At 37.6% G+C, this 144179-nt stretch overlaps 3 protein-coding genes across 7 annotated transcripts; 2 read left to right on the top strand and 1 right to left on the bottom strand.

Annotated features, from left to right (window-relative positions):
- The first annotated feature begins 31369 nt into the window (after positions 1-31369).
- On the top strand, positions 31370-33712 carry LOC149830858 (putative cyclin-D6-1). The gene is made up of 5 exons (XM_090011846.1): positions 31370-31555; positions 31651-31728; positions 32543-32744; positions 32838-32959; positions 33413-33712. The coding sequence occupies exons 1-5, from the start codon at positions 31370-31372 to the stop codon at positions 33710-33712; spliced, it is 888 nt and encodes a 295-aa protein (XP_089867972.1).
- Positions 33713-44035: 10323 nt separating this feature from the next.
- UBP14 (ubiquitin-specific protease 14) lies at positions 44036-90913 on the bottom strand. Of its 4 annotated transcripts, none has more exons than XM_090013523.1 (20): positions 90668-90913; positions 90368-90539; positions 89459-89571; positions 88707-89043; positions 86371-86465; positions 76217-76350; positions 76067-76123; positions 75879-75956; positions 67413-67467; positions 67297-67338; positions 49734-49814; positions 48035-48233; positions 47915-47960; positions 47709-47831; positions 46701-46789; positions 46484-46573; positions 46176-46349; positions 45981-46096; positions 45532-45661; positions 44036-44536 (listed from the first exon to the last, which is right to left on the bottom strand). In XM_090013523.1, the coding sequence occupies exons 1-20, from the start codon at positions 90761-90763 to the stop codon at positions 44346-44348; spliced, it is 2418 nt and encodes an 805-aa protein (XP_089869649.1). In that variant the 5' UTR covers positions 90764-90913; the 3' UTR covers positions 44036-44345. The 4 variants fall into 4 exon arrangements, with proteins under 4 accessions (XP_089869649.1, XP_089869650.1, XP_089869651.1 ...); XM_090013524.1 differs by having other exon boundaries at positions 47915-47957; XM_090013525.1 differs by having other exon boundaries at positions 67306-67338.
- A 31548-nt stretch (positions 90914-122461) lies between these two features.
- LOC149830856 (uncharacterized) lies at positions 122462-125334 on the top strand. Of its 2 annotated transcripts, XR_016432968.1 has the most exons (4): positions 122463-122892; positions 123009-123671; positions 124654-124687; positions 124731-125334. XR_016432968.1 is itself a non-coding variant. In XM_090011895.1 (2 exons), the coding sequence occupies exons 1-2, from the start codon at positions 122662-122664 to the stop codon at positions 123615-123617; spliced, it is 840 nt and encodes a 279-aa protein (XP_089868021.1). In that variant the 5' UTR covers positions 122462-122661; the 3' UTR covers positions 123618-123794. The 2 variants fall into 2 exon arrangements, 1 of the variants encoding a protein (XP_089868021.1); XM_090011895.1 differs by lacking the exons at positions 124654-124687; positions 124731-125334 and having other exon boundaries at positions 122462-122892; positions 123009-123794.
- Positions 125335-144179: the final 18845 nt, after the last annotated feature.

Raw genomic sequence — 144179 nt, 5'->3', positions numbered from 1 at the left:
ATAATTAAATGATTTTTCTAGAACTAAAAAGTGCAGATACCAAGAAAGAAGTGCACGTATACTGTTGTGAAAAACTTTCTTAATTATAATTAACGTTGCTAAATCTGGTTAGCTTCCAGTGGGCAGTTTATGGTCCCAGTTCTCCAGTTTATCAATTAACTAGCAAACAGATAACAAACTGGAAGCATGTTCTCAAAGAATGAAATATGCAAGTATCCATTTCATCTATCGGTCTACGATACATAAAATCATCATAATCGAACAGCGAACTATGTAGCAATATCCAAGCATAATCCAATTTAAAGATAAGATAAAACACAACATAAGTTAATCATGGTTCTTTACCATTTCAATCGACCACACAACTTTAGCTGAAGGATAACACACAATGCAAGATGTCCATGGTTCCTTAGCATTTCGATCCTTTGTCCTACATTCGACATTAAGTAAAGATGGGGAACACATGAGGTTCAAGCCATAATTACAACTATACCATTGGGTTTTGAGGCTGCAACGTCCCAACACAAGGTGACGTGCACTAGCTGCTCCTACCAGACAAGTGGAGCCAATATCCCAACTCTTGCCCTAACCAATTGGACGACCTCGCAAACCTAAACCATCTTTTTTATTTGGTCCACGAGATTTGAATTTTTGAAAGATGATCGTACTGTACAACAAAAATGACACATTTCTAAAAATGCCCTACAATTTGCCAAATCTGCTAAATGGACAATTCTACAAGTTTTCAATTTTTTAGGTCCTTTTTATCCTTCTCATATGTGAACCTCACAAATTTTGCAACCCCATATGAATTTCCTCAAAAAATTGTAGAACACCCTCTATTCTTAGATCTATATCTCAATCATCCTATATTGAAAACCCATATTTTTATAGTCGTTGGAAAGATGAGACATAGATCTTCAGAATAAAAAACTATTAATGTCTTGATTTTTATTATTTTTTCTTTTTCACCAAATTCTTAACACAGGTGGCTATAAAATATAATCATCGTGATAGGCACAATTGCACCTATTCATCTCCTATTTTAGGAACATTCTAAGGGTTTTATCTTAGTGCTCGTTCATCATTTTTTAGTGAATAAAATATCGTTAGAAAGATACTTTCATCTAGAATATTTGTTTTTTTATTTTATTTTTTAGATTTTTTATTTTTTGGGTCAAAAATCAGTGACAAGATGAAGTATTGTATTAAACTGTTGTTGATTTGTGTTTTGCCAGAAATAGAAGCCAGAAATGAAACATCGCATTTAATGTTGCAGTAATTTCACATGCTAAAAAGAAATCTTGCATCACCGCATTCAAAACTTCATGAGTTTCGCAAACATTTCAGAAATTTCATAAACTTTTCAGAATTTTACAACCAACAATGCAAATCTCTTGACAAACTTCGCAAATAGTGTTGCTATTTTTGTACTATAGATTTAATTGGTGGTGGCAAAATTTCTCATCAATTTTGCATGGGGGTTGCAAAATTTCTTATTCACCTCCACCATTCAGAGAAGATTCACCAAAAAAATCATTGGAGGGGGCCAAAATTTGGAGTTGGCAAAAATAGAGCATTCAAATGTAAAAAGAGGTTAAGAAAGTAACATCATTCTTTTACAAAATGAAGTTATTCATACATTGCATTCATTCCTTTCTTTCATGAAATGAAGACATTTATACATTTTGCATTCATTTCATTCTTGCACAAAATAAAGTCGTTCATACATTGCATTCATTACATTTTTTCACAAAATGAAGTCATGCATGCATTGCATTCATTTTATTCTTTCACAAAATGATGTTGCTCATACATTGCATGGACATAAAACATCATTATTGTTTAACACATCTTAAAGGCTTTCACAGTTCATTAGAGCATAGGCTCCCATCTATTTTACATTATCATCCTTTACATTCTCTATGATGAGAACATATATGCAACTGATCAATTTTTGCACTCACGTACAACTCGCATACTTTTGGTTTCTTATCTCACTCATACCATAAGATCTCACCGTCGGTGATTTTACCAAAAAACTTATCGTCGATAAAGTACCAATGATCTTTTCACTGCCAATGCTTTTATCCAAAAAACTCCATGTCGATGAAGTATCATCGATCTTTTAACCGTCGATACTTTTATTGGAAAAAATCATCATCAATGAAGTGTTGCTGATCTTCTCACCACTAACACTTTTACCGAAAAAACTCATTATGGATGAAGTGTCGTCCATACTTTTATAGGAAAAAACTCATCGTCGATGAAGTGTTTCTTATGCTTTTGGGGTTTTCTACCACCAGTGAACCGCTACCGATGAACCGCCACTGATGAGGGATTTTAGCAAAGTTAGAATGTCGCCTGAATATCGTCGAAAAGATTGGAGACCACTGGTTAGGGACCAAAAAAAACCTTAGGATTGCGAAAATAGAGCATTTGCATGCAAATAAGGGTTTAAAAAATGAAGCACCATTTATATAGATAATAATTTTGCAAGAAAAAATAATTTCATAATACCATTGAGATACTCCTTGAAAATTTTGTAATATAAGACTTTAGCAAATCTTTTAGTAATTTTGCAATACTTTATATGATACTTCTTGAAAATTTTGCAAGTTATAGAATTTTTGCAATAATTTTTTGAATATCGTAATATTAGTTGTGATTTTGTTGACGAGTTTCACAAGTCCATCAAGTTTTAGCATCGTGACCTTCGAAAATAAAAAATTCGAAGTTACGAGGGATAAAAACATCCAAAAAAATTACGAACCTGCAGAATTGTTCGTTTGACGGATTTGATAAATTATGGTGCATTTCGAAAAACACATCAAATTTCTCATACATTACAATCATTTTCCGTATAATTTTTCCTTGGAGCTTGAGATATGTGAAATATGAATATAATTGCAAAGTCATGGATGAAAACGGACCCATAAGAGAAAATTAGTGCATTTCTGTTCAACTTGATCATTATTTAATGTGTGGTCAAAGGCATAGAAAACAATAACAAGTTGTTGCTTTCCTGGTGCTCGTGCTTCAATGTTATTTCCAAATCTCACGAGGGTCCCATTTATGAGCCATGATGAAAGGGGCTTGTTCTCTTAAGAGGGAGTTCATGGATTCGCGTGCAGAGGGATTGGTGGATTCCCACAAATTAAAACTAAGGTTGGGTCAACCAATGATCCATTCACTAACAATTCAAACCAACCTTAAACTACAGGCTAGGGTCTAACATTCTAACTCTTTCCACCATCTAATAAAACCATATTAGTTGAATTCTTTTATGCATTTAGTGGCCACGTTCAAGATAACAGTACGTGAGGTGTCTTAATTAGCCCGGGAATAATCCTATAGTGAATTGTAACCCCCATAAAGCCAATTGCAGAAACTTAGCCAATGAAGCCTAAGTATTAATTAGGCTTGGGTGATCTTGGTTAGGATACTGAAAACTGTATGTTTATTACATAAAGTGTTATTCTCTTTTAATAGGGGGAGGCAGGAGCCCTTTTTTAATGGGGGCATCCACTAATGTGGCAGCCAGTGGTTGGGGCCGAACAATTATAAAGTGTTAGGCCTCGATCACACCATCAAGTAGTTGGGGTCATGTAATCCACCATCTCTATCATGTAAAGAAAATATGTTTATTTATAGAGTCCAATAGTCGCTACACTGGGTAGTAAATAAAATATTATTTCCTCCAATGTACTGTGTGAAGTTACCTTTGTGATAAAACCATATCTTATAGGGCCTACGAGCGGGTCAACCCCATGGATGTTGCAGGCAGGCAGGCATGAAAAGGAGGTGAGAGAGAGAGAGAGAGAGAGAGAGAGAGAGAGAGAGAGAGAATGGCTTATTCCCCCCAAAACAAACCATCTAAATAAATGCAAAAGGAAAAAAAAGGAGTATGAAACTGTGGATTCAATGGGAGTGTTGGAACTGTGGATGGCAATGTGGGATTACTGTGATTGGCTGTGTGAAGGCATGAATAAAAGAAATAGCAAAAATATAATTTATTCGAACAAAGGTGGAAGAAATCAATGAAAGCAAAAGCTGTGGGCGTTCTCCTCTATCAATGCATGACAAGAAAGGAAACAAGATGAAATGTTATGCCTGCTTGTGACCAAACTAGCCTTTCTTCCTCAGTTGTCAAGATATTCCTCCTCTACTTACGCGTTGTTCCATTTGCTCAGGTTTGGTGGGTCTGGATTCGAATCCCACTGGGGGCTATGCCCCAACTTTGTCAAAAAAAAAAATGCTGTAACATAATAAATGACTCAGTTTTTTGTTTTTTCTTCAAAGGTTGCCAAATTAAGAAATCCCCAAAGTTTGAGCATTTTAAAGTGTTGGGGATGGGGAGAAGTGATTTTTCTATTATCTTTTTCATAATGATTCATTTTCTTATTTTGTTAAAATATATAGGAGATGGAGAACCTTGACACAGGATGTCAGGGTGCAATAATCTTGAGTTGCCTGGGGTTACCTCTAAACTTGGGTTACACTTTAGGCTCTTGCAAGTGGCAAGGAGGGTGCATAACTAAGTTGGTTTCAGCTGGATCAGCTAGACAACTTATGATTCAAATCCAATCTAAATTTAAAGCTGTAAGTCTGAATCTGAATCCGAATCCGAAGTAGATCCAATCTGAGCCGAAGTTTACCTGGCACTGTCGATCTGGATAAAAAGTGGTCGAAAACATCTTTTTTTGCATGTAAGACATGCAAAAGGATTGGATTGATTACTATCAGATAGAGATCCAACTGAAAATATTGATCCAAATCTGAGGCCAAATCCCAAGAGTCCAACCATATAATTCCAACTCTAATCTGACAAAATAGGATTTTAATATTAAAATCTGCATAAACAATCTGGTCTTCTTCCTCACAACACAGAGACGCGGATAACAGTTATCGAATCTCCCTCTCTCTTTCAAACGTATCTGCTAACCTCTTATAGGTTACACTCATACATCTCACCTGTATTTAGGCCCTGTTTGAAATCTGTAGCTGGTATGAATATTTATGAAGATTATGCATTAGAAAAAATGGCAGCTACCAAATTCATTCTTTAGTGTAAATACAAAGGTGAAAGGGTCTCACTTCATAAACACGCATCCTAGCTACCAGATTTCACACTGGACCACCAAGGTAGTTAAAACAAGATTTTACCTGAGAACCACCAAATGCATAAACTCACCTACAAGATTTCATACTGGACCAACAAGGTAGTTTGACCAAAATTTTACCTCGGGACCACTGGATGCCTAAACGCTCATCCCTGTAATCAGATTCCAAACAGAACAGAGCCTTCTGCAGGAACAAAAAAAAAAACAAAAACTCCAACGTAGAGAGAGAGAGAGAGAGTCATAGTAGTACTCTCTCGTCCACGTTGGGCAGATGAGTCCCAACAATGATTCTCTTCTTTCCAAGGCTTCACGTTTCCACGATGGTATCAGGTCTAATCGGGTCCACTATAAGAAAAACCACACCCCATCTTATAAAGTTTTACATGAACTAGATCCAGTCCATACTCAATAAAATACTATTTTTTAATCTTTTTCACATTGAAAATCATAGATTTTTAATCAGAACTCTGGTCGGACCTGGGTTTGGTATGAAGTTTCACAAATCATACCCAGCTCCATAAACTAATCGGACGGTTTGGGACTAACCCGGATTCTAATTGAACCTTCTTATTTTTATCACCAAACCCTAACCCTATAGGGTTTTATAGGGTTTGGTATGAGTTGGGTCTGAATCAAACCCGATTCAATATCCATTGACACCCTTAATCTAGACCAATGAAGTGCTGAAGGTGTAAGCCTCAACTATAGCATCTTAAAACCATCCTTTCAAGTATGCATGCAGTTTACCATACTCTGTTTTTTTTTTCAACTTTGGTCAATGAGATTGAAGGCGACAACACACTCAATCATGTAGCAAAACTACAAAACCGGCGTTTACGGATCCAGCTTCACTCAGCCAAATCCAAAGAAGTTCAATCATGCTTGTGCCCAATTTCCCATTATGCACTGCACCAGTGTGTTTTCCATGGCAGGTGCTTCTGTTTGTGCCCATATAACCCCATCTTTTCCTGATGTTGACGCTGCTGTCCGCACAATCAGGCGTGCCCTAAGGCTAAGGGTATATTTGATGGCTTGTTCAGGTCAGACAAAATGAACAAAAAGAATGGGGTTCTGCTCGTTCTGTAACGACGAACTCTTACGCTATGTTTCAAATGTCCGTTGTTTGATGACGATGTGCGAATAACTTGGACAATCATGGATAATGGGTCAAATTATTTTGTTTTGGATCTTATGACATGATCCGTCCATCATTTTACATGTTTTAACAAGTTTATTATGATTTTTTGCCCGAATATGGATTCAATTACGAAATTATATTTAAAATCATGAATTTTTGCCCTGAACGTGGATTTAAAATTGGATTTTTGCCCCAAATATGGATCTTGAATGAGTTTTTTGCCCCGAATGTGAATTTTTGAAATGTGATTTTTGCCCCCAAATATGGATTTTTGCCTCAAATATGGATCTAGAATTGGATATTTGACCTGAATATGTATTTTTTGCCCGAATATATGTTATGCTCTCTCTCTCTCCTTGTTGCAGTTGCTTTATATAACTGTCGATATGATATCTACCATTTCGGAAGTCTCTACTATCCTAGGTGGCTTCCTAGGTTCTTCAACTGGTGTTGTCTCCGGTCTGAGGGGTGATTCTTTCGGTTCTTCGAGAGATACTGAGTGTGCGAGGGTTGTTTGGCATCGGTACGTTAACAGTGGTAGTAGAAGCAGGATGAGCAACCCACTCAATGTTACGACTTTCGATGGCAGGTCTTCACGAAGGTCGACGAGGCCACACACTCCCCAGATTTTTCCTGATTGTGTGTCATGAAGTCTCTTTGTTGGAATATCAGGGGCTTGAATTGCCCCGCTAAGCGTATATTTCTGGCTAATTGGGTTAAACAGAAGACGCCTGACCTGATTGCTATTTGTGAAACTAAGATGAACGACGTTTCTCGTTCTGTTGCCTCTGGTATTTGTAGGGGTGTTGACTATTTTTTTAAGCCTACAGTTAGTTATACAGGTGATATCCCTATTTTGGGGAAGCAGTCTTTAAATACTTTTCAGCTGGACATGGGTCTTTTTTCATTGTTTGTTGCCTTCACTTTGCATAACAGTACCAGGAGAGACGTAGTCACTGTTGTGTATGGCCCTAATCACGCCGTCATGAGGCATGCTTTCTGGAATGACTTAAATAGGATCGTCATCTCAAACAGAGAGTACCATTTTTTTATGGGAGACTTTAATTGCCTTTTGTCTATTCAGAATTCTAATAACCTCGTTCTTCCCAATCCGTTTATGCGAGGTTTTCAAGATTTTATTCATCAGCGTCACATTTACCCAATTCCTTTTATCAGAGAGTGTTTCTCTTGGTCGAATAGGCGGATTCACCTATGCTGCAGAGTTCTTGACAGGATTTTTGTCACTGCAAATCTGTTGCATCTCATTCTCGATGTCAAGTGTGTATTGCTAGATCCTTCTATCTCGGACCATGGTCAGTTAATCACTCTTTGAGAAGATGGTTTTAAATCTGTCAGGAGTTTTGTGTTTGAACAATGGTGGCTCCATGAGCCAAACTTTCACACGATTATTTCAGACTCTTGGAACAAGCCCTCCAATGAGCAGTGGGCGGCTATCCGGTGTCATGAGAAGTTGTCTCGTCTCGTTAAGGATATCAAAGCTTGACTCCATAATCGAGATGTGGTTAAATTTTAGCAAATGACTGGTTGAGAGCAAGAGATTTCAACATTGTATCAAACTATATCTTTCCCGGAGTCTCTATTTGATTTGCACCTGCAGAGTTTGCAGGCCAAATCTATTGAGTTATCAACGCTTTTGAAGAACTGGAGGGTCAAGGAGGAAATTATATGGAAGCAACGGGCAAGGGTGAAATGGCTTGCGGCTGGAGACGGTAATACTAAATTTTTTCACTCATATACTTCTCATCGTCATAGGAGGAATGTCGTCCCATCAATCACCATTGGGAGTGTTTCGTACTTTAATCAATACGTTATTTCAGCTATCACTCAGTATTTTAAAGATTTATACTTTGTTTCACTTACTGCAAATGGTGTCATTGGTCCTGTTTCTGTTGGTTTGATTCAGCAAGATCAAGCCAGAATTATGCAAATGAAGTTCTCTGAAGATGAGATTTTTAGGGTCATCAAAGGTTTGTCGGGGTGAAAAGCTTCAAGTTTTGATGGGTTTCATGTGAATTTCTTCAGAATTTTTGGGTTTTGTGTGAAGCTTGATGTTATTAACATGTTTGATGAGTTCTATCGCAACTTCAGATTGCCTATTCAAACCCACTTGGCAATTATTTCTTTAATTCCGAAAGATGATGATGTTACTGATATCTCTAGGTTTTTCCCGATTTCTGTTATGAGTGCCCTTTATCGAATGATCTCCAAGGTGTTGGCTAATAGGTTGAAGGTCGTGGCTCACCAAATATTTTTGAACTCTCAGTTTGCTTTTATCCACAATAATAGGATTCATCATTCATTCATCTTGGCCTCTGAAATCATTCACTCCTTACATCTTAGTGGTCAGCCCTATTTTTCTCTTAAATTAGATTTTTATAAAGCCTTTGATTTTGTGCATTGGCCCTTCTTATTTTAAATGTTATCCAATTTTGGCATTGGTCGTCGTTTTTCTGGGTGGGTGAGAGAATTGGTCTCTAATGCCCAGACCATGATTAAGATTAACGACAATAGAGGTGGTCAGATCAAGTTGGGGCATGGATTAAGGCAAGACTGCCCTCTTTCGCCTTTGTTATTCAATGTCATTGCTGAGGGTCTCGTGGTGTTACTCAAACGTGTTGCGGAGAAGTGCCTGATAGATCCTTTAGATGTTTCAGATTTCTCAAACTATATTCTTATTTATGCTGATGATATGATTATTTTTGGGCGAGCAAACATGTAGCAGATGCTTAGATTCAAGCTTATTCTTCAGTTCTTTCTCTTTTTGGGTTTTCCTCTAAATGATAGTAAATGCTCTCTTACTATGTTCAATGGTGAGTCTTCTATGCTTGCAACGGGTCAACGGTTTTTTAATTGTGCAATCTTTGAGTTGTCGATGACGTATTTGGGTCTGTCGTTACAAGTAAAGCACCTCTCTTCCGTTGCTTGGGCTCCAACTATTCAAAAGGTGAAAAACAAGTTTTTTTCATGGCAGGCGTCTTATCTCTTCATCGTTGTCCGTCTGACTTTAATCAGACATGTTCTTTCTTCTATTTCTGAATTCTTCATGTCAATGTTCGTGATGCCTGTGGGTGTGGAGAAGCAGATTTATCGTTTATTGGCGGATTTTCTTTGGTTTGGGTGTCAACTTCAGAGTAAGCGTCATTTGGTTGGTTGGTGAACGGTGGTGTTACCTAGGCGTATGGCTGGCTTAGGTGTTTTTGCTCCAAGACAAAGGAGTATTGCTCTTGTGGCCAAGCAATGTAGGATGGCTCATCAACCAGGTTCTCCATGTGCTCGTTTGCTTCATACTAAATATGGTGCTCCTGATTTATCTCCTTTTCGTCAGGAACCCGGGGGTTGGCGATCTCACACTTGCGAAGCATGTGGCTGAGAGCCTTATCTTTCTTCAAATATCAAATTGGGGACATGAAAAATTATGATCAGTGGTTGCAATGGGCGATTGCGCCAAATGGTGCGTTCCACACACACAAAGTGTATAGATCGTTGCTCCCCCCCAGGAGTAGATTGGTTCCCTGAGTGTGTGTTATGGGCTAAGGGCCCTTCCCCAAGATCTCGGGTCTTGGCTTGGTTAATTTTGCATGATAGGGTTCAGACTCACAGTTATTTGAAGAAGTTGGGCTTTCAGTTTTCTAGTTGGTGTGTGCTTTGTCAAGCTGCTGAAGAAACTACTTCTCATTTATTTTGGTCTTGTCCAATCTTTGTGGCACTGTTGGATAGGACGTGGAGATCTCCGGACGTAATTGTCAAAGAGGAGTCTTTTGCGCTTGATCTGCTTCTGAGATCTATTGGAATTAGACGATGCAAGCGGTAGAGATTGATCTAGAAGACGTGGTTGCTTACTACTTGGTGGTTTGTTTGGATGGCACGCAATGATGCTACTTTCCATCAAATTTCGATCGTCCTTAATAATCGTCTACAAAATCTTGGTTGATGTATATGTGATTCTACGTATGCATCTTAGAGACCTCTTCTTCCCTCTGAATAATGTTCATTAATCGGTGGTTTCTTCTAATCCAGCAGATCTTGGTTGAACTTGGCTTTGTTGTATGTTGTTATTTGTCTGTAGTTTTTTTTTCTTTAGCTTTTTATTTTTCTATATTTTAATTTTGTTTTCTATATTGTTCAGTTCATGGGTTCAACATTATGTTGATCTTCATCATGAGTGGTAATGTTAATCTTCTCTCTCTCTCTCTCTCTCTCTTTTGGAGAATGAGCTGTTATAATGTACTAATTGCACCCTTCCCTTGGGGGTGTCAACAGTTCAGGTTTGGTTCAAACCTAGGTAGAACCAGACCCAAACCTTATTTGAGATTATGGTACCAGGTCCATAGTCGAGTCTAATTGGATCCACCATAAGTGAATCATACCTAGATCCTATAAGGATTTCATGAACCAAACCCAGACCATACCCCGGTAAAATAATATTTTTTATCATTTTTACATTGAAAATTTGTGGATCTTAATTGGAACTCGGGTTGGGTTGGGTTGGGTTGGGTTGGGTTGGGTCGGGTTTGGGTCTGATATAAAATTTCACAAACCATACCCGGTTTCATAAATTAATTGTATCCTTTGGGTCCGACCCGGATTCTAATCAGGCCTTCTTATTTATCACAAAACCCTGACCCTATAGGGTTTGGTGCGGGTCAGGTCTGGGTCAAACCCACCCATTGACACACCTACTCCCCCACCTCTCTTATCACGGGTTTCACCTTTCACGTTCAAATAGTACAATTTTGATGGCAACCCTTGGAACCCGCATTTACAATCACTGATCCAACCTCTCGCTTCAGACCCACATCCACACCCGAATACCTAGCTAGACCTGGATGCATATCCGGGTCCAGGTGAAACTGGATCATCATGTTGGGCTTGCCTATAGAGCTTCGTCCTGTGAATGAGTCGTTAAAGTGCATGATTCACATACCCAAACAATCTGCACCAAGGGCCTGAAGCTGATCCGGACCTGCAACTGAATTGGATTGAATCAGCTTTACATCGTTAGATCCTTCGTAAATATATACTTGGATTTGGATCAGAGTTAATTGCTTTTAAGAGATCCAACAAATATAAGAATGAATTTGTATACACCACAAGTTTCCCGAAAAATCTAACAAGTCATGATTTTCTGACACGATACGTCTGTCACGGGCTGAGAAGCCAAGGCCCCGTGAAAACATGGCGGTCCTGAACAACGTCAATGGTTTGGATGTACTGATCCCGTTTGAAATAGATTCAGGCACACGTTAGCACACATGCATATATGCAAGCGTGCACATACACTTATAGCTGGCAAATGAACCAAACATAAAGTGTTCAAACTCCACTATTTTCGAGCTAAACAGTCCGAATTTGAGCTAGCTTATTTACAATCAATATATATATATATATATATATATATATTCAAAGATGAAAGCAAAAGGATTTGATGTAATATGTGTGATTTTTTCATCAATTTATCATAAATTAATCCGTTAAATTCCCTAAAAGTAAATTTTATTAGTGTTTGATTTATTTGTTTAGGATAGAGTTACAAATAAAATTCTATTTGGATCCTTAACTGAGAACTTAGTGGTTTTGCCTGGATCCGGAACTTAGTGGTTTAGTATTTAATCTGATCGTGTGATTGATTGTTTTAAACCAATTTATAGTTGTTCTGTGTTTTCTTAAGATAGTTCTATTTTTTTTATTAAGCAGTAAGATATGTGTTTCGTTTTGATACCAGCATGATGTTCACCATTAATTATTTTTTATAGAAAATTGAAACTGTGTTTCCTTTTTATAAAAACTGATTTGTGATTGATTATTTTACCATAAAATGATCTATGAATCATTTCTGCATTTTCTGATGCGGTGTGTCTTTGAAACTTGGACAAGCCTGTGTTTTGTCGATGCATGAGTGGAATTGCATTTTTTACATAAACTGATTTGCATTCTTCTTCACGCATCGATCTGTGATTTACCAGAATATGCAATTTTATCAAAAGTAATTTTGATGCTCGTAACTCAGTCTTAGTGAAGCTACCAAGGGCTGAAGAGCACAGGAGTCGACCCCTGCTGCTCACAAGCCATGGGGAAAGTTGAGGGTCAACCCTGCAAAACATGGGTCAACCCCTGCATCTGGAAGTTGACCCTTGACTCCAAAGAGTCGGCCCTTGCTGAGTATGAGTTGACCCCTACTGTACAAAGTTGACTCGTGTCCATAGAGCCAACCCTTGAGCCCAAAAGAGTCGACTCCTGGTTAAGGTTAACGGAATATGATTTACTGTTGAGACTTGTTCTTACTATGATTTTGATGTTAATTAATGCAGATGGTCCAATGAAAACCCGTTTTGTGCCAAGATGCATAGGTATGTAAAAATATGATGTGCATGTATATTAGAATATGCAATGCATAAAATTGAAAATATGTCTCGCATGATATTGTAAATGTGCAATGCATACTAAGAAAATATGTGAACTAATGACATGTTAATGCATAATGTTGAAACATGCATATAAATGTTATTTTATTATGATTAGGCGTGACAAAGTAGTATGTGTGACATACAATCAAATGAACTAATATGTATTAGTGCCTTAAATAGGTGGTCAATATAACCTTATGATGGGTTAATTTAAGATTATGTGTGCTTGTGCCCTTTGGGGGCCAGTGAGCTTGTAAGAGATTAATTAATTAATGTTCAAGGATGTATGACAATAAAATTAACTAAACAATAAGTATTTTTTTTATTTTTTTTGTGGTTTACAATGAAAGAGTAAATAGTATACCAAGCTTTATGTGGTTTTGTTAAGCACAGAAGGTTGCTTCTTCAGCCACACAAATAGAGAATAACAAACATCAAAATTGCCGGATGGTAGTAATAATGTTTTAGCTGAAAATAAATTTTGATATTTTAGGTTGAGGGTGTTGGGGTTTCTCTCTCAATAAGATCATCCTTCACCCAGGGTCGAAGAAGAAGTGCACGGCTAGGATAATAAAAGACAAGTTTATTAAATATACCACTTGATCATTCCTTTAATCCAAATATTGTCTATATTATACCCATAGAGTATTGTGTAAGAGAAACCTAAGTGTACTGTACTGTACATGTAGTTAAAGCATAATATACATCATTTAAGAAAAAAAATATAAATAAAAGAATCGTAAGTTACTCATGCCTTTGATGGACATTTTGTTTGCATAAGTTAAATGATCATACGTACGTTACAATTATTTGATAACATGTTTATGCACTAATTATTATTTATTTATTGTAATGGTAGGAAGCTCTAGCAACATTAAAGAGACACTCATTTTTCTTTCCTGAAAACTGGATTTTGAATGTATATTATTATTGTTTTAAGAATAGATTATTATTTATTTTGCGTTTGCAATACTCTATTTATGAGAAGTGAATTTTTATGAATGTGAAATGTCCTCCGTATTAAAATTTAGTACTATTGTATTTAATTGATCTGTAAAGTTTTGACCCAAAAGTTAAAAAAGTATCTATCATCATGTATGTTAAAAGGTTAAAAATCTTAAGGCATTTCATTTGAACTCTAAACTTATGTTTACAAGCCACACACATAAAACTATTTAGTATATGCCACCTTATGTGATGTAAAATATATTCAAAATAGTTTTATTACTATATAATAAGCATTTCGAGATGAGAAGAACACTTGCTTTTAGTGTTTGGTGTACAGAACCTATTTGATGAGGTCGAGTGGGCACATATGAGACAAGCACATGCGGGTTGTCTTGTTAACCGGCTATAATTAAGGGTGTCAATGGGTCTGGTTTATCGGGACCAAACCCTATAGGGTATGAGTATGGTGATAAGTAAGAAGACCCGATTAAGACTCAGGTTCATACCCAAAATAATGCACCACTTTGTAGACAACCCTAGATTGTACAAACTCAAGGGTACATCTTAGTGGTGGAGCTAGAATTTAAACCTGGGGTGGGCACAAATGTACACGTTTATGTTAATTGACAATGTCTAGGTTCATACTAGCTGACAAAAAAATCTCAATATGTTAACCAAAATCAAGTATTTATTATTAAGTATTAATGGAATTATGCCTAATAATAATTGAAAATAAAATTTAAAACCTTAAACAATAACTAAACATTTATACTAATTTACAAAAAACCAAATCAGAACATGACATACTAACAAATATCATTGATATATATGCTAAATGAAAAAAAAGACCTAAAAACCTAACTAAAGTCAAGCATGTAGAATCATGTTTAATGTAAGTTAAAAAAATATAGAGATACCTAATTAAATATTTATCTTATTTATAAACCAAATAAAAATCTAATTAAATATTCATGCTATTAAAAAAACTAACTAGAAAACCTCAATCCTAACAAAAAACAAATCTGATTAACTAAATTTCGTTTGAAAAAAAAAACTAAAATCTAATTATGGTATTCCTGTTATTTAAAAAAAAACTAACTAAAAAACTTAAATCCTAACAATTGTCCTTCATAATAAGCTAATTGAAAAAAAATAACTAAACCCCCAAAATTCTAACTAAAATCAGGCATTCAAAATTATGTTTAATGTTGATTGAAAAACATAAAAATACTTAATTAAATATCAATCTTATTTAAAAAATCAAAATAAAAAACAAAAATGATAATAAAAAAACACAAAAGCCCTATTTAAATATTCAAATGTAAATCATAGCCTAAGCCCTAAGTCCTAACAAACATTATTCATAATTTGAAATATATGCTAATTGAAAAAAATAAAACCCTTAAATTATAAGTTTCTAACTAAAATCAAGCAATTGGAATCATCTTTAATATTGATTAAAAATAAAAAACATAGAAATAATTATTCATTATTTATTTTATTTGAAAAATAAAATAAAATGCCTAAATGCTAATTGAAAAAAAGAAAACTCCTAAACCCTAAAAAAACACATGGAGGAAGTGTATTGTGTGTCTCGGCTGCTGAGGACGGCTGGATGCAAGGTGTAGGCTGCACACCGGAGCCTTGACCCAACATCTCGGCTTAGAGAGAGAGAGAGAGAGAGACGAAAAGCGATCAACATTACTTAAAAGTGAAACTCAACAAAGCGTTGAGTCCCACAAGCACAAACACAACAGCGCAACATGAAAACACCATTTACACAAAAACAGAAAAACCCAAACACAAAACAGAAAACTCATTGCCAGGCTGTGCACCATGCACTGAAAGCCATCATCTGACGATGACTTGTCGAAGGCAACAAAAAGTGGCATTTCGGGAGAATGAGAGAGTAGAGAAAGAGAAAGAGAAAGAGGTGGGGTTAGGGTTGGGGAGTGTAGAGAGAGATATAGAGAGTTGAGAGTAGAGAGTCAAGGAGGTGGGGTTGGGATCTGGGTGAGGGTGAGGCACATCTTGTGCCTTTGGGTCGGGGGCGCGGATGGTGCCCACCCTGACCGGGGCCTGTACTGCGGTTTTTGGGTCAGGGTGGGCACCCCATGCCCCGCTAGTGGATTTTTATGGTAGGTTGGGTACGTGCTCACCCTGGCTCTACGTCCCTAAAGGGTGACTGTCCCCTGATTACAATAGACCCTAGTTGGAGATAAGGTCTCTTTCATCGTAAAATTAGAACCTCAAAATGTTTAATGACCAAGGACCTAGAAGTGAGCCTACCTGAGGGGAATCATGGGCTCCAAAAGAAGCACATATCAATGCGTCCCACACGTGGGCTTGCACATCTGCAGCGTTAATGCAAGGTATAGGCAATGTGATGCAAACCCTACGCTGCAGCCTTGCAATAATGGTGTCTTCCTATTTTCCTCTCTTTTTGCTTTTTTGATGGGAGACAAAAACCTACATAGTGTGCTCTTTTAGAGCCAACCTTTTTGTCCTGCGTAACCCAATTTATTGCCATCAAAAATAATAAAATGAGGAGTACTTTTTTGTCATTGTGTTGAATGAATGTTGTCAAGAGTTGTTTTTATTCCATTTTCCCTACTGGCTTTCATTTACCACAAGCGGATATTTGAAGGTTTTATCATTGTTTTTTCCTAATTGGGATCTCGATAGTTGATTTGCTGCATTTTGTTGGTCAAGTTGTAAGAGGTTGATAATCAGTTGTAGTCATTAGGGATGTAAATGGGGGCAGATTCAGCCATTACCAAGTTCGACTCGACCTTAATCGGATGCGGCATAATCCTATTTGGAATTAGATTTGGATTTGGATTTGAATTTAGAGTCAGATGGGATCAAACAAAACTGAATTGGGATCCAACTAGCTTAAGATCCGATATTTACACATAATGTGATTCGGATGCAAAACTCAATATGAAATCTGATCCGATTAGTAATAGGATCTGAATTTAGCTATTAAATTCAACTAATTGGATTTGGATTCAGGTCAATATTAGCTTTCAAATTCTCATGATAAATTGAATTTTTTTATTTTTCTCGCATTTTTATCAAAAATAATAATAAAAACAAATTTTTATTTTTTCACAAAAGAAAATTTTAAAATATACATTAAAAAGTCAAAACATTAATTTCTAGCATTTTGAATAGAGATTATTGTCCAACCAATTTTTTCACATTTTTCAAAAAGAAAAACATTGATATTTGTCACTATGCTTCATTGTATTGGAATCAATGTTGTCAGTATGGGTGTGTATCAGCCCGCATCGGCAGAAAATTGATACGCATCACCCCAAATCGGCTATTTTTTAATAAATGTAAAAAATACTTAACATTATTTTTATTATTATTTTAATGTTATTCTAATGCTATTTTAATGACTTTAACACGTGTCACATTTTGATTGACACGTAATATTTTTTAATTTATTTTTTGGCCGATTCAAAACGATTCACTTGAGTATCGGTATCAGCCAATTCAACTGAATTGTTAAGCCAAACGATACCGGGCCGATGACAACATTGGTTGGAATACAATTGTCCTTCAAATACTATTTTGGAGGAGGCCCCAAGATTAGGGTCATGGAAGTGAGCCTATGCCTCACGTACTATATGGTTTCTCACTAACTAGTTCCCAGCTAATAGTCCTCACATGTTATGACCATGACTTTTTTTTTTATGACAAGGAACCCTCGCCGAAGCGACGAAAACCATGAGTGGGGCCTACGACCACCCTGCCTTACGTGACCCATGATCCCTCTGAAACCTATGGACACACTGGCCCGTGCACCAGTAGGGTTTGATCTGGTGCTTTCATTTCAGCATCCTCACAACCAGACATATGGCCTAAATATATAGCTTAGAGATATTACCACGTATTTTTTATAATCACTGTTTTCCAAAAAATATTATTTTCATTTATTTCAAAATTTTATCTAAAAAAGAAAGGATTTTACTAACAAAAATCTTTAAACTGTCATGAAACTAGCTGCCTTGTGCACCTCTTGCATTTGTTCGATCACTACCATGTGGGAGGTATGTGAGAACATAACGTCAAGGCCAAATTAGTTAAAATATGGGTAGGGCTGGAAAGCTGAGAAGTATGGCTGGAAAAAAGAGATGAGCTGCTCGTTGTTGGGGTCATGTTCGGCTTGTAAAGTGCTTGTTCAAACTTGTGAAATAGGCTCGATGAGCTCGAGAACAACCAATGTTTGTCTCGGCTCGGCTCATATAGACTCATTTATTAATAATAAATATATTTTACACATATTTTATATTATAGAATGAAGATGGTTGATGTGGCAGGCAAGCAAGCAATAAGTTTAGAGTCCAATCGTATTGCTTATAAGTTTTATTTTGTAAACGAGCTAGTTTAAACTTGGCTGAGTAGGTTTTGGGTCTAAATTTATTGTTTTTAACTTTTAAAATATATATTTTTCATAAATGAGCTTCCTAGTGCCTCATTTAGCTCAGACTTTTCATGAGCTCAAGCTCAACTAGGCTCAACACAAAAAATAAGCCAAGCTTGAACAACCTGTGGCTCATTTACCAGAGCTGCTCGTGTTTTGGTTTGTAAGGAGCTTGTTTAAAGTCATAAATAGGCTTGACAAGCCAAATATGAACATTAGGTGTTAAGTTCGGTTTGGCTTGTAAGGGCATTCATTTGAGCAATTTTAGGTGGTCATGTGAACGAATTTGAGTTGAGCTTGACCCAATAATTATCAGGTCAGGTTTTTGGTGGTTCAAATCTATTTTAGGGTTTTTTTTTCGATTTTACCTTTAATTAGGATAATATATGATCTTTGTTAGGGCTTAGGATTTTGATATATATATATTTCTTGAATAGCATGAATATGGTTTATAGGGTTTTAGGCTTTGTGTGCGTGCGTTTCCAATTATCATTATGCATGACTCCATGAATGATAAGCAGTTGATTTTAGTTAGAATATTAAGGGTTTTGTTGGACCTTTTTTAAACAAATTATTAGTATAATTTATTAGTACCTATATTTTCCTTTTTATTGTGTGTTTGTGCTTAAGGGGGGTCGACATGTTGGATCTTGTTTGGAGCTAGATGGGTTTGAGGTGCTGGTATCGGGTTCAGACCTAATTAAGTATGACCTAATTAAGTATGATGGATACACTATAAGAAAAACCACCATAAGGTTTGGCACCCGTTGGGTTGGGGTTATTGACACCCCTACTTGTGCAGTTGTGCCCACCCTAATTTAGATTCCTGACTCGGCCCCTGTTCAGGGCCAATACCGATTCTGACAACTCTGGTATAGAATGAGTCTACACTTATAATTTGGCTTCATAGGTGTACCCTTTTTGCTGTTCTGATGATCTGCCTCTACCAGTGCAAAAAGGTGATCATCTGAAAGTGGGAACAAAACCCAACTGTGCAAAGGTTTGGTCACTGGCCTAACTCACAAGGATAACTGCTGGGTAGGCAATTAGTTTGCAACACACTTTTTATAATAGAAAAAACAGTTCTTAAACAAGTTGGCATCTGGGGCTTTGTATATAAATAATGTAAGTTCCTTTCTTGGTTTATCATATTTTTGTATGTTTTTTCCTAAGAGTCAGCTGAGAAAATAACTGGACATCTCTTTACCCATGTCACTACAAGAAACCTGTGGATTAGCGACGACCTAAATTCGTCGCTAATCCATCGATAATCCGTCGCTAAACAGTTTAGCGACAGATTAGTGTCGGATTAGAGATAGATAGCTTTCATCGCGAATTTTTCGACGCTAAGTAGCGACAAAACTTATCCGTCACTAATTTGCGATGGATTAGCGACAGAAATGATCTGTCGCGAGTTATTTGTCACTATTTTAAATTAGCGATGGATAATATCCATCGCGAGTCCTTCGCTATTTTAAATTAACGACGGATAATATCCGTCACTAATCCGTCGCTAAATTTAAAAAAAAATTTAAAAAAAAAATTGCTCGCTGCCGGGAGGTATTCCAGCAACAATAGGTCGGACTTGGAGAGATTCGTCGGCGGCGACGGAGGAGAAGGACGACCCACCACAGGATCCCAGCAAGTCGTACTCCCTCGGCCCCAAGATCTCTGATTGGGTCTCGCAGAGGTCGGAATGGACCGATCTCGTTGTTGACAGCCATGACGGAGACAAGGCCGGTGTCGGGGCGGATGGCGTCGCGGAGGCGGTCGAGGTCGAGGAGGCCGTCGGAGCCGATGGGGAGGTAGGTGGCGTGGAAGCGACCTGCTCCCTGGCACGCTCGACTGCCTCGTCCGACTCCCAGCCGTAGAGGTGAGTGCGGGAATGGGGGTTGCCGAAGCGGCCAGTGAAGAAGAGCAGTATAGCGTCCAGCACCCGCGGGTCCACCGACAACGTCGTCTGCATGTCCAGGTACAACGGCCGCCCCGCGATCCGCACGCCCTTCATCGAGATTCCCCCGCCCTCCTCTGTTGTGTCGGAGTTGGGCAACGGCAGTCGCGACGGTCGACACCGGCCAGCGGGATCGTCCAGCGAGCCTTACGGTGGCGAGCACGAGGCTCGGCTTCATCGACCAGCGGGATCATCGGCCAGCGGGATCGTCCGGCGAGCCTTGCCAGTGGTCGCTTGACCTCCTTGACGCCAGGGATCCGATGGGGCCGAAGGGGAAGATCAGGAAGGAGGCAGTTTAAATTTCGAACACTCACAAGAGCGCTCGTTTGGGAACGGTTTAAATCGAACATCAGTTTAAATTTCGAACGGGGGAGAGAGGGAAAATTTCGCGCCTTAGGCGGGATGGTTTAAATCGAAAATTAGCGACAGATTAACGACGAAAAAATTTCCTCGCTAATTCTGTCGCTAATTTTCTACAGTTTTGCGGTGAAAATTTTTTGTCGTCGATCTGTCGATAATTAGCGACGAATTTGAGACAGAATTTATACCGTCGCTAATTTCAAAAATATTTCAAAGATCGGCGACAGATAATGTTCTCTCGCTAAGTCCGTCGCTAATTTGCGACGGAAAAAATCCGTCGCAAATATCTGTCGCTAATCAGGGTTTTTCTTGTCGTGTGTAACAAATATTGGTGACATTTTTGGAAATATTGCGGAATTTTTGACAACTGATATTGTCACAAATCATTATATTTTCAATGCATTATGTATGTTGGAAATATTTTGATTTAATCATGGTTTTAACATGATAAAGACACTTTTAAATATTCTTTTTTATAGGCAAGCTGGGGTTAGACAGACCTAAAAAATTATGCCTTTATGCTAATTAAAAAAATTAATATTATAACTAAAATCAAATCATGCACTATTCATGTATTCATGTCTAATGGTAATTAAAAATATATATATAGAAAAACCCTAAAACCATAACTTAACATTTATGCCATTCTAAAAATAAATAAATCAAAACCCTACTTCCTACAAACATAATAAGGTATGCATTTATGCTAATTGATAGAAAAAACACTAATATTCTAACCAAAATCAAACCATGCAATATTCATAAATTCATGTTTAATAGTAATTACAAAAAACAAAAACAAAATCCTAAAACCATAAATGAATATTTATGTCATTCTAAAAAAGATCAAATCAAAACCCTAATTACTACAAACATCACAAATTCTGCATTTATGCTAACTGATAGAAAAAACCTAATATTCTAACAAAAATCAAATCACATGATATTCATGGATTCATGCCTCATTATTGTCTTGCTAGATACATATTTCCTAATATGTGCTCAATGCACAACAGATGCCTTACTGAAAGCATCTTTCCTAATATCTGCTTAATGCATTCACAAAAAAATGATTATATTGCCTTTCTCATCACAATAATCTTCCTAGTTCCAAATTATTGAAACGGAGCATCCAACCCGTGAACAATGATATCAAATTTTGAGAACTCTTCATGACAATATCGTAGATCTTAGTTGTGGAACTTATGTGCATGATAGAATTTCTAGATAAGGGTGAATCAGAATGGTGTACGTTGTCTGGAAATTATTACTAACTAAATAAGAAAAAATGAAAATAGAGGCACAAACTGAAAGCAAAGGACATTATAATCAAATTAAAGAACTTGGGAGTGTTGCTTGTGTACAATGAAATGTTGGATTTCAAGATATTGACAATAGTTGTGAGACAAAACAGGATAATGACAAAAGTATTGGAGTGTTGTTTGTGTGACAGGATCCTAAATTGGGTGGACGTTCTCATAAGAAATTAGTATGAGTGAGTTGTAATGAACTATTAATTAATAGTGTTGATACACAATAACACACACACACAATGTATGTGGGAAAATATTGGCTACATCGATGGGTTCCAAACCTATGAGTAAAAAACTCTTCTTCTTTTGTGCATCTGACTCTCCAGATGCAATCAACATGTTTGGTTTAGGTGAAACCAGTCCTTGGATCCCTTACGTGTAGATCTGATTTTCTGAGGTTTCAAAATTCAACGGCTTACAATGTTCTAGATTTTCACCTCTAAAAAAATTGCATTCAAGCCCTGTAGATATGATATGTATGGTTTCCTGAGTCAAAAACATGTTTTAGAGGATCTGGCCTTGTCATATAAGCAGATTTTCCGAAGGCCAAAAAATTCAAACTGTCTACAATGCCTCAAAATTTTAATGCTGAAAAAACTTATTTTCACATCCAAACCAGTCAATCTATAGTACATTTCCTAGTAAATGAATCATGTTGAATGCATTCATGGGGTAAAAATGGCCAAATAATGCTTGCAAATGTGATATATATACCACTGATCGGACGCACGATCAGCTACACACTTTTTTTTTGTGATTTTTTCACTTTTAGGTGGTCCAAGATCCAGCTAAAGGATCCAAAAAACTGATGCGTACAATTAGCATGCATTTGATTTGAGTTTGACGAAAGGGGATTCGATGTACCCCTTTCGTGTGTGTGTGTGTATATATATATATATATATATATATAGAGAGAGAGAGAGAGAGAGAGAGTAATTGGAATATGTAAACCAGCAAAATATATAAATTGGTATGCACCAAGATTTTTCATAGGTTTTTATATTTTTTTCTAAAATTTCATCATAAGAATGCAATCTACATGCTTGGTTTTATAGAAACAGACCCTTAGATCATCCGATTATAATGTATAAGAATGATCTTTTAAGCATTGAAAATCAGCGGCTCGGAAATTTAGTAAATATTCAAGCATACAAAATCACATTTCTTGATCTGATTATGATGATCCAATAGTCGATTCCAAGTAAATGGACCATGCCTAATGCATCGGCAGGATTAGATTTGCAAAAAATCTATGAAAATCTCAATCCATACTAGTATATATATATATATATAGTGGTAAAGCTTCACGAAACTAAGGATTAGTATTTTAAAAGTTTATGAGAAACGTAAATCAAGTAGAAATCTATGGAATGTTTCTTTAACTTATATGGTTTTTGGATGGTTGGCTATTTTGGCACGTGCGCCAAAGGCAAAAGTGAACTGATTTAGTTGAAGCGTAACCAAGGAAGAGCAACTAAACTTTGTAAAGACAAAAATGAATAATAAAATAATACTAAAATAATTAGCCGTAATTGCATCAATAATCTTTTTGTTAACAGATCCTAAAATTACTCAATGATTTAGTTTTTTTTTTTTTTGAGGAACCTTCACCAAGAACCGGGTTACTTAATAGGTCTGCTTCCATGCGAGGTAGACTTTGGATAGGGTCACCCACACCCAAGCCCTTACAGAGCCCACCAGTTAAAGGAAGCCGCACACCCGACAGAAGTCGAACCTAAGATGAAGGGGTCAGCACCTTCTCCTCAATCCCACTGCCACTCGGGCGATCCGGCTAGGGGTGATCCAAATGATTAGTTAAGGGTAGAAATGAAGGTGTGGTCTAGGTCATGTTTCACATGATGCATAAACATGAACCCATTTCTAAATTTCACCTTTTATAATGATATTTTCATTTGCACTTTTTGGTCCATTGTTAGTTCTTCACTTCTTAATGTATTAAATGCAAAATTTGAAACTTGAAAAAAAGAAAAGCAAAAAGTTGTTAATCAATCTAGCAACCCATTGAAAAATGTATTTTTCAATTTTTTCAAAGACTTTAACTTGCCCTTATATTTTATTTAACTAGCCAATGCAAAACAGATGTCCAGAATTTGGGTTTGGATCCGATCCAAACAATGTGAGATTTAACCAAGGGCAAGCATAAGCATCCCAAGCTCTCAATAAAAGCAGTAGTCCCCATTCATTTAGTGCTCGCGGAAACCCGCCCAAATAACAATTTGCCGGGTTGGGTCTCAGTCCAAGGTATGTCAGGTTGATAAAATGGAAGCTTAAAACTTTCGGGTCGGCCAGGTTGAGTTGGGTATCTTACAATAACCATAGCAAATACCTGGCTCACATGCTACTTTCGTCGGGTTTAGGTCGACCTGAATAATCTTGGGTTGAGAGTTTTCATTCCCACTGATCATCAAATATTTAGATTTGGATCGGGTCAGATATCCGAAATAAACCTGGCCAACTGAAAGCCCTTCTTGAAGACAATATTAGAGTAAAGCAATGCAGATAACCATGTTTGACTGGAGTAAATAAATGCTAGCTATCAGCTCGGTAAAACAAAAGAAAGACCAAGTTGGTGAAAAAACAAAGTTGTTATTATAACCTTCTGTGACCATCCATCGATGTTCCCACTAAAACCAGAAGTGACCATTACTTTCAGAACAATAGAGCAAAGCAACTCGACCCGTGGGGTTTGGCGTAGTGGGATGGGGCCTAGACCGTTTGACAGACAGTCTAGGTTCAAATCTCATGGGTGTCACCCCCTAGTAAGCCGAAGCTTGGCGACTGCCTGGGGTCGAAGGGTAAGCCCTTGGAGTTTTACGCCGACATGAACAGAGACCGTAGTAAGGCAGGCTGAGCTAGCCCAGTTAGGTCTCCGTGCCTGGGGTGGTTTATCTGAGTAAACATAAGAAAAAAAATACAGCAAAACAATAATGAGAATAAAACATAATTGACTCGAGTAAATAAAACCTATCACAGCTCGATAAAACAAAAGAAATACCAAGTTGGATAAAAAAACAAAGTTATTATTATTATAACCATTGCAACCACAAGCTTTCTCCCACAACCCATCTATATTTTTTTTTTCGAGACAAATGTCAAAATGGCGATAATCTTTTTTGTCATAATTCAATAATGCACCTAACATTTGAAATTATCATGTTTTCAAAAAAGGCACTAAAGTATTGTTTAAATAGATCAAAGACAACTTTTCTTTAATTAATTAATTGCAGCTACCACTAGCTTATCTCGGATTAGTGGAAGGATATTACTGTTTTACTATCTAATTTTTACGATATACTCATGATGTTATATGCCAACGTAGGCTTAGAAGCTTATGAATGACATGGTTTTTGCTCAATATTTAATTTTATTATTGTTGATTTATCCTACAAATGTATTTACATGTAAATCACCGCAATCCCCTCCCAATAACAAATTGGTTCAAATTATAGTAAAAAGAGTTTGAAGTTTGGAGCAAAAGAGAGAAAAGTGGTTATTAGACTTTCCCTTGTCGCTAGGTTTGAATGTAGGTAGACCCAAGGGGTTTGGCTTAGTGGGGCCGAGCCTAGGCCATTGACAGGCAGTCTAGGTTCAAACTCACGGGCGCCACTCTCCTGCGTAAGCCAAAGCTTGGTGACTTTCTGGGGTTGAGGGGTAAGCCCTCGGAGTTTTATGAATGTATGGCAGGCTTAGAAAGCGCACCTAGGTCTCGGAACTTTGGGCGGTTTCTCCGAGTAAAAACGAAAAAAAGGGTTGAAGCTAGGTGCACCCTCTTGTGGGAAAGGAGGACCCCAAGGATTTTACCAACAGGAGGCCAGCCAATTTGTGGTTGTTGATGGGAGGGTTTACCTTGGACTATCCAAAAAAGAAAAAAAAAAGTGTAGGTTATATTTGATATTTGGCAGTGAATTTAGTGCATTGAACTTTTTTTATTAATGATAACCAAGTTTAAGTGTTTTTTAAAAGAGAATTAAAAAATAAGTATATTTTCAAATTATGCCAAAAATTTAGGTGCCAATTTTAATAATTTTTACTTTTTTTTTTACTGTGGACAAAGTAGGGGCGTCCCTGCCATCACATGTGATCCTCTCTGGCATGAAAAGGGGCGTGTATATTTTAGCGGTGGATTTTGCTCAATACGGACGCTCCGTACACGGCCCGCCGAGGCTCAAGCCGCGTCGTGGTAGCGGTCAAACCCCGTTTTGCCCGCTGGATCCAGTATTGTCGAGTCTCTTCCAGGTAGAGGTGCAAACGGGTCTGGATCTCATTTGTCCGAATTCAAAATATAAGTAGTAGATCTGAATCTGGATCCGAATCTAATATAGACTGGAAAAGGTAAAGTTGAATCTGAATCTACTATATATGGCAATACTGGATCCAGAAGAGAAGAACAAAAAACAAGTTATTTACATGTAAATAATGCAATCTGGTGAGATTTTGTCTAGATCTGACTTGAAATGTTTATCTGAATCCCTTCTTAATCCAAAAGTAATCCTATTGAACAGATCTTAATCCGATTCGAATACACATTCTTATTTTACGTCCAGAAATAATATGTCAGACTGGGATCAGATGTCCGGTCATATCTGATTCATTTGCTGCCTAGTTCTAGGGTATGCATTTTGCATTTTGGATCGGATCTGTCTCGTAATCCCCCATTTTTTATCATTAAAACTGCCTCCACAGTGATCAGGTGGAATGTAATTGCACAAAAAAATGTACTGCCCCAACTCCTTGAAGTGACATGTCTGATTCAGTCCAAGAACCAGTCAATTCTATGGGCCCACAGTTTGAATTGGATCAGATATAATGGGATATTTGATCTGAATCTAACACATTATTATCGGATTCAGAATAAGAATGCAATCGGACTGGATCCAATATGCCACTTTTGTCATTTTTGGCTGTTCTGGCACGATTTAGATCCGACTTTCCTATGTATTTAGCGTATCCGAATCATATCAGATCCTTTTGCATCCCTAATTTGGACCCTTACAATAAGACCTAAACGTGGATTCATATCAGATTCCAGGCTTCTTTCATATTCGAATCAGTATTTCAGATCTATATTAGATCTGGATCAAAATTCAATCCCATTTCAATTTTTTACATGTAAAGAGCTTGGTTTTGTTGCTTTTAACTGGATCCAATATTACTATATACATTTTGGATCAGAATTCAACCCTAGCATGTCGAATTTTATTTGGATATGAGTTTAGATTAGAATCCGGATCAAACAAGATACAGCCTGTATCTGATCCATTTGCTGGGGCATACCATACACAAGTGAATGGAGGGGTTTGCATAGTACCAAAAATGCTCCATGAGGTTGACCCGGTACCTGACCTACCTGCGTCCATTTTCAATGGGGATGTCAATGGATAAAATTCGGATCAGTAAATCTCAGTTTGCATAGTCGGATTAGATAGGGCTTGGAGCCAACCGTTGAATTTGGCAATCTTAGCCAGTAAATTTGCCTCTTTTTTTTTATTTATAACCCCAAGAAACTGCATCCGGGACCGGAAACATCCCTGCAGCGTAAAACTCCGAGGCAACGACCCTACCTCGTTCCTAGCGATACCAAATTTGTTGCAAATCCGTTCCACCCATCCCCTATATCATCCATATCTTCATACCTCTTCTTGGGATTTCATTGACGCAAGTTGTTTTGATCAAATCAAACTCCACATATGTGATCTACATCATTCATTTAGTAAAGATCAACATTTAAATCAGCGTAAAACTCCGAGGCTACGACCCTCCCTCGTTCCTAGTGATACCAAATTTGTTGCAAATCCGTTCCACCCATCCCCTATGTCATCCATATCTTCATACCTCTTCTTGGGATTTCATTGATGCAAATTGTTTTGATCAAATCAAACTCCACATATGTGATCTACATCATTCATTTAGTAAAGATCAACATTTAAATCAGCGTAAAACTCCGAGGCTACGACCCTCCCTCGTTCCTAGTGATACCAAATTTGTTGCAAATCCGTTCCACCCATCCCCTATGTCATCCATATCTTCATACCTCTTCTTGGGATTTCATTGATGCAAGTTGTTTTGATCAAATCAAACTCCACATATGTGATCTACATCATTCATTTAGTAAAGATCAACATTTAAATCAGCGTAAAACTCCGAGGCTACGACCCTCCCTCGTTCCTAGCAATACCAAATTTGTTGCAAATCCGTTCCACCCATCCCCTATGTCATCCATATCTTCATACCTCTTCTTGGGATTTCATTGATGCAAGTTGTTTTGATCAAATCAAACTCCACATATGTGATCTACATCATTCATTTAGTAAAGAACATTTAAATCAGCGAAACCTGACCTGTGTTCTAGTGGTTTTGGCGGTTCAAAATCAATGGTTGGCAAACACAAATTTTTGTGCTTTAAAAAATCATATTTTTGGTCACAAAAATACAATCCAAAGGTCTATTTGTGTTGAATTTACCATGTTAAACCCATCTAGAGGGTCAAATTTGATCAAAACAACTTGTATCATGACATTTAAGAGGGGTATGAAGAAGAGGGGATGATATAGGGGATGAGTGAAACTGAACTCAATTTATTGTGCTCATTATAAAAAAAAATGTGAAAAATAAATGGAGGATGGTTCACCCCTTGTCCTCCCTTTCAAAATTTGTATGGTAGATATGTTTTTTTAAGCAAATCTGACAGTATAATATGATCTCCATGATTGAAAACATATGATTATACTCTTGGATCAAAGATTTTTTGTGTAAGATTTTAAAATATAAAAAATTTACTTTTAAAATCCTATCTACACATCAAAAAGTTTGATCAAAAAATTTATTCACATGTTTTCAACCATGTAGATCACATTTATATGGTCAGACATGCCAAAAAACATGTTTTACATTCACATTTTGAAGGAAAAAAACAGGGGGTGGACCATTGAGTGGGCGGACCACCTCCCTTCTCAAATAAATGAGCTCCACATTTTACTTTTTCTCACAATATCATGATATTTTGGCCAAGTATAACCAGAGTAGATTTGGATTCATGGGATTGACAGAGAATGCAGATAGGTTAAGGGTGACCCTCACAAGTCCCTTGAAGCCGTTGATCCATGCGATGAACGGCGTCCAACAACTGCAGTTTTGCATTTTCTTATGCTAATGAGACATAAGCAATATGGCCATAGTAGTTGGATGCTGTTCATCATCGTAGATGAACGGCATCCGATGGACCCTCATCGAGAAAGATCTTCAACCAGAGGCCAGCCAGTGTGAGATCAGTGATGGGGAGTTTTTCCTTGGATTATCTAAGAAAATAGAACTCCCAACATTATAAATCCATTTAGTCAGATCCAAGTAAGACTGCAGGTGTCAATAAGTTGGACCTTCACTGAAGATTAGTGAGCCTGAACCCAGATCCAATTCTTAGGTACTGGCGCATGGTTCAGACCTAGGTCGGACCAGATCAAAAATTGTGGACTCAAAACTCAAGTTGGACTTGAGAATAGTACGTAATTTTATAAACCATACCAAATCCGGGTCGAATTGGGTCATGCTCGACCGATTGGCACCCCTAAGTAAGACATTATATAACGGATTAGACACTTTAAGCAGCAAATGCTGAGAGTCTTAGAACCCATCCTAAACATGATCCCATAAATCCAAACACCAATCGAGCAAGATCCGATTCTATTGTGATCTACAAGACTGCAACAAGAAGATATGGATTCGGATATTTGTTGGATTTGAATATGGGATTCATTGAAATCGGATCTACAAAACCCGTACCAGATCCGTCCTTGGTCGGGCTTGCCAAGTTCCAAACCCGGGCCATATTTCCCTCGAAGCACGAAATCTCCAAATTATCCCTCACTGACTTGAAACGATCATTATATCCCTAAGTCGTTATTTCATCAAAAAAGCTTGATTGTCAACCGCCTGCCAAGCTTTTCACCAAAACAAATATACCCACTCTAGTTTATATATATTTCAAATAACTCCTAAAGTTTTGTCACACTTACGCAAAAACCCCATTTAGTTTACTCTCAAACTATAGAATTAAAGTATTATCCCCAAAAATATGTATGTATAACTTTCTATTTGTGCTCAAGATTTTTATTTTTCAATTAATAATAACAAAGTTTAATTGTGAGGTATTTATTTGTTGTTAGGTTACATTGCTTGAAACGAGGCCCGGCATGGATGAGTTTAAGAGTTTGGAAAAAGGTTACCTTTATTATTAGAAAGGTCAATTGATCCACTTATTGTTTAAGTTTAATGGTATTTAGTTCATGGGATTTATTTGCTTAAACATGGCTAAATTTTGAATGGATATTTGAAAATGATAATAGTTGGATCGGCATATTAATCGACACTAATTGCTTTTGCAATATTCAAAATTTAATGTTTAAACTTGATTAGTCTACCTCCCTATTTTTTAGCCTAGGTTAGTAAATAACTTCATGAGTTATGCCCGATTAAACTTATATTTGTAATTAACTAATTTACCTTTATAAAAAAACTAAATCCCTTGTTCGCAATTGTAAACCAAAATGACAATTGAAAACTTTGTTTTGCTCTAGAAATCGTAAGATGTTGACAATAATTGACATTTGGCATGCTTTAGAGGTAAATTTTCTTTACATTGAACATAAGATATATTTAGATACATTTTCCAGTTTTATATAGAGGCAACATCAACTTCATACTAAGCTGAGAAATGGAGGTGTTTGTTTAAAAGGAATAAAAGTTTGGGGTCATATAGAAAATATTAAAATAATGACGGGTAAATTAATTAAGATAAAAATGTAGTGCGCGTATGAAAGTTGCACGAAGAAAAGACGTACTCGTCTGTTCCCGCGCTGTGTGCGGCCGCCCAGAACGGGATATAAAAATACCTTCCAGGGGTAGTTTCGTCTATGGAAATAAAAAGCAAAATTGCTAAAATAATGCCTTTTTTTTCAAAATTGGACCTTTTTATATCTTTTGATGGGCAATTTTCAGGCAGCTATTTAAAAAAAAAAAAATCCTCCACTCTCACATGAGAGTATATATAGAGGGAGAGAGAGTTGTGTAGAAGAAGGGAGGAGAAAGAAAAGGCGACTCGTTTTTCCCTTGCCGGAATCCGAGTTAGGACATCCGGAGGCCGTTCTCCGGCGTCGCCCTATCTGAAGGAATCGAAAGCTACCGATCGGCTCTCTATATTGGAAGGGACCTCGCCGGGATTAAAACTACAGTCTCTTTTCCGATGGCCGTTTTCCGGCCGCATTCTCTGTGAACGGAACGAAAAGAGATCGAGATATTCTGTATATAGAACACACCGGAAGCTGAACTTCGGCATTCTTTCCGGTGGTTCTTTTTCCTGCGTACTCCTCTCTGACGGAAGAAGAGACCAGAGACTCGCCGAGTCGGCATTCCGATTCCTTCTTCCCGAAGGAAGCGAGAAGAGTGTGGACCTGCCTGTACGGAGAGTTCTCCCCGGAAACTGAGCTGCGGGATAGTTTCCGATGTCTGTCCCTCCGTTCTGAAGGAAGCGCTATATAGTTTCTCTATATACTCGCGGGAAACTTATTACGGCATCCTCTGCCATGGCCGCCTTCCGGTTTTCTTGTCTCTAAAGGAAACGAAGAGGAACACAGAGAACGATTCTGTATACACGAGAAGGAAAATGGAGATCGATCTCGATTACCCGATCTTATTCTTTGCGACAGAGCAGCAGTCCGAGTCGGGATCCATCGCGCACTTCTTTTCGACGGAATGCGAGCACATGCCGGACGGGAACTACGCGCAGAGGTATAAAACGAGAGAGTTACAAGCCTCAGATCGCCAGGAAGCCATCTCTGTGATCACGAAGGTGAAAAAGACGTTTTTTTGGTACTGTTGACTCCGGATTTATCCGATCGGAGATTGGAAACGTAACTCACAGGGCTCTTTAGTGTAAAACTGCAGGTTTCTAGATTCGACCCTTGTGTGACATATCTGGCGGTGAATTATCTCGATCGGTTCATCTCCCGGCAGGAAATTCCGGTAATAGGAAGTTTTGCGTAAATTTGGTCTGTTGTTTTTTCTACCCTGTTTTTCTACTTGAATCACGCCGATCGTTTCATTTTCCGACGATAAAATTCTGTCTTATTGGAAAAACAATCGTTTGGAAGTCTTCTCTCCCTGTTTTTCATTGTGTGATTGCTTCATTTTCCCGGAGGGAAATTCCAGTAAACTGAGAACGTCTTGGTAATGTTTAAAAATTTCCCTTTCTACAAAAACAATTACCTCAATAGGTAATTTTCTGATCTAAATACTGGCAAGTTGGCAATATTGCAGTGTGCTTTCGCTTTTTTTTTGCACTTTATTTATACTCATTGTGAATTACTTCAACATGTCCATTTCCCATCGGGTAACAGCGCCAAAAATTTTACCTTTACATTTTTTTTCCTTGCTGTGAATTTCCTCGTTCGGTTCATTTTTTACTTTTTCGAATTTCGAACTTATGCCACCGGAATTAACTCGACGGTTTCATTTTTCCGGCGTAAAAATTTGGGTGAATCGAAATCCTCCTGTATAAAGCTTGGTTTTTTCACATTTTTTCCTTCTCGATCTGCTACGAATATGAGGTTTACGGTTTTTGCAGAGAAAAAAGGCGTGGATACTTTGTCTCCTCTCGATCTCCTGCGTCTCTCTCTCGTCGAAGATGCGCAAGTCAGAGCTCTCGTTATCCGATTTTCAGGTGGAAGAGGAAATTATTCGATTAATTATTACATTTTTCTCATCGTTTTCCCGTTTCTCTCGTTTCCTAAATTAACGAGGTTTGTTTTTTCTGCTCGGATTCATTGAACGCAAAAAGAGAGAGGGGGGATTCGTCTTCGACGTTCGCACAATCCGAAGGATGGAGTTGTTAATTCTCGGCGCTCTAAAATGGAGAATGCGATCCATCACGCCGTTCTCCTTCATTAATTTCTTCATTTCCCTCTTCGATCTCGACGGTCCGCCATTAATGGCAGAATTGAAGGCTCGGGCTATCGAGATCATCCTGAGGACGCAAGCTGGTAAGGAGCTTTAACTTCGCGCCTTTACTTTTGGATGGTGAAATTGAGGAGAACAGACGGAATTGTTGAGTTTGTTTTTTGGTGGATTCCTAGATATCATGCTTTTGGAGTTTCGTCCTTCGATCGTCGCAGCGGCGTCCCTCCTCTCTGCTTCCCGGGAAATCTCTCCGTCGTGCTTCGCCGGTCACCTGGACGCCCTCTACAATTGCGTTCATGTAAATAAAGTAAGGACTCCAGCTTTACTTCTGTACTAGTGCATTGTGCATTGTGCATTGGATTGGCTAGTTCTCTTTTCTCATTATTGTCCTGTAGCTCCAAAACCGGGAACAATATCACTAGGCCCCTCAATTCTTTTAAATCATCTACATGGTAATCTCTCTCTCTCTCTCTGCACGCGCAGCCTTCTGGTTCTGGCGTTTGTGTTTAAAGAAAAAGAAAAAAAGAGAAATTAACAGAAAATGACCATTTTGATGGCTCTTCTGTTGGTTTCTTCTGTGAGAGAGAGGTCTTTCTGATATTTCATCAAGTACTGACTATCTGGAAAACTGAACAAGGTATTTGCATTCGATGTCTAATTATATTCCGGCCCCTAAGCTCAAAAAAATAATCGCCGTAGTTTAGATTTAAAACTAGCATATTTAATTTGAACATCTTTTTTAACTGGGCAGGAGCGGCTGGCTATCTGCTACGAGCTGATGCAGGATGTAATTCTGATGGAGAATCACGAGCCGGCCACCCGCTCGCCGTCCAACGCCGATACGCCTGTTGGAGTTCTCGACCGCCATTGCTCGACCTCCGAAAGCGAGAGAAGCGACGGCGGCGTGGTGGTGGGCTCTGCGACGTCGTCATCCGGTGGGCTGGCCAGCCTCCAGCTTTACCAGACGGTGGCAGCGGCCAAGAGGCAGAGGCTCGACGACTTGTGCAGCAACATGGTGCAGGTCTCTCAGATGCAGCACTGCCCAACGTGACCACTACACGCAAACGACTCCCAGACGAATCCTCTTCTTACCTCTCTCGTGGTTAAAAATTTCGGTTAGTGTACGGTTCGTATCAAGGACTATCAAAAGAGAAAAGTGAAGTATGCCTCTGGGGAGTCTAGTTCCACTGAGAGAGGCATTGCCATCTCCTCCCCTCTCTTGACTGCCTTGTGATTTTAGCGTTTTGTGTGTATGCTCGTTGGTGAAAAAAACAAATTAAAAAAAATGAAAAAAGGAGAAGCTTTCGAAAAGAATAAAAGACCATTATCGTGGCTCTTTTCTGTTCTATTTCTTCTTTTCCACTCTCTTTTATGAATTCTGAGGTATCGAAAATCTTGTCGTTCCCACTCTCTCCGACTCCAAGCGCCAACAGAAAAAAAACGTAAGCATGGGAGAGTTTCTCTCATTCTCTGAGTATAAATCTTATGTTTGGAAGGATCTGTGGGACTGATCTTCTGACATGAAGAAACAAATATGAGATTAAGAAACGTAATCACTGTGGTTGGGAAGGACAACCTTTTCTACTTGATTGCTCCACCACGATTCAAACTAAAACGTTTAAGTGTGCTAAAGAGAAAAAGATGCTAATCACTTGGGATTATATTCGCCATTAAGATACGAACGGACGTTCTTTGTATGCATCATGGGTATGCATTATCTCCGCACTGTGGAAGGGAATTATGTACTTTTACAGCATCAATCAAGCTCGTGCTAATGGCTGTTTTTAATGCTAATCAATTATTAGGAGAAGAATATCGTTGCAATGTTTCATGTACTTGTTAAATGGGATTTTGCAGGTATTGCATTCTTCCCGTTTTACAATGATAACTGTTTGAATTTCGCTCTGGGCAAACCGATTGTCTCCACTTTCGGCCTCTGTTCAAGAACCCAAAGCCCCAATAATTGCTGTGTTGCTGTTTTGTTTCTTAGTACCTAGGCAATCCTCTCTCTCTCTCTCTCTCTCTCTCTCTCTCTCTCTCAGCAAAATAAATGAGTAATCGTGAAAGGAAAGTGAAGAACCACAAGTAAATTTAAAAGCATCAGGGCGGCGTCCATTAGAAATGCGGAAATCCGGATATACACGAAATTTATGAATTCCGATGATATCTAAATATTTCATACGATTTGACTCGGATAGAGATCCATTACCTAGTGAGAATGAGATTATTCAGGAAATGCAAACCACTTCCAAAATGGTCCATCCATGTCCAAAATTGGTCGAATCAAATTCTGATTGGATCCTGGACCGGAACCCACTTGTATGAATGGATGAAAAATACCCCTTGAGAATGCGAGATGAGTGAAGGACCCAATGGATCGGGTATGATCTGATTCAGGCTCAGATTGGATCCAATGTGACATGGGTTCCGGCTTAACTAAACAGGTCCCGGTACCCAATCTGATCCGACCCAAGTGCTTCTTCTGAACCACTGTTTTCCAACCTAAAAGTTTCTAAAAGCGAGGATCTTACCCGGTCTGGTTTATCAAACGTTCTTCATCCGGCCTTCTGATCTGGCTCTGCATAACATATGCTTGGTAGGACATGGACTTCAAATTCGGACCCAGTTCCAGAGCCACTTGGATCAGGTGAAGATCCGACCCATTAACAATCGGGTGGATGCCAGTTTCTTTTTCCTTTTTCTGTGGTTTTCTCGAAAATAACGGCCTCTGACATGAAAATTGTGGGAAAAGCAAACTAGGAAATCTGGAAGAAATGATATCTTTTTCAGCTTTCTTGGGTGCACGCTATCTGCCGAGGAAATGATTGTGGAGGGAAGATCTCGGGAAACTTCCTGCAAATTTCCACCAAATCCATGATATTCCAGGAAAAATCTTTTTTAATAGTTTTCCTTTTTCAAGCAAAACCGGACCCGGTCGACAGCATAGAGGGGACCTGACTCTGATTGTTAAGATCTGGTGGAGGGCAGATCAGGTGCAACGTGATTGCAAACATTTGGTGTGCTGCTGCACTTGGTCACCCACCATCTCATCTCGTATTCCAAAGATGGTGGGTGATCAGGTGCAGCAGCACACTTAAAGTGTGCAATCACATTGCACCTGATCCTCCCTAGAATTAGTGTAGGGCTGTTCCAAATGAATTGGATAGGGGGGGTCTGGAATTGGATTGGATCTACATATAATCCAAGTATAGATCCAATGAGGCAGAATTGAAACCAGATCCAGTAATTATATGGTAATATCAATGCTGTACACAAGTACTTATTATACAAATTGATATAGGATTTGATACATGCTTCAAGATAGATTCAACATAAGATATTGATCTGAATTTGTTCCTAACCCAAATTAAATGATCAGATTAGCAAATCCAGGTCTGTTCCGAGTATAAATTCGGGTCACATTGTAAAGATCCACATCAAGAAATAAAGAATCAGATTAGTATTTGAACCTCTGACAACTTTCTCCAATCAAGTAGGATGTTTTTTATCTGGATTTTGGATTTGGATCAAGATATAAGTGATTACATCTGAATTAGGTTAGCTCGTAGTACTAACATTACTAAAAGTTCAACCATAAGATGACCGTATCAGGTCAGAGATTCTGAGGCACCTCTGACAATATTATCTTCAGAGGTGCCTTGGATGCCGTTCATGCAAGAGATGAACGGCAACCCAACTACCACCATTTTTCTTTGTTTTTCAGCCATTCATTTTTTGTGCTTTAGATGCCGTTCATCTAGAAGGTGTACGGCTCTGAAAATTTGTGTGGGACTCATCTGACAAGTAAACTATTCAACCATGGTGTCTGGGTTGACCGTTCATCACATGGATGAACGGCATCCAAGGCACCTATGACGTATTGCGGTCATAGGTGCCTCTGACCTGATCCTATCTCCAACCTCAAGAATTTCTGGATTTTTTGTACCTACAGAATCGGATCTGACGGCGTGTTACCCAACATCAACATTTGCCTCATATGATTTATTCATATCATTTAATTGACCAAATGGATTTGGATTGCCTGGATATCCAATGCAATCCTCTGATTGTGATATATTGAACGTCTCCAACGCTAAGGGCCGAATGATCTTGGAAACGAACCAAATCATAACTGATCCATACCCGGTCCATCTTTTGTTGAATCGGTTCGGAGAAGATTACACACTCTCATCTTGATTAATAATACCTTTGCTAACTTCAATCAAGTTCTGTAAGAACCACAGTGACCAATATCACCATATCTCCAATAAAGTTCTAAGAAATATTTCTGTATATTCTCATTTGTTTTTAGTTTTTAAATATTTCACTTAGATTTTTCGTAACATCTTATTTATATATTTTTTGCCTAATTTTGACAATAAATATGTGAAAATAAAGAAGTGGATCTCTCCCGAGAAATTCATAGCCGTTAAATTACTTATTTAAACTTTTGTTACTATGATAGGGTTGCAGTACGGGTGTCAATGGGTCGGGTTTGGTTTGGACAAAGGTGGAACCAAACTTGGACCAGATTTTTGGGCATGGTATCGAGTCAGGACCTGGGTTTTAATCGGGTCTACTATAGGAAAAACCATACTCGGACCCGATAAGAAGTACACGAATCAGACCTGGACCATACCCGATAAAATAATATTTTTTATCACTTTTACATTGAAAAATTGTGGGTCTTAATTGGAACTCAGGTCGGGCCCGGGTCTGGTATAAAATTTCACAAACTATACTTGGGTCTATTTATTAATCGGGGGTCTTCTTATTTGTCACCATACCTGGACCTTATAGGGTTTGGTTCGGGTCGGGTCCCGTAAGAGCTTGGTTTTGCTATAGATGGATAAGCAAAGTTGTCCAAAACCACGATTTGTGTGGGCCTAGTGTCTCAGCCCAGGACACAATGTACAGAGAGTTATGTGGATGATAAGAATTTATGAGGAAATTTGGTTGGCAGGCACGCCGCACTTCCACAGACAAAGAAGACCAGTGTGATTGGTGGTTAAGGATGGGTTAAGGTGTGTGGGCCCCAGCGCTCACCTGCATTATAAGAAATTAGGAATAGGGCTTTTTTTTGTTCCATTGATAGGGGACACATTTATGCCCATGCGGAACTGAGTCACCTGACTCACTTCTCCCTTTATATATATATATATATATATATATATATATATATATATATATATATATATATATATATATATATGAGAACTACAAGGACTAATGTGTGAGCCGTGGTTTTCATGTTCTTTTCTCTTCATGCTTAGTTTTATAAGAACACACTTTTTAATCATCCTATTTTGATCCATAAACGAGATTTTTTAAGGCCTTAAAATCAATAGCTCATAATCTTTAGAAATATTCAAGCATTAAAAAATCACTTTTTTTCATCTAAAATACATGATCCAATAGTTGATTCCTAGCAAATTCACCATGCCAAGCGCATTCACATGGTTGGATTTGCAAAAAAAAGTTTTGAAAGTGCCTATATTTATAGTTCTCATATTCTAGCGACTATATATATATATACATGCCTATAGGGAAAGTGGAATATATTTACCAACCAAATATGTTTGACGGTATAAATCAAGATTTTCATAAGCTTTTTGCAAATCAACGTATTCAACATGATTAATTTGCTAAGAAACAGTACTTGGATGATGTTTTTCAATAAAAACTATGATTTTTAAGCCTTGAATAACCATTGATTTTTTAAATCTTATAAAGATTTATCTGCATGTTAGAATTGGACAATCCAAGAATTGATTTTCATAAAATCAAGCATGTAGAATTCGGTCAGATTTAAGAAAAACATGATAAAACTTTTTCAAAATCCTAGTAGGCTAGAAAATTGGTAGGGAACTACCACTTAATATATATATAGTAATACATTTGTGTTAGATGAAACATGCTAAATGAGTTTTTTGAGCTTTTTCATTTTATTTTTAAATTCTACATGTACATATGTGATTTATGTACTTGGTTTTATAGAGATCAACTCTTGAAGTGTTCAATTCTTATGCATGGGTGAGATTTTATAAGGTTCAAAAAATCAACGGTCCAAAATTTTTGTAAATTTTTTAGTCTCCAAATATCATTTTTTCCATTAAAAACACATGATCCAGATGTGGATTCTTAATAAATCAACTATTCCCGACATATTTATCGGATTGAAATCGCCAAAACACATAAAAAAATCCAAAAAACTATTTAGCATGTTTCATTTAACACGCATATATATATATATGCGTGTATGGTGGTACACACTTGGTTTACATAGATCTAAGCTCCAATAGCAAAAGCTGACCTTTAGACGATGTTTAGTGTGCTTTATTTATTGTTTTCATGTGTTAAAGTTGACTGAAAAAAGATGTTTTATACTGTCCTTATTTTTATTAATTACAAACCATTGATTTTTCACTTTGTTAAAAATGAATCATTAATCTTATGTTGTATAAGACATGATAAAACATTTTAACAGATTAAAAATGTCATGTTAAACACACCTGTACGGTTAGATTTATCATTTGGTATAAAGATTAAAAAAGTCATGTTAAAAGTCAAGAAAGAGTGTGTACCGCCATAAGGTATCGTGGTATAGAACAACAATACACACGCACACACACGCGATGGTATACATTTGTTTGTATAGATCTAGCTGCCAAATGGTAAATATAACCTCACAAATGTGTTTAGCATTGTTTATTTACTATGTTAGAAGGTTTTATCATATTTAATACATTTTTTTTTGAGAAGGTGAAAATCAACTGCTCACAATTCATGAAAGTAAGGGTTGTTTAAAAATGTTATATCTAAGTCAACTTTGACACATGAAAATAATAAATAGAATATGCTAAACATGATCCAATAATTAGATTTGGCTTTTTGAGCTTAGATATATGTAAATCAAGTGTTTATATAGTGATACAGTACCATAGAAGTGCCACATTATATATATATATATATATTCCTTAATTTAAGAGTAAACTCTGTTTAGACCATGTGATTTTTTTATGCTTAATTTTATGTTTTGTAAACCAAATATTAATGTATGTGATAATGTATTTAATAGTATTTAACAGAGAACATCTATTAGATGAAGAATTTATTATGTTAGGACAGGCTCCTCTGAAAATCAACAGGTGTGTGGCTTCTGGATTCAAGCTAAGGTCCCTCAAAGCATTTAATTCGGGCTGCAGTTGGATCCAACTTGACCTGCATAGTTCGTCATTATAATGGATTGGACCTGGTCTAATTAATGAGTGAATTTGGTTTTAATATGAAGGCCAGACTTAGGTCCATCACTCGTCTGGTGGATCTGAATTTGTGCTCAATTTACCCAAGCTCCACAGTTATTGAACCAGTTAGAATGCACATATCAACCACGTATGCACTTGTCAAGTTGCTTGGTACCTTGCACATTTAAGTGAACGCATGTCACAAGGACACGCCATTTTGGTTGGACAATGCATCTCTTAGATGTGTCTTGCATTTGTATCAGAGCCGTTGATGCCTTAGATGAACAGCATCTAGAGTTTGCAAAATGAATGGCTGAAACCATAGAGTTTCAACATGGTGTTTGGGATGCCGGTCATCACATGGATGAATGGCATCAGGGTGACCTCTGATAGATTACCCCAAGCGGTTGTGCTGACTTGATACACACTCATTGTTTTTTAACATATTTTCATATTTTTAAGTAATATATAATAGTATTTCGATAAAAAAAATATATCTTTTATCCATTAAAATATCTCAAATTATTTTTTATCAATTAAAAATTTTGAAATATCAGTGTCCTCGTGTCCCATTTTTCCAAAAGGTTATTTTTTTTTTACACACTAGTAAAACTCTAAGGGATGAACCAAGGTTATCAACTTGCCCAAAAAATTCAACATCTACATTTCTTTTTTCATTTTTTGATAAATTGTGTGCACATGCAGGGAGCCCTTTCAAGTTTGTAAACATACTTAACACTAAAGGATGAATCCTTTTGTGAAATCAAGCGAGTACACTTAATGAAATGTGACAGGCAGGGACTAGACCTGTGTGAATGCCCCACTGATCTTTAAAATGTGCAGACTGATGATAGTGATGGATGACTGTGATGCCTTATTACAAGTGGATGGTGATACGTCTTATCACCTAATCCGCTCTCGGGCAGCGTCCAACCAGTGACCAAACCATCACCAGCAGCGGACCTAATGAGACCTGTGAATCTGGTCCAGGCTGAAGAAGGCTGACGTTCAATTCGGCCCGAGCACCATTTGACCTGGGCCCAGGCGCGGGCCCAAATTAGTAGATAATTGGGCTGTGGTAAGGCCTTGGAGAAAGGTGTTTAGTGGGCCTAGCCAGCCTGGAAGAATGACATACTACCTAGAAGTGGAAATGGACTCAAAGCCAACCAGACTGGACTTTATCCTGAGACTAGTAGGATCAGGCTACGCCAGAATTGGGTCTGATTTGATTTCCCAAATCAACATAAACCAGTAGGCCCTTGTGGGTCCCATTTTCCACCAAAGTTGTGAAGCCTCATTGGACACATGAGCAGCACAACGACATGGTTTCACAGGACCATGTCCTGTCCGGATCCGGGTCTGCATCCTATTGGACCTTCATCTAGCCCTTTCCAATCTATGTACCAACCATTGAAACGAGAGGGAATTTTCAAGTGTCGCGGATGTCTCAAAGGGAAAAACTCAAGGGTGGAGTTTTTTCACTGTAGAGACCTGTGATCCAGCTTTCTCTTGTCCCTTGTTCCTGCTAAATGTGACAATTAGGTGGCAAAAAAATGTATGGGCGTAGTACCTCTGAGAAATTAATATTTTTGGTGTAACTATTGGCACTTTCCATAAGAACATCTGTACGACCACTGGAATCAGACCAATTAGAAAAGGCCACTGTACTATCCTCTCTCTCTCTCTCTCTCTCTCTCTCTCTCTCTCTCTCTCTCTCTCTCTCTCTCTCTCAAACCATTGTCAGTAGCACAAAGGGGACCAAAGTGATGATTTTTGAATTTGTCTTCGTTTAGGTAGATTTCTTGGGCTGCAGTGTAATTGGTCCCATGTAAGTATTTCTGGACTAAGGTCTTGCCCTGCAGGTTGGTCTAGCTTGTTTCACCAGCATATGGTTTCATTAATGAAATTTGGACTGTCGATTCCAAACCTCTTGAAATTTTAATATGAAACCCAGAAGCTGGATATCAAGATGCCAAACTAGTATTGATCTACGATGAATATGCACACTTGCATACTTATATAAATAGATATATACAAGCTGTGATTGATGTCCTGCACTAGGTTCTAAATTTCGAATTCTTTAGATTTGAAGTTGATGCATGAGCATGTTATTTTTGTTTCATGATACTTTAGCCATGCCTTTTAAATGTTGGAAACTTCATATATAATTTTGATATTTTTTTGGAGTTTTTTCAAACTACTTTTTTTCAGGCAAGCTGATGGATAACCCTGGTCCACATTCAAACTGGAGGACATTACCAAGAAAAACACATTTTTATTAATTTTTCTTGTTTTTTTTTCTTCTAGTGTGATTTTCCAGAGGTCATTTCTTTCAAAATATTCACCAAAAAAAATCTATCAATATGCCCGGAACTGCATTTTCTTACAAATTGGACCAACGTACCAAGTTACAAAGTCAGCATTATCACTTACCAATGAAATCCATGGCTAGACCAGAAGTTCCAAATGTCATAATAACATAGGAACAGGTACATCTTTGAGAAGTGGGCCACGTAAGGCAGGGTGGTCGAGGGGCCCATCCCGGGTTTTCATAGCTTCCGTGAGGGTTCCTGAACACGTACATTTAGGTGAGCTTGCTCATTTATTGCCTTGACAGAGCCCTAGGGTAATTTAATCCCTTTCACATGAGATAAATCCCACAGAGAACTGGGTCTTCATCCAATAGTTATATTGATGGATACTCTTGGAAGATTTGATATCTAGAATTGCCCAAGCATGTGGGTTTCAACCTGAAGGAAAGAGTTTGGAAGCGCATTTAAAGGGTAAATGTTGCAAGTTTTAATGCTACTCTTGTCAGTATATTTAATACATGTGAAATCTCAAGTTGTCATGGATAGGGCGTGAGTTATTCCCCTTAACATGTGTGGAGGCTTCAAAAATCGTCCAAGTGAATGAATGAATGAATGTCCACTTTCACTCAAAAGTGAGTCTTTAAGGCTCTGGGGAGGACCATCCTAATGCAATTAGTCCCATGCTGCTAAGCGGTCAGAAATGATGGTGGTAGGGTCACTAGGGTGCAAGTGATGATCAGATGGTGCATTGAAAGACATGAGTTGGCTATTTCAGTCCAGATTTGCGCATAAAATACAACAGTTTTATTACCAGGGCTTTGATTGTTGTATGTACCACCTTAAAAGGGCTCGAAAGAGGATGCCTTCTGATCTTTCAGGATCCGTTTGATGTTACCCACATGCAGAGCCTTTCATTTTCATCAATATGAAGGTAACAGTGTGTGTGTTTGTGTGTGCAAGTATGCACAGTTGGATGTGTGCATGCAAAAATAAGCATCTAATACCGCAAACAAATTTCAGTAGTACACTAGCACGCACACGCACACGCACAGTTTAGAATCTGTTGATATTTACTTTTCTGCTAATCCTTTAAACCGTCCATTCACAAACATAACCAAACAATTCAGCGTAATAATTGGTGGATCATCCACCATATTCACTAGGATCTCAGAAGTCAGGATTCAGGACCACCATTCAGATTAGATCGACCAAATCAGAAATTACACGGGTCCATCCAACACCTAACCACTTGGGATTTCCCTTCAAATCTAGCAATCATGGCACACCTACCCATTACCATAATAAGATGGAAATAATGGGTCTAATAAAGATGGAGAAAACATGCTACGTTATTTATGTGCAACATGTACACACGTATACTACCAAAGGAAACAGGACGAATGGCAATAACCGTGCAAGGCAAATGAATAATTGAGGAGTTTTCTCAGTTACAGGGACAACATTCTTGAACTATCCTCCTCCCTAATGAAGATAAGGTCACAGACCATCTTGTCTGTGACACTTTATTTGGTTGTCGTTCCTCGTATATCTCCAGTATAAATTAGCAGCCATAGACGTACCACAGATTTCCTGAGCACCAGCAGTGAGTGAGTGAGTGAGAGAGAGAGAGAGAGAGCATCTGACTGACTGATATACTCACAATATCCGTGAAAACTTAGATGTAAAGTGATTTCAGCAAAAAGGGGCAAAACATCAAAATCCACCAGAAAGGACATAGGATATTAAAACAAGCCATGCATGAAAGACAAATGAATCTTCTAAATTCAAAGGCCATGGAAAATAAGCACCAGACTATGATACAGACCCAAGAACATTGATTTTTCTCCCCTTCCATCAGGAGGAACCTCTATCGGAAACAAATCACGGGTCTTGCTTTTGCTTGAGCTACAGCAGTCGAGGAAGATTGCATTCACCAAGTAGCAAAGAATTCAACTGAAGTTCAAAGAGGATGAAAATGGGAACTGTAGCATGTTTAATTTCTTCATCCTAAAAAATTCACATGACCGCATGATGCAACCAAACATGGCTAGCCAAGAATAGCTCACAAGGACCTGCTTCCTTGCTCGGACCAAGAGAGCCCAGGCTGGTATGAATCGGATAATGATATTTAACCTTGGATTTCCTCACTTATTCGCTCAAAAAAATACAAGTAGCCCATGTCTCTCGGTGGGTCCACAGATGCACCAACCTTGGCATCATTGAAGATTACCCATCGCCCTTCTTTAAGAACATGTGCAACATAATGCCCGCAATGTGTAGAGGTACCCATGTGGCTTATAAATGCCACGAGCTTATATCCTGCATGACGAACAGAAGAAAAATCAATGAAAAGTAAATTTCAATTGAGTTGTATAATCTTCTGTTTACATCTCTTGTTTCTACATTCTTTTATTCAAGAATAAACCAGAACGCTGTTGCTGCTGTCAGGAATTCTGGGTTTGATTTCTTTCTGGCCATCATCATAATATATGCATCGGCAAGTATCTTGTGCAAGGGGGGAAAAACTCATAGTCTTGTTGATTGTAAAGGACATAGTTAACACTATAGGTAACATAAAAGTGAACAAGAAATAAGCACTTTTATTCAGTAATGCAGAGTAGAAGCACAATAGACCTCCCCTATCTGCTTGATGAAATCCATCTGCTGGCATGGCAGTGACTGGCGAAATAATCATATAACAGTAGAGAAAAGCTACAGCACAGTTCTCAATTTTTCACTGCATGTTTGCCTTTCCTCTTTTTTTTCCAAAAAATAGGTGTTTATATTAAATATATTAGTAAAACCTTCCATCTACATTCCCCATAAGTAGGGACTAAATTAGTTATGCTTTTGGCACAGAATTAATTCCATACTCTCCACCAAGTTTATTTCATACTGTTATTATACTAATATAAGTAATGTAAGAATATAAGCATATTAATTATAGGTATACCATCCCAAGTTTGCATTTCAGCTTGCCTCGCATTACATTTCCTTTTCGTGTTTATCATACATTTGCCTTTATGTTCGCATTAACTATGTGAAATGTAAGCCGAAGAATTTTCTTATATGTTTCCTCATCCATTATATGTTTTAGCTCATCATTGACTAAGTTATCCGATATGTGAGATCCTGAGTAGCTTGAATAGGATAGAACCTACTAGTGCCTTGATCTTCACCCGGTAAGGTCACCTTGGCAACACAGATGCTCTCTCTCTCTCTCTCTCTCTCTCTCTAAAGTAACAGATGCCATGCTGAAACAAGATAAAAAGAACAATAAAAAGGAGAAGAATGAACAAGCTAAAAGTACTAACTTCCACTGCCATCAGGAAGTTTCTGATTCAACATATCCTGAGGACTGCTAGAAGAAGCATCCATGTCAGTCGCAGCAGCAGCATCTTGGTGGCTAAATATCCAATCAGTAGCTTTCTCAATATCACCACCCTACACAAATGGAGAACCAAAAATTTAGCTGCCAAACTTAAGTGATTACATCAAAGAATTCAAAGAAAAACAAGGTGGAGAAGTGATCTCTACATAAATCCAGTATAAAAGCAGTAACTGCTTATGAAAAATTCATGGATACAAAAGCAAGTAAATCAAACGTTAGCAATGATCTTGGCTAATGGATAATAATTGGAATAACATTTACTCGCAGCTATAGGCATTGCAGGCATCAGAAGGTTCTACTGTGAAGTCCTTGTAGTAAGCTTCAGGTATTCATTAAGCCTGGCAATCTTAATAAACAGAATCAAGAACTTACTGAAGCCTTAAGAGCTTTACGAGAAAGGTCTATATCAAATCCAAATGAAACCAGTGTATCAACATGTGCTTCATTGACAGGAGCATTTGTCCGTTCAGAAATTGGATCATCTATATCTGAGGAAAAGAATTGGAATAGTTCAATATTAATTCCAGCATATGTTATTAGATCAAAAACATTTTAAAGCTCAGAGACCTGGATCGTCCATGTGAGAAAGCAACCAGTTCATTGCCTCTTCTACTCCAGAATTAGATGTGTTAATTACAGCTTTCCGACAATGAAGACTGCTAAAACCCATGCCCACAAGCTGTGAAACAATATCCTCATTGACCAAAGGATTCATCGAATCAATCTTCATTTCACCACCATCTAGACATGACAAGGCAACAACTAGTTAGACAACTCATACTTGCATATTCAAGAACAAGAAGAAATCATGGTCAAAATGATAATTAAAGCAGTGCAGGAACAATCAACCACAGTGATTTGTAAGTGATATGGACCTGATTCCTGCAGTAGTTCTTCCCCAGGCTGCAATCCTTTACTACGCATATGGCTAATGTCTATAACATCAGGTACATCTATATAAACATCTGCCAATTTCCAAAAGAATATGCAAATAAACAGATGAGATTGGCATTTTGCAGTAATATATATATATATATATATATATATATATATATATATATATTGAAGAGAATACAAGAGCAATGAGAATACCAAGTTTCTTAGGGACCCAGCCTTCCTCCATAACAAACTTACGCATGTGTAACACCAAATAATCTGGGAAGGTACATAATCCAGCAGTTCTGGGGAAAGGAGAAGTATTGTCAAGAGACTCAACCTATTGAATGTTTAGTTACATAATTTCAGGAAAAGCTGAAATTTATAACACAGCATGCTGACTGCAGCATTATAAAAACTAAAGAAGTGAGATGGTAACGAGGGTTTTTGGTGTCTGCTGCATAAAAATCAATGGAGAAAATTTACATGGCCAAAATCACCAACGATAAAGTTAACTCCAACAACACCACATCTTGTGACCTGCTAAAGGAAGGTAATTCAAGAAAACCCAAATAACTCTAGTTATTACAGAGGACTCTTAGTGCACAACTAGCAGAAATGAACCGTCACACCTTAAGACCCTGTTCATGCGATAAAATTACAATCCAAGGCCAATTTTTATAATCTCCCTTATGCACTTGAAAGATGGAACATAATCCAAAACTAAATGGCAAGACCATACCGTTTGGAAATTATATCCAAAACTAATCACAGCCAAAGTTTACATTTGGTTAAGCCAGATACATTATCTATTAATTGCCCAACTTGGAGACCTAGCTGCTAACAATCCCCAAGCATGAAAACTGACAAACTGACCTCAAGATAGTTGAATCGACAAGTGCAACGCAAGTTTACCACCATATGGAGTTTTGATGGCATACCACCGAATGAAGACAAGTACCAACATGATGTATAGGCTCCAATTATAATGCATTCTTTTTAGTTTTCAATACTTTGAATGAATGAAATTATGTGTTTTTATGACACCACTGTATAACCACAAAAAACTCCCATGGAAAATTGGAGCCAACAGAAAGAATCTAACTTAGAGGAGAAAAAACCATCAAATCCATATAATGTTGGCATCACTCCTTGAAAAGCAAAAATTACAGGTGACACAAAATGGAACATTGAGAGAGAGAGAGAGAGAAGCATTAGGCTTACTTCGTTGCTGTTGTTTTAGCATTCAAGGCACTGCTGTAAAAGTCCTGAATCTCCTCCGGTGCTGAGAAGTTGGCTAAGCATGCCTCTAATGGCACTCTCGGACGCACAATGTCCTCAGTGTTTCTGAAAAAAACTTAGTATAAGACAAGAAAAGAAAGAGCATATCATAACAATGTGTGACGTATGATCATATTTGTGTAACTTACACTTCATTTCCAGCTGCTTTCAGCTTGTGGAAGGTCTTCAGCTCTTCTGAAAAATCAATTACAGAAGCATTAAGTAATTTGAGAGTGCAACACCTAAATGCATATATCCTGGAGCTATACCTTTATTAATAGCCTCATGCAAAGGAATACTCAAAGAGAGGATGTAGTCCACCCGTTTATTATACGCAACCCTTCCAGAAGGACATGCAATACGCTCTTCAAGGAAAAATTTGAAGCTTCTTGATGGATCGAAGTCATGTCTTCTGGCATTAGCATGCTCAACTCGGTCAAGAAAATGCAAAAAGAACTCCAATGCATCCTGAGAGAGGTGGAAGGGAGGGAAGAGGAAAAGACAAGAGAGACAGTGAGGACAAGAAAAGCAAAATATTCTTAATACTCTAATTAGTGTAAAAAAACCAGCACTTAGCAACCAGAAACACAGTTCTTTTCTCTACATTGTAGTTTCACATTAGAAAATCTGCAAGTTTAGGTTCTCTGTAAAGTTTTGTTGATATTACAAATAGTCACAAATATCGCTATCGGGCCTCAGTTATATCTCGGCAAGGCAATTTCTCATGATAATATATAGGTATAGTTGATAAATCTCAGAAAAAACTCGGTGCTTTAAAAGAAATAAAAAATACAAAAATAGTAGAAATAGGTAAGAAAAATAACATGTTTAGATAAAAAAATACACATGTAATAAAAGAAATTTTAATATCGTTTTATGAATTTACAGCAATATCATCGCTATATTTTCAAAATATTGCCTATATCTGTGACTATGATATTACTGTATGCTATCAAAGTAGAGTCTAATGAACAAATGTTTTCTTGCAGGTGGACTTCTGTCTGTTACCACATGTTGCATCATAGCATGCCATTCTTTGGTGAGCTGCCTATTCATAGGCATTTATTCCTCATCGCCATTATTAATAAGAATAGACACTTCATCAAGATTAGTGTTGTTGCAATTTCATAGTTTCAAAGCAGCAGGATGGTAATTAGAGCTTTGTTTCTGAAATTCTGTCCAAATATTGTTCTGTTTGTGAGCATTTGTTTCCTCAATTGAACAGAATAGTGAGATTCAACAGTAACATCTCACACCTGTTGAACCAGAGATTGAGTCCAAGAATGGATTTTCAGTGAAACTCATCCAAAATCCACATTTTTACAAATACAAGATCATCTTGAAAAGGTTAAAAGACCATGGATTTTTTAGTCACCCTCTCATCCATGTGTTTCCAAAATCCATGATCGAGATATTAGCTTTTTAAAATACAATGACCACTTCCCCTCATCAGATTAAGGTTTAGGTCATGAAACACAACAAAAAATCAATTTTGGGTTTTATCATCCATCATGATGGAAACCATGAACTAAATTTCTCTTTGAGAAAGAATTTACTGCCCACGCTAATGACCACTTAAACTCAAGTAGTCTGGTGCAACCTAGGTGTACTTCCCTTCAACATCCTCCTGTTGCAACCTCTAACATTTGTTCAAGCTTCACTGCATTGGACTTACTTTTTTAAAGATTATTTTAATGCACTCTTTCATCCTAGCTGAGTGTGTATCAACCTAAAATGCAAGATGTAGTCATGTAGGTGTATACAAGCATCTCCTTGTTCTCTTCTTCTTTTCCTTTTCATGGCTGGCAGCATAGGATATTCTCTTTTTCTTTTCCTTTTCATGGCTGGAAGTGTAGGATGTTAACAGTTAGATCTCTTGAATTTCTTAGGGTTCTTAAGCATCATTACCATGCCAGTTAACTGGAAAAATCAAGAATGCTTTAAACATTCAATTAGAAAAGAGAATACCTGCTGCCTCATACTAGAAAATTCTGGATGACTGGCAGCAATAACTGCCTTAAACATGCGAGGAGGTATACCTTCTTGTTTCTGAAAAAAATTGGGGAGAAAAGGACAGTAAGAACTCATACAAAGATCTTTTCAATGTAAGCAATAATAAGATTAGCTTGAACAGTATCAAAATGCAAGTTCCAACATAAGAAGAATGAGGTAAATTGAATAGGTGACTTCTTGCAGCAGTCAGGGTGTTACTCAGATTATATCAAACAATTTTAATGCAACGAATGAGACTATTCTATAGTTGAACGAATAAATTTTAATGCAAAAAATAAATCTTACCAGAATACATGAACATCCAGTATGAGGCACTACAATCTATATAAAGCAGAAATAACTATTTTGTGGTTAAATCTATAATGAAACTAGAAAAAGAGTACAAGTGGGCGGCTCTTATGGGCAAACAAAAACACAATAACATACACAATCAAGACCACTTATGGGTTAATACAGAACACAATCACACAAGCCACTTAGGGGCAAAAACAAGAGTAAAAAATATAAACGTTATTGAGGATAAATGCTTGAGAAAGCATTACTGTACAAGAGGGGGTAACATTGTTAAGATTAAATGTAACTTTTTATATATACACATATATACATACGTATATATGTATATTGATACACACACACACACATATATATATATATATATATATCTTATGATAATATTTATATATATTGGGGACTAAGTCAAACAAGTTGACTTAGTCTCAACGGCTAGAATGTGAATGTATGTATATATATATTTTTATATACGTATAATATGTATATATATTTATGATAATATATATATATATATTGGGGACTAAGTCAAACAAGTTGACTTAGTCCCAACGGCTAGAATTCTAACCATTGGGAGGCTTCCGTTGTTGGCTATTGAGAAGACTTCCTTTCTTCCTATTCTATACTTTTCTTCTCTCTTTCTTCTCTATAAATAAAGGGTGTGTGAATGTGTAAGGTTAAGATGGCGATGAGTAGTATTAGGGTTTTATATTGTTTTTTGTTGAGGGGATTGTAGTGAGGCTTGAATGTAATTTTATTTTTGTATTTCTTTTAGTGTCCATTATGAATAAAATTAGCTTTTTACATTTTGATGTCTTTTTATTCTTAAGTTTTGTATAATGTTTTGAGTCTTGAAAATCATCTTGGAGTGCATTGGAATCCGCACCATTTTGTGACATGGTATTGGAGTAAGGCATCGGTCTTGGAAAGGATTCCTATTGGTAAATGAAATGAATTCAAAGGTTTTTCATTTCGGTATGTATCTTTGGCTTCTTGTTTTTATATGTAGTAAGTTTTAAAATGTTAAAAATAAATATTTTTTGTAAAGTATGTGAAAAAAATGTGATGTTTTAATATGTCTTAGATTATGGATATGTGTAGTATAAAACTATATTTTGCATATGCTTCTACACACTCATTTCATTTGATCAAAAATATTTATTTTTGTATTGTTCCTTATTGTGTATCCTCTTGTGGAATTTGTGATTGTGTTCGTTTAAAATACCTTCTTTTTTGTTCCTTTTGTGGGTGTGTTCTTTAGAGAACACCTTTGTAGTTATCCACTCAAGTTGAATATGTGGCTTCTTATAATATTATGTATTACGGAAAAATACTAAAATTTATATTTCTTGACATATGTATGGACTATCTTTGAAATTTTCATGATGTAATCAAGCATAATCCTTTATCGTGATCTATTTTTAATGAGGCTTTTTGAATGTGTTATTTCATATATATTTAAGTAATATTGCTTTATTAAATAAAGATTATTTTCAAATGACACGTGTTAGATTAAGATTTTCTTTTTTTATATGCCTTAATATTTAAAAGGCATAAACTTGACTTATTATCGTATAAAATGTGTTTATCTTTTGAGATTTCTCTCTTGCATATTGATATTCTTGGGAATCTCTAATTTGATTGCTTCAATTGATTCATAATAATAGACTTATGATTTAGCTCTAACTTCTTAAGTCATGTCTTCTTGTCTCTTTAATGAGATTTATTGATCTTTTGTATAAGATTTGCTTAGTGCACTTGGTTCTTATTGATAGACTTATGATCTTTTGTGAGATTCTCAAACTTCATAATTACATTACCTATACGAAGAGTGCTTATATTGGGCATGACTCGTTATTTGCTTATTCAAGATTATGAAAATTGTCAAGAGACATCTTGTATTGCATATAATTGCATCAATTGACACTTGTTGTGCACATGATTGCACTATATTCATTCAAAATTTATATCTACCGTTATTAGGATTTGATTTGGTACTTATTTTTTAAATCGGTTCTTATATATGAACTCACTTATTCGAAAATTGATTTTCATGAGTATTTATTGCCCCCTTGTGGCATTTGTGTTGTCCATCACAAACTTTTAGATAATGCATCATTCTTCTTTGCCTTGTTATTGTTGAATCAGAGATGTTTATTAGGGTGAGTTGTGTGCACCTCGTTTTATGTCATTTTATATTGTAACTTGTAATTTGACTGACAGATATGTGATCTCTGATTGTGGGTGTGTTGAATCACTCATTTGTTTTTTGGTCATTATCTTTATTATGAATGCTTATAATTATGTGTGTTTGTGATGACTAACTATTTTTTGAAACCATGATGTTTTGAAATATGCTTAAAATTAATATTTTTGACAGCATTTTTGTGTTTTCAATACAAGCCTTCTTACCTGGGGTGTCTTCTCCTTTTAATGCCTCTTATCTAAGTGTCATATGTAGACAAGATATGTTTATTCACACCTTCGTGTGTGATTTTAGCCCATCGTTGGCATTATACTCTTGTTCTAGTCACTGATACACTTATTTTTTTAGTGTCATTATATGTAAACAAAGATTTGCATATGGTTTTTATTGATTTGGAGAAGGCATATGATAGAGTACCTAGGGATGTTCTCTGGTGGACAATGATGAAGAAAGGTGTTTATCTCAAGTACATTAGTATAATTAAGGATATGTATGAAGGAGTAGTAACCAATGTCCGCACTTGTGGAGGGGTGACAACCGATTTTCCTATAACGGTTGGGTTACATCAAGGATCTGCTTTAAGCCCTTTACTATTTGCTATAGTGATGAATGAGCTTACGAGATCAATTCAAGAAAATGTGTCGTGGTGTATGTTGGTTGCTGATGATATTGTTTTGATTGATGAGTCTAGAGTTGGGGTTAATGCTAAGTTAGAATTATGGAGACAGACATTGGAAGCAAGAGGTTTTAAGTTGAGTATGAGTAAGACAGAATATATGGAATGTCGGTTTAGTAAGCAACGAAGTATTCATGGGAGTGTAGTGAAGCTCGGTGAGCAAGAAATACCAGTGGATGATTGTTTCAAATATTTGGGATCTATCATTCAAAAGTATGGAGAAATTGATGGAGATGTAAATCATAGGATAAAGGTTGGGTGAATGAAATGGAAAAGTGCAACTGGAGTGTTGTGCGATCGTAGAATGTCATTGCGGTTGAAGGAAAAGTTTTATAGGACGACTATTAGGCCCGCTTTACTATATGGTACGGAATGTTGGGTTGCCAAGAGACATCATATTCAAAAAATGAGTGTAGCTGAGATGTGTATGCTTAGATGGATGTGTGGAAATACAATAAAAGATAAGATTCGGAACGAGGAGATACGTAAGAAGGTAGGCGTTGCACCCATTGAAAATAAGATGAGAGAGAATCGTTTACGGTGGTTTAGACATATTCGGCGAAGGCCTAATGATGCTCCAGTTAGAAGGATGGAGAAATAGGAAAATATAATAGTTAAAAGAGGTCTGGGTAGGCCTAGGAAGACTTGGATGGAGATGATAGGAAAGGATATGAATGCTTTGAACCTCACCGAAGACATGGCATTGGATAGAAATGATTGGATGAGAAGGATTCACGTGGAAGACCCAGAATGCTTTTCTTTGTTGGTTTATATCGCCGACCCCAATTGTTTTGGGATGAAGGCGTAGTTGTTTTTGTTGTTGTTGTATATGTAGACAAGAGATGTTTATTCACACGTTTGTGTGTGATTTTAGCCCATTGTTGGTATTATACTCTTGATCTAGTCGTTGATACACTTGTTTTTTAGTGTCATTATATGTAGACAAGAGAGGTTTATTCACACTTTCGTGTGTGATTTTAGCCCTTTGTTGGCATTACGCTCCCGTTCTAGTCGTTGATACACTTATTTTTAAAGTGTCATTATATGTAGACAAGAGATGTTTTTACACACCTTCATGTGTGTTTTTGGCGCTTTAGTAGCATCAGTGTTGTTAAAAGCGCGCCTCAAGGCGCAAAAAGCGCGCCTCGCCTCGAGGCGAGGCCCTTTTCGCCTTGAGGCGCACTTAAAAAGCGCAACAGCCTCAAGGCGTACGCCTCATGCGCCTTGAGGCGTACGCCTTGAGGCGAGGCGCGCCTTAAAGTGAGGCGCGCAATAAACATCGAATGGCCTGGACCCGAGTTCGACCCGGATCCGGGCCCGTATTCTCGAAAGATCGAGAACCTGTGTCTTTAAAAAAGACACAGGCGCTTCGGGGCGAGGGAAATCCCTCGCCCCTTCTCTCTCCACTCCGTCCCCTCTCGTCCACCGCCACTGCTCGCCGCCGGCCACCACTCGCCGATCATCGCCTCTGCTGAGAAGGGATCGTAACCAATCGAATGATGAGAAGAATGGGTTTCTCTGTTGGAATCCCTCTGGTACTGGGACTCCCCTTCTTCCCTTTCTTCTATTATCTGAAGGTTGTGCAGAAGTTGGATGTGCCCACGTGGTTGCCCTTCACCGTCTCCTTTTTCTTCTTTGGTTCTGCTCTGTGGGGGTGAGTTATGGGATTGTGTCCTCTAGTTGGGACCCTTTGAGGGAAGGGTCCCTTTTGGGATGGAACGAAGCTCAGAGCAACTGGCCCGTTTTCTGGCAGTCGTTGTGGGGAAGATCAGAGAAGAAGTAGTGGCGCTCCAATATGTATTTTTTATTGTGTAGTTCCAACTCTTGTGAGAGAAACCGCAGGCAAAGTGTTGTGAGTTGTTCCTATAAATTCTTTGTTTTGCTGCTTACCTTATTATTGGTTTTCACCTATCTGAGATACGCTTTTATCACGATATTTTGAAAGAATATATGTTGAAAAAAACAATATTTACGATACATCTCTTATTTGAAAGTGCCACCTTTTTATCACTGTATTAACACAAATAAAGAAATGTCTAAACTCTTAAAAAAGGATTGCAAAACCCTCCAGTAAGTTTAGTGAAAGCTATGTAGTCTAACATGAACTTATAATTAAATGGTTTGTTGAAACTGTAGAGAGAGAGAGAGAGATGGTTCTGCCAAATTGTCGTTGCTAAAATATGTTTTTCAAATGTGGTGTTGGGAATAGAATTGCTGAATGGTGTGCAGAGGATGTTGGGGAAACCGCAACACATCTCTAGTTCAAGGATCCCAAACACAGCATTGATGGTTAATGAGATTCAGGATTTATGTTTCGTATATGCTGTGAAATAAGAGCTCGCGTCCTGTTTAATCGCAGTTTGGTTAGATTTTCCCTTTGTTCAATTGTATATCCACAATCTAAAAGCTTTTATGGATTTCTGTGGATCCCCACTTAAATCTTTTCCTTCTTTGAATTGTCTTGCCTATTTTTATGCAAGCCATCTAAGCCATGTTTCAAATATCTGGCCAAAACATCACTGAGATAACCATATTCCAAGTTATAATTTGTATCATAGAGATGATTGAAGTGTTTGGCTTGCAAGTAATAAGTTTTAGCGTTCAAATCTTTTTGGTTTTCTTTTTTTGATCTCCATCTACAGAAATAGTATCCAACAATTTACACAGCATCAAATCAGGCCGCTTCTTCCTTAAACAACAGTGCAGCATTAAGAGTTTTTGAACGATCTCACTCCTAAGAGCACCCGTGTCCATTCATTGCTTCCTCCGTATAGGCAAGCCAAGTAGAATTGTTGGACAACACCGACAAATGAACCAGCCGGATCCTCATCATTTAGCATATCAGACAACACATCAGTCTCAGGCAGAATGATATCAAATGGGCTCTGCATTACACCAGCCACCCTGATAAAACCGGCAGCATCATGAAGGGCATAAGCAACCCGAATGCACCCGAACAGACTACGCTACCTGAAACTCTAACTGCAAAATGTCGAGAGGCTCCCAATCTGATGGAAACTCTACCTGAAACTCGTGTTGGTTGGCGCTTCATCAATAAAGCATTTCTTATTTATTTATAATTTTAGATCATTTTTATAGTTTTTTTTTTAGTTTAAAAAAAAAATTTTGAGGCTTACGCTTTGCGCCTCGAGGCTTACGCCTCGCCTCAGATTTTGGTGGAGCGCCTCGCTACGCCTCAACGCTTTTCACAACACTGAGTAGCATGATGATTATGCTCTTGTTCTAGTCGCTGATACACTTGATATTTGAGGTTCGGAGGCCTGTGCGGTGATTGCTTTTGGTGGTTAAACCAATATTTTAATTTGCAAAATTCATTCATTATGATGTATGTGTTTTTGTAAATCTATTTGTAATTTGTCTAAACTCATTTTTTCTTATATGAGAAATGGTTGTTGAAATATTCTCATGCATTCCGCATTATGCTTTAGTTGCATGAGTTATTCCATGGTTAATTATCTTGCATAATTTGTATAAGTACATGTTTTTTCAAACATATATTCACTAATATATATATATATATATATATATATTCTTGTTCATATTGCCCTTTGTTGACTCTTATGTTATAATGGACTTGTATGTGCTCTTAAACTTTGCTTTTTGTAAATTATGCATATTTTATTGCATGCTTTTATAAGCTTTTCATTAGTAAAATCTCATATGTGTATGCCCATAGTGGCTATTGTGTGCATTTGATTGCTCTTGAGTGCTTGAGCACTTCTATTGTATTTATATGAATCTTCATCAAGATTCTTTTATTTTTGCCTATTAGTATGTGTTCTTAAAAGTTTGTTATTTATTATTGGTCCATATGTGACTTTATTGATTCTAAACTATTGCATGGTTCATTCATATATGCATTAATTGTTAGCTTAAATATTGCTTCTAATTGATCCATGCCTATTTATCTCTTCCGTTGTATAAAGATGGTTTGTTATTGAGTTTTTGAAAAATTAATGTTTCTTTAACACTCTTGTCTCTTATGTCTTCTGTTGTGTAAAATTGTCTTATGATTTAAACTCGGTTATGAGTTCTTTCTTTAATAATTATGTCTTTTATATGTGTATTTCCTTTAAATAATGCATGTTTTCATTTATGATTAAAATGTTAAAAGTTTATCTTAATTGAAATTAATGGTTTGTTTTCTTTAAATGATGTTAAATTAAATAGTTTTTATAATGTGTGCTCGACCATTCTCTCTCCATAAATATATAGCTAATATAATTATGATTTGAACTCCGCCTGTGTATAACTGTTTAGTTATACACTGTCGGTCCCAAGCCCAGATAAAGGAGGAGGGTTGCGGTAGCCCAGTGACAGCCACCATAAAAACTTAGTCACACCCTATGAATATGAACCAATATGAGAATTTCGTTGGGACGTTCCCTACTGAGCGACGCGTTGTACTCTATAGGCCGGAGGCAATGATAAATGGGCAAGGGTTGCGAGGTCATCGCCCAGAAGCGACGTGTCACACCGGCGCCCGGGTGTAGTGTCAAATAGGCAAGGGTTCCCTCACTTTGTTGGACAGGTGAAGGTAAAGAAGATAGTTCAAGACCATAAAATTAGGTTAGCCACATGGAATATAGGGCCTTTAACTGGTAAGTTGGTAGAGTTGATAGATGTTATGTGTAGGAGAAAGATGGATATTTTATGTCTACAAGAGACCAAATGGGTAGGTAAGAAAGCAAAAGTGATAGAACCTTGGGGATATATGATTTGATATACAAGAATAAATAGGAATAGGAATGGAGTAGGGATTGTTATTACTCGTGAGTTTATAGATAATGTAGTTGAGGTCCGTAGGAAGGGTGATAGGATTTTACTTATTAAATTAGTATTAGGTACGGATATTATTAATATTACTAGTGTTTATGCACCTCAAGTAGGTTTAGATGATTCCATTAAGCGTCAATTTTGGAAAGATTTAAATGGAGTAATACAAGGGATATCTTATGGAGAAAAGCTTTTCATCGGCGGTGACCTTAATGGACATGTAGGCATTAGTAGGGATGGATTTGAGAGTATTCATGGATGCTATAGTATAGGAGAAAGGATTTTAGATTTTGGTTCGTCCTATGATATGATCTTAGCAAACACTTGGTTTAAGAAGAAAGAGTCTCATCTAGTAACATTTAAAAGTGGCGTTAATACGAGTCAAATAGATTTTTTCCTACTTAGAAAGAGAGAGAGAGGGGTTGTTGCATCGATTGTAAGATTATACCGAGAGAAAGTGTAGCTACACAACATAGAGTCTTAATTTTAGATCTTAGAATTAGAAAATGCCGCAAAAAGGATAGACATAGGATAGATCCTAGAATTAAGTGGTGGGCACTGAAAGGAGGATACATCATGGTGGAACGAGGATGTCAAATTAGCTATTAAGGTTAAAAGAGAGTGTTATAGAAATCTAAGTAAGAGTCATGATAATGAGAATTTGGAGAAGCATATGATAGAAAAGAAGGAAGCTAAAAAAGTAGTTTGAAACACGAGAGATAAGGTATATAAGCAGGTTTATAACAAGTTGAATACCAAAGAGGGCGAGAAGGATATTTATAGGCTTGCAAAGATGAGAGATAGGAAATCGAGGGATCTGGGTATGGTTAGATGTATCAAAGGTGAAACGCAAAAGGTTTTAGTCAAAGATGAGGAGATTAAGGAGAGATGGAAAGATTATTTTGATAAGTTATTTAATGGAAGTCATGCTCAGGATCTTTGCGACTTCTCAATTCCTTTTCATGAGATGAATTGTGACTTCATGTGCAAGATTCAAAAGAAAGAAATTGCAGAGGCTTTGAAGAAAATGAAATCAAGAAGAGCAGTTGGCCCAGATGGTATACCTATAGAGGCTTGAAAATGCTTGGGTGAAAAAGGTTTAGAATGGTTGACAAATCTTTTTAACAAGATTTAGCGGACAAATAAGATGCCTAATGAGTGGAGGAAGAGTACCTTGGTGCCTCTATATAAGAATAAGGGTGATATACAAGATTGCACAAACTATCGTGGTATAAAACTCATGAGTCATACTATGAAACTTTGGGAGAGGGTGATTGAGTATAGGTAGAGGAAGGTTGTCATGATATCGGATAATCAATTTGGTTTTATGCCTGGAAGATCAACTATGGAAGCTATACATCTACTTAGACAACTTATTGAGAGATATAGAGAGAGGAACAAAGATTTGCATATGGTTTTTATTGATTTGGAGAAGGCATACGATAGAGTACCTAGGGATGTTCACTGGTGGGCAATGATGAAGAAAGGTGTTTCTCTCAAGTACACTAGTAATAATTAAAGATATGTACGAAGGAGTAGTAACCAATGTCCGCACTTGTGTAGGGGTGACAACCAATTTTCCTATAACGGTTGGGTTACATCAAGGATCTACTTTAAGCCCTTTCCTATTTGATATAGTAATGGATGAGCTTACGAGATCAATTCAAGAAAATGTGTCGTGGTATATGTTGTTTGCTGATGATATTGTTTTGATTGATGAGTCTAAAGTTGGGGTTAATGCTAAGTTAGAATTATGGAGACAGACATTGAAAGCAAGCGGTTTTAAGTTGAATAAGAGTATACAGAATATATGGAATGTTGGTTTAGTAAGCAACAAAATAGTGATGGGAGTGTAGTGAAGCTTGGTGAGCAAGAAATATCAGTGGATGACTGTTTCAAATATTTGGGATCTATCATTCAAAAGAATGAAGAAATTGATGGAGATGTAAATCATAGGATAAATGTTGGGTGGATGAAATGGAAAAGTACAAGTGGAGTGTTGTGCGATCGTAGAATGCCATTGCGGTTGAAGAGAAAGTTTTATAGAATGACAATTAGGCTTGCTTTACTAGATGGTACGAAATGTTAGGATGCCAAGAGACATCATATTCAAAAAATGAGTGTAGCTGAGATGCGTATGCTTAGATGGATGTGTGTGTTAGAATACAGTTTGCATATGTGTATGGATCTGGATCCAGATCCATACGCATATTATATGAAACACATGTTAAATAGGATCTCATTAATGGCATTCTTGTAATATGTATATGTTTTTACTTTATAATGTTTAGGGTTTTGGAGGTCGAGTATTGTAGTGCTGCCCCAGCCATTGTGAATCTCTCTCTCTCTCTCTCTCTCTCTCTCTCTCTCTCTCTCTCTCTCTCCTTATTTCCTGTATACAAATCTGATATGGTATCAGAGCATTAGGTTAATCCTGTGCGTGAAGAAGTTCACACGTGAACAACAGATCTGAAAAAGTCCCTGAGCAGCGTGCAAATCGTGGTTCTTCATCGTGAACAGCAACCCAGCCTGGACAGGCCCCAGCGTGATCATCTCGTGGTTCGTCAACGTGAACAGCAACCCCAGCGTGGACAGTTCCAGCCGTGCAGATCGTGGTTCTTCATCGTGAACGGCAACCCCAGCGTGGACAGGTCCCAGCGTGATCATCTTCTCTTTATCTGAAATCTCATCTTCTAAATCTGAAATTTCATCTTCTGAAAGTTGGTACCTTTTTTTTTCTTTTCTGTTACTCATTTTTGTTACTCTCGTTCATTGGTATTTGTCTATCTTCATTCCATCGTCTGTGTTGATTTCCTCTTTTAATCAACATCAACGACTGGTTTTCAGACCTGTGTTGGTTCCATCGGACTTGCATCAGACATATAACTTGAGATTAGCCACTTGTTTTTCGCTTTTTGAGAGGATGAACTGAGGGGATTCAGAAAAAGAGTCATCTACAAATCTGAGAAGATTTTGACTCAACATTACTGACTCAAGATAAGATCTCTAGAGAAGGTAGTTTTCTCTATTCAACTTTATTGATACAAGATTTGCTACAACATTTCATTGGGTTGCAACAATGCTGGAAGCCATTGAAGCGCTTGAATGAGCTTGAGGCTCTGATACCATGAAAAGATTACGATAGCGACGATCAACGATAAGACTCACTCAATAATGATAATGGAGAAACCTGCTTTTCACTCACACTTTCATGAGTGCAAGGTTTTTTTATATATATATTCAGTTATACAAAGATTACACACAGCTAACACATAATGATCAAATGTCGACATTTAAGGGATGACCGATTATCATGATACATCATAATAGATACATGATTCTCAAATGTAGATATTTGAGGAATAACAATATATCACAATAGAATATCATTCTATCGACATTTGAGGAATCGGTTGCACCATCTTAGGAACGACAGCTAGACTTGATGAGTTGGCCTTCAATAAAGGAGTGTGTTGTTACATTTGTGGAATCTCCAGCTACATTGAAGGAGTCGATAGGATCTTCACGTATCATTATCAGTTGAGAGTTGGTAACCTTGGCTTATCAGTGTCAATATCCCTTCATTTAGCAGTTTCAGAATTACTTTAGAACTCTCAATCAGGTCACGAAAGATGTCCCAATCGAGCATGTCAAGTAGATGCGTTTGCAGTGCTGGTGGTTAAAACGAGCGTTCAAATATGTTGATGTAAAACTCCTCATCTTATATGTGCATTGGCATCTTTTGCACTATTTCTGGGGGTTAGACCCTTCAATCCGTTGTCGCAACTTCTTATGGAAGTCTCTTGACAACGTGCTGAGGAGCTCAAGAAGGAGAGGGTGGTGTATGTTCGCCCCCGATGATTCACTGAATCTCACGTCTGTGTTCGGGGCTTTGAATGAGCACCACGTATACAAGCACATGGGGCTCGTATTCCCGTGTATGTTGACATAACTTTGCATCGCACCAACGACTGGTTTTCAGACCTGTTTTTCCTTTCCTTTATTGTTGTTTTAGTGTTCTTTGTGCAACACTTTTGGCAGTACAGGTATATGCCTTATTCAAGGTTTACTGATTGATTAAGTGATCTCAAATCTGTTTATTTCTTCTCATTCATCTTGTTTGCTTATTCATCGTTTCACTGCTATGGATTACTCTTCGTCATCCAGTCCCTCTGCCAATTTCTTGAGTCAGCTCGTTACTGAAAAACTTACTCATTCTAATTTTTTGACCTGAAAGAGACAAATCCTTCCTTTTATACGAAGTCAGGATCTCGATGAACATTTGGGTGGTTTAGTTCATATACCACCACGGCTTATTTTGCAGGAAACCAAGGATGAGAAGGGTGACACAATTACCATTTTTATTAAGAATCCAGAGTATACAGCTTGGAGGAAGCGGGATCAGTCTTTGGTTGCTTATATTACGTCAACACTCTCTCAAGAAGTGTTGGTTACTCTTTCAGATGATTGCACTGCGGCAGATCTGTGAAGTAAGATGTCTCAGACATACTCTCAGATATCAGAAGCCTGAGTTATGTAGTTAAAAAATGAATTTCAAAGTTTGAAGAAAGGCTTGATGACCGTCATGAAATACATAGGCCGCTTAAAAAGTATTACTGATCAATTGGCTGTTGTTGGAAGTGTTATTGCAGATAAAGATAAAGTTCAACAACTTCTCAATGAATTGGGCCCTGATTTTGACATGTTTACCACAGCTTTATCATGCCTTCCTCACTTGCCCACTTTTGACGACCTCCAAGCGAAACTTCTCCAGCATGAGATGATTATGAAGCAAAGGGCAACAGAAAATGAATCAGCTCGTACTCATTCAGTTTTGGCCATGGACACTTCTGTAGGTTTTGGACGAGGGAGTGGAGGGCATCAAGGAGGCAGAGGCCGCGGACGTTTCGGGGAGGGAGGACGTGGTATTTTGCCTACACCTAATATTTCAAGGGTTTTTAATACAGGGAATCAGAGGAGAGTGCCCACTTGTTTCTTATGTAACAAAAGAGGACATGTGAAAGCTGATTGTTGGTTCAATCTACAGAATAGAGGAAAACTAAACAAAATTGAGAATAAATCAACTACTGCAATGGACACAAAAGTGTCATCCACAGATGTGCAACAACTTTTGTTATCAGCATTGTCACAGATGACGATCAAGCAAAATGAACAAGGCGAATGGTATGTTGATTCAGGTGCCGCCACACATGTTACGGGTAATGCGGGTAAGTTATCTTACTTATTGCCTTATTTTGAAAAAGGTAGTATAGTTACGGGAGATGGAACTTATCACTCCATTAGTCAAACTGGCAATGCACATATCCCTATGTCAAAGTCCTCACTTCATTTTTCAAATGTCCTTCTTGCTCCTAATATTAAAAAAAACATTGTTTCTGTAGCTAAACTTGTTGACGATATGAATTCTTTCGTCGAATTTACTCCATCTTCTGTTTATGTTAAGGATCTACGAACGAAGGAGACGTTCGCTAAGGGGGAGCGACAAGGAAACATGTATGTCTTCAAGGAGATTCCTCAAGTGTCTTCGCCCTCAGTCTCAGTCCTCCAGTTGAAGTCGTCCAAGCATTCTTCAATGTCTTCGCCTTCAGAGTCTTTGTTTTTTCCTTCATTGGAAGTTTTTAATTCATCTCATTGTAATAAGCCAGATATTTGGCATAGTCGTTTGGGACATTGTAGTCGAGGTTTCGTTGAAAATCTTGTATCTGATGGTCTCCTTCCAGAGTCTAGTTTAAGTTCATTTTTTGATAATAATAATAAATGTTCTTCATGCGAACTCTGCAAAAGCCATGTTCTTCCTTTTCATATTATAAATAAAAGAGCTTCAAAGCCATTTGAGATTATTTGTTCCGATGTTTGGGGACCCGCACCTATTCCTTCTCTTTCTGGCAGTCGTTACTATGTTGTCTTTATTGATTCCTATTCCCGTTATACTTGGATATATTTCTTAAAACACAAGCATGAAGTTTTTCAAATATTTCGAAAATTTCATTTGATGGTCAAAACAAAGTTTGCTTGTGATATTGTGCATTTACAATATGATGGTGGAGGAGAGTATTCGTCGAACGAGTTTATTGCCTTTCTTCGGGATAAAGGAATAAGCTGACAGGTTTCTTGCCCTCATACTCCTCAACAAAATGGAGTTGCGGAGAGGAAACACAGGCAAATTGTCGAGAGCGCGATGAGCATGTTACATGATAGCAATGTACTCGTTAGTCTCTGGACAGAAGTTTTTCACACATCTGTTCATATCATAAATCGTCTTCCTATGGCACTCTTGGATCGGAAATCTCCCTATTATACTTTATTTGGGCAACATCCCTCTTACGATGAACTGTGTGTTTTTGGTTGTGTATGTTATGTACACATTGATTCATCTCTGCGAAATAAGTTTCAGGACAAGGCTGTTAAGTGTGGATTTGTTGGGTATGCAGATGAATACAAAGGTTATCGATGTTATGACCCTACTACAAAACGTATTAGGACCTCCAGAAATGTTTTTGATGAACAAAATTTTCAGGTCAATGACTCTGTCGTGTTGCCACATCGAGAATTAGAAGTATATGATCCATGGATGAGCGCAGATCTTTTTGCTAATACAGGAGAAACATGTCAAACAAATTGTCCTTCCTTCGGCTCGAGTAGGGAGTTGAATGACTCACAAATGCATGGTGAATTATCTCCAGTTGAGCCACCCCCCGTAGAACGTTTCTCTGGACAGATATACACTAGACGGGACAAAAATACAGAGCCGAGGAATGTGGAGGAAAGCATCGCCAATGATTCGGCTCAAAGGTCGTCACGCATTAAGCATCCTATTCAACGATGGGTGAGTTATGAGACCTTCTCCCTTGATTTCCAGTTGTTTATGTCTCAGCTCACAAAACAGGATGAACACACTTGTTTTAATCAAGCTCTTCAATCCTGTCATTGGACTGAAGCTATGAATGAAGAAATGGAAGCTCTTCATGAATGCCAGACTTGGGAAATAGTCCCTCGGCCAAAAGGAAAGAATGTAGTTGGCTCAAAACGGGTTTATAAAATAAAATATAAGCCTGAAAGAAGTATTGACAGATATAAGGCGCGGCTTGTTGCTCGAGGATTCACACAACAATATGGTGAAGACTACGACGAAACTTTTAGTCCTGTAGTCAAAATGGGTACTATTTGTATCATCATATCCCTAGCAGTCGATCAAGGTTGGAGCCTTAGCCAGATGGATGTTAAAAATGCATTTTTGCATGGAACTTTAAAGGAAGAAGTGTATATGGAGCAACCACCTGGTTATGCCGAGAAGGATCCTATTGCCTGGGTGTGCAAACTAAGGAAATCTCTGTATGGCTTGAAACAGGCGTCTCGTTCCTGGTTTGAAAGATTCTCTATGCAGATTCAGAGTTATGGTTTTAGAAGATGCTCTCTGGATCACTCACTCTTTATTTACCAAAAGGCGGACATTGTTATACTTCTTCTTATATATGTTGATGACATTGTGATCACTGGGAGCTCTAATAGTCATCTGCAAGACGTGAAACAGTTTTTAATGATAACTTTCAAGATGAAAGATTTAGGAGAGTTGCGGTACTTTCTTGGTGCGGTACAGACAACAAGACACATTGACACTCATGCAACAAAAATACACTCTTGACGTTCTGGAAAGAGCCGGGATGACGAATTGCAAACCAGTCAGCACTCCTAGTGTATTACATCAAAGGCTGAGCTCTGAAGATGGTCATCTTTGTGTCAACCCTACAACGTATAGAAGTCTCGTGGGGATGTTACAGTACTTGACCTTTACCAGACCTGATATAGTTTATGTTGTCAATCAGGTATCCCAGTTTATGCATGCTCCAACGGAGGGTCATATGGAAGCTGTGAAGCGCATTCTACGCTATTTAAAAGGAACTATAGGAGACGGACTTGTTTATCGCAAGAACGATAATCTGCATAGAGGACATGCACTCATCACTTATAGAGACCTCTCCTTTCTTTTTAAATTACACTTATAGACTTTTATTTTTAATATGGATCCACATGTGATCCGAACCCAAACTCTCTCTCTCTCTCTCTCTCTCTCTCTCTCTCTCTATCTCTCTCTCTCTCTCTCTCTCTCTCTATCTCTCTATCTATATATATATATATATATATATATATATATATATAGTCGTGTCCTTGTACTCTCATTTTTTAAAATTATCATGTTGTACCCTCCGTACATGTACCCATGTGACATAGACACTGATATATATAGAGATATATATATAATACACTGAGATAGGAATCAGAAGCTTTTCTTTGTTTTTCCTTTAATCTTACTAGATATTTAACAGCTAGTCCATATGGTTGGACCAGAGTCACCCGTATCGTTAAAGGTAATTTCTCGACGAGGGTATTTCTCAAAGAGATTTTCAAAAGTTTATAAATCTTGGAAATATCTCGGAAAAATCTTAGGAGTTTAAAAAATTAAAAAAATATAACTAACGAAAAACCTAAGAAAATAATAAGTTTTGTTTATTTTTCTTTCAAAAATATAAAGAAACAAAAAAATAGGAAATGCAAACTTAAAATAAATAAAGAATTTTTCTCCAAAAAATATTGTGATATCATCTCAATATTTTGTTTTTGGTGATGCTTTGAAAATATCGTGATATATTCCCGATATTATCGACTACCTTGAAATAACTGATAATATTGCGATATTTTCAAAATATTGGTGATATCGATAACAGTGGGTCGGACCTAGATAAATCATGTTTATATTAATTTTTTATACAAATATGTATACATTTAAAACACATTACAACTTATTTTTTAAATATACAACTAAATAACTAAAGGGGAATACCCTTTACATGACTTGATATATATTTAAATTAAAATATAACAACTCATCCATATGGATGGCCTAGATTATATTATTTTTTATGACAAATAAAATGAAGAAACACATAAAAATATGCACCCATTTTAAACAAATTTTGTTGGGGACGTGCATGGGGCTAGCCAACCCTATGCATAAGTTTTTTTTATGGCTAATGAGAAAGGAGAGAGAAGAGTGATTTGTGGAGATATTTGAAGAGAGAGAGGAGGGATGTTTTTTTATAAGGAGTGAACCAATTTTAGTATGGCAATTAAGAGAGAGAGGGAGACTTGTATATAGTAAATCAAGAGTTTTTGAAAAAAAATAGAAGATGACATGTAAGTAACACCTTTTTTAAAACTATATAAAGAAATGGGCAAACAAATTTTTAATGGCATTGTAAGAAACATGGCAAGAATGTCAATTTAGAAAAAGTAACAAAGCATCTAATTTTTGGCACTCATTACCCTTTCGCTTTTATAATATTTAGGATTTATATTTTTCAGATGGAATTTGTTCCATTCGTAATTCATAGCATTAGTGATATGAAATATCAATCCAAGAGGTGTCACAAATTCAACAAAAATTGCTAGGAGTACATACTGCAGTTCAATGTTTACATGCCATATTTAGAAAAACAGGCAGAAACAATTTGAAAAGCAAGCAAGAGACTTACATAACTTACTGTTGATTTTGCAGAATTATCTATCCCATCGATCTGATCCAAAAAAAAACTATATGTCAACCGTATGCAAAATGAAAGAAATCTAGAAGATATTTTGTTTGATATACCTCCTGCATTGGAAGTGAATATTTTCCAGAGAGTAAACCATGCCCCAGTTTTGTCCTGTCTCATAAGATGTTCCAAAAATATCATGAAAAATATAAAATGCAGTATGTGTTAAATAAATAAAATAACTGAACAATGAACATCCATATCATCCAATGGTAGAGGAAACAAGATCTAATATGTAACATAAAAGTAACATGCAAGAACTGCAAGTAGATCAAAATGTCAAGGATTCTAATATTTAGAGAAGACTTGAAGCCTTCAAAAGATTTTATACATATATATATAGATAGATAACTTGTGACAAGGGCAGTGGCTTGAGCAAAATATCATCACAAGTGGCATTAGGCCAGACACACAGATACTGAAGATTAGGACATAGTCACGCTTTCAGCATGGTGGCATCATCTTACTCTGAGAACATATGCCTACAGGCATAAGCGAACTTCACCAATATTTTAACACCTAGTGGATCTACTATGTGTGATGGCCTCAGTGACACTACATCCAAGTCAAGGCTGACTATCCGAGAGGGTTTATGCATGTGGCTTTGTGCACCCAAGTGTGCATGAAGCTCTGTTCGTTCTTGTGAAGATACATCAATGTCCATATATATGTAATTGATTAGAACATATGCATACAGCCATAAGCCAACTTCACCAGTACTTTAAGACCTAGTGGATCTACCATGTGTGGTGGCCTCAGTGACATTACATCCAAGTCAAGGCTGAGCATCCAAGTAGGTTTATGCATGCCGCTTTCAGCCAAGTGTGCATGAAGCTCTGTTCTTGTGAAGATATATGTCCATATATATGTACTTGTATGCGTACGTAAACATGTATATGCAGTCCTTCCAACATAACCAATCAAGAGAAGCAAAAACAAGAAAACAAAAGGTGAAGTCCAGTTGAGAGAACATCCAGTCCCCAATCATTAAGATGCAAACCAAGTTAATTCCGCATACAGCCAACAAATTGATGCCCAAATCCAGACATCATCTTTTATGAGCATGCGAAAAAGAGGTAATGCCCAACACACCATTGAAAGATTTACCATAATACTATGCCACCATTTGAATATCACCCAATAATCCACAAGTGGCCACCATCATCATACAATATAACATTGACCTATCAAAAGAAAACTACCAATAACTAGAAACGCTAGATGCAGTATCTTCTTCATTAATCAAAGCCTGATAATTTTCAAAAATGGGAAAATTAATTAGATATATATGCAGTGTAAAGATGCAAATAACCAGATGACAGCCTGTAGCTTGCAAAATTGCCTACAGCAAGCAGTTTGTAGTAAGAAATCAACCACAAGGAAGATCTGAATGAGAATCAGACCCATTACCCAAATATTTTTTTTTCAAGAGATGTCATGTGTGTGTGCATAGGGTTAATATTTGGTGCTATTGAAGGTAGCGAACTATTGAATATAAATTACCCTCTTTTCATATTTTATAGTATGTTTCTGTAGATCAGACCTTATGAATATGGTCTACAACGTTTGCATAGTAGAAAATGAGTTATGAGCAGGTTGTTTAAGGGCTTCAAAAATAAATGGCCCACAATGCACTAAAATTTCATGACTTAAAAAAACATATTTCTAGATCGAAATAATCTGATCCAACGTTTAATCCTTAGCAAACAAACCATGAAAAACACATGCATGTGGTCAGATTGAATTGGTAAAGCTTGGACTTATGCTTTCCAGCTCAATAGTTTCCGCAACTTCAATACAACTAAATATTAACCATATATATATCCTAAATATTATAAGAGCAGAAACAAGGGCATCAGGTGCAACAATTGAATGCTTTATAAATTTTTATTAATTGACATTCTTGCCATGTGAGTTGAGAATGTAATTAAAAATTTGTATGGGCATTTGTATAGAGTTTGCATAAAAAAGAAAGTCTTACTTACATGGCACACTGTAATTTTTTCAAAAATTAATTATTATTTATAACTGATCTCTCTCTCTCCAAAACGTCTTTCTCCCCCTTCTTAATGGTTACAAAATGAAAATAATTTATAATGTTTTAAATTTATCAGTACATTTATGATTCCCATTATTTTGCCTTTCAATTTTGACAAATATATATGATTTCAAACTTTTTTTACCATTTAAGTTGTCTTATAAGACCCTGCCATATGGGTGGGACAATTATCTAGTGTGTGTGTGTGTGTGTGTTACAATGGTTTTTGTGCACAATCTAGTTAGGATCTGATTATGCAAGTTTTTTCGCTCAATCTGATATCATAGATGTGTTCAGAATGCTCAATTTATTGGGATTGACCCTTGGATCGTGTTTTCTTATGAAAAAACATGTTTTTTCAGTCAATAAAATTTAATGCATTTAAGACCATTGATTTTTCAATTGTCGGAAAACCTGCTCCAGTGTCAGAATCCAGCAATCCAAATTACGATCACCATTACTACAGAGTATGTAGATCACTGTGAAATTGTCTACGAAGAGACAATACATAAACAAGCATAAAAACTTTATAAAAGAAGTGCACGAAAGCACTCTCACAACACTTTGAACAAAATACACAAAAAGTGTATAAATAATAAACATGCAATAATGCATGTATTTCAATATATAAAAGCAAATGCTTGAGACTCTCAAGCTTGGGAAATACAAGGGGGGAACACCCCTATTTATACAAATGTTAGAAGGTGCAAAGGGGGGGCTCCCAAAGGAGTCGTTGGGAGCCCCCAACGGTCACATTTGTGACCGTTGGGGGCCCCCAACGACTCTATTGGGGGACCCCCAATGCACATAAAAGAAATTAAAAATAAAAAGAAAAAAAAAGAAATTACAAAAGTAAAAAATAAAAAGAAAATTACAGCATATTCTAAAAGTGAATATGCGCAAAACAGAAAATGACAGAAATGCCCTTTCGGGTAAAAATATATAAATATATATTTATATATATAGAGATATATGTACATATAATATATTATATGTAAATATATCTCTATGTATATAAATATATATATTTATATTTACAATGATTTTAGGAGCTACATTTTAACACCCCCCCTCAAACTTACGGTGTGATAACCGCAAGTTTGTCAAGAAGGAAATGAAATCTGGGCGAACATAGAGCTTTTGTGAAGAAGTCGGCAAGTTGATACTCAGATGTCACATATGGCAGATCAATGATCTTCTTCAAGTATTCCTCTCGGACATAATGACAATCCATCTCTATATGCTTTGTTCGCTCGTGAAATGTGTGGTTCTTGGCAATGTAGATGGCACTTTTATTGTCACAGCATAGCTTTGTTGGTTCTTTGACAACTACTCCCATATCTTCCAAAAGACGTCGAATCCATACTATTTCCATGGTGGTAGATGTCATGGCTCTGTATTCGGCTTCAGTGGATGATAAGGAGACCTTCTGTTGCTTTTTACATCGCCACGAGATCAAGGATTCTCCTAAAAAAATACAAAAACCAGTGGTGGAGTGACGGTTACTAGGGTCACCTCCCCAATCTGAGTCAGTATAAGCAAGCAATTTTAATTCAGAAGAAGAGGATAGGAATACTCCCTTATTCATTGTTCCCTTCAAGTATCTGATGATGCGAAGTACAGCACCCATATGGACGGTTGTAGGAGCATGTTGAAACTGACTGGCGATGTGTATAGCATGTGACAAATCGGGTCGAGTAATGCTAAGATACATTAAAGAACCTACCAACTGTCTGTAGGGAGTAGGATCAGTTAGAGGAACACCGTCGTCAATCTTCATTTTGGCTCCCACAACTTCAGGAGTTTCACATACTTTGTCATCAGAAATCCCTGATCTGTCAATAATCTCACAAGCAAGTTTAGACTGAGATAGAAAATAACCACGTTGCGAATAGGCAACCTCAATTCCAAGAAAATATGTCAGAAATCCTAAGTCTGACATCTCAAATTTTGAAGTCAAGACGGACTTAATACCCTTGACTCCTTGTATATCATCACCTGTGATTAACATGTCATCAACATATAATAACAATATTACAATCCCTGCTTAGATTTTCTAGTAAATAGAGCAGTATCAGTATAACATGAGGAGAAACCATTTTCCAGCATTACACTGGTAAATCTGTCATACCAGGCTTTGGGGGCCTCTTTCAAACCATAAAGGGCCTTTCGAAGACGAAGGACTTTATTTTTAGGGATCTCCATGCCAGGTGGAGCATCCATATACACTTCTTCATTAAGATCACCATTTAAAAAGGCATTTTTCACATCCATTTGAAAGATATTCCAATTTTTGATAGATGCAATAGTGATAAGACACCTAACTGTAACCATTCGGGCTACAGGAGCAAAAGTTTCTTCATAATCAATCACATACTCTTGCCCATACCCTTTTGCAACTAAGCGAGCCTTATACCTTTCAAGTGATCCGTCACTCTTAGTTTTAACTTTAAAAACCCATCGACAACCTATAGTTTTCTTTCCTATAGGTAGAGATTGAAAAACCCACGTTTTAGCCCTTTTAAGAGCACTAAGTTCATTTTGCATAGCTTCTTGCCATTCTATACATTTCTTTGCTTCTTCAAAGTTTCTTGGTTCAAAATAAGAATGAATGGCACTAAGACAAGCCCTATATCGGGGCGAAAAGGAATCAAAGGAAACAAAACGAGTGGGAGGTCTCCTATTCCTCTCAGACCTTCGGTGATTGAGAACAGGAATGAGTTCACTATATTGGTCAATAGCACTTCTAAAGGTGTCTTGGTTTCTACGAGAGTATGTTATAGGATCACTAGAAATCCTGTCTTCTTGTTGGTTATGCTCTTCGATATTACTTTCAATGTTCTCATCATGGTTTGATGACATATCATCATCACTGGATGTATCATCATTACTAGATAATAAGTCAAAAAGGAAGGAATAATCAAAATTTTCTTGTTGAGAAACATTTTTTTCAAATCCACTTTCATTTTCCAAAAAAGTTACATTTCTAGAAACATATAATTTATCTTCCCGAAGATCATAGCATCGAAATCCCTTTTGAGTTTCGGAATATCCAAGAAAAGCGCAGGGGATAGCCTTGGGAGAGAGTTTGTCATTCTTATCCGTAAGTATGAAACACTTACACCCGAAGACTCGTAACCTATTATAATCTGGTTCGAGTTTATACAAGATCTCAAAAGGGGATATTTTTCCTAATATTCTAGAGGGCAAACGATTTATTAGATAAACAAAAGCAAGAGCAGCTTCAGCCCAAAAAAATTTTGGTATGTTTTGAGAAATAAGAAGGGTTCTAGTGGTCTCAATAATATGTCTATGTTTTCTTTCGGCCAACCCATTCTGTTGGGGGGTTTTAGGACAAGATCTTTGGTGAATGATTCCTTGATCTTCAAGATATATTTTAAATTGGTTGGAGAGATATTCTCCTCCAGAATCACTTCTAAAAATCTTTATGTTACTATTAAATTGATTCTTGATCATCGAATGGAAAGTTCTAAAGCATGAAAAGACTTCATGTTTGAATTTAAGAAAAAAGATCCATGAATATCTAGAGAAATCATCCACAAAAATAACATAATAAGAAAAACCTCCTTTTGAGACAACAGGTGTTGGTCCCCAAACATCGGAATGAACAATTTCAAAAGGTTTTGATGAGAACATAGTTCTTTGCTCAAAAGGTAAACTTTTCATTTTTCCGAGAATACAGTCATTACAAGAAAAGGAACTTTTACATAGGTCTTTTGCAAAATGTAAGTAAGACAACTTGGTGATATTAGGATGACCAAGTCTTTTGTGCCACATGTTTATATCCTTGTTTCGGGCAACATTACAAAAAGATTTTGGAACTCGAAGAGATTCCATGTAGTATAAATCGCCTTTTCTAAAGCCTTCCCCAATCAATTTCCCGGACAGGCGATCCTGTATTAAACATTTATCACATGAAAATTTAATATCACAACCATGATCCGAGAGTTGAGAAACAGAAAGAAGATTTAAATTAAGTTTAGGTATAAATCTAATTTTTGGAATAAAAAAATCTTGAGTTTCAAAATTACCTATTCCTTTAATTTCAAGAGAAGTTCCATCTGCAGTAGAAACAAAGGATGGAGAAGCATTTTTTGAATAATCGAAAAGTGAAAACACGTTTGGGGACATATGAAAGGATGCACCTGAGTCCAAAAGCCAAGGGACTTTACCTGGAATGGAAGAAGTAGACACGGCGGCACCGGATGTAGCTCCCTTGAGAAGAGGTTGAAGGGCTTCCATTATTTGGTTCAACGAGAGTGACCCACTTGATGATGCATCTTCCTTTTGTGGTGCGCCGGTGGTGGCCATAGCAAGAAGCTTCTTCCATTTGGGACATACTGGCTTGATATGCCCCGGTTCTTTACAAAAGTGACATATAGTCTTGCTATAGTCCCGCTTCCCTCTTTGTCCACCATCTCCTCCTTGATTTTGAAATTTAAAGTGAGGAGGACGATAGGTCTTTACATTATTCCCGGGTCTTGATACGGCATTAACCTCATTATTTTCTTCATAATTACAAGGAACCATAAGAACACTTGGTCCTTGTTTACATAAATTCATACGAGTCTCCTCACCACTTAATTTGGTGAGAACATCTTCAAGAGAGGGAGGAGTAAATGAGGATAGAAGTGATGACCTTATTTGCTCAAATTCCGGTCTCAACCCATTCAAAAAATTGAAGAAACGATCTTCTTCAAGTTGCTTGTGGCGGAGTTCAATTGCCTCTCCACTCCATTTTGGTTCAAGCATAGAGAGCTCATCCCAAATAGAGGAAAGATCGGCAAAATATTCCCTAATAGACATTTCACCTTGAGTAAGGGAGAGGGCCTTCTTTTGAAGGTAATACTTATGAGATAGGTCTCTTGATGTATGCATCTTCTCGAGATAATGCCAAGCTTCCGATGCCTTTTTGAATTTGATAATGTTGGCATTAATCTTCGTTTCGACGGATGCGAAGAACCAAGAAAGAATCTTGAAGTTCTTCATTTCCCATTCGTCGTGTTTCTTTGAGTATTCTTCAAGAGCTTTGATCCTTTCCTCTCCCTCAAGAATCTTGATTTCACTTCCGTCCATTATGGTTATCTTGGGTTCCGGCTCCGGAATTGTTCCTTGCACATAACCCCACAATCCTTTTCCTTTTATGTGGGCCTCCATATTCCCGGCCCAAATATGATAGTTGGACCCATTCAACTTGAAGCCAAGGGCAAAGTGAGACACTTTCTCACCCATTAAGACGTAGAGAGAAGAAGAAAAAAGACGTACCAATACGATGTTTCAACTTCTTCTTAGCACAAGATCCTTCTAAAATATTTGAGAAGCAAGATCCACCACTTCAATCTCAAAAAATCCGAAGGCACGGTTTTCGAGGCACTCGAACAAAGGCGGATCTCACGATCTCCAATCACCAACCGAGCTCTGATACCATGTGAAATTGTCTACGAAGAGACAATACATAAACAAGCATAAAAACTTTATAAAAGAAGTGCACGAAAGCACTCTCACAACACTTTGAACAAAATACACAAAAAGTGTATAAATAATAAACATGCAATAATGCATGTATTTCAATATATAAAAGCAAATGCTTGAGACTCTCAAGCTTGGGAAATACAAGGGGGGAACACCCCTATTTATACAAATGTTAGAAGGTGCAAAGGGGGGGCTCCCAAAGGAGTCGTTGGGAGCCCCCAACGGTTTACAGCATATTCTAAAAGTGAATATGCGCAAAACAGGAAATGACAGAAATGCCCTTTCGGGTAAAAATATATAAATATATATATTTATATATATAGAGATATATGTACATATAATATATTATATGTAAATATATCTCTATGTATATAAATATATATATTTATATTTACAATGATTTTAGGAGCTACATTTTAACAGATCACATCTATAGGTCAGCTTTACTTTAAACCACAAAAGGGATCTGCTAAGTCATATGTACATACAAATAATTGTAGCAAATATATATCTAGATATGTACATATACACAGATCCAAAATACATATATATACATAAATTATGAAAAGAGTTTTAGGCATAGCGAGGCATAAGCCTCAAAAATCAATATTAAAATTTTATAAAAATTATGCTTAAAAACAGAAATAAATAGAAAAATGCATTATTGATAAACCAATAATCAATAACAAATAGAGAATTCAAAATAAATACTGAAAAATCAAAAACCTATATAGAGAGAGAGAGGGAGAGAGTTACACACACAGAAATTGCTTCTAAATAAAGCACATGCAAATACACTTTTACATTCATGCAACAACACTTTTAAATAGACAGCCATTACACATATATCCACAAGCATGCATTATTTCAGCAACATAGTCAAATATTTGTACTTTTCAAATGTGAAATAGGATAGAACTAGGAATAAATATTCAAAATGAGCACTTTTCAGAACAAACAGACGAATCAAGCTATTATATCCAATGCTTACAGTTGTGCATTCAAATCTAAAGTAGGATCAGCAGGAGCATTCTCGAATGCTGTCTTCAAACTTTGATTTGCATAATAACTGAAAGAAAATCAAGTTTGGAGTACAATTACTAAATCAGAAAGCAAATAACAGCTATGATTAAAATAAACAATCAGCTAATGTGGAGAATTGTAGTATATGACACAAACCGTGAATAAAAAGACCGAGTTGAGAAAACTACTTGCATTGTAGAAGCTAAATAGCAACTGCAAAAGATGATGACAAGAATTTGCACATTAAAAGCTATGCAACCAGTTTATATATATACACATATACATGTATATAGAACGAGAGAGAACCTGTTTCCAAGATTGACAAGTCCAGTATATCCAGGTCCAAATAAAGGTTCCACATCCTGTCCACTTTCTTGTATTCGGTTCCAATCAAAATTGGTATTTTGATCAAGTTCCTTCTCAGCAGTTGTCATTTCCGTCTGTACAAAACAGGATCCTTCTTTTCATATAGAAATGAAGCATGAAGTGTGCAAGGGAAATGTGCACAAATAAAAAGAACTCATAAAACACTAAAAAAAATGTAGTTGGACGCATTATAAAGTAAAACATGTGCTCTTTATTAATTTTACATGATGTAATAAATTTCATAATCAAATATATCACATCACATTCTTAGATGTTCCCTTTTTCTAGGGAACTACTACAAATCAGATAAGCCATTCAATAGGCAAAATATGTGCATGTATGAGAATAGCCAAGTGCCATCATAAACCTCGAAGAATCTTGGATTGGAATTTTCCAAGATGGGGAAATGACCAAATCAATCATGCTGAAAAGCAGTTGACCATTGTAATTGAAAAATCATCACAAATTTCAGCACACCGAGAAAAGAAAATGAAGTTTTTTTGTGAGTTGATCATTCAATCAAAATGTCTCTTCCAAACTATAGCCACTGAGTAGACAGAAAATTTGCCTGCAAGGGAATAACAAGAACTGTCTACAGCCAATATATTAGTATATTACATCGACTCAACTCTTATAGGGACCAAAACCAAGTTGACCATCCAGAACATAGTTTCATGATTTTTCTTTTCCACTCAACAAAATGTTTGGAATAGTACTTACATGGAAGTTCTCCGGCCATGATAGCAACATCAAATATTTTGAATATCTCCTAAAAAATTATCCAAAAACTTATCAATCAAAAATTGTTCTTGGAGCAACTGTTAATCTTTGGTAACTGGATGAACAAAGCAATAATGGATTCGTGAAATCCTGACTACAAAGATTTCCCCATGAAAGTTTTTCCCGTCTCACCAATATTATCAGTATCATATCATACGATACAATTATGATATATCGTAGTGTCGGTAAGGGGACCGATATGATATGAGCCTCATATCAATGTTGTAAATAGTATATCGGAACCCGTATCGCACGAGTTTGGGATATGGGTGTATAGTATTGTACCATAATAAGATAGAGTTGAAAAAGCATTGAAAGTATGCAAAAAACCAAAAAAAAACAGAAAATTTAAAAAAATTTAAAAAAAAAATAAAACTTAGAACACAAGAATTTATACAAATGTACAAGAATTAAAAACAAGTAATTATATAAAAATAAACACACTAAACTATTGACATGTCATTCACAGGAAATAGAGTTCATTAATTCATTAGATAAAGTCAATGCATATTACTCACATGAAATAGAGTTCATTAATTTATTAGATAAAATCAATAGCCTTGATGAACTTATGATAGTGACATTTGATACTTGATAGACCATAGAAGAATAGTTTGTTACATGACTACAAAAGCCAAAACACTCAAAAGTGCACTACATAAACTCAAAGTTAATAACATTAAAATTCACTACAACTACATAGTTGACTACAAGACTAAAAATGTGAAAAGACTCAAAAGTTTACTACAACTACATGATTCACTGTAAGAAGATTCATCAATCGACTTCATTGTCAAGCATTCCCCGTTCATAATTAGAAATGACATCCTGTGTGGGGCAGCTGGAGCTTGTGCCTCCTGTTGCTCTTTATCTGAATCATATTCTGCATTGCGTTGTGCCAGTGCATGAAGGCCTTACACATGTGCTAATTATTGTAATCTTACTTCTTGCCATTCACATATTTCACCAAGATTGGCTGATATTATAGCACGTGTATCATTTGGAGCTGGCACGCATGATCGCACTGGAGAACCAGGTTCTTGAACAATGTGTTGTTTCATTATATGCACACCTCCATTAATCAATGCACGATAGAATCTGCATCTCAATACATTATGCCACCCGAAATCGTCGGCAATCTCACAAAACCACAACACCAGGTCATCGCAACCAACTACTGCTAAATCTAATTATCACAAATGCAAATAATCAAAAGTTTAAAAAAAAGCATTGCATACATACCAAAGTCAAAAGGTTTACAACTTTACATAGCATAATGACAGGACTAATAAAAGTCATAAAAGGTTACAAACTAAATATCCAAACATATATATATCAACTCAATGATTTTTTTGGTTTGTTGCAACATAAGCATTCACTAGCTTGAGATGATGATGGTTCATCTTCATCTTCTTAATCAGAAACAACTTCTGGCATTTTTTATTCAATGACGGTTGCACGTACTCATACCTTTTGTTTATTGTCTTTTATAAGACTTGTAAGAAGCTTGATACAAACACCAGAGGGTATATGATGGGCACATAACTGTATAAAGGAGTTGTGATGTCCTACGATGTGACATGTAAAACTATACAATCCACCATGCATTACAAAATCACAAAAGTTATACTTTACTATCCCTTTCCAAGATATCCGTAAATCAACCAGTTTGCAATATTTTCATGCTCGATCTTTGAGCCAAATACGATATGGGGCAGTGTTGTTAATATTGTATAGTACGATACAATACGTCATAGTGTCGGTAAGCGGACCGATACGATATGAACCCTATATCATATTTGGTATGATTATCGTATCGATACAATATGACTCATATGATACATGGGTGTATCGTACCATATCATACGAGTCAACAACTGTTTTCTTTACCTTTCTGAAGCCAAAAAAATGGTGATCAAACCACTTATGGGGGGCATTTTTTAGCCTCCAAGGGTCATTTTGACCCTATATTTGCACAGTATCCCTCCCCAAACCTTTTTTCTAAGCCTACCCACCCTATTTTGAGATCAAATTCACCCTAAAATTGAGGATTTTTGCTAGAGTTGAGCCCTAAAAGTGTGAATTGACTCAAATCTCAACCATTTTCGTCCTACCCAACCTTTTTTTGGCTTCTAACCCTCAAAATTGAACCCTAAAGCCCCTCATTTCCAACCTACAGACTCGTTTTTTGACTTTTAACTCTTAAAATTGAATCATAGTGGTGTGATTTATCCTAAATCCACCCATTTTCATGCTATACAAATTTTTGACTTTTAACCCTAAAAATTAAGCATCAAAACCAAGGGTAAGTTCGTTTAATTTGTTGTAAGTTCATTTAATTTGATGTTTTAATTTATATATTATTTTTTGCATATCCGTTTTTCGTCCTAAATGTATTGTTGATCCCAAATTTTTTTCCTTTTATCATCTTAAATCACCTATTTTTGTATTCTGAAATATCAAAATCATGCCCTAGAGGTCGATGGATGGTAGAGGTCGTGGCTCAAATGATCCAGCACGGAAATATTGTAAACCGGTGGGTTTAGGGATACTTTTCAAACGGATAGTAAAGTGTAACTTTTGCGGTTTTGTAATGCATGATAAATTGTATAAGTTTAAATGTCACATCATAGCATCATAACTTGTACTCATCATATTCCCAATTATGTTCGTGTTGCGCTTCTTACGAGTCTCATAGAAGATAAACAAAAGGCACGAATACATGCTCTATTCATTTGAGAAAAATTGCCAAAAGTTATTCCTGATTTAGAAGTTGAACCATCAACATCTCAAGCTAGTGAAAACTTACGTTGAAGCAAACAAAAAAAACATTGAGCCGATATATATATATATATATATATATATATATATATATATATATATATATATGTGTGTGTGTGTGTGTGTGTGTGTGTGTTTTGGATCTTTAGTTTGTAACCTTGTATGACCTTTATGTGCTCATCATATTCCCTCTTATGTTTGTGTCGAGCTTCTTACGAGTCTCGTAGAATATAACAAAAGGCACGAGTACATACATTATTCATTGGAGAAAAATTGTCAGAAGTTGTTCCTGACTCAAAAAATAAACCATCAACATCTCAAGCTAGTGAACACTTACGCTGCAGCAAACAAAAAAATTGAGCCGATATATATATATATATATATATATATATATATATATATATATATATATATATATATATATATATGTGTGTGTGGGGGGGGGGGGGGGGGGCACGCGCTCGCGCTTTGGATCTTTAGTTTGTAACCTTGTATGACCTTTATTGGTCTTATTATTGTGTTATATAAAGTTGTAAACCTTTTGACTTTGATTAATGGAGGTGTGCATCGCATGAAACAACACATTGTTCGAGAACCTGGTTCTTTAGTACGACCATGCGTGCGAGCTCCAAATGATGCATGTGTTATAATGTCAATCAATCTTGGTGAAGTATATAAAAGGCAAGAAGCAACATTACAAGAATTAGCATGTGTGTAAGGCCATCATGCACTGGCACAATGCAATGCAGAATCTTATTGTAAAGAATGCATTTTTAAATGGGGAATTAAAGGAAGAAGATTATATGGATTCACCTCCTGGATAAGAGATTTCTTTTGGAAAGGTACTTTATTTGAATAAAGCTTTATATGGTTTTAAACAAGCAACTAAGGCCTGATATAATAGATTTAGCTTTGTTATGATTATACTTGGATTTAATTTTTATTATATTGGCACTGCTATGTTTATTAAGAAATCTGATGCAAGAATAGTCTTTATGCATCTTTATGTTGATGATATGTTCGTCACTGGTGGAGATAAACAAGGAGTTAATCATATTAAATTTATTCTCAAGAAACATTTTGAAATAACTAACCTTGGATTTCTTAGATTTTTTCTAGGAATTGAAGTAGCTTATTCTCCGAGATTATTGATGAAAAATTATATTTAATCATATTTGTTTACTCAAACCAAATTTGTTAATGAGATTATGGACAGGTGCGGGATTATTGATGAGAAAATGGTGGATACTCCAGAAGTTATCAATGCCAAAATGAAGAAAATGGATCACCTTTGGAAGATCATACTTCGTATCGCCAAATGATTGGCGCATTGACTTACTTGATGATCACCCGAATTGATATTGCTCATGCAGTTCATACTGCAAGCCAGTTTCAACATTCTCCCACCACAGTTTACATGAGTGTTGTGATGAGGATCATTAGACATTTACAAAGCTATGTTTCTAGAGATCTTTTATTGTCTTCCTCTTCCTATCTTAAGTTAATTGCTTACTCTCATTCAGACTGCGGAGGAGATCCAAATGAAAAATGCTCAACAACTGGTTTTTGTGTATTTTTAAGTGATTCTCTGGTGTCTTGAAAATGCAAAAAGCAATAGAAAGTGTTGTTATCATCAAATGAAGTTGAGTTTCGTATAATGGCTACCACAACATCAAAGATTGTATAGCTAAGAAGATTGTTGGAGGACATGGGGGATTCATTTATAGCCACCCTCTCGACTGTGTTGTGACAACAAGAGTGTCATATGCATACTTGGCAACCATGCATTTCATGAAATGACTAAACATATTGAAATGGATTGTCACTATACTTTCAGTGTTTACACTATAAGTTTGACGGGGAGTGTTAACGTATGTGCACTTATATATATAGGAAATGTCCATCAGGGGCATTTCTGTCATTTTCAGTATTGTAATAGGGACTGCCCATTAGGGGCAGATAGGTAAACTTATTTTTTGTGTTTTATTATTTTTATGTTTTGTTTTTTTATATTACATAGTCATTGGACTAGCCCCTTTGTCTCTCTCTTGCTCTATAAAAAGAGATCTTCCCATGCATTCTCTATGCATTTCTAAGCATATTAATGATAAACATAACATATATTTTTTACCTTGCTGTCTAGTGGATTGTGTTTATCTCCATTAGTGAGATTGTATTTGGCCCTATCTCACCTGGGTACGGGTGTGGGTGCAAGTATGGAGGGTACAACACGGCAATTCTAAAAAAATGTGGGTCTGAGGACACGGCTATATATACATATCACATAAATGCAAAATAAGTTCAAAATAAACTGAATATAATATAAATATACATGCTATATCTAAAATGTATTATATGTTGAAAATATAAAGTTATAAACTGAAAATATAATTATAAATTATAAATTAAATACAAACTTGTACCTACGGAGGCTAAAATGGTGTCCGTGTGTCGACACGGGGATACACATGTTGACACAGGTATAGAGGGACAAATGGAGTGTCCAGGTACCATAGATTTGGCCCATAAGTGGCCCTTTGTTTGTGTTTGTGTATCTCTTTTGTAAGATTATATTTGGCCCATAAGTGTCCCTTTGTATTTGTGCATTCTTGTAGCGCTTAGAGGCACTCCATTGTAATCACTTTGTTTCATTACACCAACCACATGGTCCTGCAAAATTGCTCCCTTCTCCTTATCAAGAACCATTTGTGGCTACTATGGTTAAATTAACACCTAACTAGCACTAAGAACAGAATCTTCATCTCTAGGAGAGTGACTTAATCAGGTAAAGCATCACCTTTCAAAATTTTACATGTTAAAATTAAAATAAGTTTGGTTGGAAACATCCAAATTGGATCCATGTCAGGCTACTGATTGTCATCTGCAGATCCAACACAATGATTGTATCAAATCTTCTTGTGTGGGTCCAGGTGCAATTGGGTAGAAATAGGGTCAAATAGGGCAAGACACAACCCACTAACAGGCCTAAGAGGCCTAAGAGGAAAATACACTCCATATGTATCAAGGCATACAACAAAGTTGAAGACTATTAATTCCATATCTGACCTTTATACATCCAAGACTCACCAATGCCACTTTCCAAGCATGTAAAGGAGGAAGCCCCAATCTATCCTGTTAAAGATCTATCTTCACTAAATATTACATCTTTTGAATAAAACTAGCATGAGGTGCTTACATCAAAGCTGGCTATTTGGATCAATAATGCCACTGGCACACTGCCCTTCAAAGAGGACCATAGGTATTAACCTAGAATGAATTGGCACAAACCTATGTCACATGGGTGCAGGTGCGGGGATGCGGCACTTCCAAAAAACCCGGGTGCGGGGGTGCGGCAAAAAAAAATTATATATATATAGGACTTATAACCAGTTTTTTTTTGCTGGTGTGTTTGTTTGAAGACTTGTTACCCACGTTCTGCTTGTTGTGTACTTTGGCGCAACGGGACAAAATTGATGAACCGAAAGGATTGGCAATCTGATCGACCCAGCCTGCTGCATTCTGCTGACTGTCATGATTCAATCATGCTTGAAACTCCCTGGTCTTCACGAAAAAAAATATAAGCGAAAGGTTTGATGTGGTTTGTTGGAGAGAGAGTCTTCACGAGGTCTACGGCTCCATCGCCACTGCCTAGGGTTCTTCAAATTTCATTTTATATACAGTTGCACACAGATCTCCAGTCTGGACTCTGGATGACAGCTAAAAGAAATTTATTGGATTTGACATGTGGAAAAGAGAGGTATACACCAAGCTACAGCTAGAGCACCCATCCCGTCAGGAGAAAAGTGAATACTAATAGCCACCAAGGCTACCACCACCATTATCATTTATTATGGAGAGAGAAAATTCTTGACGAAGAAAGATCTGGATGGTTAAAGGATAAAGACTTCAAAAGGCTCTTGAATTTTGGTTTTAATTTTTGAGGAAGATGGATCAGCATTTCCAAGTTAACCAACGCTGCGAATTCATTGTTTGGAGGCAGGAATAGCATGGGATGCCAACAAAGCTCGTCAGATGTTGTGGACACAAGTGCCCCCCTTATAAAACAAGAGCAGCAGCAGCAAGCAGGGATCAGTTGTTCCGTCCTTTTATTCTCTCATCACTACCTGCAGGGATCCAGCAAGGGGTGGGGAGAGGTGAAGAATCTGGAAGTCCTCGTCAGGGAATAGGCGACTCTAAAGAGACCGAAGCTATCAAGGCCAAAATCAAAATCAAAATCCAGCAAGGGGCGGGTCCCGCTGCGCGGTGAGCTGTCAGCAGAATTTTTTTTTTTAAATTCCGCAGCCCATTTCACAGGGCAAAATTTAAAAAAAAAATCAAAAAATTGGAACAAAATGACCCTGGGTGCGGTCGACGCACCCAGGGTGGGGTTGGCCGCACGCGCACCCGCATCGCGTCGCATCGACGCGGGTGCGGCACCTGTCTGGCCGAATCCCTGTGACATAGGCACAAACTCATTTGAAAAGAATCCTCCAATGTTCTTGTCAAAGTCAAGCTAAAAAGAATAGCCAGAGGCACTCAAATCAAAGATACATTAATATTATGTCACATGGATCCAATGTGTATTGTTCATAATGGATAACTACAAGGCTACAACCCACAAAAACTAGTGGTATTGCCTATCCTATAGCATTCACATAACATAGAAACTAAGTCACAAGGACTCGGCTAAATGGGTGCCGCACCCGCGTCGACGCGACGCGGGTGCGCGTGCGGGTGGGGCACCCGGTGCGGTCAACGGGACCCTGGGTGCGGTCAAGGTCAACGCACCCAGGGTCATTTGTGTATATTTTTTGAACCAAAAAAAATGAGAAGGGTCGAGGGAGGGGAGGTGCTCAGCACCGCCCTCCCTGGCAGACCCAGGGCCATCACGATGGTGGCTCTGGTCCACTAACCTAAGAACAGGAGGGTCGAGGGAGAAGGAGAAGAGAGAAGACTCGGGGGAAGGGGGGTTTACATGAGAAGGCCGAGGAGGGTGATGAAGTCGCCGGCGAACAGGTGCCCGTGGGAGGGGGGTCGACTGTCGAAAAAACATCGTGAGAGAGAGGGAGAAATGAGCGGTGGGGCTCATTGGAGTTCCGGTGACTGAGGGAGCTCGAGAGGGAGGGAAACCGAGGGAGAGGAGAGGGACGAGCACAGGGGGGCGGGAGGAGGCTATCAGTCGGCACTCCGGGGAGCCGTCGGCTGGAGGTCGGACGAGAGGAGAGACCAGGGCAGGTGGCGGAGGTGGGGAGGGTTTTCTCATTCGAGAAAACCCTAACCCCTCTGTTGCTTTATAAAAGCACAGGGTGGGATATCCAGTCTGGGTCGGGTCCAAACCCGACCCAGGTCCGACCCAATTTTTTTTAAATCCTATATATATATATATAATTTTTTATATTTTTGCCGCACCCCCGCACCCAAGTTTTTTGAAAGTGTCGCACTCGCACCCATGTGACATTATGACATAGCAAAGAAATGAGATCAACAAGCAATACAGGAGCAGGTTCCCATCTGGCAGTAGGACATATGAAAGATCCGACATAGAAACCACAAGATCAAGATTGGGAAATGGGTTTCTTACCATAACACAAGTATCCAGTTATTACAGCATACATAAACTGCTACAAATCCTCCTTTCGTAAACAGCTAAAGCAACATCAGTAACTTGAATCAGCTTCATGATTCAGATGGCGCCCGATAATTTGAACTGTTGTGAATGGCGTGAAAAGGAAACATATATGAACAGTTTGACTATATTGTATAGGAGAAAAGTAACTCTTCTTCCATCCTCAAGAGCTATGTCACAGGGACTCTTTATAAGGGTAGCCGCACCCGCGTCGATGCTACACAACGAAGGTGCAGCACCCAGTGCGGCAGTAATAAAAATTTGTCACACCAGGTGCAGTCAAATGACCGTGGGTGCAATCAACCTGCACCCAAGGTTATATTTGACCAAAATAGACTCGATCAATGTTGATCGAGTCTATTTTGGTCTTATTTTTTAATGGTTTTTTTTGCAATATATTTGATTTATTGCATGAATTTATGTATGATGAACTGAACATATGATAATTGTTTTTATTTCATTTGTGTTATTGTTAATTGTTAAAATATATATATATATATATACACGCGTACACCCTCATGCACCTCGGCACCCAAGTTTTTTTAAAGTGCCACATTGCCACACCTGCACCCGCACCTATGTGTCATAGCTGCAGTATTTCTTACCCCAATCATAAAAGTATGGATAAGTTCTTCAAATAGGAAAAGAAAAAAAGATAATAGAAACAGTTATTACTTATTAGAGATACCTGAAATAGTCAGGAGTCCAAAACCAACTTTAGAAATGAAGACAAACCCTACATATATGTTATTGCTACAAGATACTCAAGAGAGAAAAGCAAAGAGAAGCACGGTGCAATACAGAAAAAAAAATGAAGTGAACAGATTAGTTTTTCTATTCAAGTGAACAAGAAAATCCAATAGCAGCTTACTGAAAAAGTATATAATATCATGAACTTTAAGCTAACCTTTTTCAACGATGAAAAATCAATGCCAAAAAATGCCAGATGTTGAGCTAATAAAGGGTCCTCAACACTTTCATCCTCTGGGTATGAGAAAACATCTGAACTGCCCAGAACATCAAATAAAAAATCAAATTAAACTCAAATAAGGACAAGAGGAAGACAAATACATGTTACAACAAAGAATGCAAGGCAAACAAAAACACTTAAAAGCTGTCACCTGGGTACGGGTGCGGGCATGGGTACGGAGGGTACGACATGACAATTCCAAAATATGTGAGTATGGAGACACAGCTATATATATATATATATATATATATATATATATATATATATATATATATATATATATCACATAAATACAAAATAAATTCAAAATAAACTGCATATAATCTAAATATATATGCTATATCAAAAATATATATTATATACTGAAAATGTAAAGTTATAAACTGAAAATATAACTATAAATTATAAATTGAATACAAACTTGTATGTCCGGAGGGGAAAATGGCATGTCCAGGTGTCAACATGTGGAGTCATGGGGACACACGTGTCGACACGGGTACGGAAGGCAAAATGGAGTGTCTGTGTGACATAGCTTAAAAGTCAGACTTACATAGCTGAACAAACTTGGAAAAACAATAAAATTAAACACATTCCAGAACCTCTGGAACAAGGCATCTCGAAGTAATGAGACTAACAAGCACAAGATATAATAAAGAATAAACTAGCAAGAAATCCAAATATAAATAAAGAACCAGAATAAGGTTCTTAAAGTTTAGAATAACATTTATAGTCTAAACCTGGCTGTATGCTCCCACAAAATAGGGGATGTTCTACATTTAACAAGGAAAGGACAAGCAATCAGGAAGAAAAGCAAGCAGAATTAAATCAGTTCTATGATGCTATGACCAGAAGGTTTTGTCATGGTGGCATGAACACATGTTCCTATGTATTTGTGAGTGTACAAGAGACAGATTACTACATCCTTCTACTCTATATAAATGAATTATTACTATGGGCAACTACGATTCTGCAACCTGCATGATTAAGCAACAATTGCAACACCAAATTTAAAATATGAGTTTTATAGTCCTAAATCTTGTCAATTCCCCTCCCCTATTTCACCTTTCCAAACAATTATAGTTGTTTGGCAAATATGGCTTCTCAATTTGAATGTCCATCCAGAAAACTGAGTTGAAAATTTAAATTGTGAAATGCGGAATACATATTCCACAGAAAAAAAAAAGGCAAAAGAGAAAGATCATGTACAGTTCATTTAATTTTTCGCAAGAGCAACAACACTAGTAAAGAGAAATTAAGAAAAGTTTGTGTTTATACTTTATAGTTAGGAGAAAATCATGCAATTATATGCATGTGAGAGATTGTAAACGTGAACATGTGTGCATTATTGATTTTTAGCTTTGACAGACAAGCAAGAAAAGAGATTTCTTTTTTGTAATTTAACAAGGCCTTCACAAGGGAAGGTCTTGTCTAGAACCTACATCCAAGAGATCAGCACATTTTGGTCATCTCATGTGCTTGTGATGAACATCCCACAATGATCCCCCAGACACTACTGCCAATAAACCATCACCTACACAGTTTATCATCTAGCGATCAACTCCAGTGAAACATGAGAAAGGTGCTACCTAAAGTTGTCAAGAAGGGAACAGAAATTTGAAGGCAACAAGAGAAGCAAAAAATAGAAGCAAGGACGATCAAAGTCCAAATAAAGCGGAAAGTGGAAATCAAACTGGATAGCATTTGGGAAGCATGCATCTCATACAAAATCCTACAATGGAAAATGTCAAGTGTGCTTGCCACACTGATATAGTGAAAAGAAAGCATCCAACAGTGCTTTTGAGAGCACATTGCTTGACTTTATAACAATGGTGCTTCAAGTAACTTTGGCGACACCTGTTTCAACCAAAACGCTACTAGAAGAATACATGTATATATCACAGATACGTGTTCATGCACAGGTGACTACTTGAAAGAGAAAACTCAAAGCAGGTTTTGCATGGTACCACAAAGTTCATTCACTAACAAGCAAAATAATCAACATTAACAGCAACATAGTTGCCACCCTTAGGAAAACATACGAAGGTGGTCCATGCAACCAGCAAATGTCTTATTCTTTTAATAGACACAATTATGTGCATAGCTAAGCCTTTACAAGTTATAGAGAGAGAATCAGAATATCCTGACTTAAGAAAGACAACAAATTTTGGCAAAATTGTGGTCAGATCATGCTGAACAATCTCAAAACCAAGGCAGTAAAAAAGGAATTCTCCACAAACAGTCAGCATAAAATACCAGTGAGCAATAGTCATTACCTGCTCCTTTTAGATCAGCAGTAATAGTTCCAAGTTTTACAGCTAAAGGGTACTTTGTTTCATTATAATGTTCAATAGCATGATCGTTGCCACCGCTGCCATCCCAATTTCTCCTCCCACAAAGAATCATACCATCCGTCAGATTAAGCCACAAGTTATCAACTTTATCACATTTGCAACATCGCCACCCTGATGGTGGAACAACAACGCCATTGTCAATCTGTTGAAGATTCATAGCATATGCACTCACTTTCTTATTATCAGCTGCCCAAGATGCTATTTGCTCTTTTCGCTCGGTGCCCTCCGACATTAAGATGGCATCAACTGCCAACCTGACCTGACACCATAAGCATTTCAGGTATTAGGTATGCATTCAGTACTTTAAACCAACCAACATGACAATCCACAATCATTAAAAGAATCCAAGCTAATTCGAAATTCTCCAGGTTCTGTCAAATTTCTCAGGAGTGGGAAACTCTTTCAAAGTTTACCAATGAGACGTGGAAACCTCATGTCTACAATCACAACGTTTACATGAGATTCTTTTTTTTAATACAATTGCCCAAGTTTCACTTTTGTAATATTTGTGTTGACACTTTTCCTACTTGCCAAGATGTTCTTGAATTTTCTGGAGAAAAATCATATACCAAAAAATCGTTTTCTCTATAATATATCTATATAATGAGATGTGTTCTTTTGCCTTGCACTAATCTAGTATTTTCTACAGAAATAACAAATAACAAAGATAGCACCTTCTCGGGCAGCTCAACAGATGGAAATGGAAGTTCAACATAATTCGGCAACACAACAATCTTATGGGTTGTTTCATACTCCAGTTCTTGGCTCTCAAAACCCCCATCAACACCTGCATCCATGTTTAAAATAAAGCTTGAAACTGCTTTTGCTAATTGAATAATCTCGCCCTTATCAACTAAAAAGGCAGAAGATCATCGAGCACAATCTAATCAACTTAAATTCGACAGACTATTCAACCAATTCTACAGAAACCATATTTATCTTTAGAAAGCATTCAACTGCATTATGCATCTAAAACACCCATAGATCATTGAACAAATAAAGAGAAAAAAAAAAACTTAAGAAAACAGTAGAAAATGAGCAATCATGCTATCTGAGAAAGAGTTTCAAAATAGGGCAGGATCCAAAGAATATAGCGGTTACTATGCCCCTATTTAACTGCATTAAGCATCCAAAACATCCATAGATCAAAGCAAAAAATAAAAAGAATTAGGTAAGATCAAATTATGGAAAGATGCAAAGGATAAAGCATTTAAATAACACAAAGAATTCAAGATTTAATTAGAGAGGTATAGGGTTCATACGTTCCAATAATCGTCGATTCAGTTAATTGCAAAGAAAAGAGTGCTGCTATTTTTATGATCAAACAGACATTTGTCAAAAAAACTTTCCTGTAACTACACTGACTACTGATAATGCAACCAATCAGACAATACTACATCAAAAAACAACGTTCACAGAAAAATCGACGCCCAATTGAAAGAAAACACCTAATGCATCAATCAAACAAAAATCTACAAGCGGACGCTATGTCTTTCAAAGCCAAACACCAATAAACCAAATTCTCAAAAACAAAAAAGAAGGATTTTTTTCTATCCAAACGAAAGAGAAAAGAAACGAGATACCGATGGCGAGCAACGTGGGCTTCTTGAGCGGCCGGACCTCGGAAACAGGCTTCCTCGCCTCCTTGACGTGCAGGTACACCGGATTCCTCGTCTTGTCATAATTCCACTCGACATAATCCTTCCCGAACGCCAAAAACGTGCTCAAATCGATATATAACCCTCCTTCCGACCTCTGAAAACTCACAAAAAAACCCAGAAACGATCAACATCTATCAAAAGAAACCGAAAAAAAAATGAGCAAAGAGAATCAGAATCCGCGGAAACGACGGGACCGGAAGATCTCCGATCGGGGGAACGAACCGGTGTGTCGAAGGAAATGCAGCACTCTTGCTTGTAGATGCGATTCGAGGGCTCGGGGATCCGAACTCGCGAGAGATGGCATCGCAGAATCTCCATCAATGACAGAGAGAGGGGGGGTTGCTTGCAGAGGAGGAGAGGGAGAAGTGAAGAAGAAGAAGGAGAAAAGGAAAAGGAGAGAAAAGAGGGGAACAAGAAGGAGAAATGTCGCCCTACCCTCCTTTATTTTGTGTGTATGTGTGTGTGCGCGCGAGTGAAGTGTCTAGCGCGCCCAAGAGAACCCCCAAAAAAACTTTCAACTCAAGCGGTATTGGATATGGATCTATGGGTTGAATTATTTCTGACCCGGTACTGTATCTGATGATTCTGATCTTAGTAAATCGAGTCCGGTTTAGGATACGGATCCGACTTGAATTTCAAGGTGGGTTCGATACCGTAGATGCGAATAATGGATTTAACATGGGCTGTACTAGATCCGAATATTAATCCAAGTTTTTTTGCACAAATTCTGGATCCGAATATATCTGATTATGCAGAGTTGGATCTAGATATGACATGTGCATTGCAATACTGGATCCGTTAAAGCCAAACTGAAATCAAGGGTTTTGCATTTTAAAATTGTAAATGGATTGGATTAGATTCAAATCTGGGCATGGCTCTGATTTAAAACATTGATCTGAACACATTCCAAATCCAAAAATAATGAGAACCCAATCTAAATACACTTTTGGACCTTATTTCATAACTTTGAGGCTGTAAACCGGTCAGGTTTGTATCAGGCAGCTGACTCGACCCAAACCCCAGTTTTCGGGTATCAGCATGAAAAATGCTGACCCAAATAATAATTTGGTTGAACTGAACCCGACCCAAGCAATATGCAAGCCAAGTTTGAGTCATGACTTTTGTCGGGTATCCCACCTAACCCAAGTATTTTATATATAATTTTATAAAAAAAAAAAACTAAAATTTTATGGGTCCGGGTTTGGGATTCCATTTTCATAACCCAACAAAACCTGAACCCAGTGATTTTTTATTTGGGCTGGTTTAAATATACCCTAATGGGCCAGGTACCCAACCCATTCTGAATCAGGGAATAAAATGTACAATTATAATCAGACGTCCAACCATAGTGACAAACGTTTTTATTGGCAAAATCTTGTTTTTCAAAAACTTGCGAGAAATTGAAAATTTTTCATAAATCTCGTGTTTTGTTGGCAAAATCTTGGCAATAAAAAAATAAATTAAAAATATGAAAATTATTTTTTATAAGAAAATATTAATAAAAATAGACATTTTTCATGATAAATAGCTGTTTACAACGTAAATACCACGTTTAAATCATGGTATTTATGTTTTTTTCATAAATATTGCGGTATTTTGAAAAGCTCAGGAGAAATTGCCGTTTTAAACTTTCAGGCAAATTCTCTGGATATTTGTCACTATGAGTCCAACCAAGTCCAATCCAACTCAATCCATTTGCACCCCTAACTGTGGAATCCAGCAGCATGTGTTTATCTACTGGGAATCGGATCCAAATAAATCCAACTATATTTGTCCAGAAACTGACCCGGTCTCCAATTCAGCCGTGCTACAAGAATCTGACAGTATGGATTTGATCATGATTTGATTAGTATTTTTTACCCACTTGCATCCTTAATCAAATTTGTGTCAAACAAGGATGCAAACGGACTGGAACCAGTACGGAAATTTTATGAATTTTAGTTGTTTGACTCTATTCAGATCCGACTTTCTTTCTTATCTACTTAGTTGATCCGGATCCGATCCTTTGCATCCCTAGTGTTAGACCCAAAGTTGTCTTCAGTCTTGGCCTCCTAGGTGGGTTGGAACATGGAAATGGGTTTTCAGGTCAAGGCCACGTCTTGTTATGTGGGAGGCTTGAATGGGTTTTATAATTCAGAAAATTACTATGTTGTAAAACAAAAATGACATGTTTACCAAAATGCCTCATAATTTTTCAAATTTGCCTCATATCTAAAATAGCAAATAATCAACTTTGTTATGACCTTTTTACCCATTCACATGTACGAAACTCACCAGGATTGTGTGATATATCACTTTGCTCATCGAGTATCGCAAACTCACTTAAAAGGATATTTGCACATTTTTTTTTTGGAACATCACAAAGTTCGCATAATCATATTTGTAAACGTTTTGTTAAATCTAGACCTCGAAACTTCATAAATAACTGACTAAGTTCACATATATAATATGAAATTTGCATAAAAAATGTATGAACCTCCTGTTAAATTTCTTATACCTTATGCAATTCACATAAAAATATATATAAAGATTAAACTAAACCATGTAACTTCACAAATACTGGACTAAAACCGCATCAGCAATCAGTGCATATATCATATAACACTTGAGATTTTTCTATAATTTTATGAAAATTAAAGATGAAATTCAAGTTATTAATTTTTATTGAATTTCAATTTAATTTTTAATTTTAATAATTACAAATTTAGTATTTGGATCCTGAAATGGACCCTAGGTATGGATTTAAGACCCATGGGGTAGGATGCCCCTTTGGATATAGATCATCTTGGAATGAGAGTCCAAGATATAGATTCAATCAAGGTCAAGGTCCAAATAAGGTGGGATGTTCCCACCTACTTTTTTTTATCCAAATTACCTTAGTCAATTTATTTAATTGTTACCTCAATTATGTAGAGAACCTAATTAGCTAAGAGTTTCTAGAGGGTTCCTTAAATTGTTGGAATTCTAATTAACTAAGACTAAATGAGGTTTCTTTATTGAGTTATGAGAACTCATAAGGAAGGTTATATAATGTAGCGGCCATCCTCCTTACTTTTGCACGCCCCTCCCAAATCTCTTCCTATCTTTCTCTCGCTTCTTCCTCTTCTCCATGCCCCTTTTGGAAGAGAACCTTCATTGACATTTTTGGTGTAATTGCATCTCTTTGGTAGTGCATATCGTAGGAAGAAGTCATTTAGTATAGAAGATTTTAGAAAGATCTAATGTTTTTTACCAACCACGTATGTTGGGATCTCTTTTACGTTCGAGAAGTATTTCAAGAGAGCTATATTGTGATTTGAGCTTCGTTTTGGTATACATTGTTTTACCCAAAATTTTGCATTAAGGTATGAGATTTTTATATTTTTTTTGCATGTATAGGGTTCAACGTTGGTTGATCAAGCATTGAACCTTGTTTTTATAGATTATGTACAGAGGATCTAGGTTGGATTAGGTTTAAAAACCCAAAATATTTTTGAAAGTCGATTTTGAGAAAAATATGTTCTCTTTAAAAAATATATGATTTTGGATGTTAGATTCATGTATGTATTATATTTATATATTTATAGCATGATTAGTTTTAATACATGAATCTAATGTTTTTTTTATGGATTTAAATTCATTGAATGATTTTCTTGATTGTTCTTGTTGAAATCATAAACGTCTTGTTTGATTCTTGAAAATTTGTATTTTGTTCTATATATTTTAATCTGAACATTCTAAAAGATAAATTTGGTTCTCTCAAACCATGAATTCATAAATCTTGAAAAATTTGTAGAGATATTTCAAACATATGAAAATAATCTTAGTTCAAATATCAAACTCAGATAAGTCTTAGATTGAAAGATATGCCATCTACAAGTCAACACGAAAATCTTGTTCTGACAATATGTTTATGGAGACAACATAGTTTTGTAACGACCATATCTCTTAGAATACTTAGGATCTATGGATGAGATTTTAAGGTGTGTTAATATGTATATGAAAAAAACATATTGCTGAAATCTTTGAAATTAATTCCTAATTGTTTGAAAATGAAAATTCATGAAAGTTGGTCCAGATTCAGTAAATTTCATAAACATGTTTTGTCAAATATCAAAAATAGATTGTGTTTCAGGATTTTTAGCTCTCTGCTATAATCGAATTAAATTATGAGCTTTTGTATGCTTGAATCAAACATATCAATCCATCTATAGCAAAAATCTTAATATGTAATTTGTTCCATAAGATTTATAATTGTTTTTTTCTTTGAGACACAAAATTGAACAAGATTGTTCTGAGAACACAAAGAGTCTATGTTACAAAAAATTTAATTCATGTTTTGTAATGAGTTAAGGTCTGCGTTTTTTGTTGTATGCATGTAACATATATAAGAATCTTTAGTAAAAATTCTATAGCCTAAATCATTTTGTACGATTTATGACAGAATTTATAATGATAACAAAATTTTATGTTATTAGTCTCAATTTGAGAAATTATTTTGTTGAATGCATGTGATGGTTCTAGGAGGTAACCATATGAAAATTGTGGCATGTTGTTGAGCAATATGTAGGCTTATCGAGGTTGTATGCTAATACAATATTTTATGAAAAAATATATTGAATGCAAAGTTTGAATTTTATCATGATGCATATGATGAATGACACATACTTTGCACGTATTTGACATATGATGGGTATATTATTGTGTTCGGGCAAAAAGATTGCCCAATTGGATTTTGCATGAGATAATATGCATGTTAAGCTGGATATAGAGCTCTTATGACATGATTGCATGCTATAAATATTGTGAATCCAAAACCATTCTTTGTATATCGAATGCATTAAAATTTAGGATGAAAAAGATATTTAAACAATGTCTTAGTTTTTCTTAGTGGTTGTCCTATAAGAAGGTGAGATACTTGGATGGTTGTTGTGGAGAATAAGGTGGTCCTAAACTTCGTAGCATTGCTTTCTTTGAGAGTCTGATATTGAGACTTGTGTCCTCAGCCATGGTAGAAGAGGGCTTTTCCATCATTGAGAACCGAGAATGGTGTGATTGTACTTTATTATTAGCATTATTGGTATACCAAGTGTTGGCTAGGGTGAGGATGCCCCAAGATGCCAAAAAGTGGTCATCTAGGGTAAACATATTTTCAATGTTACATCAAGGAGCATGTGAATACTAGGTTAATAAAATATAAATGTGTATGTAAAAATTACACTCTGGTACTACCTTGAACTTCGATTTTTTCTTGTGAACAATACTCACAAAAATATCAAGAAAAAACTTAAACTAATTGCAAGTAACATGTTCATACATCCAAAAGTAAGTAGTCATAACAAAGATAAAACAAACCTCATGCATTATGCATTGTTTTAAGTATCGCAAGTGTTGACAAGCATATCTGAATTATGCATATCTCAATTGTTTTATATACCTTAACATTTTTTAATGTTGACATTTGTTGATTTATGCCTTATGCTATACTGTGGGATTATATACAATTTTGTACAAGAATTGTGGTTCTTACTCGTTTTTATAATTCTCAGGTAGTGAAACTCAAGATTAACTGAGTGGTGTGCTGGCATGATTGGTGCTAGAGAGCATAGATCGTATAGATTGTAAAGTGTTTGTTTTCTCAGTGGTTGGGTTGAATGAAAAACAAATTGTGAACCTAATTTAAAGTTTTTAAGTTTTCATTAATGGTTTGGACTATTTCAGTTTAACAATAGTTTGAAATTAATGGTTAGTTTGATGGTGGATAGCGGGTTTTGAATTTGTGATGTGCCCAAGATCCTTGAGATGTATTTTCATTCTTACATCAACTTTTATTTTTTTAAAAGGGTTATTGTCCTTGGTTGGTTCATTCTCAAACTTAGTTATAGTGGAGCTAATATACGCTCGCATTTGCCCTCAGATGAGCCCCCTAGTGTTTAGTCTAGTTGGAGCATTGCCATCGATACGACCTTGCATCTTTCACTTAAAAAAATCAAAAATTTCATGATGATTTTGGGGTCGTTATATACCACATAAAGGGCATACTCTTAAATGATAGAGTATAGAAATTGATTGCCCACACCCTAAGGTTATTTTTGCATAAACTAGGATTATTTGTGGTCTCAAACTAGTGTTCTCCAACCTACTTTCCATTGGCAATTTTTTCATCAACTATTTTCGATGATTCATTAGCGGCACTTTATCTTCGAGTATTCCAGAATTGCATATTTCTTGTGAAATTCTCGATCATCACAACTATTTATAGGAAGAAAATCACATATTTAGGAGGAATTTGCAAATGTATCAGTCAACTGTTCACAAATTATTTTTGTGGACTTCCATATTGTCATAAATATTGGTCATTATTCACCTATATTTTATGCTAACTTCCTCGTCTTTGCAACTATTGATCATTTTTTGCCTATCTTCGTTTCAGACTTTCTCATCCTCATAAATTTATAATTTTACTTGCTCAATTCAAATTGACAACATTTATATAATTCACCTTACAATTACACAATTCACTTGTTTACAATTAAAAAATTCAAATTGGCAATACTTACACAATTCACTTATTTATAATTACATAATTCACTTGTTTCCAATTACACAATTCAAATTGATAGCATTTACACAATTCAAATATGGATTGGAGTTAAACATGCAAAATTTGTAGAATCTAGTTAACTATTTAAATAACATAACTTACAAAACATAATTTACAGATCATAAAATATTCAAAGAACATCCAAATTTAAACTCATAATTTACATCCTTAAAGTTTGACAATTCATACACATTGACTATTCAAACTAAACTCCCCATACTTGTCCACAAACTTAGCTATCGAGACCTCTTAGTTCAAGACCTCTTAGTTCGACACCTCGCTGACAGATGTCGCCTTAACCTCCACATTTTTCGTTGGCTCTTGCACCATCTATGTTTTGTTGTGATTTGTTTTTATTCTTTGACTCTCCATCACCCTTCTTTTTGGCACCCTCCATGGCCTCCTTCATCATGTGTTCATAAAATTTGATCATATGCCTCATGTACTATGCAATATCTTTATAAAAATAGGGTTATTAATAAAACAACTAACTATAGCTTACATCTAAAAAAACTAATAAGAATATGACATATAAACATGTATCTGCATGAAGTTCAATTCCTATTTTCTACTCAAATACTACATATATAATAGGATAAATATACTACAATCATACATATAACAATCATATACCAAGTCAAATATATATATATATATATATATATATATATATATATATATATATATATATATACACGAATTGAGTTAACAGACATATGCAAAGTAGTAACCCATTTTATTGTTGAGGAATACCCTACATAGTCTCAGTTGTCCAATTATCGTTGCAATCATAGTCAAACCATATCGAAAAAAATGAATCTGCAAAAAAATGAGTTAACAAACATATGCAAAAAAAAGAGTTAACAAACATATGCAAAAAAGTGATTACATTATTGAAAAAGTAATGTTATCATACTATTTATATGACATTTTTATCTAGACAATCTATGGACCCTGTAGAATTGTACAATTTGAACACCTTCTCCTTCATGTTTGTTTTTCAAAAAACTCAATTATAGTTGACCCAGTTGACAGAAATTAAGAACTGCAACATAAAGCGAGTTTAACATCATTATGCACATAGAAATTTAAGTTTTGTAAGTATGTAAAATTGTCCAACAGACACCTTGTTAGCTTTAAAGAATCGATACAACAACTTGCTACTCTTCAAGCACCCAATTGCCCCCATCTCGTTGCCCTTTAGTTGCGACATTTGCTGTAAAAAAAAATGTTTACCAATTAATTTTTATTAGTAAATATAAAACAACAAAAATCTTGTTTTTCAGACTCATAAAGAAATACATGGTAAAGTAAAGGGTTCTTGGCAGTTTCATTCATCTTTTCATGTCCTCATTGTCAGTCGCTTAATATTTTTTTATAAATCTTGTTAGATGCTACATAATAAAAAATAGGTGATATATTCATGTTAGATTCAAATGAATCTACATACAAGCATAACAAAAGAATAACTATACAAACAAGCAAATCTAACACTTACATCAATAGAGTTTATTCGTCAAATTTATACTCTTTCTGCTCTTTTGTGTTCTGCTGCACAACTTCTCATTCATTATTAATATGTTCTCATTACCATTTGAAATGGTATAATGCACATATAACTCGGGATATTGATTATAACTCAAGCACCATAATTATTTCTTGTTTTGGAGTGGGGATGAAGGTTTGGTTTTCTTTCTGCCATATTTTTTTTTTATATTTATACATAAAAGATATACCTAACATATACATAAAAGACATAACACATTAGAGTAATTCATTAAAAAATACCAAACAAATACATGTAAGCAATTTATTAAACAACTCTTAACAAATCTTACATTTTAAACTTACATACTCTAACATATTGTTATTTGTGCTTTTGCCTATTGTGGTCAACTTCACTACATACACTGCACTAAAGATCAATATTGAAACTGTGAGATTGATTGGGGGCTTTGTATTGTTGTTGGGGACAATGCACTACTTGCATACATAGTTATTGTGTCTTTGTCTTCAATTCTTTTAGCTTTTCTTTTACCTTCGGCACCACAATGCCTAGCATATACTGCTCGATATTCTCTTTTTTTTCAAAAGTTTCATTTGCATGGAATGAAGTCTTTCAATAGAAGGAATTAGGGGTTTGACACGTATAGCAAAGATTTACGAATTGAATGTCTCTCCTATATTTAGATGTTAAGCACTCATATCTTTTCATATAAAAGTGGATGTTAGCCCAATGTTTCAGTTTCATGTCAGTGGCAACATAATTGTATGCAACTTCATCTTGCTTCCAATTTTTTTGTAAAAGTAATTAATTGTCTCATGGCTGCTCAAGTTGCACTCTATCAAAGTGCACTGAGTGGTAAACTAAATTTCTTAAAAAATTCTTCATCAAATGCATTATACATTATCGAACATGACATGTACGTTATGTGTAAGGGACAACATACTTTAGACCTTCATGCCTATTTGAGATAATTGTATGCTCTAATCTATCTTTATATTCATCGAAGCACATGAGTTTTTCCTTTTGATGCTTCAAAAACTACATCTATGAATTCTTCGACTCTTTATCGATAATTGCAAATGTTATCAAAAACATTTCAGCACATTGATCAATACTATAGGTCGACTACAATATCATTCTATATATCTAGACACAGGAAAATTAGCTAAGAGGGGGATCAAAAAATCTTGAAAGGATCACCCCAGATTGGTTCCTGCTAAGAGAGATACATAATTTACAATATTGATGTTCCTCTTTTGAATTTGAATGATATTTGGTAGGGTTCTGCCTAACCCCATCTTGGCTTAAAAAAAATCACAAGAGAGAGTGATTGATACATTGTTAGGGTAAATCTCTTCCCATATCACTATTTATAGATTGACCCTGTATAAATAGCAAGATGCCCTATTTATGACCACTAACCCAAAGTACAGGGAGAAAAAACCAAAAAGTTGATTGAAATTCACGAGTTACTAAGAGTATGTTCGGTTGCACCTTTTAGAAGGCAGTCGTGATTTTCGAATCATTCTAATTCGAAATCACAATCTCACGGGTTGCCCTGGGATTTAAAATCACTCTTATTCCAAATCATAGTGCAAGTTAAGGGGCCATACGTACCCAAAATAGTTTTTTATCATGCAATGTTACACATGCATCCTACGATTGTGCCAATAAGATGGGTAGGTTACATATGTAGAGAGAGAGAGAGAGAGAGAGACGGTTGGGGTAAGTGGAGTGATACATGAAGAGAGAAAGAGAGACATGGTGGATAAGAATTGATTTTTATGAAAATAGTTTTAGAAAGAGAGAGGATCACACCCATTTCCTCATCTTTATTAAGTAAAATGGTTGTTAAGACTTAAGAGAGAGGGGTTCTGAGTTATAAATGATAATTCATTAATTATTGAGAAAATTACGTGTTGTGTAATACTTTTTTTTTAATACTATACACAAAATGCTCATATACATTTTTAATTACATTCCCAAACCACATGGCAAGAATGCCAAATTTTTTTTAAGGAAACTTAGTTTTATTTAAAGATAAGTTCAGAAAAAACCTACGATGATAATCGACCCATAAACTTTACACTAAGATCAAGGCAGCTAGCAAAAATGAAATGAATCCAACGAAGGTCTAGCGTCGGCCATTTCTGCCTAGCCATATGAAAAACAGTGGATATATAGTACATGAAAGAACAAAGAAGATGCAGGATGAGCTCCCCGACCAAGATCCTAATGTTCCTTTCCCTCCAAACAGCCCACCAAGTAGAGAATAATCAACAATGCAACACAAATTACCAATTGTTGATCTGTTGGAGGAGGAGATCCCTAACAAAACAAGACAGGTGAATAAGGATTTAAAGCTGCTGCTGCCAAGAGGCTGAAAACATCGTCTGGAAGTAAGAACATAACCCTATCAAGTGCGAGGTAGATTCAACATTAGCACCACACACAAGAAGAAGCCTCTCCTAGACAGGTTCTCACGTGTGTGTTACGACCCCGCATGATAGGTGAACAAAAACTCAATATCCAAGGTCGTACTTAGTGTAAGGCACGCAAGACTGGTGAGTCTGGATGATTGTGATCGAGAGGCCCTATTTGTATGTTGACTACAGCACAACCGCTCGGGCACTCGGATCAGCGAGTGGTCCTCTGGATGCATCTCATGAAGGAGTGACTACAAACATGAACCCGGTGGCAGTGTTGGCTGAATCACAGTGGTGGGTTCGAAAGAAGTCTATATGTTGATCACTGATGCAGGCAGTCCAGTCCAGCAACTATGATCATGTGGCCCTGTTTGGGCCTGCGTTGCAAACATGGCATGCTAGGCTCTCCTGAGGCGATGGGTGCATTAAAAGAACCACATGGAGTGGTGCAAACTACATAGCCAAGAGAGGTTGGCCCTTAATTAGCAGGCAAAAAGGTGGGCTATCACAATCAGGCGACTGTGGTCGAATGGCCATGTTCGGGTTCTGCTGGAGATGAGTCGATCTATACTCCTCCCGAGGTGAAGCATGTGTTGAATACAGCTATTGGCAGGGAGGTTTCAGGCCAAAGATGGTGGTCTACGGAGACTTGGCAGTGGCCAAAGAGCTGACAAAATTTGGCTTCGCGGTCACAAGAAAAGTATAAAAATAGAGGGCGTCCGAGAAAATCGCAAATTCGACCAGTGATCAGAGGGTCCACATGCGATCTAGTGTCTGAAGGCTGCCTGAGGTGGTCGTGCACGATGGTGGGTTTGGCACTCAACCAGACAGCAGTGGAGGCCACGATGTCAGGTAGTAGGACGCTCTAACACACCACAGGAAAAAAGGGTGCGCACAGGGAGTCATACACTGCAGAGGGTGTGCACTCTGACTGGGCGTGCACAATCGGGTGACTGTGATCAAGCGGCCCCATTGGCAGCCTCACCTGTAGCAGGGTGCTCGGTTGCTGCTGGAGATAGAAGGTGCACTTGATACACCGTGTGGAAGGGAGCAAGAACATGAAGAAGAAAAGAAGACGAAGAGAGGAGAGGAAGAAGATGAGAGGAGAAGAGACGAGAGAAAGATACTCGTAATTCCAAATTTCTTAAGCATAAACCTACTCAAGACCCTCACATGGATTTATAATGTCTTGAATTAGATTTGGATCTTATAAGTCCAGTCCTAATCCTATTGCAAGCTTAAATATGACCCTAAATGGATATGGGTCATGGTAACCTAATTTATAATACTACCCAATGACCCACTTACCAAGCTACTAAAAACAAGAATGAGAAAAAATAAAAACATTGCTATGTAGAACCAAAATTCAAAATAGGAAGTAGGGAAATGGGGGACGGGGGATGTTTTCCCTCCTCTGGCAAGTAGGGGCATCACCTACTTGCCTCTTTCTTCTTTCTTTCTTCTTTCTTCACAAACGGTGCCCCCCAAGTAGCCCCCACCTTCTTGACTTAGCCACTTTCCATTTATTTTCTCATTCCTCCTTAGTGTGCCAAGTGTCCCAGTTTCTTTTCTTGAAGGAATCTTTTTTGGGTGTGCCATGTGTCCTTCTTGCACGACTTGCATCCTCTTTTCTTGTTTGAATAGGAAGAGAACAAATGTCTTTTGACTTTTTTCACATAAAGCTGAGTCACCTTAGTTGCCATGATGATTGAGCTATCCACCTCAACATGGGATCATGAACACCATTTGGATATGAAGTGTTGGCTGGATTTGGATCCCCTCCTATGTTTGGAACCTCATTAGAATATGGTTCTCTTGTTGGTTCAGAATCTCTAGATGGATTCAAATCAGGGACAATTATTGATTATTGGCCCATATAGGCCTGGCCTACTTTTTTAAATATAAAGACACTAAAAACTAATATCAAAGCTCAATGACCACCCTACACCCACTCAATTGGAGCAAAAAAATCAAAACATTAAATCTAACTAAAATAAGAATGCACAAAAATTAATTACAGTCGATTTTAGATCGTAACAGTGAGCACCCGTCCATAAGCACCAACCAGACCACTACAAGAAATATGTGGATTAACGACGATCGTAATCCATCACAAATCCATTATAAATCTGTCGTTAAATAGTTTAGCGACGGATTAGCAATGGATAACTTTCATCACAATTTCCTAGTCGTTAATTAAAGACAAAACATATTTGTCGTTACTTTCGTCGCTAATTGTGATGGATTAGCGAATGCCATGATTCATCACGAGGCCGTCGCTAATCGACAGAGATTTGGTTTTGAGATAGATACATATCTGTCGCTATTGTAGTGATAGATTTACGACAGATTATAATCTATCGCAAAGCTGACTCAGTTTTGCGGCAGATAAATATCCATACCTAATTTGTCGCTAAATTGGAGGCTGATATTAATTAGCGACGAATATTATCCGTCGCAAAAAATTTAAAAAAAAAATAAAAATTGTTTGAAATATAAATATCGAGAAAATTTTTCTCGTTATACAATTTATATATCCTTTGTATAAAAAACAAAGTACACATATAAAATACAAATACAAAGCAATTGAAACAAATTTAACACAAGATACAAGGTAAAAAAATTTATCGATCCACTATAATTCTCGTCAAGTTCTAATTATTTACAAGTGAACATATACAAAGAGTTTCTTTTGAAAGAACAAGAAGATGCAACAAACGCAACACATGAATCAAATCATCGCCAAGATTATGAGCATCATCCTCTTCATTGTCTCGATCTGCCCCTTCATCCATGCCTCCATCAGCTCCTCTACGCTGATTATCTCCAGCATCTTACAAGAGAACCAAAAGGTTAGTATTGATAAACAAAATATAATGAAATAAATTATATGCAATGCACCTAATCTAAGGCAATCAAAGTAACATGAATGAATTACACATAGACTAGCTAGCAATAAAGTGAAGGACAATAACTGAATTCAGATATGTGTTCTAAGGCCGACAAAAAAAAATCATAGTGATTCAATCATGCAGATATGTGTTCTAAGGTTGTCAAAAAAATATCATAGTGATTCAAGCATTCATATATGTGTTATAAGGTTGTCAAATAAATGTGTTCTGTATCACAATCATGCATATATGTGTCATAAGGCAGTCAAAAAAATTTATAGTGATTCAATCATGCATGTATGCATTCTAAGGTTGTCAAAAAACTTTTATAGTGATTCAATAATGCATATATGTGTTATAAGGTAGTCAAACAATTTCATAATGAGGAAATCATGCTTATATATGTGTTCTAAGGTTGTCAAAAAACTTTTATAGTGATGAAATCATGCTTATATATGTGTTTTAAGGTTGTCAAAAAACTTTTATAGTGATTCAATCATGCATATATGTGTTATAAGGCAGTCAGAAAACTTTCATAGTGATGGAATCATGCTTATATGTGTTCTAATATTGTAAAAAAACTTTCATAGTGACTCAATCATGCATATATGTGTTACAAGGCAGTCAAAAACTTTCATAGTAGAGAAATCATGCTTATATGTGTTCTAAGGGTGTCAAAAAACTTTCATAGTGATTCAAGTATGCATATATGTGTTCTAAGGCACTCAAAAATCTTTCATAATGATGAAACCATGCTATGTGTTCTAAGGTTGTCAAAAAACTTTCATAGTGAATCAATTATGCATATATGTGTTATAAGGCAATAAAAAAATGTTCATAGTGATGAAATCATGCTTATATGTGTTCTAATGTTATCAAAAAACTCTTATAGTGATTCAATCATGCATATGTGTGTTCTAAGGTTGTTAAAAAACTTTCATAGTAATTCAAGCATGCATATATGTATTCTAAGGCAGTAAAAAAACTTTCATAATGATGAAATCATGCTAATATAAGTTCTAAGGTTGTAAAAAAACTTTCATAGCGATTCAATCATCCATATATATGTTATAAGGCAGTAAAAAAAAATTCATAGTGATAAAATTATGCTTATACGTGTTCTAATGTTGTCATTCAATCATGCATATATATATTCTAAGGTTGTCAAAAAACTTTCATAGTGATTCAAGCAGGCATATATGTGTTCTAAGGCAGTCAAAAAACTTTCATAATGATGAAATCATGCTAATATGTGTCTAAGGTTGTCAAAAAACTTTTATAGTGATTCAATCATGCATATATTTGTTATATGGCAGTAAAAAAACTTTCATAATGATGAAATCATGCTTATATGTGATGAAATCATGCATATACTAGCTTGAAATCTAACGACATGAAACAAATGATATGAAACTTTCATACCTGACAGGCACCTGCAAACGAAGTTCCCCTGTTCCAAAAAAAGTTGCGCAACTCATTATGGACAACGTCAAAAATTGCTTCATGTAAATAGCCATGCACTGTGTCCTTAACAAGCTGACAGACACCATCCCAAGAATTAGCAGGGTTAATCGGACATTGAGAGTTGATGCTGGCAGGAGAACTCTGAGAGCCCTGGCTGGAGGAGGCAACGACTGATGTGGTGTTCATATTACTCCCAAACTCGAAGACACAACTTTTTTTTTGTTCACCGGTTGCAGTCACCCATGTTGTAGGATCAAAAGGCAGATGCTGAGTGGAGTCATCACCATATCGCATTACCATATGTTGCTCGTATGACTCCTACAAAGTAATGATTACAATATGGATTAATAATTAAAAATTATAATGTTCATGGTAACTTGTCTATTACAATGTTTATTAATACAATAAATACATACCGTTATCGCTCTCATCTTCTCTGATACGAACTCTCCCGTGCTTTTACGTTTATATGTTTCAACAAACACATTCTTGTAAAGCACAATGCCTCCTTTTTCTACTTCATGCGAGGTTAAATGATAAAAAAATTAATTAAAAAGTATGCAACAATACTTATAAATTTAACAATATATATTGATGAGTTACCATTTTCTTCTGGTGGCTCCCAAAAGTCCTAGATTCACCTGTGTGTAGATGGGCATCAGACATCTTTGCTCGGTTTTGTGCAGCTTTTGCTGAACGGTTTCAAAATTCATGGCCCGCCCACTTATCGCACATTGCATCCCAATAATCTGACCTGATAGTAAAAGGGTCATGACTCTTTTACTGTATTAGATCATCTATCCCACCAGATGCTTTTATTGTTGCACTCTTCATATTATGCAGCATGTCTGTAAATCGACTGGCAACCACCGTTTGTCATACCCGCCTTGCGTTCTGCTCCTCCTTCGTAGTTGTGAAGCGATTCAAAGCCTATAAATAATTTCAAAAAGTTAGTATACATGACTATAACAAAAAATTAAATATGAAACACATTAGCTATGATAAACGATTATATATTATGAATGAGGATCACAATCTTTCCAACACCTCCTTCGGGTACTCTTTCCATTGAGCGACCGGTCTTAGAAGATGCTGAACTAGTGACTGGCTAATTTTTCGTATTACTTCTTGTGGCTTGAACCTCACACTGCATATGAATTGGTACACATTAACTATCGATATACACTATTTATAAGATAAGTATTGGATAAGTGAAAATGAAATACTTACGATCGATTATCGATATACACTATTTGAATGAGTCATCGTGTGTCAGACTAAGAAGACCATGCATCTGACGTTGTCTCGTGACATGTATAAATAGCTAGTGTAGGTAGGTCATGTGCAGGCGAAATATCATCTATAGAAAAATGAGTTAGAAATTTACACAATGCACATTTAAACTAATCAAATATACAATTAGTTAAATGATATACCTATCGAAGTAGCCCATAAAGATGAAGGCTGAGACTGGCTACCACTGAGTGCTCGACCATTGTGACCTCCATGAACCATATTCTAATAAATAGAAATTTTATTTGGATCAGTTATACATTCAAATTATTCACATCGAACATTGCAATACATTCAAACATAAGTGCATATGAGAAAGTGATGTGGTATGTATTACAAGATGTATTTCACTAACTCGAGTATGCTTCCTCATCACTTGTTTGACTTTCATATTCTTCTTCTTTTTCTTTCTTTCCGTCCTCTTTGTCTTCTTCTTCATTAGGCGTTCATCTACTTGGTATATCGTTTGGATCACAATCTTTCATACGTGTGTCATCGGACAATGAAGATATGACATGCATATCATGTATGACAGCATGATCATAAAAGAAGTCAATCATATCATATGATTGATAGTAATCACCCTCTTCAGCAATCTTGTTTTCCTGTAATTGATCATACTCGGGTATAGTTTAAGACTTCACCTTGCAAACTGCCCACCATTCATTTTTATCTGACTTCTTTGTATTCGGATATGAAGTATAGTAAACTTGTTGAGCTTGCGAGGCTAATATGAATGGTTTACATGTTCCAAACTTTGATTTATGATTCACCTCCATAATGCCTGAGGCTTTGTCGACTCTTCTTGTTGTAGGATCAAACCGTTGACACTTGAATAAAGTTACCCTATTATTTATGCTTAAGTAAGTCAACTTCATTATTTCTTCTATAACACCGTAATAGTCATAATCATTTTCACCGTAGCTGCTACCCTTGACACACGCCACTATTCATCGTTAACTTGTTTATACCGTAGTCTTTTGTATGAAATTCATAACCATTTACGATATACTTGTTGTAACATTGCACAACTTTGGTCGGACCATTTTGTAAATCACATATTCCTTTGTCATTAACATCACCATGGCGGACCTACAAGCATAAACAATGACTGTGATCACAACCAATTAAGTAACTTATTGTTGTTTACACAGAAAAAATATATGTCATCGTCCTTACCAACTCTTTCAACCATGCCACAAACTTATTTTTACGTTCTTTTTGTACTTCTGAATCAGTGAGATGTAGAAGTTCTCTTCGTAACTCCAGATCAAATCGTTTGCACTTAACAAATATTTATATCACCGAACCATGTACACATGTATAAAACTTAGTGTTACATATTAAGTATATTTACTCGATGTAGGGGTCGATCGCTGAACAATTAAAAAAATATAGATTTATGTTGCGTCTTGCCCTCGATCTTCCAAAGTCTCTTGACCAACAACTGACAAGGGCATGCCCAAGTGGTTGAAATATCGACAGTTTGTCAGCTATAGTAAATTATTTTTCATCATCATTATGAGGTGAGAAAGTGTAATATGTTGGAATGTGAAGTTCAAAGTATATAGATGAGAAATTTGAAATCTCTTCTAAAGTGTACGCCTCATAAATAGAACCCTCCACTCTTACTTTATTTTGAACCTTTTTTTTGAGGTCAAACATACATCTATCAACAATATACATCTCGTAATACAATAAATTTCCAATAACATTGAAGAGAAAAATATATAAAAAAATATACATTTCAAATGGGTACATCCACTGATATTGTACAGGACCACCAACCTTAAGTTTATATGGCAAATGTATGATCACATGTTCCATAACATCGAAAAATACTGGCAGAAATATCTTCTCTAGCTGACAGATAGTAGTGACGACAAAATCCTCGAGATTTTTTACCTCAGTTAGTACAACTTTCGATGCGCACAATGTTCTAAAAAATCTACTTAACTCGGATAATACCCCCCATATAGGTTTGTCTGACATATCATGTAATGCTAGGGGAATCAACCATTGCATAATGACATGAGAATCATAGCTCCTCAACCCATATATTTGTTCATCATCTATCTTCACAGCCTAAGCAATGTTAGAGACATATTTATCTGAAAATCTCAACTGTCTCAACCATTGACATACCTGCTTTATTTGATCTGATCCTAGCACGTACATTGCCTTTGGTTTCAGTAGTTTGTCATTGTACTCGTTGAGTTTCAATTTTGGTTTTTTATATATTACTTTTAAATCTATACGGGCCTTAAGATTATCCTTCAATTTTTCTTTGATATTCATTACCGTATTGAACATATTATCAAACACATTTTTCTCCACCTGCAACACATCCAAATTATGTCATATCAATAAGGTCGGTCAATATGGTAGTTCTCAAAATATAGATTTATTTGTCTAATTGTGATCCTTTCCAAATCCAAAAAAGAGCGTCAGATTACGGGCATATGTCAGTCTATATGAAAAGTATCGTAATCATCTTAAAATCTCTATGCTAGACAACCATGTAGGTGGACCTTCCATTTCAGTTGTGCTTGCTCGGAACACATTTCTTTGTTGTCAGAATGAATGGTCGTTGGATAGAAATCGATGGTGACAATCAAACCAGCATGACTTTCTTTCATGCGTCAATCTAAAAGATTTTGTATCCTCCATGCAGTATGGACATGCCAACCTCCCATGAATGTTCCAACTAGATAACATACTATATGCAGGGAAGTCACTGATTGTTCATAGAACAACAGTATTCATATTGAAGTTTTATTTTTTTTTTGCATTGTACATGAAAACATTGTCATCCCACAGTATTTTCAGTTCATTAATCAATGACCTTAAATATACATCAAGATTTTGTCCCGGAGAGGTCAGACCAGGGATCAATAGAAACAAGAAAAGATTTTGACGCTTCATACACAAGCTTGGAGGAAGGTTGTATTGGGTGACAAATACTGACCAACACGAGTATGGAATTGATCTACTCCCAAATGGATTAAATTCATCTATATATAAACCTAGCCTAACATTTTCCACTTGTATTGCGAGGGTCTGATGTGTACGATCAAAGTGCTTCCAAGCTTCCGCGTCAACAGGATGCATGATCTTGTCTTCATCATGTCGAACTTTATTTGCATGCCTTCTCATGTGTTTAACTATCCTCGAAGACATATACAATCGTTGCAATCTAGGGGTGAGAGGAAAGTAGCAGAGCAACTTGTATGACACTTCTTCTGACCTCGTTCTACCATTGCCTCTTGTCTTTGGCTTGAACCAAGGATGCCCACATGATGGACATTATCTGTTATTTTCTTGATCTTTGAAATACAACATGCAGTGATTTGGACAAGCATCTATCTTTTGATACCCTATACCTAGAGCGTTGACCATAACCTTCGCACGATAGAAATTTTGTGACAATTTCTCATCTTTGGGCAACATACTCTTCACAATAGAGCACAAACGGTCAAAACATGATTGACTCAAATTATACTCTGACTTCAAATTTAGTAGTTGAAGATCCACAAACAAGATAGTGTGACTCTCACAACCATTCTACAGTGGCTCATCAACATCTCTAAGTAAGTCATAAAATCTATTAGCTGCATCGTTTGTTACTTCTTCCTCTACCCTAGTTGGTACATCACTAGGACCCATAGAAGAACCCAGTTCTAGTCCTACGACATCATATATTAAATCCATATATGGATTATCGTGCACTACATCCACCCATGCGTCAAAATTGTTCACAAATTCTTCATCATGAAGCATCCAATTCTGATAATCACTCACAAAACCCTTCTTGTATATGTGATATCTAACACCATGAGGTTCTACAAATCGATTGTTCTTACACATCATGCAAGGGCACCTAATCCGACTACTAGAATTCATTGTACTGACACTTGCCGTTGCAAATTCAATAAAATTGTCAACACCATCCGTATATTCAAGTGATACCTCATTGTCAAGTATCCAACGGTATATCCATTCACGATTTGCAACCATTTTGTCTTAGAATATTGCGGATATTATCCTAACCAGTTAAAAGAGAATCATAAGAATGCCATGATGAAGAAAATATCTAATTTATCATGCATTGATGGTGGATGTAATGATTTGATATATATATATATATATATATATATATATATATATATATATATATATATCACACACAATCATATATATATGATGTCATTCAATCACAAAAACTATGATGCAAACATTGATAACTTAATATTTTTATGTGCAAAACCATCACATCATATTTACACTCATCACAAGGATATTTAGAATAATGAAATCACATTCATCAACATGATACATTCATTTGAAGCATGTTTTCATGATACAATTTCACATGAAAAGTATAATCAAATTGAAAATAACTTTATGCAAGCATGGATACAGTCACATCATACATTGCAATACATTCAAATCATCCATATCAAAATAATGTCAAACATGTATCTGCAGCAAACACACTCCAATATCCCGCTAACTACTACCATGACTAACATGAAATCTGAACTCTAAAAATAAGAGTACTTCTATTTTCATACATTTAAATCATGCTCAACATGATCTCTGAACTCCATCAAAGCAATCATACATATCAACAACTAAGTGAGTGTGTGAACAGAAAAATGTTGCATCCAAGAAATTAAATAACATGTGATGAACCTACATCACTTACTCACCATAGGTATTTACCCAATTTGCATGTTTTTGCCTTTGCATTTTTCTTATTTCTTTTTGCATGACATTTTTAGCCGCATGCAATACTTAGCACTAAGCATCGCGCAATTAGCTCAGCTATGCACCTGCAAAGCACAAATATACAAACAGAGGATTGGCCTGCAGTGCCTTTTTTATCAGTGTGCTGTCAGTTGAAATGTAGGCTCACAGCACGATGCAGTGAGGCAAGCGTGGGATTACCATAATCGTGCACTTTGTGTGCGATGGATTGCCGCAACTCACATGAAGCGTCAGAAGTTTGCTGGAACTCTAAAGGGGATTACTCGTCTCAGCTTAGCGACCCCATGTCAGGTGAGGCCACCCGCTGAGTTTAAGTATATCAATAAGCAGAGGAAAAGAAACTTACAAAGATTCCCCTAGTAACGACGAGCGAACCGGGAATAGCTCAGCTTGAGAATCGGTAGGCTTCACCTATTGACTTGTACTCTATAGAAGTGTCTTCACCGACAGACTGGACCCTGTCGGACCACTAGGCGTTGTGAACGAATCAGGTTGTTTGAGGGTCGTAAGGTGGTCGGCACATGGCACACGATGGCATCAGTGCTCGGGGGACGTCGGTGGTGTGGCACACAATAGCGTTGGTGCTCGGGGGGTCATTGGGGGCGGCACACGGAGGCGAGAGATGGAGTGAAGGAAGGAGAGTGTGGCTGCCGACGAGCGGCAAGAGAAGGAGGAGAGTGTGGCGGGCGACGAGAGAAGGAGGAGGTGAAGGAGAATGTGGTGGGCGATGGTTGACGAGAGAAGGAGGATGTGAAGGAGAATGCAGCGGGCGACGAGAGAAGGAGGAGGCGAAGGAGAGTGCGACGGGTGATGGCTGACGGGTGGCGGGCGACGGCCGACAGGCGGGGGGCGACGACTAACAAAATGAAACAGAGAAAGAGAAAAGAAAGGGGCTTGCATTAGGGTTTTAAGAGAAATTTAGCAACGGATTAGCGACAAAAAAATTCTATAGCAAATGTCGTTGCAAATTTGCAATGGAATAACAACGAAAAAACAGTGTCGCTCATCCATTGCGAAGTTGCGACGGAATTTGTTCGTCGCTAATCCGTCGCAATTTAGCGACGACATTAGTGGCAGAATTTTTCCGTCGCAAATTCTGCAACTAATTCCAATTTTAGGGATGGATAATTTTCTCTCACTAATCCGTCGCAAAGTTGCGACGGATTATTTTCGTCTCAAATTTTCATCGCTTGGACGAAAAATCTAGACCCCAAGTCCGCACACATTTTGTTGGTAAAAGGTCAACCCTCATTTCACCAAATGCACGACAGAAAGACGCCATAGTGAACACGCCTAAAGGAAAATGAATCCAAATGCACTTCTGCTTAGAGCCACCCACAACGTCTAGTCCCGATTAGAACTTCAGCCAAACCCTACACCACTGTAGCCAATTCCCACTGCATCTCCCTATTCAGAGTCCAATCACATGGGGCGCCTTGTAAGGCATATTTTTCGTGAAAATAAGGTGAAAAGTCACACTCGTTATGAAAAATAGCCCAGCCCACCACCACTTGGACAACACAACACATCATTTTTTAGATGTAAGGTCGAAATCCCCAAGCCCCCTATAAGTCAGCTTAGTCATACGGGACTAAGCGACCCAAGCAATCTTCAAATGCTCAGAGTCACCACCCTACTGGAAATCCTAAACATGCCTCTCAATCTTAGCAAACATCCTATAAACTGACATAAAGTGAAAGAAAATAGTTGAAATGACTGATTTAATGAGAGTAAGCTTACTTGCCCATGAGAGATATTTATATTGCCATGATTAGAATCGAAACTCGATTTTATCTAGGACCGGTGACCAATAATGGACGTGTATCATCGGGCTATCAATAGGGAGCTCACTCAATTTACATTCGCCAATGAAAAACAATTTTACTGGCACAACTTTTGTGCCAGTGAAACCAGTTTTCACTAGCTCAAAGTGAGAGCCACTGAAAACTTTTTACTGGCGCAGTATAAGCGCCAGTAAAACATTTTCGCTGGCGCAAATACGATGCCAGTGAAAAAACTGTTTTTCATGTGTAAATTCTTCTCTGGCGCTGGACTTGCGCTAGTGAAAACATTTACTAGCGCAGTCTTCAGTGCCAGTAAAAGTGGCAAATACAAAAAAAGTATATAAAACGGCAGGTTCAATCCCTACTGTGAACTAAACAGAAGAAATTTATTATCAATGTAAATGATTAATCCAACACGGCAGGTTCAATCCCCACAATCTGCTCGTCAAGAACCATATGTTACAGATCCAAGTTGGACCAAAAATTGAAAGTTTCATAGCAAGTTATTGACCTATTGTGGATGCCCAAGTAATTTAAGCCAAGACAAATTTTGTCAATCACAGGAAAGTGATCGTCACAAGAAAAAATATGGAAATTGAAAAATACTGAAGGGAAAATAAAGATAATTCTTGAACAGTTACAGAAAAAGGCGCAATCAGGCAGTCAGATCCAACACATCTACATACCAATGCAGCTTAATCAGAAAATAACTCAAGCAATAATACCTTTACAGAGTCTACTGAGCCTCGACCTCTTACACTCTAATAGCTTCAACCCTTTTCAAAGAGTTCCCCTGTGGTCCTAGGGGTTGATCAACAAAATTATACTAGCAGAACAAGAAAACAGAGGAGAAATTGACAAGATCAGCAAAACAAGGAGGCTAATGCGAACACATTTAATAGTTGGAAATTAAATTCCGATTCTGGTACATACATGGGGGAATTTATCCACAGGAACATCCAATCTTACAACTTTTGTTACAACATGAGTGGTAGGAACACCCATTGAAGATGCTTGCAAAATACTAAGGAAACCATTTTCCTGAAAAAAATGAGCCCTGGATGTGGTTCTTATCCTTATCTTTAATATTGACATGTTTGTGAGCAATTGAAACTTTGAGAGATCCAAATTTCTAGATAATGCTCTTGCAAAATTTCATCCAAGTGCTCAGTTATCAATATCACAAACTTGCACAGTAATCACAAACAAACTCACTGTAAACAGTTTCAGAAGTGAACCTATTGCACAACATTCCGGATTAGAAGTTAGAACATGAGCCAACGAGGTCCATTTTCCTCATCCATTAACAACATAAACTGTCCCAGCCATCTCAAGCTCTAGAATAGGAATTAGCAGAAGATAAACATGTAAGCATCAGTATTACCTTTACTAAGATGTGGTAGGCTTGATGGGATAACTGGATTGGTAGGGCAATATGACTATAACCAAGGGATCATAAATTAATCAGATTTAGACCCATTTCTCAACTATTCCAAAAAAAAAATGATTACAGCATATTAGCAGGTACCTCTGTCTGCATGCCTGGCCATCCATCCAAATCCATTGGTGCACCATGATCAATTCTCTCATGATCAACAACACCCTGACTGGATGCCAGCCCAGATGCACGAACAGTAGTAGGAAAAATAAAGATGTTTTCATAAAAAGTAACTATGGAATGTTTGTAGCTTCACACACAATAAAACAGTTCTATTTCTAATAGTTGCTGATGAACAAAATGCACCAGATGCTCCACACGGATTACAACACTCTAATTAAAGTGAAAAAACTAAACAAATAAATGATGGGATGAGCATTACATACGAAAGGAGAGATAGAGGCGATTTTCTGAAAGAGGGTCAGCAACAGAGTGAAAATGTTCTCTCCAGTAAAATGAAAAATACTGGCGCAGCAGTGTTTTCACTGGCTCTAAACAAAATAGCTTCAGTGAAAATAACATTTACTGGCGTTACAGAGTGTGCGCCCGTAAAGCCCCATTTGTGACGAATAGCGTGCAGCCCATCCGGCGTCCCTGATTCTCCTTGACCCATTTGCTCCACCATTCACTCAATCCTATATTTTGTAGAGACGCTAAAAGGAAAGAGCCATGATACGGAATCAAAAGCCTTCCTGATGCCAAGTCTTAACATGAAATACAGTTTTCCAGAGGCAAAAATCTTATGGCTGACTTTTTGATACAACCATGATGAAGTCGTGCACCGTCTTGCTTTCCACAAAAGCCATGTTAGACGTGCTGACCAAATCGAAAATAATGTTTTGCTAGGACTTTCGAGAGAATGTGGCAGGGGGCACAGAGTAAAAAAAGATATATATATGTGTGTGTGAGAGAGAGAGAGAGAGAGAACTGAACATATATATATATAGTTAGACTTTATATTTTGAAGTGTTTTATGATAGATATGAACGGTTAGATGTTTTTAGCATGCTAGATTTAGTAATAATTGACTCTTGGATCATGTTTTTCAATGAAAAAACATATTTTTATGAGCCAAAAAAATTGATGACTTTGTATCCATTGATTTTGGATCACCAAAAAAAACAACCTGTATATAGGTCAGATTTCAGTGATTCAAAAGCTGATTGCCACTGAACAAAACCTATATATCGCATATATGGTGTTAGATATGAAAAAATACAAAAAAACCTATGATTTTTTAATGGGCCTAATGGGACAGAACGAGCACCCCTCTCTCTCTCCATATATATATATATATATATATATATATATATATATATATATATATATATATATATGTGTGTGTGTGATTTTTTATGTACATAAATAAATAATATATATGTATATATATTGTGTTTATACATATATATTATATGTATATATATCTGGCCCGACCAAGACTGATTAGGCCCATGAGCCTAACAAGCGGGCCTTGGGCTGAGGGTTTCCCATTGGGCCAGCTTGGTCCTAGTAACCGGTTGGGCCGTCACCCACCATACAGAATATGTATGGGGTGTGTTTGAATACGTCAGATCTCAAATACGTGGTATGAATTGGATTTTGTTTTTTGTAAAATAATATAGGGTCTGGGTATACTGACAAATAAGAAGACCTGAGTCCAGACCTGAAGGTCCGATTAATACATGGACCTGGGTATAGTTTGCAAAATTTTATACCAGAAACAGGCCCAACCTGAGTTCCGATTAAGACCTGTAATTTTTCAATGTGAAAATGATAAAAAATATTATTTTATAGGGTATGGTCAAGGTCTGGTTCATGTAGTTCTTATTGACTCCGGGTATGGTTTCTCTTATAGCAGACCCGATTAGACTTGAGTCCGGACCTAATACCATAGTCAAAAATCTGGTCCAAGTCTGGTTTCACATCAGTCGGTCCTAACAAAACCCAACCCGTTGACACCCCTAAAAAAAGCCAACAATTCAACAAAGACAATTATTTGTAAATAGCAATGACAGATTCCACCAATTTGAAGAAGATATTTAAACTATAATTGTATTGAATTATTATTAATATTCATTAATAATATTAAAATATTGTCTGCATGTATCAGCATTCACGTCAGTGTGTAATTGCATGTTAGTGTCATGTCACATGGACACAGCCAAAATGGCGTGTCCCTGTGACACAACTCTTGATCTTCAATTGAATCGCCTCTATGAAAACAAGTCTGAGGCACGTATCATGATCCATGAACTACCCAACCGGATACGGATCTAGTTTAATTGACCTTAAATCCAATTATGTTTGTGGGGTGCAAACAGATCAGAACTCCTACCAGGTGATGAACTGGATCCTACCTGCATTATCGGATTTAGAGAATCCATATTCAAATCTAAACCGGATTTGAAACAAATAATCTCAAGTTTGGTTAGATCCAGATGGGAATCAGATAAATGAGTTGGTTTAGAGTCAATTCAGAATTGGGCCTTAACCCACCCGTTTTATTTATTTTGCATGAAAAAAAATACTTGGCCTGTTTTCTGTGGATCCAGTATCAAGAGGGTCAGATCATATTTGGGTCTGAAATTCTACCATGAATTCCCAAGTCAGATATGGACCAATCATTGAATATCGGGCCCACTATCAAGTCAACCCTCACCTGACCCATATCCGGCCTGTTTGCAACCATATAAGTGTTGGGAAAAATGGACTGACTGGGACTTTCCCACAAGTGTGAATCGATGGAAGCAGTACAACGATGACAATGGAAAAAAGGTAAACCAGCAACGGAAACAAAAATAACACACAACGATTTACGTGGTTCCCTCTACAATCTGAGGTATGTCCACGGCGATCAATAGGTCAGCAACTTCCACTATCTTCAGACAAAGATTACAAAGTGGCCAAAAGGCATAAGCCTTACAAACACACACGGTGTAACGAAATAAACAAAGAGGATATACCTCACTGAAGAACAAAGAATGAATGTTCTGAAGAATCAGCCTCACGAAGTTGTCCTGAAAGAAGTGTAACATCACTTCTTGCTTTGTTCTCTTTGCACCCTTTCGATGCCCTAAAAGTGTTTCTCACACTTTCTTATTGCTTTTCCAGCTCTCTTTCTCTCTCTCATTCATCCCTTAAATAGAGGACGAGACCTGCATTTAATGTGAAAGACTAAACATCTTGTACAACTTATAATGTGCCTGAATCGCCTTATCACAAATCACTATCCAGCGAATACTACAAATCGCTATCCAGCGAGTACTGCAAATCACTATGCAGCTTAAAGCACTAACCACAAATCGCCATCGACAAATCACTGATCCTCAAAACTCTGAACAACTGAATCGTCATTCAGCTGTGAGGACTTCTACAAATCGCTATCCAGCGAATACTCCAAATCATCCTCGAGAAGATCAAGCATCGTGCTTGAGAATTCTGCCGTGATAATGAGTATGCATCAAACTACTGATGATGCCATAAATGATCAGTTATCAGACGATCCATTTTCAAGATAAATGGGTCCCATAAGGATGAAAACCCAACAATTCTTCCCCTTCCCGACTTATGAGAAGGCTTTTACCATTCCTGCTAGTAATTGACACTTATCAAGCTTGTCCTTGGGTAATGCCTTAGTCAACATATTTGATGTATTGTCATCAAGAATTCTTACTCAAGTGAATTGCACTCTACCTAAGAACATACCTTTCTTGCTTCAAGCCCAACTCTTGCAGGAATTTCTTCAACTACAATAATTCCTTACTTGTTTCTGTAATGACGATGAACTCAGCTTCTGTGGTGGAGAGAGCTACACATTTCTGTAATTTCAATTGCCATGTAACTGCTCCCCCTGCAAAAGTAATCAAATACCCTGAAGTAGATTTTTTACTATTTACACCACCAGCCATATCAGAATCTGTGAACCCATCAAGAATATGTTCACCCTTTCCAAAGTACAAACTCAACTTCGAAGTGCCCTGAAGATACCTCAGGATCCATTTCACCGTTGCCTAGTGTTCATTCTCTGGATTTGACAGAAATCGACTAACAACTCCAACAACATGAGCTATATCTGGTCGAGTACAGACCATAGCATACATCAAAAAACCTACTGCCAAAGCATAGGGAATTTTCATTTTCTGCATCTATATTTCTTCTTCATCATTTGCAGGACATTGACTTGAGCTAAGTTTGAAATGCCCTACAAGAGGGCAATTAATAGACTTTGCTTTATCCATGTTGAACCTCTCAAGAACCTTTTTGATATAATTCTCTTGAGATAACTAGATCATCCCATATGATCTGTCACGAACAATTCTCATCCCAAGAATCTGCTTTGGTGGACCTAAATCCTTCATGGCAAAGGTCTCACTCAGCTCCAACTTCAGCTTACTTATCCTGCTGATGTCTTGACTCACAATCAACATATCATCTACACAAAGCAAGAGAATGGTAAAAATTTCATCTGAAAATTTTTTCACAAACACATAATAGTCTGTGGAGGTTCTTGAAAGAATCAAACTTCTTATACCATTGCCTTGGTGCTTACTTCAATCTATACAGGCTCTTATTCAGCTTACAAACAAGGTATTCTTTGTTCTTGTCAATGAAGCCTTCAGGTTGCTCCATATAAATTTCTTCTTCCAAGTCACCATGCAGAAATGCAGTCTTTACATCAAGCTGCTCAACTTCTAAGTTCATGCTTGTTGCTATACCGAGCATAGTTCAGATGGAGGACATCTTGACAGCTGGTGAGAAGATCTCATCAAAGTCAACTCTCTTTTTCTGACCAAAACCTTTAACGACAAGTCGTGCCTTGAATCTAGGTTGAGAGACGTTACCATCAGTTAGGGGTGGCAATCGGGTCGGGTTGGCGGGTGGGCGGGTCGGGTTGGTGTGTCAGCATACCTCAACCCGAACCCGACCCGTTTATTAAACGGGTCGGCTGTGGCAAACACGAACCCGACCTGTTTAATAAACGGGTAACCCGACACGACCCGCCAACCCATTTAATAAATGGGTTGGGTCGGGTAAACGGGTTTTCAGGTTCGCGGGTCAGGTTGGCAGGTCGGGTTGGCGGATCGGGTTGACAGGTAGGCAGGTTGGCGGGTCGACGGGTCGGGCAGACGGGTTGGCGGGTTGACCCACCCGCCTAACCCGTTTATTAAACGGGTCAGCCGGGTTGGCATACCCCCAACCCGAACCCGACCTGGTTAATAAACGGGTTATGCGGGTTGACCCGTTTATTAAACGGGTTGGCTTAAGCCCAACCCGAACCCGCCTAAGAGGCGGGTTGGCGGGTCGGGTTGGTGGGTCATGTCAGAAATTGCCACCCCTACCATCAGTCTTATACCTGAAGACCCACTTGTTCTTCAACACCTTCTTCCCTTTAGGTGGTTTTACCAGATCAAAGGTGTGATTCTCATACAATAAATTCATTTCCTCTTTCATTGCCTTGAATCACTCAAACTTGTTTTCATTCTCCAAAACTTCTTCAAAAGTTTCTGGCTCACATTGATCTGTAATCATCACATACAGTATTTTCTGGATGGTTGTTTTTCTCTAGTGGACCTCTTTACCAGAGTCTGAGGAAGTGGCTCTTGGGGTGTTGACTCCCCCTTAATTTATGTCTCAACACTTCCTTTCTCTGCATCATTATGAAGAGGTGGCATCTCCTCTACAAAATCATGAACATCCAGTGAATCAAGGAAAAACAGGGCCAGACTGCCTCGTGCAGTTTGGACAAAAAATGAAAGTCATGAAACTGGGATGAAAGTTAAAATCAAAACCTGTGAGGGAATGAAGGCAGAGATGGAGGGCAGGATTTTATGATGGGGCGAGGGTGGAGTCCTTGTCCCCCTAACTCGGCCCCGGTCCACTGCCATCCTTATTGGTGACTCCGACAACCCATGTTTGTGCTTCAAATAATTGCCCCCCAAAAATTAATCTTTTTGCTAATCACCACCACCAGCTACATAACAAAGTTATATTAAATATAGACATTTTTCTAATACCCAAACCACTCTCAATTTAAGGGCCATGAAACACCGTCCCAATTAACTAGAACCTTGGTAGGACCTTTACTACTCTATAGGAAACCCAAAAAGATCTTGTTGATTCTTGACTCACATTTTTTTGGCATGTGAAAAAATGAAATACGGTGTACTGTTAGTCCACTAAGAACCGTGTCCAATCAAGATAACCCGCACTGGTTTAGAGAGAAATTTGTCTTGCCAAGATTAAATTTTTAAACGAAATTTCTCTTCTAGTGAGAGCCATGATGTTACAAAACTATAGAGTATTTACGACATCTTCTAGAGAATTAAATTAGACTTAAACTAACGTTTAGATTTAAGAGACAGTCTACTTATTAGATACAGACAAGGACGCAGATATCATTTATGTGTATGGCATCATTTCTGGAAATTTATTTTTTTCAATAAATTGATAAATTAAATTAAATAATTTGATAAAATAAATTTAAGCCAACGACCCAATTGATGTCACAGATGCCGTAGAAAAGGGCGAAAAGCTGCAGCAAGTCATACGGGTTGGCTGCCATATGATTGCACAAAATTTGTGCATTAATCTCCTGATCGCCCTCCATCAGGTCTTGGCCCCCACACCTGCCGAGATGGAGGGTGATCAGGTGCTTAATGCACAAATATTTTGTGCAATCATATTGCACCTGAACTTTTCACCTGGTCATACCTTTCATCACGAATTGATCTCTTTAAAAAACCCTTATAACTCAAAAAAAAAAAAAAACGTGGCATTTTCATAGTATCATCTATTTTGAAAATATCGGGCTTTTATCAGGATATTAAGTTTGTTAACATGATATCCACATATTTTATGTGTTTATATATTTTATTTTTTTTATTTAAACATTTTCTTATGTAAATTTAAAATTTCGGCATACCAAAATTTTTCCAATATTTTCCGGAAGAAAACAAAATATTCTATATTTATCACAAATTTTTTTTTACTGAAAAAGTCATGATAACGAGATTCGTGAGTACGAATAACAGTGACCATGACTCAACTTCTGAATGAGGGTGCAAAGGGATTGGATTTAATGCCCGATTATGCTTGATCTATATCTAGATTCGAAATTGTGGATTAAATCCAACCCCGGGTCCATGTATAAATGTGATTCAATGATGTAGATATGGATCTGAATCTTAAATACCCTATACTCATATAGAACCTGATTAAAATAAGATCCAAATCAAGGTTTTCACATGTGAAAAACGGATAAGATTAGATGGGAAACCCAACAGTTTCAAACAGAGTAGATAACGTCAGAGTCTAGATCGAAAGGATGTCTCTATCCATCTAAGTCAGATCATGGGTACTAGGACCCCAGAAAAACTGGGTCTACTTCGATGCAGAAGCAATACTGAGGACAGGCCATGAATCCGAATCCGAATCCGAATCCAAATCGGCTTGCATGTAAATAAGCAGATATGGTATCAGCTTCTCACCATCAGAATTCAAATCTAAATTTGAATCCATTTAGCCAACATCTGATTAGTTTAAATTCAGATTTGGACCCGAATGGCAAATTTTATTTTAAAAAAATCTGAAAAATAAAAACGTCATTTCTGAGTCCAGCTGAGGGTAAATCCGTCAATGACAGATCATATAATTACCGTGCAGCACGGGAAAAGAATGGGCCCCACTCACATCGCCCTCGATTTTGACCGGTCAAGATCTAAAATCAGACCGGACGGGCTAGGACGCACCCAAGAGAGACAGAGGGCGAAGCAGGTTATATATGTCCCCCCCCCCCCCCCGAAGACGGCCGATCACCGAACGTATCGGAGACGGACACAGAGAGGGAGAGAGAGAGAGAGAGGCGGGCGTATCGGAGGCGGGAGTGGGACGGAGACGCGGCAATGACGGAAGACTCGGCACAAGAGAGCCACTGAAACCCGGCCACCAAACGCGCCTCCACGAATATCCCCTATTCGGGGATAACCCACTGGACCGGAGGGTCTCTTTGAGGGGTTGGTCCTCCGCAGCCGCAGCCCTTCTATTCCTCTCCCGTCGCGAAGATGAAGGGCAAGAGGGCGGAGAGGAGGAGCCGCTTCCTCGTCTGCTTCTGCCCCGCCGCCAACGCTCTCGACCCGCCGGAAAACCTCCCCGTCCTCAAGGCCATCGGTCTGTCGAAGGAGGACCTCGTCCCCGTCATCGTCTCGCCGAAGGCGAAGCAGAACGCGTCGTCGCCGCCTCCGGACTCAGACGGACGCCGCCGGCTGTACGGAATGATCTTCCGCAACGCCAAGGTGAGAGCTTCTCTCGGGATTCTTGACGACCGACTTCTTGATCTTTGCCGTTCTTGATTTCTGGTCTCGCTTATTGTGTCTTTTTGACGGATTTTTTTTATGATTTTGTTTGAAAGGGAGCGGCTCGGAGCGGGAAGGTACGGCAAGACCCAATCCGGTCGTCGGATAGCGCGGAGAGCGTCTCGGAAGACCCGGTTCCGGCAACGAACCATCGGGAACGGCCCCGGAAATCGTCCAGTTCGATCTTCCGGAAATCCGATTCCACCTCCGTGACTCCGACGTCGTCGTCTTCCTCGTGTCCGGCTTTTAGCGTATCGAGGGACTCGACCGCCTCGTCCCGCCGGAAGATCGATTTTCCGCCGGAGTCTCGGCACGACAGCGTCTCGTCTTCTCCGCTGCTCAAGAACCGGAAAACCCAAACTCCGACGAGAGAACCCGGGGCGAAAGCGGGGAGGAGGCTCGATCCGATCATCGGTTTGTGCTGTCTTCTAACGATCGGCCTCTTGACGTTGATCTGGGGACGGGTCTCCGCCGTCTTATTCACGTCGATCTGGCTGTACTTCGCCGGCCGGAAAAGGGGCCGCGTCTCACACTATAACGGGGAACAGTCGGAAAGTCCGGCGGGCCCGCCGGAGATCCACTCGAAGGACTACCGGAAGCGTATCATCATGGAGGGCATCTTGGGGCGGAGCCACCACCATAGGGCTCCATGCCGCGTGGAGTAGAGCAAAACTATTTTCGGCGCTGGATATCCTTCTCGGAACGCGAGCGATATCTCGGTATTTCCCCCAAAACCCTGAAATATTTCCGGATTTTAACTTTTCGTGGAAATGAAAGACGGCTGATGTTTAATTCTTTTTCTGAAAGTAGCCGTTCCTTGATTTCATCGAGGAAGAGCCCCCCTCGCAACGCAGTGCTAAAAAAATTATATCCACGAAATTACATTTTCACCCTCATATTATAATGTTATTTTCCGGTGTACTTTCCCTCTCGGGACTTGAGGTTGTGTTTGGATTCGTGGAATTGGAATCCTTTTTCATGTAAAGTTTCTTACGTTCGGCCATTTCGAACTTGTGTCGCTATGATTTACTAAAGCATAAAAAGAACGGGGTACACTAGTGTCTTAAATCCATGGTTTTAATAGAATTTTGGCCCTGTGGGTTTGAGGGTTTTTTGACTTATGACGAAAAATTTATATCATCATACGAGGGAAGGTCGACCATGCCTTTGATCCCCATGTCCATGATTTTCTTAATAGATCCACACTATTGTGCATCTATTACTATGGATTATTTTCCCTTTTTGGATAGCCCAAGAGAAAAACATCATCATCGACCCCACATTAGCTAGCCTCTGGTTGCTAAAAAAACCCTTTACACTCAACTCTCTCCCTTGTGGCAAGGGGGTTGGGATCAGGCGATATTGAGTATCACGACAACACAAGGCATGTCCGTACTACCAAAAAGCCCTAGTGGTACTAAAATTCGCTTTAGAGGAGCTTAAAAGGACTCCTCATGTGGTGATGAGGATGGATATTGAAGTGATCACCGTTGGTTGTGATTAGAGGGTGTCAACGGGTCGGGCTTGGTTCTGACCCAAGTAGAACCAGTCTTGGACAAGATTTTTTGGGTTTGATATCGGGTCGGGGCAAACCAGGCCCCGTTGACACCCCCTGGTTGTGATGTTCAATATCACCTGATGGGTTTCGAACTCACTATAAATTATTTTACTTACTAGTACTTTTATTTTATCTTTTTGCAGATGCCACGTGTTATATAGGCCAGCATGTGCGTTGCCTGAGAGGTGCTGGTTGGAATATTTTTCTTGTGGGGGAGTTGTTGGCGGAGGAAGCGACAGTGGTGGGAAAAGGCATGTGGTCCACTGGCATGTGGTTCTGTTCTTTGTGGGACAATGCAGGGAAGTTGAAAGGATGTTTTGTGATGGTATACAGAGAGAGAGAGGAATTTGTGGTATGGTGGTCAGTGGGCATGGCCAACAAAAAGTGGCTTTTTGTTTCTTTTATACAAATATACATAGTTGAAAGGATGTAAAGCATGGGGAAAGGACCAATCACCAAACTGGCTCTCTGACCTTTTGCAGTCACTCTTCACTATGGCCGTCTCTGTGTTTTTCTGCCCACTTGGTACTTTATATGACTACCAAATATATCAAATACCAAATACCGATGTTTTGCTTTTTTGTGAATATTTTGATGGTTCGGTTGAGAAACATAGAAACATTATGAAATTCAGGATTCTTCTTGTTTTGTTGGTAGGGGGGTCAACTGCCGTAGTTTGCTTTTTTTATGTTCATAAGGATGGTCACGGTTTGCTTTCTGTATATGTTTTTGGTACAGCCCCAAGATAGTTATCAATGTCATTGGCAACATTTTGTTTCTTCATACTTTGATAATTCAGTGCCCTTATTGTTGGCAAGGAATGAAAATTGTCATGTATTTGGAAGCAGCATAGAGAGAGAGAGAGAGAGAGAGAGAGAGAGAGAGAGAGAGAGAGAGAGAGGTGTGGAAGCACCTGTTTTGCCATCTGGTTGGCTATGATGGTATCTGAGCCCCATGTGAACTGTCTTGTAGCCTGCAAGCATTTACTGAATGGACTGCAGACCTGATCCATTGCCCTATACTGTGGAGGTATGGGAGGGGCAACATGATGCTGCTGTGTTTTGTAGGATCGGGGGTGGTGCAACAATGTTGGTCTTACCTGCAATATCAGATGCTACACGGCTGTCGGAGTCAGCCCGGTCGAGTACCTATGTCAGATGGAGTGTTTTGCAATTTAAATTGTCAGTGTTTTGATCGCCATAACATTAATTGGGCAAGCTTCAGTATGAGTTATTGCTTCAGGCTACCCAACAAATATTCTGAGGCTTTTGTTAAAATTGAAAAAAGTTTTAGACATCAAATTCATGATATATCGAAATTCTTGTTTTCTATTGTTTAAGTGAATATGTGGTAAGATTACCGTGATATATGTGTTTTCATCAGCAGCTTCTGAGGAAAAACTGTTACCTGAATATTTTCCAATTTTTATTAATTTTATTGATTTTGCATCTCTACGATCTTTCCCAGTAACACATTAAAAGAACAAAAAAAATTCAAAATTTCCCAAGAGAAACATGGCCTACCATTTAAGAAATTGTGGAACTGATAAAAAGACAAGGTGATCAAGTGGATGGCTGGATGGGCTAGAGGCAGATATCTTTGCAGTGGGACCTCTGATCGAATCAGGGTAGAGTTCAGCATAGCAACAAATATGGCCGGTATTTCGAAAATATCATGAATTAAATTGATAATTCAGTGGCTGTTATGTTGCTAGTAAAAACATGATATTTTCAAATGATCGCCTAGTTTCAGTATATTGCATTTTTACACATCAATATCACGCTAAAAAACAATTTTTTTTATTATTTATACGTTCACTATATCTTTCATACATTTTTACATATATCTTATCTCTTCATATGCAAATATTTTCACTAGATTAACCCAAGAGAAAACACTTTTTGAAAGTATCACGATATCTTTCCACACCGAGCTTTCTCGGAGAATAAGATTATATGTTACATGGATGATCCTATTTACTCCGTGTCGTGTCCTTTTAGGCATTGTTTTAATGCATGGGAAACTAGACGTGAACAGTGCTTCTGTATCCATTTGGCCATATGAACATAGTGACAAAACTTTAAAACGGTCTTTCAGCCAAAAGATCTTCTAGCAGACTATATGAAACACCATATCCCAACACGATTTGAGTCAAGGGATCTGAAAATGAACCGTCATATCCACCACTTGAGTTCTGCGATAAAATCAGAATGTGGTACCACCCTTTTACCAAACAACGAGCAAACATATTTTCAAATGTTCTTGTGTTGCGAATGAGACACCTCTTGCTTAAAACAAAGTGGCCACCAGTTACGGAGAGCAACTCCAAACCCTTTCCCATCTGGTCATAGGGTCTCACAAATGAAACCCATAACTCATACATATACTGGATTTAAAGTATGTATCCAGATATTGGATCCATAGTTAGTCATTGGATCTCACAAGAGAATCCAATGACACAAAGGTAGTGGGCCCTTGAAATCACTACAAGAAAAAAGGTTTTTTGCTGGCGCACAAATAGCATCAGCACAAGAATGCGCCAGGAAAGACATCACCGTTAATGCATTTCCAGGCAAGGTACATTCAAATTATTTGTGCAGCAGAAGAAGAATAAGACCTGGTGAGGTTTCAGGAAGGTTCAAGTGCCTGGAGGTACCCTCACAGGATCCTCATTAGCTTCTCTGACTACATTCACTATATAACCATTGTGGCATCCCCTGTTGCTTCCTCATTACCCACTTCTGCTTCACTCTCATTGCGACTGGATATGGCCGTATTCAATAATTTACCAGAAATATGCAATGAACTGATATGTTCTTGTCGTTCCTAACAATAATCCAGAAACACAATTTACTGAAGGGTAAGGCATTCAGTGGAATAAATCATCACAAAGAAGACAGGTTCCTTTAAAAGCAACAAATGAGAAACCTTCTCAATTGCAATTTCTTGGTTTCCTCGCCAAGTTCAGCATCATCAAGAATTCTCCTAATCCTCTTTTTTTTTCATGCTTTTTATTGCTGAATAAACAAAGGAAAAGAAAAGCTTAGTTTCCCAATGGCATCAAACTCAATGAATATCCCAGAACAAGTGAGACCAACAAATCAATTCCTTGAACACAACTTAGAATGAAATTCATATAAGACGAAGAAAAGAAATCAAAACCAATACTTGCATGAGCCAAAACATACAGGCAATATATTAGGCATAACTCAGGAAAGATGCTTATAAAAGCACTAGTTATCATGATCCATGCTATTGAACTATACATAGGCAAAGCATAACAGGAACAGTGTAACATGAAATAGCATCCCATACTTCAGTTCATAATGTGAAGATATTACCTAATTGGAATATCAATGTGTCCATCTGATAAATCAGAGCTACTTTCCGGGCATGAAATAGCCGAGCTGTCCGTTCTGAGAGCATTGTCACAATCCAACATTAGTTGTTTCAACATACTGTGGCAGCAGCAACAACAGACCAAACAATTAGATCTAAGGTGATCTTGTCCCAAATTTCTTTTGATACAAATGACACAAAATTGCATCTTGCATGTTTTATAATTTATCAGATCACTGCTCCTTCCACACCATGCACAGAAACACTCAGAGCCGTCTGGATCCTGCAATGGCAATTAAGAAAAATTAGTAACATCAAAATGAACATGAATGAATCAGAAAATGATAGAATCATACCTTTTGAGATAGCTTCTCTTCCAAAGAATGTTTTAAACTTTCACATGCAATAACTTCTAAAACTGGGTGCCTACGTACATCAGAAGCCTTTAGAACTTGAAAACAAGCTGGACAATGAAATATTTTACAACATTCCATCATGTTAACGTCTGAACCATTTCTATCCAAAGGATGTGCATCATCATCAACAATTTCAACCAACTTCTTCGCTTGCAAATTAGGTTCAGTTGTCATCTTGGAGTCACTGCTAACATGACCAAATGCATTCTTCTCATTAACATCTACGTGATCATTTTTACCTTCGTCTTTACGATGTTCATGATCAAGGGAGCGGTTTGATGAACCATTTCCAGCTAAAATGGGTGAAGAAGGATTCCCCCTGTTGGTAGTACTGCAGGTGTTGGACCTCTCCCCATTGAGCTCACAGGCAGCACCCAAATCATCAGCCATTCCAGAGTTTAAACCATGAGCAGGATCAACATTAAGTCCCACCTTGTCAAGTTCACCGTTTTGCAGCATAGTACTGATTCCAGAAGGCTCAATCGAAACATCTTTATGGATAATGTTTTGATTCGACAAAGAAATTGAAGGAATACATAAAGCAAATCCAGAGGCATAACAATGGTTTCGAACAGTTTGTGAATAAAAACAAAAGAAAACGTACAGTTAAAGTATCAATGTTGCTATCTATGATTAAGTGTTATGGGCCAAAAGAGATGGAAACTGGAGCATCAGTTTCCTATAAAATTAAGTGTTATGTGTCAGTGAAGCAAAAAAGCTCCCGTTAAGTCAGGGATGCCACTAATACACGATCCTCTCCCTTCAACATGGGCATAACAACATCCACGATTAAATAACCCAAACAGGCGGTCATTCAAGGCCAGCTTGATTAACAGATAAGAAAAAGAGACAACACAATCAAACAACAAATAAAATAAAAAAAAAGACAACACGACGATCGCAGAGAAACCCCTAACAACTAGATGCCGACGAAGTCCAAAGAACTCAGCCAGCTAGATGCTGACGATGACGATCACATATAAACCCCTAACAAAAATGCACAACCCAGGATTTGAAATTCCGTACCGTCTTCTCAGGGAATGACACCAACACCCACCCAAGACGTCGTTGTCCCAGGGGGCAGTCCCACCCTCCTTTGTATTTTACTTAATTAATTTTATTTATTTAATTATAGAACACATTATTTTAAAATGAGTCTGATCTATTTTAAGTCTTGGATTTCATACCAAATTTCAACCCAATAAATTTTTAAACCTAATTTGAATACAAATCCATATACTAAATCAAAATTTAAGTGAAATTAATTCTAAACTCAATTAAATTTGAATTCTAATTAATTCCTAATTCACACGATTTTAATCTCAGGTTAAATTCGAATTTCGTTTTAACTTTGAATAAAATTCTAATTCATTTGGAATTTTATTTTGAATCAATGTACCACATAAATTATAATTCATAAGTATATTTAAATAAATAAAATTCATGTTTCAGACAATAAATCATTTTATTTATTTAAATAATTATTAAAATTTTTGTGGGTATTAGAGTGGGTACCCCAATTGATGCCACCGTAAAATGCACCTAAGAGATGCCCTCTCAAGCAACCTTGGTGAGTTGCTTAGACTCAGCCTAGGAAGCAGATGTCTGTGGAGGGGCTTGGATCGATACCTGATGGCCTTCGTAATCAAACTTCATAATCAACTTCTTGAAGTTCTACTCGACAGAACCCAAAGACTAGAGCCACTATATTCTTAAAACCACATATACACCCTTAATCGGCAATACATATATATCTGCAGTCAAATGGTTCACTAGATCTCTAAACAAACCCCACAACAAAGGGCGGTGCATCTGAGCTTGCTACCATTCTTGACCACTACCTCGAAGGGCTACTGAAGAGTAGTCATGTGCTTGACTCATTTAGTTGTCTAAGCACACACGAAATTGTGCATCAAACCAATAGCTATCAACACAAAAATCATTAACTGATTGACTCTACTAAGTACTCTCATCATCTATTTACCTCCACGTTGGCTAGTGCATGGTACGATATCTATCTAACCTCTTCCTAAGTGTTATCACCCGTATTGGTCAACACAAGAACACTAAGATCATCATTCTCAACCTCACTTTTGATAATGTATATGTCCAAGAGCTTACAATTATGGCCCGGGGTCCATACCTCATCGCAGTGACAACAAAGGCTCTTCCTGCGGTGCTCCTCCATGTGTTCGGACGAGAGTCGTGTCACTTGCATCTTGGGTCGTGGTTTGGACACTCGACTAGGCAACTGAGGGTGATCCGTGGCCCGCTCGGTGGACCTAGGGAGGCGACCTTATGTGGGTGTTGGGACACGGTCCTACTAAAGGTCATCTGACCTTGGGACGTGTTTCTCTGATTGAATGTCCCACTATGCCAGATCCAACACAGGTTTATCTGTGATAATTTTTTCTTCGCCAATCATGCCAATTTGAAGATTATATCAGGGATATAGGTCTTGCTGTCTGAACCTCGATCTGTAGGTCCAGTCTAAGGCTCGTAATAAATGTCTCAATTAGTGACTCCTAAAACTACCCAATGACAACATAACTCAACTTCTTAAACTCTACCTGGTAGTCAATTGTGTTGCCCTATTGGCTGATATTAGACAACAAAACATGGTGATTGATGTAGCCAGATTGTCCAAACCAAATCACTAGGGCTCAAGAAAGGCCCTCTTAAGTAGGTGTTCTCAACTGGGACACCAATTTGTGATACCGATAGATGGCATCTTCTTAAAGTAAATCGAGGCAAAGGCCACACGGTCCTCATTGGGCGTCCTGGCAATCCAAAAATATTACTCAACCTAAAATAGCCATCTCGTTGAGCCTAATAGGGTCCATTTGATGACCCCAAGGATTGACCACACGAGTTGGATTATCCATGACAATCGTGTCGCCCACCCAATCGGTTTCGGATATCCTCAACAATAGTGAGAAGCTGTTAGTAACACTCATCCACTTCCCCATTAAGTGCTACCACAGTCTCTCTGAGAGAACTCATGTTTCGACTTAAGTTAGTGATTTGACCATCTGCTTTAATGGATTGGGCCTCAAATGCGGTCGTAGTTCTCCTACAAACTCCTAAAACCTCATCATGTTGTGGGTTTCCAGATTTGTAGAATCAATAAGGGTGTGACCTCCTGTTGTGTAGAATTTGGATACGAATTAGAGTCACAAAAGGATACTGGTTGCATCGAGTGCGCACATGGTCGAGTAGATCCGGGGCTCCCACACATAAGACAAAGGCGTCACTGGCATAATGATCGATCACTTGGGTTGGTCAGACCCTCTCAAAAGTGTCTATGCTGAACCAAAATGTATATTCATCTTGGTATAAGATAAGAACAAATTTAACCTTATGACTACAAAGCGATCAGGACTCTCATTCAGCTCTTAAAAAACTCAAAGATATTTTGGTGTACGAGGAATGTAACCAAATCCTCTGGATCTAGGCTAGATTAGCATAGGTCTAACATAACACTCCTCACGATAAAGATTTAATGCAACATGATTGAAAATATGATTTAGAAAATTAACACTCACATCAAATCATACCTGAGCAAAATGGGAAGTGCGAAGGCTCTTGTTGTGTTGATTGTTCAATAAGATGATCAACATCGTTCTCGAGATCATTGCACAAAAATTGAGAATGTTGTATGAATTTTGAGAAGATGCTCTGATACCATATGATAGAACATGAACCTTGGTTAGGATCAATTATATCTTTCCAACATGCGGATCAGGATACAACTCGACGATTTGCACCATAGATAAAGGAGGGGGCATGTCTGAGTATCCCCTGACACATTATGGGCGAACACCAAGGAAGAAGGTAGCGGGTCATGTCCTAAGAAGGAGGACACAATCCCTGCGAACGTGGAAGGGCATGTGGCAAGATTGTGTCCCATGGCAGGGGACACAGTGATGTGACCGAGGATGAGAAAGAGGGTGAGTTTGTGGTAGGGGCTCGACCTAGGGGAGAGAGGTGGGTGTGCGAGGAGGCTGGTTATATCTCTAGGGAGAGGACACAATCACAAGAGGAAACCAACCAAGATAGAGGCAGAGATCTCACCTAGTGACCATGAAGACCGTGGCAGAAGGCGAATGCATGACTGAAAGGGAGAAATACAATTTTGATTGATCGATAATGAGAGAGGATGAATGGATGGTTGAGAGAGCAATCATACAGATGAATTGTGAATGAAATTTATAGGTACAACAAAATAAATTTCATTAAAGAATAAAATAACTATGCATGCCTATTTATAGAACAAAATGAGAGATTAAGATAAAGTGTACATCTACATTCCCTCCTTGGATGGGATTACAGGGGACATCCTACTCTCTTAGAGAGTCTTGAGGTAAGTGAGTCTTAGAGGAAGTGAGATTCTCTAGGGGCGTCCCACTCTAAAAGATTCCTGGAAAGCTCTCTTTCTCCCTTTTGTGCAATCCTCAGTTGAGTAGGACTCTAACTGGGTGGGTCTGGATCCGATTGTTCTCTCTTCTGCGCAATCCCCCACATGGGCAAGATTCTAAATGGGTGAATCTAGATCAGATTGTTCTCTCTTATACGCAATCCCTATATGGTCCAGTTGGGTAGATTGGGTGTTAGATGGGGTAGAACAAGAGTTGCGCACAAGAAATACAAGAAAAACAAAAGTGAATCCAAGTGTGGATATCCTCTTTGAAGCAGGTTGTTTCTCAGTTTCCCCAATCTCATGTTCTTCTCTCTTATGTCTCTTTGGTTATTCTCCCTCACTACATGCATTGATGGTCCCAAAAATTCTAACATTGGTATTGAATCCAGGTATTGGATGTAGAGTTAGTCATTTAATCTCACAGGAAAATCCAATGAAGTCAAAGGTAGTGAGCCTTTGAAATGTGAACATAAAAAGTGGTAAGCCCACAACTCATTGGGTTATCAATATGTTTGAAAATTTAAGAGGACCGTTATGGATAAGATGGAATAAACTGCACCAAAAGAGGCTTTAAGAGCCCAACACCTGCGCACAGAAAATACAAGGAAAAGAAAAGAGAATCCAAGTGTGAAATGCTATTTTCAGTTTTTCCAGACTCTCATTCTTCTCTCCTCTGTCTCTTTGGTTCTTCTCCTTCGCTGCACACATCGAAGGTCCCAAAAATCCAATATCTCGACTTAAAAGCCTACTATAACACCCCATATAGACCACCCATGAGGTACTTTCTTTGCCCAAAACATACAAGTGTCATTGTTGAGAGGCAACTCCCTGACAAATAGAATTCCAGATCTCACGCCTAGAAAGTTCCACCATACTATGACTTCCCTTCCACCACAGTTGATCCTCTCATTGAGATGTTTGGAAGGAATATAAAAGAGACCGCTTAGAATCCACATCGGGAATCCCTAGAGACTCATATTCTGGAGGTATTTTATCTCTTTGCTTTCCACGATTCATTACAATGCTGAATTTTTGCAATAACTGGCTCACACATATGAATTCAGCTTCCCAATATAAAAAGGTAAGCCTAAGTATTTTATAGGCAGGTTACACAACTGCCAATCAACTACTACAGAAACCCGAACAACCTCATCATAATCAACCATAGACATCATAACTAGGTCTTATTTCAAACATCTAAATAAAAGCAAGAAATTCAAGTTTTCAATTTCCACAACTTTCATTTCGGCAAACATTTTTAATGGACGACAATGATAACTTTAATTAGTAAATGAAAAGACGAGAGAGAGAAAAAAAAATGAATTAATCTGCAATAATGTAATAATAAAATAATGATAAAGTAAGACATTTAATAATACAATAATAAAGTAATGATAAAGTCAGGCATCCAATTCATCTTAAGCTATTTAATGCACCTCAAATGTCTCTAAAGCAGTTAACTTCCCACATTAAGTTTGAAAACCACTGGCTCAAAAGGAAAATATTGCCATAAAACAATCGGCATATCCATAAAAAAGATAATATCGTGCTATTTGAAATTATTACGGTATATTGAAAGTTTAAAGCATGTTTAAGAAAAATCATATTTTTCTGCAAAATTTTTGAAAATATCACTATATTTTTCACCATGCATATGGGAATGTTTGGTTTTGTAGGCTTGAGTGGAATCAAAATATAGTCAATTCTTCAAGAAGGTGAAAAGAAAATGCTAATGAAACTGGATTCCAATTCCACTCAATTTCATGAATTCCTTAAGCGAGTTTAGAGAATGCAATGCTGGGCTGTCTAATCTAAACAAAAATGGCCTTGTTGGGATAGGCTATGGAGGGGATCGATGGCTAGACGTTAAAGTTGCAGATCGACCAATCCCTTACTCGCGCGCATGGTCCCTTTCTTTCCATCTGAAATGATGACTTGTAATAATTTGAATCCATGTATGAGCACGACTCGATTTATTGTTTTACCCAATGTTACATGTTTTTTAGGTCTCACATGCCAATGAGGAAGTACACTTAGCTTCGACCTTGTGGCAAGGGATGTCACCCATGGGTTTCGAACTTGTGACATCCCATCAACTTGGTGACATTCACAAGGCACCCCTACCGGATGAGTGGATCCTTTGTGGGTGTACAATGTTATAGTTTGCTTTGTAGATGCTTATTTCCATCACATTTTTCCAAAAGGGATAGTATGCTATGCACACCCTGCAAGAAAAGAAAAGAAAAGAAATCCGTTGTTGGTAACTTGTCTTCGCCCACCCAAAACCTAAAACTTGAGTTCAAAACAAAGCATCTGGGGCAGTTAGGCCACAGTATGGCCATTCCCTGCATTATTGTTGAACCCTAATTTGAGCAGTGGATCTGTATCCAGATCTGAATTATGTCCCATAAAGCAGAGTTGAATCTGGATCCAAAATTGATATGTTCAAACTGGATATGATAAAAGATGGTTTAGAACACATTTTAATGTAAAAAGTGCAAATATATATGGGATTTGATGTGGATCTAAATGTAGATTTGATAGAAATGACTGATGAGAATCTAAAAATGTCTGATTATGTAAGTTTAAATCTGTTTAAAATTTACGTTTGGATCGTATTTAGAATACAAATTGTGGAATTATATATTCAATTAGGACCGTGGATCCAGCCTACTCTAATCCATTTGTACCCTTAATACTAGAGTTTTTTGTGTATAGGATCTGGACTGGATCATGTAGCAACCAGATTTCATTTCGGGCTTGAACTGGGAGCATCATGCGTTTAGAACCAAAGAGATGGAAGAATTGGCAAGTCACTTAGTCAAATGCGCACTTTTAAATTAACCAGTTCATGCAAACAATGCCATAAGGGAAGCCAATGAATCTGATTTTATTTAATATCCGACTGAATTCAATTTCATTTAGTTGCATTTGGTAAGCCAAAACCATATCCGATTATAATTGGATGTGGATATGGCCAGACATCTGACTGAATCCAAATCCATTTAGTCAGATTCAGAATCCAAAATGGGATCCAATTAATAATTGGCTCAAGAAAAATCTGAATCTAACTGAAGTTCAAAATGAATACATGTAAATGCCAGATTTTAATCAAGTCAGATCTGGATCCAGTTTTTGCTGTTATTCATCTAAATCAGGATCCGATTATGCCAGATCTGATTAAGGCAGTCTTGGTAATGCCTAGATCCGCTCCATTTACATCCCTACACGGTATCACACGAGAACACTTTGACAGGGTACACTACCTTCGGATCCGCTTATTGGTTGGGGTCCATATGAAAGACCAAATGTCCTAAATCTCATTGTTATGCAGACGGTGGAATAATTGGACTCCACGGTGGGACCTGATCCACCATACTTGGACCTAGGGATGCACATGAGCCAGGCTCATGCCGAGCTTGGCCTCCATTAGGGTAAGACCCTTCTTTATGTTAATATTATGAACAAAATTCATACACATATAAATCTATTTTTTTTATAATTATGTGAGCCAAGCTTAATGGTAACTTGGCTAAGCCTGATATATTGTGCTCTTGTCATTGAATTCATGATAATGCATGCTGAAATCATGGATTGTTGTCATCAAGATTTTGCTACACAATGTGGAGGGATTGACTTAATTAGATTCAAGCATGTGTAGCAGCACAAGAACATACATGGAGAAAAGAGCGAGGGTTCATGATTGAAGAAAAAAGGAGATAGCATCAAAAGGTTTTGAACTCGTATGATGAAAGAAAGGAATTCCAACAACAGAAAGTATAAAAGTTGTTTGCATTTCTGTCATAGTGGTAATCTTGTTGCCCAATATAAGTAAATGTTTATGTTTGATAGGATGAATTGAAGCCTACGCCACATAGATACTCCATTTTGGCTCCTACATCATGTCTCTTTATATATTAGTGTTTGTTTGTTGGCTTTTTTGTCTCTACAACTCGAAAGAAGAAAATAGAGAGTAAAAGAAAAGACTTGAAATTTTGTCCGAGAACCCTTTTTACAAAAACCTTTGTCCACCCTTTCCCTTCCCTTGTAAAAAAATCCAACAACCAGTTACGTAGAGAACTTCATAAAAATAATCATATCTGTATCGATGCGACATAAATTAACATTATTCAACTGTTGCATTGCTCTGCCATGTTATTCATCCTCCCCAGGTCATAGAGCGTGTCAACCACTAGGTTCACATTTAATCACCTTTGGTAATGTGTTTATGTTGTCAGTATCAGTACAAATCAGCCTGAAATGGCTGATTCACAAGAAAAATTAATACACATTAAGGGCTTGAATCAACTCTTTAAAAAAATTGAGCGATTCATGTCTAAACGATTCGGTACGATCAATTCTCTTAATCATATCAGACCTGAATCACCATATTTCGTTTCCTTTTCAGTTTTTGCAAAGAGCCTTGATCGAACCCTAACGCTCATATCTCCATTGTAGTTGTGTAGCACCACCACTGCACACTCTCCGGCCGTCGGCATCTCCACTCCACCACCGGAAGCCACCCGATACTCTCTCTCTCTGGTCACAATGGACGATTGTGTCAAATGGTGTGTGCTTTGTCGAGCTGCTGAAGAAACTACCTTTCATTTATTCTAGTCCTGCCCAATCTTTGTAGTCATTTTTAATAGAACGTGGAGATGGAGATATTCAGATGTAATTATCAAAGAAAAATCTTTTACGCTTGATATGCTCCTGGGCCCTGTTTGGATTAGACGATGCAAGTGATGAAAGCTTATGTGGAAGACATGGTTGCTTACTACTTGGTGGTTTGTTTGGATGCGCGCAATGATGCTATTTTCTGACAAATTCTAGTCATTCTTAATAATCTTATCCATAAAATTTTAGTTGATGTATATGCAATTCTATGTATGCATTGGTGGTGCCTTCTAGTATAGTGAATCCTAGTTGAGCTTGATTTTGTTGTCTGTTGCTATCCGTATGTAGTTTCTTTTTCTTTAGCTTCTTATTTTTCTATTTTTTATCTTGTTCGGTTCATGGGTTCAACATTTTGTTGATCTTCATGAGTGGTAACATTGATCTTTTTTTGGCTCTCTCTCTGAGATCCACCATTCTCCTTTCAGTATCATCGGTTTCTGACGTGTTGCGACTGGAAAATTCACACTGCTCCGGTGTCCTTTCGAATGATGCAAGGGCATGACTCGCCACTCGTGAGCGCTCGGGGTATGGACCCATTGGGAGACTCTTTCGAGAGGTACTCACCAGTTTCTTGCATTTTAATTAGGGTCAGTTCTCGCATTTAGGGTTTGAATAGTCAAAGGATGATCCACAAAACAGTACAAGATGCCTAGAATTTGGTGATTTTCTTGGGGTGATGGTAGGTGTGAGACCCAAGTTTTGAAGTAGCCGAAAACCGTATGAAAATGGTTACGATGAAGCACGTTTCGGAGGAGGCAGAACGCACAGGAGCGGTTTGCTCCATTTGGCAGAAGATGCTATGAGAAATGGTGCCAAGTCACGCTCGAGCGTGACAAACACGTGGCCCAATGGTTCATTGGACATGCCTTCGGTGGAGTCAGAGGGCGGGAATAGTTAGACCCATGCGACATAAGGAAGTCAGTTGAGGCAATGTGCTAAAGCCTCTCTGTCAAAGTGCGCGACTTTGGGTGGGAAGAAATAGAGGGAGGCATGCGGCAAAGGCACAAAAAGGAAAACCAATAGGCGCGCAACAAAGATGCTGCGGGCGGAATGACCGGTCGTGCAGACGGTTGCAAGAGACTTTCTGTGGGACCCCGGGATGGGCGGCAGTTAGACGCTAGGTGGTGGGGCGTGCGGAGGCCTCGTCCTTGAAGCGTGCGGCTTCAGGCTAAATTGTTGCGATGTGGGGGCCAGTGGGTACCAAGTGTGCCACCCACGTAATGTATTTGACCCTTTGGTAAAGCAAAGGGCTGGCTTTTTAAAGAGGCGCATGTTTCTTTGAAAAGGGAAAAATGACTTGTATTTAGCTAAGTGTAATATTGGGTTCCCTTTAATTGAAAAAGAGGAAAAACCCCTCTTTAAGGAAGCTTCGGTGTGTCTTTCAATTTTGGTTGTGAAAAAGGCTGCTAAGTTTTTATAAGGTTTCAGAGAGCTTAGGTCATGCAAGTTTAAGTTAGTAAATTTTTGCTTGTAACATTTGGTATCAGAGCCTAGGTTTTTAAGGAAAAACATGGCTATGACGACTGAAATCCATGAACGATTGGGGCGACTGGAGGAGTCGGTTGGTTCCCTTCACAAATTGAAGATGCTGCTACCCTATCCAACGAAGGACTTGGTCGCTTGGCAGCCTTAGAGTGCCAAGTAAGCGAAATGGTGACTCATGTTGATGGCCTTCTTGAAGGTATTCATCAATAGATGGCTGAAACCACAGATGGACTGGAACAGTAGGTGGTCATTCTACGTTGGGCATTGAGCAATGCCATGGTTTCTGAAACACTGAAGATTAAAGTCCTTGAGCCAAAGGCTTTTCTTGGTGCTCAAAGTTCGAAAGACCTTGAGAACTATCTTTGGGATATGGAACAATACTTTAAGGTTGTTCATACGAAAGAGGAGGATAAGGTCACTATCACAAGCATGTATATGCACAACAACGCAAAGCTTTGGTGGAGGACCAAACTCAAAGAAGATAGCAATGCAGGAAAGTGGCCTATCATTTCTTGGGATGACATGAAGCATGAACTCAAGCATCGATTCATGCCTTCCAATGTTGCTTGGTTGGCTAGAGAGAGCCTGCACTGTTTGAAACAGATCAGGTCTGTGCGTTAGTATGTCAAAGCATTCAGTTCCTTTATGCTTGACATAAAGACGATGGCTGAAGAGGATAAGCTCTTCTACTTCATGAGTGAGCTTCAATCCTGGGCCCAAACAGAGCTTAGATGGCAGGAAGTGGAGGACATGTCTTTAGCCTTGGCAGTGGCTGATCGTCTCTTGGATTTTTTAGTGCACGCTGGCACCGAATCTTCAAAGTGTTAGCCACAAAAATATGGGAAACAACCAAAGGGCAAGGATGACAGTAAAAAGATGGAAGATTTGAGAGAAATTCTTAGAAGTCCTCTAACTTTTCAGGATGCTTTATCTGCGAAGGACCTCACCGTGCTCGGGAGTGCTCGCAACACAAGGAGATGAATGCTACAGTGACGCAAGAGTCGACAGAGGAGCTCTTGTCATGTACGTCAGATGCCCTGGTGCACATGAACCCCTTGCGATTGGTGAATACGTTGCGGCAAGCGGTAAAGGAAGCACCTCTGAGCCCGAGACTACTTTACGCAGTGGTTCTTCTAAATGATGTGTTAGACTATGCCCTAATTAATACAGGGAAACATACATCTTTATGTCAACCCTTATGGTGGAAAGTTTTGGGTTGCAACTTACTCCAAACCCATGCCTAATGAAAGCCATCAATGTCAGCCCATCGACCGTGAGCGGTGAGGCATTGGTAGTGCCGACAAAAGTTGGTATGTGGAGAAGCACGTGCAACTTTATTGCTTGCACACTTGATGATTTCGATGTGATGCCGAGAGTGAATTTTCTTAGCCAAGCCACAACAGTTGTTTGGCCATATTTGTGGTCATTGATGATTGTGGATGACCATGCCTTGTTCTGCTTATTTCTGGTTCTTCGGCGATAAAAGTGATGTTGTCGTTACAATTGAATAAAGGATTAAGTCATGGAGAGCTAACCTTCCTTGCCTCGTTGGTGGAAACTGTGCCTGAGAAGGAAGCAAGCAAAGTTCCTTTGCTCGTGCAGGAGATCTTAGGCAAGTTTGCTGACGTGATGCCTGACAAAATGCCTAAGGAATTGCCACTGAGACGTGATGTTGATCACGCCATTGAGTTGGTGGCGGGTGCTTGGCCTTCTGCACAAGCGCCCTATCAGATGTCCCCACCTCAACTAGTGAAGTTGCGGCGACAGTTGAATGAGCTTCTGCAGGCAGACTATGTTCAATTGTCCAAGGCTCCTTATGAAGCGTCGGTGTTGTTCCAACAAAAGAAAGATGGCTCTCTTTGGATGTGTGTGGATTATCATGCCCTTAACAAGCTAACAGTGAAAAACAAATAACCATATACCGAGAGTGGAGGACTTGTTCTATCGGCTAGGAGGGGCAAAAATCTTCACTAAGTTGGATTTGCGGTTATGATACTATCAAGTCAAGATAGTTGAGGGGGATGAGTAAAAAATGACATGTACTACTTGATATGGTCGGTTTGAATATCGTGTAATGCCTTTTGGGTTGTGCAATGCACCATCCACATTATGCAACTTAATGAACAATGTATTTTGGCCTTATATTGATGATTTTGTGGTTGTATACTTAGATGATATAGTCATTTATAGTCCCTCTTTGGAGACTCACATGATGCACTTAAAGGCGGTGCTCAACAAGTTACGGAAAAACCGGTTGTTTCTCGAACCAAAGAAGTGTATCTTTGCTTAGTCAAGAGTCCCCTTTCTTGGTCATTATGTTAGTCGAGACAAGGTGGAGATGGATCCACGAAAGGTTCATGTCATTTGAAAGTGGCCAAAACCCACAGGGGTGTCTGAGTTGTGGTCATTTTGGGGGTTAGCTAATTATTATAGACATTTTGTGGAAGGGTACTCACGTCTAGCTGCACCCTTAACTGACTAGTTGAAGAAGGAGCGATCATGGCAGTGGTCGCTAAACTGTGATGAAGCATTCCGGTTGCTTAAGAAGAAGCTTGCAAGTGAGTCAGTCTTGCGATTGTTGGACTTTACACAACCCTTCAAGGTAGAAACCGATGCTTCAGATTGAGCATTGGGCGGCGTTCTGATGCAGACAGGGCACCCAATGGCTTATGAAAGTCATAAATTTTTAGATGCGGAACAACGCTACACGACTCATGAGAAGGAAATGACAGTCATGGTCAACTGCTTGAGGTTGTGGCAACATTATTTGTTGGGAAGACCCTTTGTAGTTCGGACAGATAATGTAGCAAACAACTACATCTTGACACAGAAGCGATTGAGTGCCAAACAAGATGTTGGCAAGACTTTTTAGCAGAGTTTGAAATAGAGATAGTGCACCGATCGGGCAGCTCTAACTAAGTAGCTGATGCACTGAGTAGAGGAGCGCAATCTAGCTTGCATGTTGCAGTTGTGTTGTCGCAAGTAACTAGGGAGTTGCTTTAGAAGATTCACGAAGCCTTGACAAACGATGTAGTCATGGCTTGTTTAATTGACATGGTGAAGGAGGGCACCTGTCGACGATTCTGGCTGCAGAAGGAGTCTTGTATACTAAGGATAGCTGAGTTTATGTGCCTAAGATAGGAGGCATTCGACGAGATCTCTTGAAGGAGATGCATGACAGTCCATGAAATGGCCATCCGGACTAGGACCACACTTTGGCGTTGGTGAACCAAGGGTTCTTTTGACCAAAAATGAAGGAAGATGTCAAACACTATGTTCGAACATGTTTGTTATGTCAACAAGATAAGATGGAGCGTGTAAAACCCGTGAAATTTACAAAATTCTAAATGAAAAAAGGGAGCAGTTATGTGAAATAGTAAGATTTTAAGTTAAGCAGTACAATTTTTATGACTTGTGGTTTCTAGAATGAAACCTGTAACAAACTCTTAAAGGTGGTTTTTGGATCCGAACTTTAGCGAGATCCGATGATCCGACCCGGTTCACGAGGCCAAGTGGAGAAATCCGATGTTTTTGAGATAATAGCGTAAGATCCAAAGCACATTTATGGTGAGAGAGTACAAGTTTAGAACCAACGGGTGAAAAATTCACTTGAAAATGAAAGAAATACATCAACAAGGAAAAACGTCCAAATATGACATAAAAGAATTTTTTTTGCAAAAGTAAACACCAAGTGATGGTGTGGTGTAGTGGTAGGGCACATGGTTGTTTGGAGTCCCATCTCAAATTCGAAACTCACGATGCGTCCCCATAGAAGTGAAAAACATTTTTTTTTTTTTATGAAATCCGGAACAAAATTGAATGGGTTATATACAATTTAATTCACACCCTTTGCAATGAAAAACAACATAGCACAAGTGGTGGGGCTTATTACCCCTTAGGTTGGAGACCCCAATTCAAAACCCCCTGTGCATGGATTTTTCCTTTTTGCACAAGAAAAGTGATAATTTTTACTTTAGTGGAAAAAAATAATAAATAAATAAAGAAGAGGGTAAAAACGTGGGATCTTAGCCAATCCTACTACTTAGGCTTCTTCATTCCACGTTTTCACATTTGTAGTGGAATCCCACCAATAAGGGAGAAGGGTACCACTAAAGCAACAAGTATAGGTGGTTGAGATAAATTTTCTAAAGAGAGGAAGGGGGCAATTTTGGAAATTCCAAGCACCCACTAAAAAGGTGGGCTGGAAGTTGAGTTTTTGAAAAACCTAAACTCCCCTAAGAAGGGGGGGGGGGGGGGGGATTAAATGAGAAAGTTATGATGGGGAGCCATACGAGACTACCCATCTCTCTCTCTCTCTCTCAACATTTCTTATTCCTCCTTCTCTTCCATTGTGAGGGTCAACCACCATTGCTGCTGGTAGTGTGAATCTCTATTGTTGTACGACTGGACTCCATTGGCATCGTAGTGGGCTCCAACGTGAAGAAGAAACCACCATCGTTGCCGGTCAAAGCTTCGAACGAGGTAAGGGGTGTTATGCTTATATGTTGTATTCCTTATCGTGTGGTACGATTATGAGGCTGGTGTTCACCAAAACCCAGTATCAAACCATACCCACCGTGGTTAGTTATGAGTTCCCAACCCAGCGCGGTTGAACACAGGTGCTATATAACACATCTAAAGTTATGCATAGACGTATATAGATATACCTATATAGATATCTTTATATATGTATCTGGATAGTTATTAAATGCTCTCTCTTTCGGTTAATTAAGGTTGTATAATATTTATTATATTGGTTCTGTGATTAGTGCATTGTGTCTATTTTGTAAGGATATACAAAGATAAGTTCTCGATTTTCTCCGGTGTGAATGGTCATTGGTGAAGACTTGAGTTTCTTTATAAAACGTTAAATCTGTTATGAGAATGGTCATGAAAGACCTAAGTTTTCTTTACAAAATGTTAAATCTGTTATGTGAATGGTCATGCATGAAAGACCAGAGTTTTATGCACAAAACGTTAAATCTGTTATGTGAATACCTGAGTTTGTTTTTTTTTCACAAACATTAATGCTGTTATGTAAAGGGTCATGCGTGAAGACCTGAATTTGTTTTTTTTACAAACATTAATGCTGTTATGTAATGGGTCATGCGTGAAGACCTGAATTTTTTTTTTCAAACTTTAAAACTGTTATGAAAAGGGTCATGCGTGAAGACCTGAGTTGTTTTAAAAAAAAAATGTTAAATCTGTTAGGTGGATGGTGGTTAGTTAAAATCTGGAAGAAAAAAAAAAAACACGGTCAAAGTGTTGGCAACCAAACATTTTTTTTTTATTAAGTCCATGAATAGGGATTTGCGTTTTATTTTTTTTTACC

The sequence above is a fragment of the Nuphar pumila genome, chromosome 7 (genome assembly GCF_984573655.1).
Source record: "Nuphar pumila chromosome 7, dmNupPumi1.hap1.1, whole genome shotgun sequence".
Lineage (NCBI taxonomy): Eukaryota > Viridiplantae > Streptophyta > Magnoliopsida > Nymphaeales > Nymphaeaceae > Nuphar > Nuphar pumila.
Note: the sequence above shows the minus strand (reverse complement) of the source record. Positions and strands in the feature narration are given on the sequence as shown.

Bases quoted from the DNA above. Each gene is read 5' to 3' on its own strand.
- LOC149830858 (XM_090011846.1), top strand. From the start codon at position 31,370: ATGGAGATCGATCTCGATTACCCGATCTTATTCTTTGCGACAGAGCAG. The intron at 31,556-31,650 runs GTGAAAAAGACG...GTAAAACTGCAG, and splicing joins CCATCTCTGTGATCACGAAG to GTTTCTAGATTCGACCCTTG. The intron at 31,729-32,542 runs GTAATAGGAAGT...GAACGCAAAAAG, and splicing joins TCTCCCGGCAGGAAATTCCG to AGAGAGGGGGGATTCGTCTT.
- UBP14 (XM_090013523.1), bottom strand. From the start codon at position 90,763: ATGGAGATTCTGCGATGCCATCTCTCGCGAGTTCGGATCCCCGAGCCC. The intron at 89,044-89,458 runs GTGCTATCTTTG...TTATGGTGTCAG, and splicing joins CTGTTGAGCTGCCCGAGAAG to GTCAGGTTGGCAGTTGATGC. The intron at 76,351-86,370 runs GTTAGCTTAAAG...TGTTTTGTACAG, and splicing joins ATTTTTCATCGTTGAAAAAG to ACGGAAATGACAACTGCTGA.
- LOC149830856 (XM_090011895.1), top strand. From the start codon at position 122,662: ATGAAGGGCAAGAGGGCGGAGAGGAGGAGCCGCTTCCTCGTCTGCTTC. The intron at 122,893-123,008 runs GTGAGAGCTTCT...TTTGTTTGAAAG, and splicing joins TGATCTTCCGCAACGCCAAG to GGAGCGGCTCGGAGCGGGAA.